The following is a 144,179-nucleotide window of genomic DNA, read 5'->3' on the forward strand; positions in this document are numbered from 1 at the left end:
TCTCGGTTTTCTCTTGAGGTTCACGGTTTGCGAGAAAATCTTGCCCAAAAATCGAAATGGGCTAAAACTTCCCGGACAAAAATTGAGCAAACCGCTTGATGGATTTTAGTGTTCTTGGTGTCTATGGAAAGCTCTTGAGGTGTAGATGGTGTTTGACACAAGACCCGGTCCAATCGATGGCTGGATCGGCCAAATTTCGGTCAGAAAGCTGAAGCGGCACGCTGCGCATCGGGTGGTCTTTGCACGGGCTTTCCCGGCATTCTAGGCGGCGGCCGACGAGGAGGGAAGGGCAGGGCAGCGCGGCGGTGAGGTGGGGAGGCTGGGGTGGTAGCTGGCCGGCGAGGGGAGGTGAGAGGAGAGAGAAAATGGGAGGGGAAGGAGGGACGTCGGGCAATCGAGGGAGAAAGAAGAAGAAAAAGAAAAGGGCCGGTCTGATTCGATCAGTCCGATCCGGTTCGGTTAGATTCGGCCGGATCGATTCAGGATACAAAATTTTGAATTTTTACTCTGCCTTGGGACAAAAAATGAGGCCCAAGAATTTCCAAAAAAATTCTAAAAAACTCAAAAAAATTCGTAGACTCCAAATATATTTTTAATTTTGCCACGTGATCTTTAAATTAATTTTTTTAAAATCATCAAAGTATATTTTCGAAAAATCGAACCCAATTTCTAAAACCCAAAAAATCTCAAATAATTTGCCAAAATTAAATTAAAATAAAATATCAATATTTACCCATAAAATAATAAATTTGAAAATTAGGGGTGTTACATTCTTCCTCCCCTTATAGAAAATTCGTCCTCTAATTTTTTACACAAGGCAGAATAAAGTACAGAATTATACATTGAATAGATAAGGGAACTCGCTACGCATGTTCTGCTCTGACTCCCAAGTGCACTCTTCCACTGACTGACTCCTCTACAAAACCTTAACCATAGGGATCTGTTTTGATCTTAGCTGCCTCACTTGGTAGTCCACTATGGTTACAGGTTGCTCCTCAAACGTCAGATTTTCTTTCGACTCTATTACATCCGGCTGTAGCACATGAGAAGGATCAAGTATGTATTTCCTGAGCATGGAGATGTGAAATACAGGATGAATATAAGAAAGGTTGGGTGGTAACTCCAACAGGTAGGCAATTGCTACAACTCTATCAGTAACCTCAAAAGGTCCAATATATCGAGGTACCAACTTGCCATTCTTTTCAAATCTCATGACTCCCTTCATCGGAGAAACCTTCAGGAGTACATAGTCTCCTACTGCAAACTCTACATCCCTCTGTCTGGGGTCTGCATAACTCTTTGGCCTACTGAAAGCTGTTTTCAATCATTCCCTGATTAAAGGAACTATCTCTAAAGTGTACTGCACTAGGTCTACATCATGTACCTTTGCTTCTCCCATCTCCATCCAACACAGAGGAGACCTACACTTTCTACCATATAGTGCCTCATAGGGTGCCATCCCTATGCTGGAATGATAACTGTTGTTGTAGGCAAATTCCACCAAAGGTAGCTGATCATCCCATTGACCTCCAAAATCTAAAGCACTCATGCGAAGCATGTCTTCCAATGTTTGGATTATCCTTTCGGATTGCCCGTCTGTCTAAGGGTGGAAAGCGGTACTAAAGTTCAACTGTGTGCCAAGTGCCTCCTGCAACTTTCTCCAAAACCAAGAAGTGAACTGGGGCCTTCTGTCAGATATTATGAAAGCTGAAACTCCATGTAATCTGATTATTTCTCGAATATAGAGCCGGGCGTACTGTGCAATAGAATATGTAGTCTTCACAGGCAAGAAATGAGCTAATTTAGTCAGACGGTCTACAATCACTCATATCGAATCATATCCCCATGTAGTACGAGGCAACCCAATCACAAAATCCATAGTAATCATTTCCCACTCCCATTCTGGGATAGGGAGCTCTTACAGCTTCCCTGACAACCTCTGATGTTTAAATTTCACCTTCTGAAAAGTCAAGCACTTAGACACAAAGTCTGCTATGTCTCTCTTTATGCCATTCCATCAATAACTATCTTTCACATCATGGTACATCTTGGTAGAGCCTGGGTGGATATTGTACAGTGTATAGTGTGCCTCTCGCATGATTTCATTTCTGAGATTGTTCACGTCGGGCACATATATCCTGAAACCTTGCATAAGAGCGCCATCATTGGCAAATCCAAGCTCACCATCTTCACCCTGTTGTACTCTTTCTATGATCTTCATCAATTGCTGGTCTCTGTGCTGGGAAACTCTAACTCTGTCTCGCAGGTTTGGTCTTACTGAAAAATGAGCCAATAATACCCCTTCATCTGAAAGATCTAAGATCAGACCTTGATCCATCAACTCATGTACTTCCTTAATCAATGGTCTCTTCTCCGCTGATATGTGCGCCAAGCTACCAGAATATTTTCTGCTCAAAGCATCTGCTACTACATTGGCCTTCCCAGGGTGGTACTGGATGGTACAATCATAGTCCTTTAGAAGCTCCATCCATCTCCTCTGTCTCAAGTTTAAATCCCTCTGTTGGAAGATGTACTTCAAACTCTTATGGTCGGTGTATATCTTGTACACTTCACCATACAAGTAATGTCTCCAGATCTTTAGTGCAAAGACTACAGCCGCCATTTCCAAATCATGGGTGGGGTAGTTCTGCTCATGCCTCTTTAGCTGTCTTGAAGCATAAGCCACTACTTTTCCATTTTGCATCAAAACACACCCTAAGCTAACTCTAGAGGTGTCACAGTACACTGTATATCCTTCACCACTCATCGATAGTGTCAACACAGGGGCGGTGGTTAGACACTCCTTAAGCTTCTGAAAACTCTCCTCACAATCATCTGTCCAAATGAATGGAACATTCTTTCGAGTTAACTTAGTTAGGGGAGCTGCTATACTGGAAAAATCCTGCACAAAATGCTTATAGTAGCCAGCTAGGCCCAGAAAACTTCACACCTCAGTAACTGTTGTAGGCCTAAGCCAATCAGTTACAGCCTCAATTTTCTTGGGATCCACTTGAATGCCTTCACTAGAAACCATGTGTCCCAAGAATGAGATGCTTTCTAGCCAAAATTCACTTTTTGAAAATTTGGCACATAGCTGGTGCTCCCTCAAAGTCTGCAACACCATCCTCAAGTGCCACACGTGTTCTTCCTCAGTCCGAGAGTATACCAAAATGTCATCTATGAATACGATGACAAAACGGTCCAGGAATGGCCTGAACACTCTGTTCATCAAGTCCATAAAGGCTACTGGTGCATTAGTGAGTCCAAAAGATATCACCAAGAACTCATAATGACCATATCTTGTCCTGAATGCTGTTTTGGACACATCCTCATTCCTGATTCTCAACTGATGGTAGCCTGATCGTAGGTCTGTCTTGGAAAAGAATCTAGCCCCTTGGAGCTGATCAAACAGATCATCGATCCGAGGAAGTAGATACTTGTTCTTCACAGTCACCTTATTCAGCTATCTATAGTCAATACACAACCTCAATGACCCATCTTTCTTTCTCACAAATAGAACAGGAGCACCCTAGGGTGAAGTGCTCGGATGTATAAAACCTTTGTCTAAAAGCTCCTGTAGTTGCTCCTTTAACTCTTTCAATTATGCCGGTGCCATCCTGTAAGGTGGCATTGATATGGGGTTTGTACCCAGTATAACATCAATGCAGAACTCTATTTCCCTTCCCGGTGGCAACCCTGGAAGCTCCTCAGGGAAAATATCCATGAATTCTCTAACAACAGGAACATTTCCCATGTTGACACCTTCTATAGATGTATCTCTCACCAATGCCAAATACCCATGACATCCACGCCTCAACATTTTTCTAGCACTAATTGCTGACACCAAATTATATGGAGCCATGCTCCTGTCACCATCAAAGCTAAACTCTTCCACACTAGGTATGTGGAAATACACCTTTTTGTTCATGCAGTCTAATGTGGCATAATGAGTTGCCAACCAACCATTCCCAAAATTACATCGAAATCCATTATTGGTAGAGGAACCAAGTCTGCTGGGAGGAGCTTTCCATCCACTATTACTAGGCTACCCAGAAAAACTATATCTACATCTATATTGTCACTAAGCAGGGTAGCTACAGACAAAGGACATTCTAAAGTTGTAGGGTTCCTACCCAATCTCATGGCAAACATTAATAAGTGCGTAGCACCCGGATCTATTAAAACACGAGCCTCATAGGAACAGACTAGAAGAATACCTGTCACAACTGTATTGGAAGCCTGAGCATCCTGGTGGGTCAGGGTGAAAACCCGAGCTTGACCCCTACCCTGGGTTGTAGAACCCTTATACTGACTCCTACCTCCTGATCTGCCTCCAAATCCACGTCCCCCTTGTCCTCGGCCCTGTTGGTCACTGAACTGCTTGCCATGCTGGAAGCACTAGGATAAAACTGACGAGGAACATTTGCAACAGAACCCTGTGACCCCATCTGTGGCTCGCTGAACACGGGGCATTCCCTAGCAAAGTGACCTGGTTGGCCACACCTGAAACATACTCCTGAACCCATCAGACAAGGTCTTGAATGTCCTCTTCCACACTGTGCGCAAGGTGCCAAGGAGGATCCTGAACCAGACTCAGGCTGTGTATCCCGAATCATGACCACCGCTGGATCCATACCTGCAGATCCTCGAGATTTGTGTCTAAAACCACTCCTCTTGTTCCTACTTCTTCCTTTGTAATTACTCTGGCCTCCGCTATCTGGAGCACCCATGTGGGGAACACTTGAAGAACCCTCTACTCTATTTTTCTTTGCTCTTCCACTGTCATCTCCGGTGTAGCTAATCTCAATCTGTCGGGTTCGACAGAAAACGAAGCCCAAAAATTTTGAAAAAAATTCTAGAAAACTCAGAAAAATTTGTAGACTCCAAATATATTTTTAGTTTTACCACGTGGTCTTTAAATAAATTTTTAAAAATTATCAAAGTTTTATATTTTCAGAAAGTCGAACCCGATTTCTAAAACCCGAAAAATCTCAAATAATTTCTCAAAATTTAATTAAAATAAAATATAAAAATTTACCCACAAAATAATAAATTTGAAAATTAGGAGTGTTACAAGTTGTATGGCATGCGTTGTATGAAAGGGAGATGTTGGAAGTTAGGGTTTTACATGAAAATTTAGGGTTGATGATATATCAGTTAAATGAGGTGGTTGAGGTAATTTATTGACCATTTGATATGGTTTGACCATGAATTGAAGTTTGGATGTTAATTAAATTGTGGAATTGGAAGTGTTGTTTTTAGTGCAGGAATTATTGACCCTAAGTCCAGTATGATTAGGTAGTCATAAGTAGAGCTACATTACTCCAATTAGTGTGAGGCCAATTGGAGATAAAACGTAGGACATAATGCCATATTTTTCATGAAGAGACCCTGCCCAGAAACTAAACAGAAAATGACCTAAAATTGGCTTGAATCCGGGTAACTACATGTTGGACTTGGAAAAATGACTATATAAACAGTAAATGTTCAAATGGGCATAACTCACTGTAGGAAGCTCCAATTGAGCTGATTTTTTAACCTATGAAAAGCTTAGACATAGGAGAACATTTCATATGCAGAACTTAGAGCCAAATTCTATCCTTAACCCAACAATTTGCTAGTCCAAGTTGGGTCAGCAAATCTAACCAGAACCAAAACCTAACCTGAAATTCTAGACATTGATCATACTCGACCAGTTTGGCAAAAATATCGTAACTTAGTCCACAAAACTGTAAATGCAGTGAATCCAAAGCCAAAACCTCCATAAGACCTAGAACTATAATTTTGGTGTTTTAACCAAAACCCAGAACGTAATGGAGCTTGGACAATTTGCTAGGACAAGTCAGTACTTCCAATCCTGGATATCCTGAACTTGAACCAAAATGCCATTTGACCTCTGGACAGTAGTTAAATCATAACTCTCACTAGAAAACTCCAATTGGGATGAACTAAACTGTTCTGGAAACATAAGAAACAAGATTCTAACTTTGGTTTAGGAACTTTACTCAAATTTTGAGTGTAAGGACCCTAAAATGGGAATTGTAAACACTGACCTGAACCTGAAATCATGAATATAAAGGGTTCATGAGTCTAGGTAAGTTAATTAGCCATAACTCACCCTACACAAACTAAAACTTAGTGATTCTTAAACCTATGTGACCCTAAGACATAGGGGAACAACTCATATGGAGGACATTAGGCCTAAATATGACTGTAACATGTCCAAATGGTTAGACAAATTTTAGATTCTAGAATCTGCTTGGTTCTGGAACAGTAATGAGTTAATGGACCAGTCTTGGAAAATTGACCATAACTTGAGTTTTAAAATTGGAAATGACATGATTCAAAAAGAAAAATAAAGATAAGACATATAGGAACAACTTCCATGAAGGAAGTGTGGCCAAACAGAGTGTACAACTTGACTAATTTGCTTGGTGAAGTTAAGACACCAATCCTGGATTCATGAAATCTTTTACAAAATAACTTAAGTTGTAAATGCAATTTACCTTACATGGGTTAATGAACACATAAGGGATGCAAATATGTACTTGGGACTTATGTTTCCCATTATAAATAATATGAAAATGCTATGAAACACAAATAGTGCATACACGAAATAATGAAACTATGAGTGCTTAAAATTACTAATTTGCCCAATGTATGCCTAGACTTATGTGTATAGGTTGGATCAATTGGTATACCAATTAAGGACCACAGATTGCAATACTATTTATATGAATGATCATTGATAGACAACATATGTCTAATATGATTATTCTTCTGGCTTTATGCCTGTCCGTTAGCCTTGTGCCTGACATGACATGATGTATACTTGATAGACACACAGGGTGTCTAACTAGTGTACTCCCGTGCATCCAGTCCTAACAATCTGTTATAGGTTACTTGAGCATTGAAATGAATTAAAAAGATTGTATTCAGAAACCCAAGAAAAGTGAAAATACAGTAACAATAACATATGAATATATAAAAATCCTAATGAATTAGAACACTCCTACAGAGCAATAAAAATACGCAGTGATCTATAATTGATAAATATATATATATATATTTTTATATATATAACACTACACACATAAAATAGTTGCTTGTATTTATTTAATTTATTTTTATTTTATTTTGTGCACCACTAAGCATATCGCTTAGCACGTTGGTTTTCCACGCGTAGGTACTGGAGAGACTGACCAGTGGAGTCCAAATTGAGATTTTAAGCAGATATATATTAGAGTGGAAGTCACCTCAGCAGTGTATATTGGTAGGGCCCACGGTTACCAGTTGTATACTCATTTTTGTTCATTGTATATAAGGAAGCTTGTAATCATATTTTGGGCTTGTATAATAAATTATAAACTATGTACATGAATTTTATTAATGAAATGAAATGTATTTTATAAGAAATGTTATATGAGTATTTGATGATATGAAATGGATAATACTTGAGATATTAAAATATTGATATGAGATGTTTTAAAATAGGAAATTGTTTTTAATAAGTGAATAGTGAAATACACCAAATGCTAATAAAACAAGGGAGACTCCGTCCATTTCCCCATTTGAAAAAAAAAAAGAACACAAGATTAATAATGGATAAGACAAAATAAGATGATAAGGTGTTTCGGCACAGAATGTGGCACACCTTGCTCGGCTACACTGTAGACCGTGTAAGGGGTGTTACATTTAGTGGTATCAGAGCAATAGTTTAGGCAGTCCTAGGCCTAGATAGATAGAAAGACATAGTGTGCATAACATGCATGGGCCTTTATTTTGGAGTCGAAGTGACACTAATATAGATATATTCTCTTGTCTATTTTAGAGGATTGATAGAGTCTGATCCTTCAGAGCAAGGGTTTTTTAGACCTAAGGAGGAGGAGGTTGGTAGTCATGTACCTGTCTACAGTCAGGGACGAGACAGGAGAGAGGAGTCATCTCATGGTGCCGTTGGGAGGGCACAACAGGCGTTCTTGGAGCAGATGACTCAGATGCTCCAATAGGTTACCAGAGCCATACCACAGCCACAACCACCACCACCGCCACAGCCATAGCCACAACCACAGCTTGTACAAAGGTCCCTACTAGAGAAGTTGAAAAAGTATGGGGCCGTCAACTTTAAGGGTAAGAAGGGAGACGACTCAGCCACTGCTGAGCATTGGCTAGAGCAAACTGAGAGGGTATTGCAGCAGCTACACTGCACACCAGAGCAATAATTGGAGTACGCTCTATGGTTACTATAAGAGGATGCCTACCAGTGGTGGGTTACGATGTCCAGAGTGGTACTGTCGGCAATGCTTACCTGGGACTTCTTCTTGACTGAGTTTAAGAAGAAGTATATCAATCATGTATACTTGAAGGCCAAAAGGAGAGAGTTCTTAACTTTGAGGCAGAAGCAGCTAACAGTTTCTGAGTATGAGAGGGAGTTTGTGAGACTAAGCAGATATGCCTAGAAGATGATGCCTATAGAGGTAGACTAGTGTTGTAGGTTCGAGGATGGGCTAAATGATAACATCAGACTTCTAGTGACGACACTTCGGCTTACAAACTTCTCACAGTTAGTGGTTGCAGCTCTCAATGTGGAGAGAGTACGAGATGATGAGCATTCCAAAGGGATAGACAACGGAAGAGAGGTTCTGGACCCACGCAGTCTAGTACATCAGTTCCTGATAGTAAGAAGCCCAAGGGTTCCTAGGGCTAGGGCCAGAGACAGAGGTCTCAATCTACTCAGAAGGGAGGTCAGTCTAGAGTAACAGTAGGGAGTTCTCCAGACACAACAGTAGGGGAATTAGCCCCAATACCACTATGTACCTACTGTGGGAGGAGGCACCAAGGAAAGTGTTGACTGTTGACTAGGGGATGCTTCCAATGTGGAGCTACTGATCATTTTCTAGGGGATTGTCCCCATAGGAGTGTTTTCACTGCCCCACCATAGACTGAGAGATCTGCCCCCGCAGCACAAAGGGGTAGATGACTTGTGAGGCCAAAAGATGTGGGTACATCACAGAGACCTGCTTTTAAGACTGTTGAGCGGCCCGAGGCCGGAGTAACACCTCGAGTATATGCTATGAGGGCTCAGAAGGAGCCAGATCCGACAGACGTTATCAGAGGTACATTTTTTCTTTATGATACCTTTTTATATGTATTGATAAACTCTGATTCTACTCATTCCTATATATGCATTATACCCCCTGTTGATAGAGGCATATAGATAGATGGGTTAGAAGAGGACATACTTGTCACTAACCCTTTAGGCCATAGTGTGATGGTGATGAAAGTCTATAAGGGTTGTCCCTTGACAATACAAGTAAAGGAGTTTCCGGCTAACTTGATTGAGCTACTATTTCACGAGTTTGATGTGATATTGGGTATGAGTTGGTTATCACGTCACCAGGGGATGGTAGATTATTAGCTGAAGAGGATCACATTAAAGATAGCAGATGGAGATGAGAAGGAGACTGTATATGAGATGAAAGAAGATGGGTGCAGAACTGGTTAAGGATAAGATTGTAGAGCCAGATTTAGTAAGACAGACTAAGGAGAAAGTGAAGCATCATAACATAGAGAAGGTGACATGGGAGAGCGAGGAGACGATGAGACAGTAGTTTCCTCAGCTTTTCATGTCAGGTAAATTTCGAGGACGAAATTTTTATTTAGAGGGGAAGATTGTAACGCCTCAGACTTTTGTGCTCTGAATAGTGTCATATTCAGTCACTGAATAGTACTATTCAAAGCCAGTTGAGGACCAAAAATAAGATGAAAAATAAAATGAAATAAGTAGTATAAAAATCAAAGTGAACATCGGGTTATGGACTTAATCGGTATTATTAAAAAAGATTGACTATAACCCGATGAGGGGTATTTTGGTCATTTGACATCCAGAGTTGACTTTTGACCTAAATATCTACTAAAATGAGTGACATTAAAATTTTGAAAATGCATTAAAAATATGAAGAACATATGGTAACATAGAAGGGGATATAGATGGAAATAATGAAATTGTCATAAATATAATAATTATAATTAATTCTTTAATTAGAAAAAAAGAAAAAAATAATATGACACATAATTATATAAAGAGACAAATGAATTTAATTCATTCTTATCTAATTGCATCACCTTCTTTTTCCTTGGAGTGTTGGCCGAACCACCATTGAAGCCATCTTCCACCATTTTTCAAGCTTTCAAGCTTTATTTCTCTAGGCAATCTCACCATATTTCCATAACTCTCCAACATTAAACCTTCATCTCTCACCTTGGAGAAGCTAGTGGTAGCAAAAAAAAGAAAAAAAGGAAACTATTGAAGATTTATAAGGTCAAAGAATTGGTCCATCAAGGTTAGTGCCTATTCTTGCTTCCTTCCTTCTTTAATCTTTGAAATTGAGTTGAAATGAGTTGATATTGCATGAAAATGAAAGAAAATGATGGGTATATATGGAAGAGAAAATTCGGCAGCCATGGGAGAAGTGAGAGTTTGATGGTTTTGATTGATTTAAATTTGTTTAGTAATGGTAATTGATGAGTATCCATGTATTAGAAGTTGTATGGCATGTGTTGTTGAAAGGGAGATGTTTGAAGTTAGGGTTTTGCATGAAAATTTAGGGTTGATGATATATTGGTTAAATGAGGTTGTTGAGGTAATTTAATGATCATTTGATGTGGTTTGACCATGAATTGAAGTTTGGATGTTGATTGAATTGTGGAATTGGAAGTGCTATTTTTGGTGTAGGAATTTTGGACCCTAAGTCCAGCATGATTAGGTAGCTATAAGTAGAGTTACATTGCTCTAATTGGTGCGAGGCTAATTGGAGATGAAACTTAGGACATAATGCCATATTTTTCATGAAGAGACCCTACCCAAAAACTGAACACAAAATGACCTAAAATTGGCTTGAATCCGGGTAACCACATGCTGGACCTAGAAAAATGACTGTATAAACAGTAAATGTTCAAATGAGCATAACTCATTGTAGGAAGCTCCAATTGAGCTAATTTTTGAACCTATGAAAAGCTTAGACATAGGAGAACATTTCATATGAAGAACTTAGAGCCAAATTCTATCCCTAACCTAACCAATTTGCTAGTCAAATTTGGGTCATCAAATCTGACCAAAACCAGAACCTGACCTGAAATTCTGGACATTGATCATACGACCAGTTTGGCAAAAATGCCATAACTCAGTCCACAAAACTGCAAATGTAGTGAATCTAAAGCCAAAACCTCCATAAGACCTAGAACTACAATTTTGGTTTTTTCACCAAAACTTAGAACTTAACGGAACTTGGACAATTTGCTAGGACAATTCAGTACTTCCAATCCTAGATTTCCTGAACTTGAACCAAAATGCCATTTGACCTCTGGATAGTAGTTAAATCATAAGTCCCACTAGGAAACTCCAATTGGGATGAGTCAAACTATTCTGGAAACATAAGAAACAAGACTCCAACTTTGGTTTAGGAACTTTACTCAAATTTTGAGTGTAAGGAACCTAAAATGGGAATTGTAAACACTGACCTGAACCTGAAATCCTAAATGTACCGGGTTCATGAGTCCTAGTCAGTTAATTAGCCATAACTCACCCTACACAACCTAAAACTTAGTGATTCTTGAACCTGTGTAACCCTAAGACATAGGGAAACAACTCATATGAAGGACATTAGGCGTAAATATGACTGTAAGATGTCTAAATAGTTAGACAAATTTGGGATTCTAGAATCTGCTTGGTTCTAGAACAGTAATGAGTCAATGGACTAGTCCTGGAAAATTGACTATAACTTGAGTTCTAAAACTAAAAATGACATGATTCAAAAAGAAAAATAAAGATAAGACATAAAGATAAGACATAGAGAAACAACTTCTATGAAGGAAGTGTGGCCAAACAGAGTGTACAACTTGACCAATTTGCTAGGTGAAGTTAAGACACCAATCCTGGATTCATGAAATCTTTTACAAAATAACTTAAGTTGTAAATGCTATTTACCCTACATGGGTTAATGAACACATAAGGGATGCAAATATGTACTTGGAACTTATGTTTCCCATTATAAGTAACATGAAAATGCTATAAAACACAAATAGTGCATAACGTGAAATAATGAAACTATAAGTGCTTAAAATTACTATTTTGCCCAATATATGCCTAGACTTATGTGTATAGGTTGGTTCAACAGGTATACCAATTAAGGACCACAGATTGCGGTACTGCTTATATGAATGATCATTGATAGACAACATATGTCTAATATGATTATTCTTTTGCTTTATGCCTGACATGATATGATTACTGGCTTTTACGCCTCACATGATTTTTGGCTTTATGCCTGCCCGCTAGCCTTATGCTTGACATGACATGATGTATATTTGGTAAACACACAGGGTGTCTAATTAGTGTACTCCCATGTATCCAGTCCTAACAATCTATTATAGATTACTTGGGCATTGAAATGAATTAAAAAGATTGTATTCAGAAACCCAAGAAAAGCGAAAATATAGTAACAGTAACATATGAATAGATAAAAATCCCAATGAATTAGAACACTCCTACAGAGCAACAAAAATACACAGTGACCTATAATTGATAAATATATATATATATATATATATATATATATATATATATATATATATTTATATATATAAAACTACACACATAAAATAGTTGCTTGTATTTATTTAGTTTATTTTTATTTTATTTTGTGCATCACTAAGCATATCGTTTAGTGCGTTAGTTTTCCACGCGTAGGTGCTGGAGAGACTGACCAGTAGAGTCTAGATTGAGATTTTGAGTAGATCTGTACTAGAGTGGGAGTTGCTTCAGCAGTATATATTGGTAGGCCCCATGGTTACCAGCTGTATATTCATTTTTGTTCATTGTATATAAGGAAGCTTGTAATCATATTTTGGGCTTGTATAATAAATTATAAACTATGTACATGAATTTTATTAATGAAATGAAATGTATTTTACAAGAAATGTTATATGAGTGTTTGATGATATGAAATGAATATGTACTTGAGATATTGAAATATTGATATGAGATGTTTTAAAACAGAAAATAATTTTTAACAGGCGAATAGTGAAATACGTCAAATGCTAATAAAACATAAGAGACTCCGTCTGTTTCCCCATTTGAAAAAAAAAAAAGAACACAAGATTAATTATGGATAAGACAAAATAAGATGATAAGATGCTCCGACACAGAATGTGACACACGTTGCTCGGCGCCACTGCAGATCGGGTAAGAGGTATTATAATGACGGCCTAAGGCACAAGTGTGTCCAGTGCTAGTGATATCCGCTTATCCAGTCCAGTCAGTCTGTTATAGGTTACTTGGGCATTGAAAAGTATTAATGAGATTAAATATGTGTTGAAATAAAGTAAGGAAATTGAATATCAAGATAAATAAAAAGAAAGAACCCAGTAAAATAAATGTCACCAAAAATTAGCAAAATGAAGAAAGATATTCAAAATCTTTATATGATTAACCAATAATGTGCTAGAAAGAGTTGATATCTGAAATCTTACTTTTATTTATATATTATATCTTCATTGTATTATTGCACCATTAAGTAGAAATGCTTAGCGCGTTAGTTTTTCCACCCGTAGGTACTGAAGATAAAGCCTAGTAGACATCAGACTGGAATTTTGAAGTCTGGATCTGCACTAGTGTCCAGCGTGTCACCTCACTCTAGCAGTGCATTTTGGTAGGGCCCATGAGCCATATTAGTGTATTTTTGTACATTGTAAATATTTATTAAGTTGTAATGTAAATTATAAATTTGTGTAATTAATTTATACATGATGTAAATTAATGAACTTAATAAATTTCATGTATGAATTTATTATGAAATGGATGTGATTGGAAATGGTTTTATGATTTGAATTAGAGAATGATGATGAGATTTTTAGTTGGAAAGATATGATTATTGAAGAGATATTAAACAAGTGATTAAATTAACAGGTCACAACTTAATAAAACAGAAGAGACTCCATCAATTTTCCAATTTGAATATTTTGATTTAATTAATAATGAGATTGAAATTAATAATGAATAAAGCAAGACAAGATAAGGCGCTCTGGCACAGAATGTAACATTCCTTGATCGGTTACATTGTAGATCGGGTAGTGGGTGTTATAATTAGACTTCATTAGTACAATTAGAAGAATATTTTTTACAATATATACATATTGACTTCAAAATTTTTTTTTTGGACCCGCCGTTGAATAAGAGAGATAAGCGTATAATGCCTTATGAGGGTAAAGCTACGACTTTCATGAATTTTGCCATTTCTATCTCCAAAATATTGTGCAATTGTTTTTAATGCGGAAACTAAACCCAAGTGGTTAACTCCAATAGAGATTTGAAGTATTTTCCTCTGACTTTTTACAGAGAAAATTCTCTTCTTTTCTCTTTTGTTCCTAAGACGTTTGGCCTCCTAATTTGTGATCCAGATAGGGAGGGCTTCCTTACCAATTCAGAGAGTGGTTTCTCCCTTCCCAATTTCTCACATGTCCTAGTTGGGTGTAAATATAGATTTTTATTTTGTAGCTTTTGTGTGCAAATTTGTGGAGAGGCCACTACGAGGGACTTTGTAGGTGATTTGCATTGTGAACGATTGAGAGATGTACTCATTTCATGTTTGTTAAGGAAATCTTATGAAACAGACATGGTCGGTTGGGTAGCCCAACAAAAAGTTGCAATGTCATTTTGAGGAGTTGTACCTACCTTATGGGTACTCTCATCAAATAAAGCTTTAGTTGACTGACCCTACTGCTCAAATCTCTTCACAAATCTCAGAGGCAAGTTCTGGTTCTACGCTGCTCTGAAGGTCTCCTTATTGTTTTGGAAGACAATAGGGATAAGTGTTCAGTTGGTTTGGTTTAAAATCAAACACAAAACTAAAATAACTAAAATCACTAAAAATTAAACCGAACCGAACGAAAAAACTAAATGGAATCAAAATAAACCAATTCAGTTCATTTTGATTCGATTTAGTTGTTGGTTTGGATTTTTGTGCTTTTTCTTAGGAGCATCTTGTGGTCATCTTTATCCTTTGCTTTTAAGATTTTCCAGCCATTAAAAAGGTAAAATATAGGTAATAAATTTTCAGCACAATTGCAATTGAAATAATTCAAGACACAAAGCTTTAAAGCAAACGTACACTGTGATCAACTTACAAATATATGACCTGATCATTGAGACATTTAAAGCAAACATTTATAGCAACCAAAAATTTAAAATCAAAGTAGGTGAGGAGATGACAATGGGTGAAATAGGTGCGCAAGTGTGTCATGTAGCTGAAGAGAATCGAGTCACCAATAGGGATGGGCATTGCTCCTGAGCCCGATCTGACCCGTTTTGCACCAGATTAATTTTCCCCAACTCCAATATTGTGGGCTGGGGGTAGGGTGAAGGTCCCCCCACTCCAAATCCCCCGACTCTGGCATAATAATATATTATTATTAGTTTTTATAAAAAAAATGTATTTTTACATATTTATATATTTAAATATTATAATTTAACAATATATATAGATATATTATTAAAATTATGTTTAAAACTTATATTTCTACCTTATAATTTACTTTTTAATAAATAAATTTTTAATATATAATAATATATTTAAAAAAATCTCCACCGGGAAACTCGCCCCGACTCTGAACTCCTGTGGGGCAGGGATAAGGGAAGCAATCCCAACCCATGACCTACCCCATTGCCAACTTTAGTAATTGACATCCAGTAGCAGCAAAAGACAATTAAAAGAAAACATAACTATTGAGGGTTATGGAAGTAGAGTTGTAAGGATTAAGGGGGCACATGCAACTATGGCTGTGCAAAATTCTTGGAGGTCTCGAAGCAAACCAAAAAATTGTACCAAACCAAAGTTTTTTTTTTTTTAATACTTTTATTCGGTTCTAATTCTTCACTAAGAATTCAATTCAAATCGAACTAGAACTATACCGAACTGGAACCATATCGGACTAGTTTTAGATGTATTGTATACTTTCAATATATATATATACATATATATATGTTAATTCTTATTTATATTTATATCTTATAGTTAAATATTATATAATTAAGAAATAGTTAAGATGTATATAATATAATATATTATGTATTAATAATCAAATTCAAAACTTAAATGCTAATTTAAGTATGACTTTTTAAGAAAATAATTATATAAAATTATTTTAAGAATTATGAATCGAACTGAAACTGTACCGAACCAAACCAAAACCAAAGAACCGAGAACTACACCATACGGAACCGAAATAATGAAGAACCAAACTGGAATTGCACTAAAATTTTGGTTCAGTTTTGATTTTAAGCAGGCCTTGAACTGAATTAGAACCACACACCCCTATATGCAATGTCGACTGCATAAGAGAGAGAGCTAGAGCTTGAAGAAAACAAAGGAAGAAGCGTGATAAAGGGATGGGAAGAATCAAGAGGGGGTCAAACGGAGAGAGTAGCAAGTATCCATGGCTGTAGTACTAGAATAGACTGGTTCAAACTAGCGATTTCGAATTGAAACTAGCTCGATTTAAGTTTTTTTTTTTAATTATTTTGTTGACATTTTTCCTATGTTTTATATATATATATATATATATATATATATATATTTTTTTTTTTTTTTTTTTTTTTTGAGTATTTTTATTTTTTGAACCATTCTCAAATAAGGTACAAAATAATTTCTATGAAAATTTTGAAATTTATTAACATATTTTTTATTTTTAGGTTCAACAATTTTTTCCATTATATTTTTTTAACATTTTCCTAATATTATGTGAATGAGTTTAAGAATTTTTTTAGACTATTCGCAAATAAGGTATATAATAATTTATATAAATTTATTTTTTTTCAAAAATATTGATTTAAAAATCAGAACTGAAATTAAACCAGAATCATATAAAAACTCAATGGAAACTACAATGGCTTTAAAACCAGATTGAAACCATGAATGAACCGAAATTGGCTCCGAATTAAGCCCACCAAGAGTCACCGACCCTTGGCAAAGTCTAGTGGCAAGTAGTGGCCAGCGACGTTGAGGACTTGAGGGATAATAAAGGTTTGATTATTTGAGACGAAAGTAACGAACCATGATAGGGTTTGTATAAATTATATATCTATGAAAGTTGGATGGCTGAGATTAATTCATTTGAAGGGATGGACGACTAGGATTTAGTTTTTAATCAAGGTTGTTAAAAAACAAAAAAAGAAAAACTTGAGATTCAAACCCAAGGCCTGTGTCCTCAAATAGATAGGTTACCATTACAAGTTCATATGCTAAAAATACATTCATATTTAATATATTATGTTTAGTTTAGTTTGATTCAATTCTTTTAAAAATTTTCCTCTTAAAATCAAATCAAATAAGTTGATTAAAATTGAATTGAATATTCAAATTAAATCAGTTTTTTGGTTTTGAATCAAATTCTGTTCATCCTAAAAGACGTTGTGTAATGTGTATTGTGATGGCTTTCTTGTGCTGTATTTAGACTTGGTAGAACGAGAAGCCGATGTTTCCTCTTCTAAACAAGAAGTGGAGTAGGATGGTAAATTATAGGATACATATGGTACACTAAGAAACAGTACATCTATCATCTACAAAAAAAAAAATCAATTGTTTCTTGAATTTAAAAATATAAAACTAGTATTTCTGTGAGCAATGGTGCAAGTACTCTAGAAATATTTATATGGTTTGCCGAGCAGGCGGTGCTATTGACTAGCCGCCTCCCCACGACTCAGCTGTTAGATTAGATTTTTCTTGTTTCTGGGCCTGGGCCTTATATGTTTTTTAAGGTAGCCCTTTTTTTATTTTAAGCTGTTCCTCTGCCTGATTGGGCTGGTGTATGATGTGGGCTTGTAGTCCCTTTTTTAATGGAACTTATCATTCAGGAGGAAGAAATAATGAAAAAAAAAAAGAAAATGCTTCTTGTAGATTCAGAAGAATGGATATGCCCGTAATTTTATTCTTTAATTCCTGTAATTGATCCTTGAAGAAAGAATGAGTTTTGATGCCTCTCTTAATTCTTCTTATAAGCCCTTCTCCACCGGCCTGCTAAATTAGGAGTTTCATGGAGGAAGACGTAATAAACGACAGAATTGCGGGAACTGAGGTTGTGACAAGAATTATATACAATGAGAGGATTAGAGAAGTGGAAGACAAAGCCGCCTACATGGTTCTTAGATTTTTATTTTTCTCCTTTAATCGTCATTAGAAACGATAAGAAAACTTCCCTATTGTTCATGAACCACCGGATAACTTATTTGGTATGGCAGAATGGCGACGGATCCTGTAACGCAATAAGTTGTTAGGATTCTCTCTCATCGCCGGCGATTTCCATAGTATGCCGGTCCAACCAACTGTAACATAAGAAGTGTGTTTTCGTTAATTATGTTTCATTGCTTATTACCGAACTGTATTGCTTGAGAATTGGAGATATGGGAGAAAGCGAAAGAGACTAAATCCTACTTCTTCCTTTGAAATTAGCGAGGTTAATTTTCATTGTAATTATTTTCACTCACTTTCTTGAGAAAACTTTCTTCAGTCGGGAAGAGAGAGAGGTATAAGGACATCCAGATTCTTCGTCACTTTCTCCTGTTGTTGCTGTAGTTTTACTCTTCTCTAGTTAACATCTGTAGCTTAGATCTCTCTCTGTTTTTTGCATTTTGCGAACTATTTTTGCCTCCCACAATTGGGAAATCTAAACAGCTAGAATCTTTGTTCCGTAAATTTGAGCAATTATCTTCTTGTTCTTCCTCCACAAATCTCTACCTATATGCACCTCTTCTTGATTCATCAGAAAGAATGAAAGAAGAATTGGAAGGGTCAAAGATAAACCAGCGAGGTAATTCCCAATTTTGGTCATGTAATAAATTTTAATAGCAAATGACATGCAGCCTCTTAGAGATAATTGCATATCACCCACCAATAACTGCTTATTGCAGAAAATTGTGTTGCATCTTGTTAGGTGCAGCTGCCAAAATTGGCCTTTGGTGAATCATGAACTAAAGAAATGCCTTGCTAAGAAACTTTGCAAGGCTATGCTTTGTTTAACAGCACTCTTTTGTCGGCTTAACTGATTCACACTCGAAGTCAAACTCAAGAATTCACCGTCTTGAAAACATCTACGGTACCACTAAGCATTTCATTAATGAAAGACATGTCTACGAAGTTTGTTTGTCATCATCTCCCTGTGTTGGTATCATGACATTAATTTAAATAGCCAAATTTGATGGGATCAAATGAACCCACATGGTAAAGAGTGTTTGATTGTTTCAGTTTGTGTTTTCAATCAAATGGGAATTCTTGAATTGGCAGCCTTTGGAAATCTGTGCTGTGGAAACCTGAGAAGGAAGTGCATATTGCCTGCTCTGCCCTGGATTAATCTGTTCCCTTTTGGACTCTTATCAGAGCTCTAGAAAGGCTGAACAAGCATGAATACAGGATTATGATATCACCGAGAAACAAAACAAGATTCTGAAACCTTCTGCACGTATCAATCTTTCAGCAGCACAACCAGTCGATTTTTACGGTAACCTTGCTCCAAAATAGCCAAGGAAATTCCAAGGTGCAGTGCAGATGCTTTTGATATTTTTGAGATATAAACTGAGATATAATATATGAAGTTTGTGATAATTTAAGATAGAATTGCAATTCTAGTTGGAAGTCAGGTCCGTAGTATGCACCATACTTGCACACCCAAGTAATCTTTATGATGTTATTTGTTCAATGTTGCAAAGTATTGCTGTACTTTATCTGTGCCGCCTCTGTTTACAAAACATAAAAGCAATTGTATTATTTTTCTGTTATTGCTGTACTTTATTTATGCAGTCTCTGTTTACAAAACATAAAAGCAAGTGTAATATTTTTCTGTCCTGTTTTCTTTTAACTTAAATCCTATAGTAATCTGTCAAAGTCTTGTCTGCCAAATCTTTAGTGAAGAACCTTCTGATATCATTGAGCATAAACTGCCGGTAAAGAGCTGGTTTTTCCGGTGACACTAGCTCTGGAAAGGGTCCATACAAGCAGACTGTGTTACCAGCGTTGAAGAAAATTGCGGTGGAAACTCGTGGATCGGGTGAAGGATTAGCCAACATTCTATGATCTACGCTTTTGTATTCATCATTGGAAAGGATCTGAGGAACACAGACAATATTTCAACAAAGATTTCAGACTGTAAAATAGAATTTCAAATCAGGCATTCACTTGGATATAATTCTACCCGAAGTATATCTCCAATGTTAATAACAAGAGCTCCAGGGAGAGGTTTGACTTCAACCCAACCCTCACCGTCCTTAACCTCCAAGCCTCCAATATGGTCCTGAAGCAGTACTGTCAAAAGCACAGGATCAGTATGCGATGTAATTCCAAAGGTGAGATCAGGTTGAGGGCAGTGTGGATAGTATTGACCCACAAGTGTCTTGGCTTCCAAAAAAGTCATCTCCTTTAATCTTCTTGCGTTCAATCCCAGCCCTTCGCACAGTAACTCCATCAACATCTCTGCAACTCGTGTAGCCTGTTGGTTCCACTCAAGTAACTCGTTCCTACAAATTTCAGGGATGTCCTCAACCTCTGCTGGGACAGGACCCAATCTCACCTGAAGTGTATCCCTGCAAATTCGAAAGATGAATTTCAATTCTTGAAATCTGAAAACCAATTTGCAAATATATCAAACACTTTTGTTGCCAGACCTCCAGCTCGCAGCTTTAGCGTTATACAAGTCAACGTTGGAAAGGAAAGTTACTCCAGTACCCATCTCCCTCCGGTACCACTGCTTCTTGAACTCCGTCGGCAGCTCATGAAACGCCTTGACCGCCTCAATCGTCCGGTTCATAACTTCCAGCGGCACCCCATGATTCAAAATCTGAAAAAATCCAAGTTTCCGACAGGCATGTGAAACCTGCTCCACAATCGCCGGCCTCCTGTCTGAATCAACGCCTGAAAGGTCAATGGTGGGGATGACTTGGGATTCGGATCTCGGAACGGATTTAAGATCGGATAGCGCTCCGGTTGGGTGGATAAACATGCGGGGAATGGAGGTGAGGCCAGAGTCAACCAGGCCTTTAACTCCGATTTTAGAATCATCGAGTCGTTTCACCTCTTCCAAATGATTATACTCCTGATGGGTTGCCTCAACCGCCATGATTCTTGCTTTGGTTGGTGATTTGGTGTAGGTTCTGCGACTTGTAATCTAAAGATGAAGAAGACGGAGTCTGGGTTTAATAGGGTTTAATATTGGTACAACGCGACAATGGATGGATCATGCGGTCATCTCCAATCGTTTACTGATGAAATTTTGTTTATTAAAAAATAAAAAAGAAATTAAAATTTATTTAATTTCTTAATTTATTATTATTGCGCCTCAAATTAGGATGGTCAGGTTTCCATCTAAATTAAAAAATTAAATTAAATAAAATTTATTTGATTCAATGATTTAATTTTAAAATTCAATCGATTTGATTTAATTTATAAATTTTAATAATTTTAATTAATCAATTTGATTTGATTATTTTCATAAAAAATAAAAAAATTAAACCGAACTAAAATTATATATATATATATATATCAAGAAAATCATAAGATTTTTTAGTTCTAATTTTTTAGTTTTTTATTTAATATTTTTGTTATTGAGATTTAATGTTAAAAATATGAAATCCTATAAAATATAGTTTAATCGGTTTAAAATCGAACCGAACCTATATTTATTGGTTTAGTTCTGTTTGATTTCCTCTTAGTGATCGGTTTGATTCGATTTTTAAAATTCTTAATTTTTGATTTTCGATTTTATCAGTTTGAAACCTAATCGACTGTTTGCACACTCTTGCCTCAAATTAGGGTTCAATTATTTAGAATTCGGCTTATTTTAGTTTTTTTAAAATAATTTAAATTAAATTATTTCAAGTTATAAGCATTATATAAAATGAATTATAAATATAATTTAAAAATTATTAATTTTAGATAAAATTTAAATTGATCAAATTAATTTAACATTACATTGATTCTCAATTGTAAAATCTATATTCAGATTTAAATTAAGCCATATTTAAATAAATAAATAAATAATATTGTCTTACTATTTTATGAGAATTAATTTTAAAGAAAAATAAAAGATTGATCTGACAATCGAAGTACAATAACAAAAGCTGGAAGGAAAATGGAGCTCGCATCAGATCAATAAGTGTGGTTTATATTTGTTATCAGTTCTAAGTCCTATCGTCATGGCTTGATACACCAAAAAATCAGTCCACATCTATTTGGACAGCTTTTATCTGATTGCTGACTTTAATTTACACTTAGTTTATAAGCAACTACCCTTGATTTCTCAAGGGTAAAGCCACTTTTGGCTTTGTGTTAAAATAATAATAATGATAAATTACAATTACCGAAGTATGGCGGTATATACATGTGAAAGGAAGGTAGTAAAAATTGAGTCTGGACTCACATCTTCTTTCCTTATCTGATAAGCTTTTGTCCAGCAAATAAATTGCTGTAAAATGGTTGCTTAATCATGTTGAAAATAGAGTGATATATTAGTTGTATAAGTCGGTTATTTTAGCCACCGTAACCGACCCATATATATATAGAAATCTTGTATTTGTGTAAAAGATATATGAGAGGTGTGAAGTGTGTGAGTAGAGAGAAAATCTTAGAGAAAAATAGTGTCTTCTTATATTGTAATCTCTTTCACATATAGTGAAAATTTTCTTCTATTGTGTGTCTATTTCTATCTTTTCTTCAATCTGTTATTGTTGTCAGATATATTTCCTGTACCCAAATAACAAGATCAGTTTATATATATCTTCAGTCCTTAACAGTGGTATCAGAGCCAAAGGTTGTCGATATTGTAAACTGATTTCAGTTGGGGAGCAGGTCTGTGTCAATACCATGGCAGCCAAGTATGAGATTGAGAAATTCAACGAGAGTAATTTCTCCCTATGGAAATTGAAGATAAGGGCAATTTTGAGGAAGGACAATTGTTTAGTGGCAATTGAGGATAGACCCACAGGGATAACTGATGACAGATGGAAAGAGATGGATGACAATGCAATTGCTAAACTACATCTAGCAATGGCAGATACAGTTTTATCAAGTGTTGCAGAAAAGAAGACAGCAAAAGAAATTTGGGACACGCTCACCAGATTGTACGAGGCAAAGTCACTTCACAACAAGATCTTCTTAAAGAGGAGACTTTATACTCTTCCAATGAGTGAATCCACATCAGTAACGGATCACATCAACAATCTTAATACGTTATTTTCTCAACTTACAGCGTTGGAATATCAGATAGCAGAAAATGAACGTGCAGAGCTTCTACTTCAAAGTCTACCCGATTCATATGATCAACTCATCATCAATTTGACAAATAATATTCTGATGGACTATCTAGTCTTCAATGATGTTGCAGCTGCTGTTTTGGAAGAGGAGTCCAGGCGCAAAAATAAAGAAGATAAATTGTTCACTTCGCAACAAACAGAGGCATTATTGATGATGAGAGGGAGATCAATGGAACGTGGTTCTAGTGGGAGTCAAAACCATAGCAGATCGAAGTCACGAAGCAAGAAAAATTTTAAATGCTACCATTGTGGCAAAAGAGGGCATGTGAAAAAGGATTGTTGGCATTATAAGAAGACTGTAGAAAAAGCTCCTGAAGCAAAAACTTCTCAAGGATGTGTTGCAAGTACCTTAGATGATGGAGAAATCCTGTACAGCGAAGCAGCAATAAGTTCTAAAGGTGGAAAACAGCTCATTGATATTTGGATAATGGATACGGGAGCAACTTGGCACATGACTCCACGACGAAACTGCTTTTGCACTTATGAATCTATCTCAGAAGGATCTGTGTTCATGGGAAATGACAATACCTTAGAAATCGCTGGAGTTGGTACTATCAAATTAAATATGTATGATGGTACTATTCGAACAGTTGAAGGAGTACAACATGTGAAGGGCTTGAAGAAAAATCTATTGTCTCTTGGGCAATTAGATAACCTTGGATATAAGACTCATATTGTAGATGGGATCTTGAACTTTGTAAAAGATGCTCTGGTGGTGATGAAGGCAGAAAAGATCACAGCTAATCTATTTGTGCTTTTAGGAGATACATTGCAGAAAGTAGATGCATCAGTTGCAGCAGTTATCCAAGAATAAGAAACAACGATGATGTGGCATTACAAACTAGGCCATATGAAGATTCTTGCTGAATGTAATTTGCTTCCTGGACTTAAATCGGTAAGCTTACCTTAAGTGAGAAATGTGTTTTAAGCGAGTAGAAAAGATTAAAGTTTAATATATCTACTGCTAGAAGCAAGCACATTCTAGACTTGATTCATTATGATGTATGGGAATCACCAGAAATATCCTTAGGAGGTGCAAAGTATTTTGTGTCATTCATTGATGATTACTCCAGGAGACTATGCGTGTACCCAATCAAGAAGAAGTCAAATGTGTTTCCAATATTCAAAGACTTCAAGGCACAAGTAGAACTTGAAATTGGGAAAAGGATCAAATGCTTAAGGACAGATAATGGTGGAGAATACACGGATGGTAATTTTTTGGCATTTTGCAAGCAAGAGGGTATTCAAAGGCAATTTACAGCTGCATATACACCTCAGCAAAATGGAATAGCAGAGCAGATGAACAAAACTCTCCTGGAAAGAACAAGAGCTATGTTGAGAACAGCAGGTCTAGCCAAGTCTTTCTGGCAGAAGCAGTCAAAACTGCCTGTTATGTGATAAATTGGTCACCATCAACTGCAATTGGATTAAAGACGCCAATGGAGATATGGAGCAGTAAGCCAGTAAATTATTCTTCACTAAAAGTATTTGGGTGTCCTGCATATGTAATGTATAATTCTCAAGAAAGAACAAAACTGGATCCGAAATCCAGAAAATGCATATTCTTGGGGTATGCTGACGGTATTAAGGGTTATCGCCTGTGGGATCCCACTGCTCGCAAGGTTATAGTCAGCAGAGATGTAATATTTGCAGAAAATGAACTGCAAAGTGATCAAGAAAATGACAGCACTTCTAAAGAGACTACTACAGTTCAAATAGAAGAAAAATCTGAAAATTCTTCTGAAGCAGAATCAGAGCACGAAGAACAAGAACCAAATGAGGCCAATGATGTTCCATGATCAACACGTCAAACAAGGAAACCAACATGGCACTCAGACTATGTTATGGCAAGCCATGATGCATATTGTCTTCTAACAGAAGATGGAGAGCCATCAACCTTTCAGGAGGCTATAAAGAGCCCATATGCCTCTCTGTGGATGATAGCAATGCAAGAAGAAATGGAAGCTTTACATAGAAATAAGACTTGGGAACTTGTTCCACTCCCACAAGGAAGGAAAGCCATTGGTAATAAGTGGGTCTACAAGATCAAGCAAGATGCTAATGATCAGGTAGAATGATATCGTGCAAGATTGGTGGTTAAAGGATATGCTCAGAAAGAAGGTATTGACTTCACTGAGATCTTCTCTCTAGTTGTTAGACTTACTACTATCAGAGTAGTCCTTGCTATGTGTGCTGCATTGGATCTGCATCTAGAATAATTGGATGTAAAGACAGTGTTTCTTCATGGTGAACTTGAAGAAGAGATATACATGCTCCAACCAGAAGGTTTCGAGGAACAAGGAAAAGAAAACTTGGTTTGCAGGTGAACCAAATCTCTATACGGTTTAAAGCAGGCACCAAGGTATTGCTATAAGAGATTTGATTCCTTCGTTATTAGCCTTGGATACAACATATTGAATTCAGACCATTGTACGTATTACAAAAGGTTTGGTGATAATGATTTTATCATTCTACTGTTGTATGTGGATGACATGTTAGTAGTAGGCCCCAACAAAAATCAAGTCCAAGAATTGAAGGCACAATTGGCTAGGGAATTCGATATGAAGGATTTGGGACCAGCAAACAAGATTTTAGGGATGCAAATTAACCGAGACAGAAAAAATAGAAAGATTTGGCTTTCTCAGAAGAATTATCTGAGGAAAGTCTTACGGCGCTTCAACATGCAAGATTGTAAGCCAATTTCTACCCCACTTTCTGTTAATTATAAATTATCCTCAAGTATGTGTTCTAGCAATGAAACAGAGAGGATGGAAATGTCTCGAGTGCCATATGCATCAGCGGTGGGAAGCCTTATGTATGCAATGATCTGCACAAGGCCAGATATTGCTCAAGCAATTGGCATGGTTAGTCGTTTTATGGCAGATCCTGGTAAAGAGCATTGGAATACTGTTAAGAGGATCCTAAGATATATTAAAGGAACCTCAGATGCTATGTTATGTTTTGGAGGATCAGAATTAATTGTCAGAGTCTATGTTGATTCAGATTTTGCAAGTGATCTTGATAAAAGAAAATCCATTACAGGCTATGTGTTCACACTTGCTGGAGGAGCTGTAAGCTGGCTATCTAAGTTACAGACTGTTGTAGCTTTGTCTATTACAGAAGCTGAATACATGGCAACTACAGAAGCATGCAAGGAAGCAATTTGGATTCAAAGGTTAATGGAAGAACTCGGGCACACTCAACAGAAAATTTCAGTATATTGTGAAAATCAGAGTGCCTTGCACATTGCAAGGAATCCAGCCTTTCATTCAAGGACAAAACAATATCATTTTGTTTGAGAAGTAGTGGAAGAAGGAATTGTGGATATGCAGAAGATTCACACTAAAGACAACCTAGCAGATGTAATGACAAAGCAAATCAACGATAATAAGTTTAAATGGTGTAGATCCTTCTATGGCCTATTGGAAACATAAGCAGCATGGATTTGGCAAGAGGAGAAAGTTTTTGAAAGCTCACCAAAAGTGACTTTAAGTGGGAGATTGTCAAGGGTAAAGCCACTTTTGGCTCTGTGTTAAAATAATAATAATGATAAATTACAATTACCGAAGTATGGAGGTATATGCATGTGAAATGAAGGTAGTGGAAATTGAGTCTGGACTCACATCTTCTTTCCTTATCTGATAAGCTTTTGTCCAGCAAATAAATTGCTGTAAAATGGTTTCTTAACCATGTTGAAAACAGAGTGATATATTAGTTGTATAAGTCGGTTATTTTAGCCACCGTAACCGACCCATATATATATATAGAACTCTTGTATTTGTGTAAAAGATATATGAGAGGTGTGACGTGTGTGAGTAGAGAGGAAATCTTAGAGAAAAATAGTGTCTTCTCATATTGTAATCTCTTCCACATATAGTGAAAATTTTCTTCTACTGTGTGTCTATTTCTATCTTTTCTTCAACTCTGTTATTGTTGCCAGATATATTTCCTGTACCCAAATAACAAGATCAGTTTATATATATATCTTCAGTCCTTAACATGATTCATAAAACTTTCCAATTAACCACATCACCATTCAACCTTCCCCTCTTTGATGACCTTCCAAATTTTCCTAATGGGGACAGACATATGAGGTTATCATCTTAAATATAAATTTATCTTCGCTGAATTTAACACAAGGCAGCCTGACGCCTATCTTGGGAATGCGATAGAAGTTCTTTATTAGCATGTGGGTATAGATTTTCACTGTATGATTCGGAGTTAATTGTTCACTAGGAAGATCTTTGGCCTTCTGCAAATATAATCCGAGAGAGATTAATTGATCGGTACCAGTGTATTTTGCTGACCAGATTACAAAGCTTTTTGTTTGTCCTTTCCATGTACTACCTCACATTGCGTGCGCTGTGATGATTATAATGCAATAATGCAGGCACGTGCATGCTATAGAGAGAAGATATTAAGGAAAATATTTAAGATTGGGAGCCACATGGTATGTAGAATTCGAAGCAAAAACGAAGATTGTCAAACCAAAAGTTCCAGGGGGAAGGCTGGGAAAAAAATTAACAGCAGAGTCTACATTAGCACCTGTTGGACCTATAACTGCACAGTTTCAAGGTATTTCGTGTATCTACACAATTGTTCAAGCGGATTTCTACTGTAATTTCTGTTCTACGTAGAGCTAATAATTCTTATAACGACACATTAAAATGATTTTCATAGGACAACAAATAATTAGCATACAATCATTGATCAAGGGTGTCTATCACCTTATCCTGCACTAGTAGGCAGGATAACCTAGAACTAATTAAACAGACAAAATTTTCCCGAAGTAATTAATTAATTAGAACATGAGGTCCTAATTACAATTAAGGTCTCTAAGAGCTGATTTCCAATGCCCATCCATTTCTGTATGCTAAACGTTAAAGGCTCCACATATTACAAATGAAAAAAACTCTGGGGATCAAATGCTTAAAAATATCGGTTTCTTGAAATAAGAATTGTGTAAGCAATAAACTCCCATAAGCAAACTGTCACACGGAAAAGGGGAGGCAATTTCCTAGACGCAAGCTTTCATACAAACCATATGACAATATTTAGACTTGTCTTTTCTGCATTGTGGGGAATGTTGTGACTCGAATGATGCTGAGGTATTGGCCATTGAAAGAGCTCTACAGCTATCTCATCCGCTATCCATGTTCCTAATATTGAAGGCATTATCTTTGAATCTGCTGATTTTTTCAACACGGTATCCTGAATTAATCAAATGATTGCAGACATTGGAGATTGCGGTTGGTTTTTAATTCTATTGATATAATTTAAGAGCTTTTATTCCCATTATCTCCTTTCAACAAGTCCTCCGGGAAAGCAACTATTTTGCTGATGCACTTGCCAAACAAGGGGTCACAAGAGGTGCTGATGCACTTGCCAACTTAAAGATATGTACAATTCTCTTCTTAAGGTCAATTAGATGGTCCAGCTTATATGTTCAAGTTCAAGCTTGAATGATATAACCTAAGAACTTATCTGGCAACTGAAGAAATAGAGCACTTGAAAATTTCCTTGGATTCCAGCATTTCCATTGTGGATTTAACGGAATAATTCCTCAATGGACATGTGAATTATATCATTATCCCAAATGTAAATCACAGGAATCACAAATTTGTTCATGCACCATGTCGGTATTTTAACAGAAAAATCAGAGCTAATGTCTCTATTCAATTATTTTGATTCGATTATTATTTTTATATTTCTATTTGGATGGATTCTGGTTCTTAAAATTTTTAATTATTTATTCAATTTAGTTTAATTCATAGTAATTTTGATCAGTGCAGTTTTCTCTTTAAAATTTTTTATTTATTTGGTTGTAAATTTCCCAATACCAATAAACGCCCAGAGAAAGGTTCACTGCAAGGTTGCCCATCCAATTTGCTGCCATATTATCCCTTGGGCATATACAGGTTCCGTAGAGACAGCAAATGCAACAGCTATTGAATACTGCAGTCAAACTAAAAAAGATAAAGGATAAAAAGTTTAAGAGATCAGTTATCCCTACAGGAATATGACAATGTTGAAGATGAAGATTAGTACTGCCATATTCATAAAAGTTACGTGCGATGATGATTGTTGCAATTCATATCGTCAGAGTCATATATACCTAACAAACCAGAGGAAAAAACCCGGAAGAAAAAGTAGTACAAAGAAAATTAACTTTTTTAAGTCGATTTGCTGTGCCAAATAAATAGAACCACAGTTTTGTTTTTAATGCCATCGGTATATTGAAGGATGATGATGATGATGATGATGATGTATATATATGTGTGTGCGCGCGCTTTATTATTTATTGAAATAACAGAATTAAAATCTAATTTTTATTTTCGTGCGTGCATAACATTAATCCTAACTTACGTACGTTCAAAATCAATGCATGATGATAAGAACTCGTGGGAATTGTACATTTTCAATAGACCGGTTGGATTTGTTGCTTTATCTGTATTCACTCTTGTATACACCCAGTATATAATTTTTTGTGTTTAGCCCATAATTAATTAAATTAGTTTTTATAAAATTAATTTAATTAATTTTATTACATTAATTTAATTATGAGGCCTGATTAATTATTTATTAGATATTTTTAATTATTAGAAGTTAGTATTATTAAATAATAGAAAATTACAAGGAGTTACTGAAATATAATGAAAGTTATTTATAACGGAGAAGGTTATTAAGCAGTTGACAAGATTATGGAAAGCAATTTTGGAATGTGCTGTGTGAGAAGTGTCAACTCCAGATTCTTTTAAGAGCAGTCAGGTGCTACAATAAATATTTTTTATTGTGCAACGTTCAAGCCCTCAATTAATTAATCAATCACCAACAACAGATTTCAATAGTCTATTTCTCTTTAATTTTATTTGTCTTTTTATTTTCTAAGCTTTGTATTTTTTTTTTTAAGTCATTTACACAAATTTCTAGCAATAAATATAATTTCATGTTGCTTTAATTGTTTTTTTAAGTGAGATTTTGATAAAACTGCATTCAGTCTAGTCAAGTTCCTATATATAACCATTTGAGAGAAGCAAAAAAAGTACATAGCTATACACTCTGTATCTAGCACACCCGCATTCCTAAATTAATAGCCAATTAAATTATTTTTTAAGGAAATAATAAGTATACAGACACTTGATTAATTAATTTGTTTTAACAATTATTATGGTAATTGAAGTCTAATATGAAGGAACTGCTAGTGAAAATGAAAACACAATCACCAACTAATTAATTTGGAAGCTAGGTAGAGAAATAATTACACAGTTTTAAATGGTTATAATTAATTTCTGTTCAAATCCTCAAGCTTTCTTGTCCATGCTCCAAGTATAGAAATTAATTCTGAGCTTTTGCCCTAAATGAGGGCAATTGACAAAAAAAGTGTAATCAAAAAATATAAAATACTAAAAAAGGGTGAGTTTGAAACTAATTAACAAAAAGGGGTAAATTTTACTGAGGTGGAGAAGGTGAGTGCGGGACGCTAATTATAATAGCGTTTTTAAGGTCCGGACCCTATTCAAAATAGCGTCCGGGTAAAAAAATTGAAAAAAGAGCCGGAAGCTATTCAAAATAGCGTCCGGTTCTAATTTAAAGGTTGGACGCTACTTATAGTAGCGTCCAACCTTTTTTTTAATTTTTAATAATTTTATTTTATATTTTAAATAAAATATAAATATTATTTTAATAAATAAAATTATAATAGTATATATTATAATATTTTTATTATGAATATTATTTTTTAATTTAAAATAAAATTAAAATTTAAATCAATAAAAAATTAAAAATAAAAAATAAATAATTAAAAAAATTTAAGAAAAGTTGGACGCTACTATAAGTAGCGTCCAACTTTTTTTTAAATTTTTAATTATTTTATTTTATATTTTAAATAAATTAAAAATATTCTTTTAATAAATAAAATTATAATAATTAATATTATATATTCTATAATATTTTTAATTATTTTATTTTATATTATAAATAAATTAAAAAAAAATAAAAAATTATAATAAAAATATAAAATAAAATAATTAAAAAAAATTAAACTATAAATTGCGTCTAATTTTTTTAAGCCTTTTTAATTATTTATTTTTTTAATTTTAATTTTATATTTTATTAAATTTAAATTTAAATTTAAATTAAAAAATAATATTGATAATAAAAATATTTTAATATATAATATTATAATTTTATTTATTAAAATAATATTTATGTTTTATTTAAAATATAAAATAAAATTATTAAAAATTTAAAGAAAAGTAAGTAGCGTCCAACTTTTCTTAAATTTTTTTAATTATTTATTTTTTTATTTTAATTTTTTATTTATTTAAATTTTAATTTAATTTTAAATTAAAAAAATAATATTGATAATAAAAATATTATAATATATAATATTATAATTTTATTTATTAAAATAATATTTATATTTTATTTTAAATATAAAATAAAATTATTAAAAAATTAAAGAAAAATTGGACGCTACTTATAGTAGCGTCCAACTTTTTTAAAATTTTTTTAATTATTTATTTTTTAATTTTAATTTTTTATTTATTTAAATTTTAATTTAATTTTAAATTAAAAAATAATATTCATAATAAAAATATTATAATATATAATATTACATATTATAATTTTATTTATTAAAATAATATTTATATTTTATTTAAAATATAAAATAAAATTATTAAAAATTTAAAAGAAAAGTTGGACGCTATAAGTAGCGTCCAACTTTTCTTAAATTTTTTTAATTATTTATTTTTTAATTTTAATTTTTTATTTATTTAAATTTTAATTTAATTTTAAATTAAAAAATAATATTCATAATAAAAATATTATAATATATAATATTACATATTATAATTTTATTTATTAAAATAATATTTATATTTTATTTAAAATATAAAATAAAATTATTAAAAATTTAAAAGAAAAGTTGGACGCTAGTAGCATCCAACTTTTCTTAAATTTTTTTAATTATTTATTTTTTTTTAATTTTTTATTTATTTAAATTTTAATTTAATTTTAAATTAAAAAAATAATATTGATAATAAAAATATTATAATATATAATATTATAATTTTATTTATTAAAATAATATTTATATTTTATTTTAAATATAAAATAAAATTATTAAAAAATTAAAGAAAAGTTGGACGCTATACTTATAGTAGCATCTAACTTTTTTAAAATTTTTTTAATTATTTATTTTTTAATTTTAATTTTTTATTTATTTAAATTTTAATTTAATTTTAAATTAAAAAATAATATTCATAATAAAAATATTATAATATATAATATTACATATTATAATTTTATTTATTAAAATAATATTTATATTTTATTTAAAATATAAAATAAAATTATTAAAAATTTAAAAGAAAAGTTGGACGCTACTATAAGTAGCGTCCAACTTTTCTTAAATTTTTTTAATTATTTATTTTTTAATTTTAATTTTTTATTTATTTAAATTTTAATTTAATTTTAAATTAAAAAATAATATTTATAATAAAAATATTATAATATATAATATTACATATTATAATTTTATTTATTAAAATAATATTTATATTTTATTTAAAATATAAAATAAAATTATTAAAAATTTAAAGAAAAGTTGGACGCTACTATAAGTAGCGTCCAACTTTTCTTAAATTTTTTTAATTATTTATTTTTTATTTTAATTTTTTATTTATTTAAATTTTAATTTAATTTTAAATTAAAAAAATAATATTAATAATAAAAATATTATAATATATAATATTATAATTTTATTTATTAAAATAATATTTATATTTTATTTAAAATATAAAATAAAATTATTAAAAAATTAAAGAAAAGTTGTACGCTACTATAAGTAGCGTCCAACTTTTCTTAAATTTTTTTAATTATTTATTTTTTTATTTTAATTTTTTATTTATTTAAATTTTAATTTAATTTTAAATTAAAAAAATAATATTGATAATAAAAATATTATAATATATAATATTATAATTTTATTTATTAAAATAATATTTATATTTTATTTAAAATATAAAATAAAATTATTAAAAATTTAAAAGAAAAGTTGGACGCTACTTATAGTAGCGTCCAACTTTTCTTTAATTTTTTTAATTATTTATTTTTTTATTTTAATTTTTTATTTATTTAAATTTTAATTTAATTTTAAATTAAAAAATAATATTGATAATAAAAATATTATAATATATAATATTATAATTTTATTTATTAAAATAATATTTATATTTTATTTAAAATATAAAATAAAATTATTAAAAAATTAAAGAAAAGTTGGACGCTACTTATAGTAGCGTCCAACTTTTCTTAAATTTTTTTAATTATTTATTTTTTAATTTTAATTTTTTATTTATTTAAATTTTAATTTAATTTTAAATTAAAAAATAATATTTATAATAAAAATATTATAATATATAATATTACATATTATAATTTTATTTATTAAAATAATATTTATATTTTATTTAAAATATAAAATAAAAAAAAAAATAAAAGGTTGGACGCTACTATAAGTAGCGTCCAACCTTTAAATTAGAGCCGGACGCTATTCAAAATAGCGTCCGGCTCTTTTTTCAATTTTTTCACCCGGACGCTATTTTGAATAGCGTCCGGACCTTAAAAACGCTATTATAATTAGCGTCCCGCACTCACCTTCTCCACCTCAGCAAAATTTACCCCTTTTTAGTAATTAGTCTCAAACTCACCCTTTTTTAGTATTTTGCATTTTTTATTACACTTTTTTTGTCAATTGCCCCCTAAATGACTCCATATTGAAATATATTCAGAAAGTTAGGTGAGATAGTTGTAAATTCACACCATTAATAAAACAGGAAAACCCCCCCCCAAAAAAAAGGGCAAATAGTGACTTCAATACGTACAGTTGGAATGTTTTAAGAATTAGTTTAAATTTTTGAATTTTTTATTATGATTAAAATATATTAAATTTAAAAATTTATAATAAATATTTTTGAGATAGTGGCAAAGTTAAATTTGGATAATATTTGATATATACCATTTTAAATTTATCACTTCAATATTAAATTAAGTTCGGAGATCATTTATTTCTGGACAAACTATGATCAGCTCGATGAAAAATAATATAAGTACACTTACGTTTACCAAATAGATGATGAGCTGAGACTTATTTCTAAGGTGGGTAAATTACTAAAATTCTTTAAAATAATTGAGTCAGTTTATATAAATGGAGTCAGCTAGAGACATGGTCAGAGGTTCAATGGAGAAACAGGCCATGAGAAGGACAGGCATCCACCGACTCGAAGCATCTGAAAGCGATATATATCCAGACGTGCTCTTCATTTTCTTCCTCTTTCTAGCTACAATTCTTTCATTTTCCTTTTGAGAGTTTTCACTTGTAGGTTTTTGCAGTCGATGAATTATGCAGGAGTTCCGAAATGGGTAACAGCAATTTTCAACACCATTTTTTTTTTGGCACTTGCATGTTTCATCCAAGCGTAAAGAAGAATGGACTGGATCGTTTTTGCATTGATTGCCTTTCTTCTTTATGTTCAAATCGTGTTCCTGCTCATGCTCACCACCAGCTGATCAAGATTCGAAGATATATCTACAACGATGTAGTGAATCTTCAAGACTTGTGTAAGTTCTTTGATTGTTCTGGCATTCAGGTCAGTTTGTGTTATGAATCGCTTCTACAAGCATAAAGAAAAATAGAATTTGCTGTGATTAGCAAGGTAATTAGTGGCTTTTATTCCCTCTTTGAATATATATATAATATTGACTTGAAAATATTATTTAAAAAAATAAATTTAATTATTTATTTCTTTATTATTATTTTTTAATTTAACTTATTCTTTCTTTACTCGAAAGTAAAAATAAATAAATTTAATTATTTATTTCTTTATTATTATTTTTTAATTTAACTTATTCTTTCTTTACTCGAAAGTGGGGGCTAGATTTACGAGTAGATAACAGTGGGAGATAATAATATAAGCACACCAGCTGCCATTTTACATCGCCTGCACTGCTATAAAACCTGTTTTTTTCTGACAATTTTATTTTTGGTGATAACATTTGTCACTACTAGGGCTTCATTTGTCACAGGATTTTTTACTTCTCATGAAATTCAAGTAATTAATTAATTATATTAATGACAATAAAAACTAAATCACTCCAACTATTAGATTATTTATAGCAAATCACTCGTGATATGTATACATATGTAATTTTTTTGTTAATTTAATTTTTCTTTACCATAATACTAAATTACCATAACTATACATACTCCTAATTAAATTTTATTTGTACTTTTTAATTTTTTTTATACATTTAGTTTGTTAGTTATAAACAAAGTTAGACTTTTTTTTAACCATTCTTTTTATATTATTATTAGCAATGTATATGTTATGTTTGCGATTAGCAAATTAATGTGTGTTAGTTTTAAGTTTTTTTTTATTTTTTTTATTTTATAATTTTTCTATTTTTCTCGTTGCTTTTATAAATGGTACCTTTTATTTTTTTTTCAGTATTTTATATATAGTATACTGTTTCTAATAAAACTCTAACTATTTTATTTTTATGCATTTTCTTTGAAAAAAATAACATAACTTATTAGGATAAAAAATATAAATAAAATTTAATTAAAAATAAAATATAGTCCACCTAGTTTTTTTCATTTTTTTTAATTTTAAGATATTTATATTTTACTTAAAATAAATTAATTTCAATAATCAATTTAATTTAATTTTTTATTATTATAAAACAAAATTACCATTAATATTTTTATCTATCTTTATTATTACTCCCACGTGTCGCATGTATTTGTAATTAGTATTATAATTTTTACGCAAAATATAATTATTTGATTTATTTTAATTTATTATTTAATTAAAAAAAAAATATTAATATTACTTATAGCTAGCCAATATAAATAGAAATACGATGATCTAAATGATGGTAAAGGCTTTGCAATATACATTAAATAACTAACTTTCTTTTACAGTAAAAAACAATCAAAATTTAATCTTTATAAGTAAACAAAAATTGCAAAAGCACGTAAACAGATCGAAGTCACGTTGCAACCCAAAAAGACAAATAGCTATTTTATCGTAAGTATGCATTTATAATATATTATTAGCTCATAAATACTTTTTTTTTTTTTTACCAAACATAAATACTTTTATTTCACATGCTAACTTTTCGATGAAGTAATTCCCACGTTTATATATAAATATTGCATAATTTATAAAATTTATAGCACATTTAAAGTGTCAAGATCCAACTTATAGGTCAGACTGACACTAAAATATGAGCTAATATAAAGTCTCAAAGGCCGGTAGTAAGCCTTATTATTTTTAAACTCATGATTAGGTCCATAATTTAGGCCCAATATGCATATAAGAATAATTTAAATTAAAATATTATAATTTTATTTAGGGCCAACTTAATCGAATAATTATCAGAAACTCAAATTAGGAGAGCGTAGCTCAACTCGGTTACATCATTTACAAATTATTTAAGTATTATACAAATCTTTATTTATTAACCTCAAAAATTTAAATTAACACAATTTCTAATAGGGTCTATACTACTGCTAACACATGCGGAGTTCTAAATTACAAATTTAGAGAATAATAGTAAAATTAAGTAATTATTGATAACCTGCGAGAAAAGAAGCAGGTTATTCTAAAAAAGATCTCCTCCTGTAGCCTGAAAAAATAAGGTGAACAGGCTAAGGAGTGGAATGCAATATCATCAAAATTTTCATACAAATCACATCATAACAGTAAAAAGGTAATTTGGAGCACACACACACCCAATAATATTCAAACTGTACATATACGGGAGCTGATCTCTTATATAACTCTCTTAATCCAACATCTACCAGCGAGTGTCTCTCAAGCTGAACTTTCGTTTAATGAATCAAATGCGGGGGCCAGCGAGTGTCTCTTGAGCCGTGTCTACCCCAACTTATCCATAAGAGGATCGGGTCCCAGCGAGTGTCTCTCAAGTCGTGTCTATCCGTCCTATTCATATCCGATACCACACACCACACCACATGCACGCCAACGCACGCATACTGCTCTAAATTACCATAAACAACATCTATGGCACTTCATCAATTAAGAATGCAATATAAAATGTGCCTGGAGTCTAACTACATAGATACATATTTATAAGTGATGCATGGACATGCTTGAACATATAATAATATTGAAGTTATAATTAAAATTAATAATTTACTCGCAGTATACCAGAGATTACTGTAGAGGGTGGGTATAGGAAGATGGTTGACCCTGATCACCTACATAATTTTATTATGAATTTATTAGTGTTAATTCCAATAAAAATAAATTTAAAAAGACAACACATCCTAATTTATTTCGAAAATTCGGCAGAATTTTCCTTATATCTAGGACCTACCCAACTTGCAAAAAGATTCAAATAACACTTCTAAATCTCAATTTTCACAATCACATCTCATCAACATCATATGGCCCCTCCTGGGCCCTCTAAATCAAACAATAGTCATAAACTTGAAAAATTATATTTTAGTCCCTATAATTGACATTTTATAAAAATCCACTCAAACAAGCTCTAAAAATTCTAAAATTTTTTCTCGCTGTCCTTAATAGGATTATAAGACTATTGCAAAAAGAATTATAATTTTATAATCACCCACGAATATTTTATGAATTTTTATTCTAAATCGGTATTAATAAAAAATGAGCAGCTTGGAGTTCGGGTTTACCCATGCCAAATTTGACACCTGGAACACGTCCAGAACATCTGAAAATGCTAGAATTGACTATAATATTGATCATGTTCTAAGACGGGCCGTCGGGCAGCCAGATCTGGCTGAAAATGCGATCTTAGCGCCAGTGAGCTATCCTTAATCCAATTGCACCTAAATTAATTCTAAATTTTGTTAATAATTATCATTAAATTATTTTTAAATTTTGAGAATCGAAAAAGTTTAAAAATCTCACCAAGCGATTTGGACCGTCCAATTATCATCTTTTTCAAACGATGTCCGATCAGAGAGGGACCGGTCCTATCTCGAAGATTTTGTCGTCCTGAGTCCATTGGCGGTCTCGGATTTTTGATCAGATAGTCGGATCGCCGGGAAAATGACTGAAAAGCCCACTGCCATCAATTTCTCTCTCCTCTTTCTCACCGAAAACTTTATCATTCCAGGCATGGCTGGTCAGAAAATGGAGCTGGGTTCATGAGGAGTTGATGGCAGCTTAGATCGCCGGCATTGGTGGCCAGAATCGGCCAGAAAATGGCTTGGATTTCTCTCCCTCTCTCTTCTTTTCCTTCCCTTTCATATATATATCTCTCTCTTCCTCCTCGCCGCCATCGCTGGTGGCTACCGCCGCTCGACATCATCCTCGCAGTTGGGGAGTCCCACCAAAGATCGGAACTAGTGGGCCAAAAAACGAGAGGGAGAAAGTGAGGGGAAGGGGTGATGTGGGAGAGGAGAAAAAGGGGGGAGGGGGTGTTGAGGCAGCGCTGCTGTTGAGTTTTTTAATTTTCTGGTTTTTTTTTTAACTTTTAATTTTATTGAAATCCCTGAACTTTTCTTGTTTGTTCACATAGGTCCCTAATCTTTCTTTAATATATTTAAATTGATAATAATAACAATGTCAATAATAATAATAATAATTAATTTAATGACCACTAAATCAATTGTTAATAATATAAAATAATATTTTATTAAACATTAAATATGGATGTTTAAAACTAGTAATATAAATAAATAATAATAATAATGATAAAAATAATAATACATGTAAAAATAATACCCATTTAATAAAAGTTACCATTGTAAAATATTAATTTAAATTCATGAATAAATTATTAGCTCAATAAAAGAAAAATAATAAAAATATATTTATTTGAAAAATTGGGTTGTTACATTATTCCCCCCTTAAGAAAAATTCGTCCCCGAATTTTCAAACAAATTGAGGATAAAGAAAAGAAGATTTTTGGAACAAGTGCGATCATTATTCCTCTAGCTATACAGAGATGGTTGAAACATTTTATTTTTCGAACTCTTCGTATGCTATAGATCACATTTTACTGCTCTCTAATTCTACTATAGTGTCCTAACTGTTATTATCTCTTCCTAGAAGGGCTCTTATTTCTTAACTATTTATTGACCATTTTTCTGACATATCAAGTATTTACTATACCTCACTGCACTTAACTTGATGTCTCATAACCGCAATCAACTTGGTGCTTACCTCTCTTTCACTGCATCCTAACATGTCTCTTAGTGATTTCGGTCCCCATTTTTCTATTCTAACAACCTTTGTTCCCCAACGACATAACTTATGTTCCTTATTCCATGGTATCCTATGAGACGTTTTCCTGTAGCACCCATCATAGGCATTCTGTTCAAAATCTTTACTTGTCCTATGACCTTAATAGTCAACACCTATGCATCTTCTTAATTTCATGATACTTCAAATTTCTAATCTGTTTGTGTTATCACTAAGGTACTTAGACCAACCTCTATCCATCTTAGGTAACTAGTCAGGTAGAATTCCATCCAAGTGTCAAGCGTACCCTACACCATCTATCAATATTAGAAAGTAAACTGGGTCTCTTCCCTTATAGGACAAATGTATTTATATTCGCTGACAACCCAGTTAATGCAACTTTATCGTTTCTCACTCCTTCTCTGGAATGGAAATATCTAGACAACTTCCTAAAGCTTCTTAGTATGTGGCCTACTTCTGACACATTGGCACTTAGATCGAGGCTCCACTACTCCTTTAATCTATCATCGCATAATAACTTGTTTCAAACATCTCTTAGTGTGTTCCTAGCATATCTATTCCTTCTTATACTCATTATTATAACTAGCTCTACCGAGCTTTTTTCTTGTCCTTTGGATCTTATCCACTTCCTTTTCCTATTTCTGCTATTGTTGATATATTTTCAACATGCTGTACTTATTCCTTAATCTTAGTCCTATCTCACCCTTACACCTTTTTCCTTCAAGGATGTCCATCCCATCATCAACTTTAACTTTCATTTTATTTCTTAGTCTTATCTTAATTACTAGTTCCATTACTTCGAGAATTCTAACCTTACGATTTACTCCTACCAGCACATTCTTCACCTTATGTAACACTTGTAATTAACCATAGAAAATTCTTTTTGCATCCCCTTTTCCAACTTAACTATCAGAACATTATCATTCCCTACCAGCCTTAGTAGGAAATTGCTCATCCTGGATAGATAGGAGCCTCAGCAATTATAAGTTCCATCTGAACTAACATGGCTGTGGGAAATATGTGCCATGTCTTAATTCCAAACAAGATATTTTACGTGTTCATTCTCCTTAATATAATCACATATACTGCCCATAGCTTTCCAACTTCAACCTCAACTTTTCCCCTTAGCAACAATTTCATTCATTGTAACTCATTAGCAAATAGTACTTCCTCCTGCTTATAGTTCAAAAGGGTTGTAAGCCCTGGTAACTAGCTAGATTTAACTCCTGTCACCTCTCTGATCATTCTTTCATACTTAACATTAGGTACTCTATTATCATCATTTTCGCCTCAAAAGATTGGATATGTACTAACGCCCATCAAATTTTCAATTAATTGGGTCACTTTGACATGATCTCTCTTCTTAACATAATCTCCTAGAATCGAAACACGAGCTAATTTGAAAAGAAGGAGAAATGTTCTCCCACCATTTATGGTATACCATTGTTTGATAAACAAGATTTAGCTCATACCCCTTAGTCTCCCTTTTTAGTTTCATAATTTCTTTGTAATTATTGTGCTTTATTACAAGATATCAGTTGTATCTACCATTTGTTATACTGTTGTCCTGCCTGGCATATCATCTTAGAATTTACTATTTTCTTTTTACTCTCCATTTATCTTCCATACTTATAATTATTTGTCCAATGCTCCTTATACTTGGTTATATTCTAGAAGATAAAAGCACTCACAGATTTTTTCAGATCTACTCCAATCTTACCAACAATCACTCCTCTAATCCATGTACTTCTCAATATCTTATAATTACACCTATACCTATCTTGCCCTATTCTGACCTTTACTAGTGTTCTACTACATATTATCATACTATTATTTATTTATTTATTTATTAATACTCTTTTTTTTTACATAATTATCTTATTGATCACACTGAAAATATCTGTTTAACTCTAATTTTAGACTCTAGGTCTCACCATTCTAAATTTTAACATCAAGCCTCTGTGACATTATCCCTCATCTTGCATATTTAAATCCCTTATGTTGACTTTTATCTAGCTTACTCCTACTGATCTTGCTTCTTTATCTAACAATACGATTCAAGTTACCACAGCACGCTCAACAGTTACTACCTACTTTGATCGCACACCTCACCTAATTTCCATTATACTGTTAACAACTAAAAGGGTTCTTATGTCATTGCCCCATTATCCTACCTTGGGGGTAAAAAACAGATAAGGTCTAATCTAGATCCTGTAACTCTAAGCTCTAGGTTCAGGCTTCTAAAACTACATCAATTATGACCTGCTCTAAGTCCTGTACTTTTGGGTTTCATAACTTGACAATGTTCTTCCTAATACATCTCACTTCATTGAACACTTTTACTTGATTACCATGTAACTTGATCTTCACTCTTCCAACACTTTCAACTTCCATCTTGTTCCTATTGGCTAACTTCACTTTTTTTCCTTCCTTCTCTTCAATCACATCAAACCACTCCTTCTTTGAGCAAATATGGAATGGGCAAGCAGAATCCATTAACCACTCATCTTGTAATAGATCTTTTGCCTTTTTCTTATCATCATCCACACTCAAATATTTACTATCATCTATTATAATTGCAACAGTTCCTTTCTTTTTGTTTCCAGTACTCTTTTTGAATTGTTTAAATTCTACGAGATCTTCCTTTATCTTCATACAACGGTATTGAATATGACCCTTCTTATGACAGTAGTAGCATTCTCTATCTTCATGGTCTACTCGTGGTCTCGAGTTTTATTTACTATTCTTTCTCCAATTATTTCCACGTGGATTACTTCTACCATGACTAGAACCAGCAATAAAAGCTCTACCTTCATTACTACTACTTGTTTTCTTGAACTTTTCATCATCCAAGATAACTGCGGTAACCTCCTCCACCTTCAAAGTCTCCTCCTAACTGTTAGAGCTGTCACCAAGCTTTTAGAAGAGTGTGGGAGAGAGGTTAAAAGCAAGAGGGCTTTATCTTCTTCATCAACCTTCACACTAACACTAGCTAATTGAGTGATTAATTTATTGAAAATATTAAGGTGATCTCTCATATCAGTACCTTCATCCATTCTAAGTTGGTATAACTCCTTCAAGTACAAACGATTTGTGACTGACTTTAACATGTACAGGCTCTTTAATTTCTTCCACAAAAGAACTGGCGAAGTCTCCTTCAAGACATTGTACTTCACATCTAGGGCTAATGTCAATCTAATCGTACTCACAGCCCTTTGTTGAAGCTCCTCCCAATCATCATCTTTCATGGCCGCCGGTTGCTTCTCGTTCAATGCTTTAATTAATCCTTATTGCACAAGGACATCCTTCACTGTGCTTTGCCACAAACTGAAATTATTTTTCCCATCGAACGGCTCAACCTCAAATTTTGCGCTTGCCATCTTTGACATCTCAAATCACAGCTTTGATACCACTTGTTGTGAAAAATCACACCCATACAAAATAAAGAATATAAAATTTAATGTGGTTCGGCGTAAGTCTACTCCATCAAATAAATTCACTATTAAGAAAAAATGATGACAACCATTAATTATTTTTCTCACTCTCAAAATCACTCAAACAAAACTCATGGAATTCAATATACCTGTAACAACCTGAATTTTTAAATTATAAACAAAATAAAAAGAAAATATTATGTTATTAATATTATGGGATTTATTTGAATTGATTTTAAAATAAAGGAAGATAATAAAAAAAATAATTAATTAATTAATAAATAAAAATAAAAATGAAAATATAAATATATGTATATATATATAAAGATAGTTATATTATATTATATTGTGGGTTATATATTTTAATATAAATATTTTGAAAGTTTAATAATAATAATAATAAAAGAAAAAAAAAAAGAGAGACAACTTTAAAAGCTGTCTGTGTGGCGCCCCCCGCCCCACCCCCCACTCTCTCTCTCTCTTTATTTTTTTCCTTTTATCTTTTCTAGTTATAACTTTCTCCTTCGATCACCGTTTTTAGCATTCTTGGTATCAAAATGTTCCTCTCTTCATGGGCATCGTGTAGATACCAAGTTTGCGCGGTATCGTTTTCTAGTTTGTGTGAATCAAACTTCAGAAGTTTTAGCCCATTTTAACTTCTGGGCTATATCTCTTTCAAACCGTAAATTCCACCAAAAATCTGAAACCACCAGCGTGCTCCACTCATCGAGGGCTTTGCAACGACACCAATTTGAAATTTTTCCGACACCAAAATTTTGGTAGGTCCCACAAATTTCGCAGTATTTTTGAGCTTCAAATGTGCTTATTTAATTTTGTAACAATTTTATTCTAACCCCTAGTATTGTGGGCTTCGCGTAGGTACCATCATTTCAGGGAAATTCGATAATTGCTCGAGTCTGTAAATTTCAGGCCGGACAGACAGGCTGCAGGAAAAACTTCAGAACTGGGTCGAGGTTATAGGCTACCCCACTATTTTTAGACACTCTGGACAAGTCCCATGTGTCAGAATTGGAGTACGTAAACCTGATTTGCGATCCGGATAGGGAGGGCTTCCTTACCAATTCAAAGAGTGGGTTCTCCCTTCCCACTTTCTCACATGTCCTAGTTGGGTGTAAATATAGATTTTTATTTTGTAGCTTTTGTGTGCAAATCTATGGAGAGGCCACTGTGAGGGACTTTGTAGGTGATTTGCATCGTGAACGACTGAGAGATGTAGTCGTTTCATGTCACGACCAAACCTATGGGCCGGACCGGCACTAGGACCTGGGCTAGCCTAAAGCCCCCGAGGCCCGTAGTAAGCCTAACTATTCATTAATCCAACTCTAAGGCCCATTTGGGCCCAATATCAAGAAATCAACCGGACGGAGTCCGGCCATAAAGTGGACCTTTCAACGGGGAGTTTTTGACTCACCCGACCTGTAAACAAAATATAACATCAATTGGGGAGCTCAGCTCACCCTCCACATACTCATATCAATATAAAGACAAATGGGAGCTCAGCTCCCTCATCCAGTCCATCAAACATGCATATAGTAATTTTACAGGTCCACATAACAATTTATATTACAGACCCAAATCAAATAAATATTTCTAACATATGCGAAAATTCTAGAAATTTATAGAATTACACCAACATGAATAAATGACCTGCGAGGGAGAAAGCAGGTTAACCTCAAAAATATCCTCCTGTGGCCTGGAAAAATATTGAACAGGAGTGAGCGTTCGACTCAGAGAGTAAAATATCAATTTTAACCATAATCTCTATAACTATCTAAAACTAATGTATCCTGTGAAGTGAAATGCAGCATCAGCAATAAATTCACATCATAACAGCAAAAAGGTAATTTGGAGCACTCACACACCCAATAATATCAATCATAATATATGAGAGCTGATCCCCTATACAGCTCTCTTAAATCCAACCTGGTGCCAGCGAAGAACTCAAGCTGGACTTTTGCTTAATATACCAAATCGGGGTCTCAGCAAAGAACTCAAGCCGTGACTACCCCCGAAGGATCGGGTCCCAGCGAAGAACTCAAGCCGTGACTACCCGTCCTATCCATAGTCCACACCACATCACACGCACGCCAACGCACGCACGCTGCTTCAAATTACCACAACAACATACATGGCACTTTCACAGTTATGAATGCAACATAAATCGTGCCTAGGATTTATCTACATAGATATATGCATATAAGTGATGCATGGGCATGCTTAAACATATAATAATATCGAAATTATAATTAAAATTAATATTTTACTCACAGACTTGACAACGGTCACTGGGGCGGCTGGGCGGAGGAAGAAGGCTGTCCCGGTTCACCTGACAATTACATTATAATTATTTAACACAATTGACTCAATACAAATCATGAAAAGACCAAATACGTCCTAAGTCTTGCCGAAAATCTGGCAGAGTCTCCCCTATACCTAGGACCTACCCAACCTGTAAAAGGGCTCAAAACACACTTCTATATTTGCAACTCATATATCCACAATTCAATCACATCACACAGCCCCTCCTGGGCCCATCAAATCAATCATCCATCACAATATGTAAAATTTCAATTTAATTTTTATAATTGATCATTTTTGCAAAAATTGCCCAAATAAGCTCTAAAAATTCTAAAACTCTGTCCCGCGGTCGTTAGCAATATTACTAGGCTATTGCAAAAAGAATCATAATTTTCTGAGCTACCAAGAATATTTTATGGATTTTTAATCCTATTTAAGCACTAGAAAATTACGAAAAAACAAGGTTCGGGTTTACCTTTGCCGATTCCGACTTCAGGAATGCGCTCGGGATGTCTGACGATGGGGGGGTAGCTAAAACCTCGGTCCAATTCGGAGACTTTTTCGGTAACGGGTCTGTCTGGCCGGAAATTCACAGACCCAGACAACTGTCGAATTTCCGCGAATTGAGGATACCTACACGAAGCCCACAACACGGGGGTTAGTACATAAATTTTTCAGAATTTTCTAAGCTCATTTAATGCTCGGAAAAACACTGCGAAGTTCCGTGGGACCCATCGAAAAACGGTGTCGAAAAATTTTGAAATTTATATCCCCGCGAAGTTCTCGATGAGTGGAGCGCTCTGGTACTCTCGGTTTTCTCGTGAAGTTCACGGTTTGCGAGAAATCTAGCCCGAAAGTCAAAATGGGCTAAAACTTCCCGGGCAAAAATTGGACAAACCGCTCGATGGATTTCGGTGTTCTTGGTGTCTATGGAAAGCTCTCAACGAGTAGATGAGTTTAGACACAAGACCCGGTCCGATTGGTGGCCGGATCGGCCGGATTTTAGCCGGGAAGATGAACGGTCACGCGCACAAGAGAGGGGCGTTCGCGCGCGTTTTCCAGCCGTTTGGAGAGGCGGCCGGCCGTGGGGAAGGGGTGGGGCGGCGCGCCGGTGAGCTAGGGTGGCGGGGGAGGTGGCTGGCCGGCAGGCTGGGGCGGGAGGAGAGAGAAATGGGAGAAAGAGAGAAGGAGGAGGAGACGCGCGCGGGAGAAAAAAAAGAAGGAGAATGAGCTGGTCCGATTCGATCTGTCCGATCCGATCCAGTTTGATTTGGCCGGTTCAATTTGGAATACAAAATTTTAAATTTTTACTCTGCCTCGGGATCGAAAACGAGGTCCAAAAATTCCGAAAAAATTTCAGAAAACTCAGAAAATTCGTAGACTCCAAATATGTTTTTAGTTTTGCTACGTGATCTTTAAATAAATTTTTAAAAATCATCAAAGTTTATATTTTCAGAAAATCGAACCCGATTTTTAAAATCTGAAAAATCTCAAATAATTTCTTAAAATTTAGTAAAATTAAAATATCAATAATACTCATAAAATAATAAAATTTAAAATTTTGGGGTGTTACATTTCATGTTTGTCAAGGCAATCTTATGAAATAGACATGGTCGGTTGGGTAGCCCAACAAAAAGTTGCGATGTCATTTTGAGGAGTTGTACCTACCTTAAGGGTACTCTCATCGGAAAAAGCTTTAGTTCACTAACCCTACTACTCAACTCTCTTCGCAAATCTTAGAGGCTAGTTCTAGTTCTACGCTACCCTGAAGGTCTCCTTATTGTTTTGGAAGACAATAGGGGTAATTGTTCAGTTGGTTTGGTTCAAAATCAAACACAAAACTAAAATAACTAAAATCACTAAAAATTAAACCGAACGAATGAAAAAACAAAATGGAATCAAAACAAAACAATTCAGTTCATTTCGATTCGATTTAGTTGTTGGTTTGGATTTTTGTGCTTTTTCTTGGCAGCATCTTGTGGTCATCTTTATCCTTTGCTTTTAAGAATTTCCAGCCATTAAAAAGGGAAAATATAGGTAATAAATTTTCATCACAATTGCAATTGAAATAATTCAAGGCACAAAGCTTCAAAGCAAACATACACTATGATCAACTTACAAATATATGACCTGATCATTGAGACATTGAAAGCAAACATTTATAGCAACCAAAAATTTAAAATCAAAGTAGGTGAGGAGATGACAATGGTTGAAATGGTGCGCAAGTGTGTCATGTAGCTGAAGATAATTGAGTCACCAATAGGGATGGGAATTGCTCCTGAGCCTGATCTGACCCGCTTTGCACCAGATTTGTAACACCCCAAAATTTTAAATTTTATGAGCATTTTTGGTATTTTAATTTTATTTAAATTTTAGGAATTTTTTTGAGATTTTTCGGATTTTAAAAATCGGGTTCAATTTTTCGAAAATATAAACTTTGATGATTTTTAAAAATTAATTTAAAGACCACGTGGCAAAACTAAAAATATATTTGGAGTCTACGTATTTTTCTCGAGCTCGAATTTTTTCGAATTTTTGGACCTCGCTTGGTCCGCAGGCGCAGTAAAATTCAAAATTTTGTATTCTGATTCGAACCGGCCGAATCGAACCGGACCAGATCGGACCGATCGAATCGGACCGGTCTTCTTCTCTTTTTCTTCCTCCCGCGCGTGTTCCTTCCTCCTTCTCTCTTCCTCGCGTTTTCTCTCTCCTCCCCACCTCCACCACGGCCACCACCACCGCCAGCCTCACCGACGGCGGCCGGCCAAATCTCCCACCTACCACCACCCAAACGGCTCAAAACGCGCCAACGCCCGCTGCCGATTCAGCTTCCCCGGTCAAATCTGGCCGATCCGGCCACCAATTGGACCAGGTCTTGTGTCTAAAATCATCTACTCGGCGAGAGCTTTCCATAGACACCAAGAACGCCGAAATCCATCGAGCGGTTTGTTCGATTTTTGCTCGGGAAGATTTTAGCCATTTCGACTTTTGGGCTAGATTTCTCGAAAACCGTGAATCCCACGAGAAAACTGAGGCTACCAGCACGCTCCATTCGTCGAGAGCTTCGTAACGACATAAATTTCAAATTTTTCCGACACCATTTTTCGGTGGGTCCCACGGAACTTTGCAGTATTTTTCCGAGCATTAAATGAGCTTAGAAAATTCTGAAAAATTTATGTACTAACCCCCGTGTTATGGGCTTCGTGTAGGTATCCTCGATTCGCGAAAATTCGACAGTTGACCAGGTCTGCAAATTTCGCCGCATGCACTGCACGGAAAAGTCTCCGAATTGGACCGAGGTTTTGGCTAGCCCCCCATTGTCAGACGTCCCGAGCGCTGCTCAAGTCGGAATCGGCAAAGGTAAACCCGAACCTTGTTTTTACGTAATTTTCTAGTGCTTAAATAGGATTAAAAATCCGTAAAATATTCGTGGTAGCTTAGAAAATTACGATTCTTTTTGCAATAGCTTAGTAATATTGCTAAGGACCGCGGGGCAAAGTTTTAGAATTTTTAGAGCTGATTTGGGCAGTTTTTGCAAAAATGGTCAATTATAGGGACTAAATTGAAATTTTACATATTGTGATGGATGATTGATTTGATGGGCCCAGGAGGGGCTGTGAGATGTGATTGAGTTGTGGATATATGGATTGTGAGTATAGAAGCGTGTTTGAACCCTTTTGCAGGTTGGGTAGGTCCTAGGTATAGGGGAGACTCTGCCGGATTTTCGGCACGACTTAGGACGTAATTGGTCTTTTTCTTTGTTTGTATTGAGTCAGATTGTATTAAATAATTGTAATATAATTATCGTGTGAGCGATGCCTTTCTTCCTCCGCCCGCCACAAAGTGATTGTCACAAACTGTGAGTAAAATATTAATTTTAATTGTAATCTCGATATTATTATATGTTCAACATGCCCATGCATCACTTATATGCATATATTTATGTAGTTAAACTCTAGGCACGAATTATGATGCATTGATAAATGTTAAAGTGCCATGATGTTGTTGTGGTAATTTGGAGCGAAGCAGCGTTGGCGCATGCGTGTGATGGTGTGGACTATGGATAGGACGTAGTCACGGCTTGAGTTCTTCACTGACCCGATCCTTCGAGGGGTAGTCACGGCTTGAGTTCTTCATCGACCCTCGATTTGGCTTATTAAGCGAAAGTCCGGCTTGAGTTCTTCACGCACCAAAGTTGGATTTAAGAGAGTCAGATAGGATCACCCCATATGTTATGATTGATGCTACAGGGTGTGTGAGTGCTCCAAATTACCTTTTTGATGTTATGATGTGAAAATGATGTTGATGTTGCATTTCACTTTACAGGGTGCATTAGTTTTAGATAGTTATAGAGATTATGGTTAAAATTGATATTTTACTCTCTGAGTCGAACGCTCACTCCTGTTCAATATTTTTTTCAGGCTATAGGAGGATTTTATTTTGGTTAACCTGCTTTTCTCCTTCGCAGGTTGTTTATCAATATTTGTGTAATTTTATTTACTCCTAGAATTTTCGCATGTGTTAGAAGTATTTATTTGATTATGGTCTGTAATATTATTATCATGTTGGACCTGTAAACGTATAATGATATGCATGTTTGATGGATTGGATGAGGGAGCTGAGCTCCCATTTATTATTATGTTGATGAGTATGTGGAGGGTGAGCTGAGCTCCCCAATTGACTATATATTGTGTTTACAGGTCGGGTGAGTCGAAAACTCCCCGTTGGTAAGTCCATTTTATGGCCGGACTCTGTCCGTTTGTTTTCTTGAAATTGGGCCTAAATGAGCCTTAGAGTTGGGTAAATGAATAGTTAAGGCTTACTACGGGCCTCGGGGGCTTTAGGCTGGCCCAAGTCCTAGTCTTAGGTCCGCCCATAGGTTGGGTCGTGACAATTGTGGTATCAGAGCTTAGGCTCCAGATTCTTAGGGAATGTTGTCTAAAGTGTTGGGAAGAGTCTACTAGGAGTCACATGCGGAAATATAGGGTCCACATTCGTCTTGCATTGTCATCTTTGCTTCTAGTTTCTGCTCCATATGTTATGTATAAATATGAGTCTATAGAGCTGTGTAATGAGCAGTTTTGAATTTTTGTGGGCTAATACTGCTGAATTTCAGGAAAATGCGTAGAAGCAGGAGAGCCGCCATCGCACTGAGAGCAGATGTGCCCGACAAGGTGTCGGCACAGATGAGGCGCCGCCCAGGAGGCGGGGTAGGAGGCCCTAGAGTCGCTCAAGTAGAGGAGCAGCCACCCCAGACTGAGATCGATCCTTTATGGCACAGGTCCCATGGACCCCATAGCAGCCTACTCTAGCTGGTGCAGAGAACCATCGACATGATGGCGCGGATATGGTCCACCCTCCACAAAGAAGCAGCCACCGCACCAAGAGAGGAATCTTACAAATAGATCATAAATTTCAAGAAGTTGGTGCCTGGTACTTATGATGTGTCAGACGATGCATATCGGTTTTGGATTCCTGCAGATAGGCGAGAAGTCTGATTGGCCTGATAGAAGATTGATAGAGTGTATGCAGCATATCATGGGGCCTATGCCTAGATAATGGATGAATGACTACGTGTTACCCCGGATGGAGGGTTTGACATGGGCTCAGTTTGTGGAACTTTTTATCAATCGGTTCGTGCCAGAAAGCTTCAGAGATCAGAAGCAGTGGGCCTTTGAGGCCTTAAGACAGAATGGCGTGTGCAGAGCGAATATGCTACAGAATTTCTGGAATTGAGCAGATATGCCCCTGCAGCAGTAGCTACAGAAACTATGAAGGTGAAGAGATTCCTAAGGGGGCTTGACAGGAGGTATGCGAACCTAGCCATGATGTCTGATCAGTCTTTTGACGTAGTAGTTGATCGAGCTAGACATATAGAGATCAGCTATGCTGCGGATGACAGCAGGAGAGCCAAGAAAAACAGAGCAGAGGGTTCCTCAGGTGTCCCTTCCATGGGTACTCCAGACAGTGGTGGCCAGAATAATTACAGAGGAAGAAGTAGGAACAAGAAGAGTGGTTTTAGACACAGACCACGAGGATTCAGACCAGGGTACGGATCCAAAAGGGTCACGATTGGGTACAGCGATTCTGGTGCAGTTCAGATCCTCTTTGGCACCGTGTGCACAGTGTGGAAGAGGACATTTAGGACCTTGTTTGATGGGATCAGGAGTATGCTTCAGGTGTGGCCAACCAGGTCACTTTGCTAGGGAATGCCCCATGTTCAGCGAGCCACAGATGGGGTCACAGGGTTCTGTTGCAAATGTTCCTCGATTGTATCCGGTACTTCCAACATGGCAGCGATCGATTCGATGGCCAGGCCGAGGACAAGGGGCGTGGATTTGGAGGCGGTCAGAGGTAGAAGTCGATGTCGTGGTTACGCCACTCGGGGTAGGGGTCAAGCTCGGGTTTTCACCCGACCCACCAGATGCTCATGCTTCCAATGCAGTTGTGGCAGGTATTCTTCTGGTCTGTTCTTATGAGGCTCGTGTTTTGATAGATCCGGGTGCTACGCACTCATTTGTCTCCCCTGTGTTTGCCATGAGGTTGGGTAGAAACCCTACAACTTTAGAGTGCCCTTTATTAGTAGATACCCCACTTAGTGACAACATAGATGTAGATATGGTTTTTCCGGGTAGCCCAGTGGTAGTGGATGGAAAGATCCTCCCAGCAGACTTGGTTCCTCTACCAGTAATGGATTTTGATGTAATCCTGGGGATGGATTGGTTGTCAACTCACTATGCCACTTTAGACTGCAGGAATAAAAAGGTGTATTTCCACATACCTGGTGTGGAAGAATTTAGCTTTGATGGTGACAGGAGCGTGGCTCCATATAATTTGGTGTCAGCAATTAGTGCTAGAAAAATGTTGAGGCGTGGATGCCAAGGGTATTTGGCATTGGTGAGAGATACATCTGTAGAAGGTGTCAGCATGGAAAATGTTCCTGTTGTCAGAGAATTTATGGATGTCTTCCTGCAGGAGCTTCGTGGTTGCCACCAGAAGGGAAATAGAGTTTTGCATTGATGTTGTGCCAGGTACAAACCCCATATCGATGCCACCTTACAGGATGGCACCAGCAGAATTGAAAGAGCTGAAGGAGCAACTACAGGAGCTTTTGGACAAGGGTTTTATACGTCCGAGTACTTCACCTTGGGGCGCTCCTATTTTATTTGTGAGAAAGAAGGATGGGTCATTGAGGTTGTGTATCGACTACAGACAGCTGAACAAGGTGACTGTGAAGAACAAGTATCCACTTCCTCGGATCGATGATTTGTTTGATCAGCTCCAAGGAGCTAGATTCTTCTCCAAAATAGACCTGCGATCAGGCTACCATCAATTGAGAATCAGGAATGAGGACGTGTCCAAAACGGCTTTCAGGACAAGATATGGTCATTATGAGTTCTTGGTGATGTCTTTTGGACTCACTAATGCACCAGCAGCCTTCATGGATTGATGAACAGGGTGTTCAAGCCATTTTTGGACCATTTTGTCATCGTATTCATAGATGACATTTTGGTATACTCTCGGACCGAGGAAGAACACGTGTGGCACTTGAGGATGGTGTTGCAGACGTTGAGGGAGCACCAGCTATATGCCAAATTTTCAAAATGTGAATTTTGGCTAGAAAGCATCTCATTCTTGGGACACGTGGTTTCTAGTGACGGCATTCAAGTGGATCCCAAGAAAATTGAAGTCAGAATCGATTGGCTTAGGCCTACAACAATCCACCGAGGTGCGAAGTTTTTAGGTTTAGCCGCTACTATAGGCGTTTTGTACAAGATTTCTCCAGGATAGCGGCTCCCCTAACTAAGTTAACTAGGAAGAATGTTCCATTCATTTGGACAGATGACTGTGATGTGAGTTTCCAGAAGCTTAAGGAGTGTCTAACCACTGCCCCTGTGTTGACACTACCTGTGAGTGGTGAAGGATACATCGTGTATTGTGACGCCTCCAGAGTTGGCCTAGGGTGTGTCTTGATGCAGAATGGAAAGGCAGTGGCTTATGCTTCAAGGCAGCTGAAGAGGCATGAGCAGAACTACCCCACCCATGATTTGGAAATGGCGGCTGTAATCTTTGCACTAAAGATCTGGAGACACTATCTGTATGGTGAAGTGTGCGAGATATACACCGACCATAAGAGCTTGAAGTACATTTTCCAACAGAGGGATTTAAACTTGAGACAGAGGAGATGGATGGAGCTTCTGAAAGACTATGATTGCACCATCCAGTACCACCCTGGAAAGGCCAATGTTGTGGCAGATGCCTTGAGCAGAAAATCTTCTGGCAGTTTGGCGCACATTTCAGTAGAGAAGAGACCATTGATTCAGGAGGTACATGAGTTGATGGATCAAGGTTTAATCCTAGATCTTTCAGATGAGGGGGTATTGTTGGCTCACTTTTTAGTGAGGCCAGACTTGAGGGACAGAGTTAGAGTTTCCCAGCACAGAGACCAACAACTGATGAAGATTATAGAAAGAGTACAGCAAGGTGAAGGTGGTGAGTTTGGATTTGCCAATGATGGCGCCCTAGTGCAAGGTTCTAGGATCTGTGTGCCCGATGTGGACAACCTCAGGAATGAAATCATGCGAGAGGCACATTACACACTGTACAGTGTCCACCCAGGTTCCACCAAAATGTACCATGATGTGAAAGATAGCTACTGGTGGAATGGCATGAAGAGAGACATAGCAGACTTTGTGTCCAAGTGCTTGACTTGTTAGAAGGTGAAGTTTGAACACCAGAGACCGTCAGGGAAGCTGCAAGAGCTCCCTATCCCAGAATGGAAGTGGGAAATGATTACTATGGATTTTGTGACTGGGTTGCCTCGTACCACACGAGGATATGATTCGATATGGGTAATTGTAGACCACTTGACCAAATCAGCTCACTTCTTACCTGTGAAGACTACATATTCTGTGGCACAGTATGCCCGGCTCTACATTTGAGAAATAGTCAGATTGCATGGAGTTCCGGCTTCCATAATATCTGACAGAGGGCCTCAGTTCACTTCTCTGTTTTGGAAAAAGTTGCAGGAGGCACTTGGCACACAGTTGAACTTCAGTACGGCTTTCCACCCTCAGACAGACGGACAGTCCGAAAGGACAATCCAAACACTGGAAGACATGCTTCGCATGAGTGTCTTGGATTTTGGAGGTCAATGGGATGAGCAGCTAGCTTTGGTGGAGTTTGCCTACAACAACAGTTACCACTCCAGCATAGGGATGGCACCCTATGAGGCATTATATGGAAGAAAGTGTAGGTCTCCTCTGTGTTGGACAGAAATGGGGGAAGCGAAGGTGCATGATGTAGACCTAGTGCAGTACACTTCAGAGGTAGTTCCTTTAATCAGGGAACGACTGAGGACAGCTTTCAGTAGACAGAAGAGTTATGCAGACCCCAGACGGAGGGATGTGGAGTTTGCAGTGGGCGACTATGTATTCCTGAAGGTTTCTCCAATGAAGGGAGTCATGAGATTTGGAAAGAAGGGCAAGTTGGCACCTCGGTATATCGGACCTTTTGAGGTTACTGATAGAGTTGGAGCAGTTGCCTACCGGTTGGAGCTACCACCCAACCTCTCTCACGTTCATCCCGTGTTTCACATATCCATGCTCAGGAAATATATTCCCGATCCTTCTCATGTACTGTGCAAGGATGTGATAGAGCTAAAAGAGAACTTGACAGTTGAGGAGCAGCCTGTAGCCATAGTGGACTACCAAGTGAGACAGCTGAGATCCAAACAGATCCCTATGGTTAAGGTTTTGTGGAGGAGTCAGTCAGTGGAAGAGTGCACCTGGGAGTCAGAACGGGACATGCGTAGCAAGTACCCTTATTTGTTTAATGTATAGTCATGTGCTTTATTCTGCCTTGTGTAAAATTCGAGGACGAATTTTTACGTAGGGGAAGAATGTAACACCCCAAAATTTTAAATTTTATGAGCATTTTTGGTATTTTAATTTTATTTTAATTTTATGACTTTTTGTAAGATTTTTCGGATTTTACAAAACGGGTTCGATTTTTCGAAAATATAAACTTTGATGATTTTTAAAAATTAATTTAAAGACCACGTGGCAAAACTAAAAATATATTTGGAGTCTACGTATTTTTCTGAGCTTTCTGAAATTTTTTTCGGAATTTTTGGACCTCGTTTTCGGTCCCGAGGCAGAGTAAAAATTCAAAATTTTGTATTCTGAATCGAACTGACCGAATCGAACCCGACCGGATTAGACCGGTCGACCGGATCGCCTTTCTTCTCTTTTTCTTCCTCCCGCTGCTCCTTCCTCCTTCTCTCTTCCTCGCTTTCTCCTCCCACCCCCACCGCCGCCACCACCGCCCGCCTCAGCCCACCACGGCGCCGCCGCCCCTCCCACCCACCACGCCTAAACGGCACGAAAAATGCGCGCAACGCCTCGCTGGCGTCGATTCAGCTTCCCGCCAAATCCGCCGATCCGCCACCAATTGGATCGGTCTTGTGTCTAAAATCATCTACTCGGCGAGAGCTTTCCATAGACACCAAGAACGCCAAATCCATCGAGCGGTTTGTCCGATTTTTGCTCAGAAGATTTTAGCCCATTTCGACTTTTGGGCTAGATTTCGAAACCGTGAATCCCACGAAAACCGAGGCTACCAGAACGCTCCATTCGCCGAGCTTCAGAACGACATAAATTTTGAATTTTTCCGACACCGCTGGTGGGTCCCACTAACTTCGCAGATTTTTCCGAGCATTAAATGAGCTTAGAAAATTCTGAAAAATTTATGTACTAACCCCGTGTTATGGGCTTCGTAGGTATCCTCGATTTGCGGAAATTGACGCTTGACTGGTTCGCAAATTTCGCCGATAGACCTGCACGAAAAGTCTCCGATTAGACCGAGGTTTTGGCTAGCCCCATTGTCGACGCCCCGAGCGCTGCTCCCAAAGTCGAAATCGTCAAAGGTAAACCCGAACCTTGTTTTTACGTAATTTTCTAGTGCTTAAATAGGATTAAAAATCCGTAAAATATTCGTGGTAGCTTAGAAAATTACGATTCTTTTTGCAATAGCTTAGTAATATTGCTAAGGACCGCGGGGCAAAGTTTTAGAATTTTTAGAGCTGATTTGGGCAGTTTTTGCAAAAATGGTCAATTATAGGGACTAAATTGAAATTTTACATATTGTGATGGAGGATTGATTTGATGGGCCCAGGAGGGGCTGTGAGATGTGATTGAGTTGTGGATATATGGATTGTGAGTATAGAAGTGTGTTTGAACCCTTTTGCAGGTTGGGTAGGTCCTAGGTATAGGGGAGACTCTGCCGGATTTTCGGCACGACTTAGGACGTAATTGGTCTTTTTCTTTGTTTGTATTGAGTCAGATTATATTAAATAATTGTAATATAATTGTCAGGTGAGCCGGGACAGCCTTCTTCCTCCGCCCCGCTGCCACAGTGATTGTCGTCAAGTCTGTGAGTAAAATATTAATTTTAATTGTAATCTCGATATTATTATATGTTCAACATGCCCATGCATCACTTATATGCATATATTTATGTAGTTAAACTCTAGGCACGAATTATGATGCATTGATAAATGTTAAAGTGCCATGATGTTGTTGTGGTAATTTGGAGCAGTGTGCGTGCGTTGGCATGCGTGTGATGTGGTGTGGACTATGGATAGGACGGGTAGTCACGGCTTGAGTTCTTCGTTGGGACCCGATCCTTCGAGGGGTAGTCACGGCTTGAGTTCTTCGCTGGGACCCTCGATTTGGCTTATTAAGAGAAAGTCCGGCTTGAGTTCTTCGCTGGCACCAGGTTGGATTTAAGAGAGCTGTATAGGGGATCAGCTCCCATATGTTATGATTGATGCTACAGGGTGCGTGAGTGCTCCAAATTACCTTTTTGATGTTATGATGTGAAAATGATGTTGATGTTGCATTTCACTTTACAGGGTGCATTAGTTTTAGATAGTTATAGAGATTATGGTTAAAATTAATATTTTACTCTCTGAGTCGAACGCTCACTCCTGTTCAATATTTTTTTCAGGCTACAGGAGGATTTTATTTTGGTTAACCTGCTTTTCTCCTTCGCAGGTTGTTTATCAATATTTGTGTAATTTTATTTACTCCTAGAATTTCCGCATGTGTTAGAAGTATTTATTTGATTATGGTCTGTAATATTATTATCATGTTGGACCTGTAAACGTATAATGATATGCATGTTTGATGGATTGGATGAGGGAGCTGAGCTCCCATTTATTATTATGTTGATGAGTATGTGGAGGGTGAGCTGAGCTCCCCAATTGACTATATATTGTGTTTACAGGTCGGGTGAGTCGAAAACTCCCCGTTGGTAAGTCCATTTTATGGCCGGACTCTGTCCGTTTGTTTTCTTGAAATTGGGCCCAAATGGGCCTTAGAGTTGGGTAAATGAATATTTAAGGCTTACTACGGGCCTCGGGGGCTTTAGGCTGGCCCAGGTCCTAGTGCCGGTCCGGCCCATAGGTTGGGTCGTGACAAGATTAATTTTCCCCAACTCCAATATTGTGCATTGGGGGTGGGGTGAAGGTCCCCCCACCCCAAATCCCCTGACCCTGGCATAATAATATATTATTATTATTTTTTATAAAAAAAATGTATTTTTACATATTTATATATTTAAATATTATAATTTAACAACATATATAGATATATTATTAAAATTATGTTTAAAACTTATATTTCTACCTTATAATTTACTTTTTAATAAATAAATTTATATTATATAATAATAAATTTTAAAAAAATCTCCACTAGGAAACTCGCCCCAACTCCGAACTCCTGTGGGGCAGGGATAAGGGAAGCAATCCCAACCCATGACCTGCCTCATTGCCAACTTTAGTCATTGACAGCCAGTAGCAGCAAAAGACAATTAAAAGGAAACATAACTATTGAGGGTTATGGAAGTAGAGCCGTAAGGATTAAGGAGGCACATGCAACTATGGCTGTGCAAAATTCTTGGAGGTCTCGAAGCAAACCAAAAAACTGTACCAAACCAAAGTTTTTCTTTATACTTTTATTCGGTTCTAGTTCTTCACTAAGAATTCAATTCAAATCGAACTGGAACCATATCGGACTAGTTTTAGATGTATTGTATACTTTCAATATATATATATATGTGTGTGTGTGTGTGTGTGTGTGTGTGTGTGTGTGTGTGTGTGTGTGTGTGTGTTAATTCTTATTTATATTTATATCTTATAGTTAAATATTATATAATTAAGAAATAGTTAAGATGTATATTATATAATATATTATATATTAATAATCAAATTCAAAACTTAAATGTTAATTTAAGTATGACTTTTTAAGGAAATAATTATATAAAATTATTTTAAAAATTGAGAATCGAACTGAAACTATATCGAACCAAACCAAAACCAAAGAATCGAAAACTACACCATATGAAACCGAAATAATGAAGAACCAAACTGAAACTGCACTAAAATTTTGATTCAGTTTTGATTCCTAAGCAGGCCTTGAACTGAACTAGAACCACACACCCCTATATGCAATGTCGACTGCATAAGAGAGAGAGCGAGAGCTTGAAGAAAACAAAGGAAGAAGTGTGATTAAGGGATGGGAAGAATCAAGAGGGGGTCAAATGGAGAGAGTGGCAAGCATCCATGGATATCGTACTAGAATAGACTTGTTCAAACTGGCGATTTCGAATTGAAACTAGCTCGATATAAGTTTTTTTTTTTTAATTATTTTGTTGACATTTTTCCTATGTTATATATATATATTTTTGAGTATTTTTATTTCTTGAACCATTCTCAAATAAGGTACAAAATAATTTCTATGAAATTTTTGAAATTTATTAACATATTTTTTATTTTTAGGTTCAACTTAAAATTTTTTTCATTATATTTTTTTAACATTTTCCTAATATTATGTGGATGAGTTTAATAATTTTTTTAGACTATTCGCAAATAAGGTATATAATAATTTATATAAATTTAATTTTTTTTCAAAAATATTGATTTAAAAATCAGAACTGAAACTAAATCAAAATCATATAAAAACTCAACCGAAACTACAATGGCTTTAAAACCGGATTGAAACCATGAATGAACTGAAATTGGCTCCGAATTAAGCCCACCAAGAGTCACCGGCCCTTGGCAAAGTCTAGTGGCAAGTTGTGGCCAACGACGTTGAGGACTTGAGGGATAATAAAGGTCTGATTGTTTGAGACGAAAGTAACGAAGAAGAGATGGGGATAGGGTTTGTATAAATTATATATATATGAAAGTTGGATGACTGAGATTAATTCATTTGAAGGGATGGACGACTAGGATTTAGTTTTTAATCAAAGTTGTTAAAAAACTAAAAAAGAAAAACTTGAGATTCAAACCCAAGGTCTATGTGTCCTCAAATAGATAGCTTACCATTACAAGTTCATATGCTAAAAATACATTCATATTTAATATATTATGTTTAGTTTAGTTTAGTTTGATTCAATTCTTTTAAAAATTTTCCTCTTAAAATCAAATTGAATAAATTGATTAAAATTGAATTGACTATTCAAATTAAATCAGTTTTTTGGTTTTGAATCAAATTCTGTTCATCCTAAAAGACATTGTGTAATGTGTATTATGATGACTTTCTTGTGCTGTATTTAGACTTGGTAGAACGAGAAGCCGATGTTTCCTCTTCTAAACAAGAAGTGGAGTAGGATGGTAAATTATAGGATACATATGGTACACTAAGAAACAGTACATCTATCATCTAAAAAAAAAAAATCAATTGTTTCTTGAATTTAAAAATATAAAACTAGTATTTCTGTGAGCAATGGTGCAAGTACTCTAGAAATATTTATATGGTTTGCCGAGCAGGCGGTGCTATTGACTAGCCGCCTCCTCACGACTCAGCTGTTAGATTAGATTTTTCTTGTTTTCTGGGCCTGGGCCTTATATGTTTTTTAAGGTAGCCCTTTTTTTATTTTAAGCTGTTCCTCTGCCTGATTGGGCTGGTGTATGATGTGGGCTTGTTGTCCCTTTTTTAATGGAACTTATCATTCAGGAGGAAGAAATAATGAAAAAAAAAAAAAGAAAATGCTTCTTGTAGATTCAGAAGAATGGATATGCCCGTAATTTGATTCTTTAATTCCTGTAATTGATCCTTGAAGAAAGAATGAGTTTTGATGCCTCTCTTAATTCTTCTTATAAGCCCTTCTCCACCGGCCTGCTAAATTAGGAGTTTCATGGAGGAAGACGTAATAAACGACAGAATTGCGGGAACTGAGGTTGTGACGAGAATTATATACAATGAGAGGATTAGAGAAGTGGAAGACAAAGCCGCCTACATGGTTCTTGGATTTTTATTTTTCTCCTTTAATCGTCATTAGAAACGATAAGAAAACTTCCCTATTGTTCATGAACCACCGGATAACTTATTTGGTATGGCAGAATGGCGACGGATCCTGTAACGCAATAAGTTGTTAGCATTCTCTCTCATCGCCGGCGATTTCCATAGTATGCCGGTCCAACCAACTGTAACATAAGAAGTGTGTTTTCGTTAATTATGTTTCATTGCTTATTACCGAACTGTATTGCTTGAGAATTGGAGATATGGGAGAAAGCGAAAGAGACTAAATCCTACTTCTTCCTTTGAAATTAGCGTTAATTTTCATTGTAATTATTTTCACTCACTTTCTTGAGAAAACTTTCTTCAGTCAGGAAGAGAGAGAGGTATAAGGACATCCAGATTCTTCGTCACTTTCTCCTGTTGTTGCGGTAGTTTTACTCTTCTCTAGTTAACATCTGTAGCTTAGATCTCTCTCTGTTTTTTGCATTTTGCGAACTATTTTTGCCTCCCACAATTGGGAAATCTAAACAGCTAGAATCTTTGTTCCGTAAATTTGAGCAATTATCTTCTTGTTCTTCCTCCACAAATCTCTACCTATATGCACCTCTTCTTTGATTCATAAGAAAGAATGAAAGAAGAATTGGAAGGGTAAAAGATAAACCAGCGAGGTAATTCCCAATTTTGGTCATGTAATAAATTTTAATAGCAAATGACATGCAGCCTCTTAGAGATAATTGCACACCACCCACCAATAACTGCTTATTGCAGAAATTGTGTTGCATCTTGTTAGGTGCAGCTGACAAAATTGGCCTTTGGTGAATCATGAACTAAAGAAATGCCTTGCTAAGAAACTTTGCAAGGCTATGCTTTGTTTAACAACACTCTTTTATCGGCTTAACTGATTCATACTGTCACGATCCAGGGATGGGGTTGGGACGCGCTTGTTCAACCAGCTACGCACTGGTGTGGAAACTTCGTGTCCCACATCGAAAATGGGAAGAAAAGATTTTGGCCATATATGTGGGAGCCTTCCTCACCTGGTTAGCGCGCTTTTGGGAATGAAACCTCCAAAGGGACAAATCCGTGAGGCCTATGGGCCAAAGCGGACAATACTAACTGGAGAAGGATCAGGCTGTTACAACTTGGTACCGATTATTGCGAAAGAGGTGTAAGGGGTATCTAGCTTATGTTAGAGATGTTCAGGTAGAAGGTGCAGGTTTGGAGAATGTTGCAGTGGTTAAGGATGTGTTTCCAGAAGATTTATCAGGTTTACCCCCGGAGCGAGTTAGAGTTTGGTATAGACTTAGTTCCTGGAACTGAGCCCATATCTATGCCACCTTATCGTATAGCACCCGTAGAACTTAAGGAGTTGAAGGAGCAACTACAGGACCTACTAGATAAGGGGTTTATTCGCCCTAGTGTTTCTCCATGGGGTGCTCCTGTATTATTTGTATGAAAGAAGGATGGGTCTTTGAGAATGTGCATTGATTATAGGCAAATGAATAAGGTAACTGTGCGTAATAAGTATCCTCTTCCACGCATAGATGACCTGTTTGACCAACTTCAAGGTGCAAAGTATTTTTCCAAGATTGATCTTCGATCTGGGTATCATCAATTGAGGGTCAAGAAAAAAGACATACTCAAGACGGCCTTTAGGACTAGGTATGGACACTATGAATTTCTTGTAATGTCTTTTGGTCTTACCAATGCTCCGGCCGCTTTTATGGATCTCATGAACAGAGTTTTCAAGCCTTTCTTAGATCAATTTGTTATAGTGTTCATCGATGACATTCTAGTGTACTCAAAGAGTAAGGAGGAGCATGAACAACATTTGAGAATTGTCCTTCAGACCTTACGAGAACACAAGCTATATGCCAAGTTCTCAAAATGTGAGTTTTGGTTAGATAGTGTGGCTTTCCTAGGCCATACAGTATCTAAGGATGGGGTGTGCGTTGATAAGAAGAAAGTTGAGGCAGTGCTTCATTGGCCTAGACCCACAACTGTGTCAGAGATTCGTAGTTTCTTGGGTTTAGCAGGGTATTATAGACGGTTTGTTCAAGACTTCTCTCAGACAAAGACCTTTAACTAAGTTGACACAGAAGAATGTGAAATTTCAGTGGTCTGAGGCTTGTGAAAAAAGTTTTCAGGAGCTTAAGACTCGTTTAACTACAGCACCAGTGTTAGCCCTTCCATCTGGATCAGGGGGTTATGTAGTATATTGTGATGCTTCTAGGATTAGTTTAGGATGTGTTTTGATGCAGCATGGACGAGTTATTGCATATGCTTTTCGTCAGTTGAAAAGACACGAGCAGAATTATCCAACTCATGATTTGGAAATGGCTACAGTAATTTTTGCTTTGAAAATCTGGAGGCACTATCTGTATGGTGAGACTTGTGAAATCTTCACTGACCACAAAAGTCTCAAATACATATTTGACCAACGTGATCTTAATCTTAGGCAAAGGAGATGGGTAGAATTGCTGAAGGATTATGACTGCACCATACAGTATCATCCTGGAAAAGCTAATGTAGTGGCTGATGCTCTAAGCAGGAAGTCTTCTGGTAGTTTAGCCCATATATCTACCAAGATGAGGCCTCTGATTGTGAATTACATGAGTTGCTAGATCAGGGAGTAGAGTTTGAAATCATAGCTGGATCACTCTTAGCACATTTTCGAGTTAGGCCTATCTTGATTGATCGAATTAAGGCTGCTCAAAAGAGGGATTCTCAGCTGTGTGAGATTATAGATAGTATTCATCAAGGCCAAGCTCAAGGATTCATGTTGAATGATGATGGAGTTCTTCGTTATGGCACTAAACTTTGTGTCCCCAACGTTGATGAGTTGAGAAGAGAAATCATGGAGGAGGCACACCATTCTGCTTACACATTACACCCAGGTTCAACTAAGATGTATCGTGATTTAAGGGAGCATTATTGGTGGGGTGGCATGAAGAGGGATGTTGCAGACTTTGTTGCTAAATGTTTGACTTGTCAGCAGGTTAAGGCAGAACATCAGAGACCATCTGGGTTACTTCAGCCATTGCCTATTCCTAAGTGGAAGTGGGAGCATATTGCCATAGACTTTGTTGTGGGTTTACCTAGTACACGAGATGGTTACAATACAATTTGGGTAATAGTGGACAGATTGACAAAATCTGCTCATTTCCTTCCTGTGAAGACTACATATGACTTTGTTAAACTTGCACAGTTGTATATAAACAAGATTGTTAGTCTTCATGGAGTTCCAGTTTCCATTGTCTCTGATCGTGGTACTCAGTTTACTTCTCGATTTTGAAAGAAATTCCAAGAAGCTTGAGGAACACGAGTAGACTTTAATACTGCTTTTCACCCTCAGACGGATGGACAGTCATAAAGAACCATACAGACATTAGAGGACATGCTTCATGCATGCGTTATGGATTTTGGTGACTGTTGGGATCATCATTTGTCTTTAGTGGAGTTTGCTTATAATAACAGTTATTAGGCAAGTATAGAGATGGCTCCATGTAACAGCCCAGCCCACTAGTGATATTGTCCGCTTTGAGCCGAAGCCCTCACGGTTTTAAAACGCGTCAATAGGGGTTACGAACCACCAACTTATAAACCCAGCATCTCTACCGTGTTTTTTCGATGTGGGATTTGCCTAGGGTGTTACAATCCACCCCCCTTATGGGACTCAGCGTCCTCACTGAGGTTTGCCCCACCACCGTTCAAGGTTGCACGCGGAGCAGCTCTGATACCACAAATGTAATGGCCCGGCCCACTAGTGATATTGTCCGCTCTGAGCCGAAGCCCTCACGGTTTTAAAACGCGTCAATAGGGGTTACGAACCACCAACTTATAAACCCAGCATCTCTCCCGTGTTTTGTCGATGTGGGATTTGCCTAGGGTGTTATACTCCATATGAGACATTATATGGTCGAAAGTGTAGGTCACCGATTTGTTGGGATGAAGTTAGAGAAAGAAGGCTTACTAGACCAGAGTTGATACAATTAACTTTAGAGAAGGTTCGACTAATTCGTGATCGACTTTTGACTGCTCAAAGTCGACAGAGAAGTTATGCTGACCCTAAGCGTAAAGATGTAGAATTTATGATTGGTGATCATGTATTTCTGAGAGTTTCCCCTATGAAAGGAATCATGAGGTTTGGGAAGAAAGGGAAGCTTAGCCCTCGTTTTGTTGGTCCATTTGAAATTTTGGAGAGAATTGGAGCAGTTGTTTACCGTTTAGCCCTTCCACCTGGTTTTGCACATGTACATCCAGTTTTCCATATTTCTATGCTTAGGAAGTATGTACCAGATCCATCTCATGTTTTGCAACCTCAAACCATGCAATTTAGGGATGATATGTCATATGAGGAGCAACCAGTAAAGATTTTATATCGACAAATTAGGAAACTCCAGGCTAAGGAAGTGGCTTTAATCAAAGTCTTGTGGCATAATCACTCAAGTAGTGAGGCCACGTGGGAGGCAGAATCTGAAATGCGAGCCAAATATCATCACTTATTTGATTCTTCAGGTTAGAATTTTGTTTATTCAAATTCAGGGATCGATTTTTTTTTAAGGGGGGAAGTATGTGAAAACCCATATACATTTATTATTTATTATTATTTTATTTTAATTAGCTAATAATAATTTAATATATTTATAAAAATATATATTTTTTATTTAATGGTCTGTTTATTTATTTTTAGATATATATATATATATATATATATATATATATATATATATATTATTTTTTGAAATTAAATATATATCTGCAATTTGAACAACTCAGTTCAATAATAACTCTTATCCCATTCTACACCTAATAGGACTCTTGAAATATATATATATACCCTAATTATCTCTTCTGCTAAACTTTGCTCTCAAAACCTGTTTGTCACATCATTTTTTCTATCAAATACTCTAAACAGGTATTTTCATTATCTTTTAAATTATTATTATATATGTATATATATATATATAAATATATAAATTTACTATTTATAATTTGATGTGCGCAGAGAATCCCTAAATTTTTACTTCTCTATTTATCACATTCGATTCTATTTTCAAGGTAAAAATTCTCATTCTTTATTCAATAATGGGTGAATTTGATTTTATTTTCTTTCATTAATTTGTTACAACTACCCTAGAAATTTAATTATTTTTTTTTTATCATTAGTACTGAATTGGGTTGATCATAATTACTGTGAAACGATAACTTTAAATTTAAATTATATTTATATATATATATATATATATATATATATATATATATATATATATAAACATTTGTATCCCTGTTCGTATAAACCTTGTATCCGTCCACCCAATATATATATATATAAGTTATTTTATTTTATTATTATTTAATATTTTTTTTTTATATTTTGGGTATGTAGGAGATTCAAATATTCATTCTGTCAGCTGAAATTGTCTCTCTTTTATTGAATCTAGCTATTATTTTGGAGGTTCCAGGTGAGTGGTAATTATAGTACATGACACCGTTTTAGTTCCTTTCAAAATTTCTTAGCATTAAGTTTGTTATTAAATGGAATTTTAAATTAATATTTTAATAATTATTTTATATGTGATTTTCTACAGTTTTATTTTATTATTGAATTTTATTTTAATTTTGATTAAATAATTGATTTTTTCAACTATCTCTGCATTAGACCCATTAAAATTCCGGGAACAGGCCTTTAATGTATTTATATTGATTGATATTTGACTATAAAATTTACCGATGTGATACTGAATTTATTTGAGATTGATTTGGTTTTATTAACTCTCTGAAACTATTGAAATACACTATTGGAATTGCACTATCAGTTATTATTTGCTATCTGAAATTTTTTATTGATTTTGATTGATTTGTACAAATTGATTTTCTATTTTGAATTGGTACACGTGCTCGATTCGCTTCGTTATCCGCCCCGCCGTGTAGACTATCACAGTATTAGGTTGCATTGTCGAATCATGCATCATTGCAGTTTATGATTTGCATTAGTATCATATGCATTGATATCTGTGAAGGAAGAGGAAGGTATCTGATATCTGGTAGCGCGCTTACCATCTGGCCTTTGGTGATGTGGGGTATCATCACCCCGTGCAATCGTAATTACAAAATTTTTATTGAATGAATTTCTTTTATATATATGTTTTATGAAGTTATTTTATTAATGATTTTGACAGCATGAGCATGATTTTATTGAATAGAAAATTCATTGTGAAATTAATCAAGCGTCTGCCTGTTTCTATTCCGTTGTGTGCTATAATTATCATTCACTGAACATCTAGCTCAAATTCTCTGTCTGTTATCTGTTTCAGATCAGTAAAATTCTGCAGCTAATCCAAATATTCAGTCCATTTTCTGGAGATGGACAATTTTGATTTGTTCTCATGGTATGCCCGAATTCATATTTTCTCGGGCTAATAATTAGTTTAGTTTATTGAACAATTTAAATTTTTATTTGAAATCTGTAAAGACTCTGCAGTTTACTTATGGGATATTTATGATGTTATTTAGCATTTTTTTTATTTGGATTTTGTCTATTTTTAGGATTAGTAAGTAACAATATATTCATTTAAAATACTCTGATAAGGCTTGCATGATTTAAAAATACTTAAATCATGCGCCGGTCACGATTCAGAATTTTGGGTCGTGACACATGCTCGAATTCAAACTCAAGAATTCACCGTCTTGAAAACATCTACGGTACCACTAAGCATTTCATTAATGAAAGACATGTCTACGAAGTTTGTTTGTCATCATCTCCCTGTGTTGGCATCATGACATTAATTTAAATAGCCAAATTTGATGGGATCAAATGAACCCACATTGTAAAGAGTGTTTGATTGTTTCAGTTTGTGTTTTCAATCAAATGGGAATTCTTGAATTAGCAGCCTTTGGAAATCTGTGCTGTGGAAACCTGAGAAGGAAGTGCATATTGCCCGCTCTGCCCTGAATTAATCTGTTCCCTTTTAGACTCTTATCAGAGCTCTAGAAAGGCTAAACAAGCATGAATACAGGATTATGATATCACCGAGAAACAAAACAAGATTCTGAAACCTTCTGCAGGTATCAATCTTTCAGCAGCACAACCAGTCGGTTTTTACGGTAACCTTGTCCCAAAATAGCCAAGGAAATTCCAAGGTGCAGTGCAGATGCTTTTGATATTTTTGAGATATAAACTGAGATATAATATATGAAGTTTGTGATAATTTAAGATAGAATTGCTATTCTAGTTGGAAGTCAGGTCTATAGTATGCACCATATTTGCACACCCAAGTAATCTTTATGATGTTATTTGTTCAATGTCGCAAAGTATTGCTGCACTTTATTTATGCAGCCTCTGTTTACAAAACATAAAAGCAATTGTACTATTTTTCTGTCATTGCTGTACTTTATTTATGCAGTCTCTGTTTACAAAACATAAACGCAAGTGTACTATTTTTCTGTCCTGTTTTCTTTTAACTTAAATCCTATAGTAATCTGTCAAAGTCTTGTCTGCCAAATCTTTTGTGAAGAACCTTCTCATGTAATCATTGAGCATAAACTGCCGGTAAAGAGCTGGTTTTTCGGGTGACACTAGCTCTGGAAAGGGTCCATACAAGCAGACTCTGTTACCAGCGTTGAAGAAAATTGCGGTGGAAACTCGTGGATCGGGTGAAGGATTAGCCAACACTCTATGATCTACGCTTTTGTATTCATCATTGGAAAGGATCTGAGGAACACAGACAATATTTCAACAAAGATTTCAGACTGTAAAATAGAATTTCAAATCAGGCATTCACTTTGATATAATTCTACCTGAAGTATATCTCCAATGTTAATAACAAGAGCTCCAGGGAGAGGTTTGACTTCAACCCAACCCTCACCGTCCTTAACCTCCAAGCCTCCAATATGGTCCTGAAGCAGTACTGTCAAAACCCCAGGATCAGTATGCGATGTAATTCCAAAGGTGAGATCAGGTTGAGGGCAGTGTGGATAGTAATGGCCCACAAGTGTCTTGGCTTCCAAAAAAGTCATCTCCTTCAATCTTCTTGGCTTCAATCCCAGCCCTTCGCACAGCAACTCCATCAACATCTCTGCAACTCGTGTAGCCTGTTGGTTCCACTCAAGTAACTCGTTCCTACAAATTTCAGGGATGCCCTCAACCTCTGCTGGGACAGGACCCAATCTCACCTGAAGTGTATCCCTGCAAATTCGAAAGAAGAATTTCAATTCTTGAAATCTGAAAACCAATTCGCAAATATATCAAACACTTTTGTTGCCAGACCTCCAGCTCGCAGCTTTAGCGTTATACAAGTCAACGTTGGAAATGAAAGATACTCCAGTACCCATCTCCCTCCGGTACCACTGCTTCTTGAACTCCGTCGGCAGCTCATGAAACGCCTTGACCGCCTCAATCGTCCGGTTCATAACTTCCAGCGGCACCCCATGATTCACGATCTGAAAAAATCCAAGTTTCCGACAGGCATGTGAAACCTGCTCCACAATCGCCCGCCTCCTGTCTGAATCAACGCCTGAAAGGTCAATGGTGGGGATGACTTGGGATTCGGATTTCGGAACGGATTTAAGATCGGATAGCGCTCCGGTTGGGTGGATAAACATGCGGGGAATGGAGGTGAGGCCAGAGTCAACCAGGCCTTTAACTCCGATTTTAGAATCATCGAATCGTTTCACCTCTTCCAAATGATTATACTCCTGATGGGTTGCCTCAACCGCCATGATTCTTGCTTTGGTTGGTGATTTGGTGTAGGTTCTGCGACTTGTAATCTAAAGATGAAGAAGACGGAGTCTGGGTTTAATATTGGTACAACGCGACAATGGATGGATCATGCGGTCATCTCCAATCGTTTACTGATGAAATTTTGTTTATTAAAAAATAAAAAAGAAATTAAAACTTATTTAATTTCTTAATTTATTATTATTACGCCTCAAATTAGGATGAACAGGTTTCCATCTAAATTAAAAAATTAAATTAAATAAAATTTATTTGATTCAATCGGTTAAGTTTTAAAATTCAATCGATTTGGTTTAATTTATAAATTTTAATAATTTTAATTAATCAATTCGATTTGATTATTTTCATAAAAAATAAAAAAAATTAAATCGAATTAAAATTATATATATATATATATATATCAAGAAAATCATAAGATTTTTTAGTTCTAATTTTTTAGTTTTTTATTTAATATTTTTGTTATTGAAATTTAATGTTGAAAATATGAAATTCTATAAAATATAGTTTAATCGGTTTAAAATCGAACCGAACTGATATTTATTGGTTTAGTTCTGTTTGATTCCTCTTAGTGATCGGTTTGATTCGATTTTTAAAATTCTTGATTTTTGATTTTCGATTTTATCAGTTTGAAACCTAATCGACTGTTTGCACACTCCTGCCTCAAATTAAGGGTTGAATTATTTAGAATTCGGCTTATTTTAGTTTTTTTAAAATAATTTAAATTAAATTATTTCAAGTTATAAGCATTATATAAAATGAATTATAAATATAATTTACAAATTATTAATTTTAGATAAAATTTAAATTGATCAAATTAATTTAACATTACATTGATTCTCAATTGTAAAATCTATATTCAGATTTAAATTAAGCCATATTTAAATAAATAAATAAATAATATTGTCTTACTATTTTATGAGAATTAATTTTAAAGAAAAATAAAAGATTGATCTGACAATCGAAGTACAATAACAAAAGCTGGAAGGAAAATGGAGCACGCATCAGATCAATAAGTGTGGTTTATATTTGTTATCAGTTCTAAGTCCTATCGTCATAGCTTGATACGCCAAAAAATCAGTCCACATCTATTTGGACAGCTTTTATCTGAATTGCTGACTTTAATTTACACTTTGTTTATAAGCAACTACCCTTGATTCATAAAACTTTCCAATTAACCACATTACCATTCAACCTTCCCCTCTTTGATGACCTTCCAAATTTTCCTAATGGGGGCAGACATATGAGGTTATCATCTTAAATATAAATTTATCTTCGCTGAATTTAACACAAGGCAGCCTGACGCCTATCTTGGGAATGCGATAGAAGTTCTTTATTAGCATGTGGGTATAGATTTTCACTGTATGATTCGGAGTTAATTGTTCACTAGGAAGATCTTTGGCCTTCTGCAAATATAATCCGAGAGAGATTAATTGATCGGGACCAGTGTATTTTGCTGACCAGATTACAAAGCTTTTTGTTTGTCCTTTCCATGTAGTATCTCACATTGCGTGCGCTGTGATGATTATAATGCAATAATGCAGGCACGTGCATGCTACAGAGAGAAGATATTAAGGAAAATATTTAAGATTGGAAGCCACATGGTATGTAGAATTCGAAGTAAAAACGAAGATTGTCAAACCAAAAGTTTCAGGGGGAAGGCTGGGAAAAAAATTAACAGCAGAGTCTACATTAGCACCTGTTGGACATGTAACTGCACAGTTTCAAGGTATTTCGTGTATCTACACAATTGTTCAAGCGGATTTCTACTGTAATTTCTGTTCTACGTAGAGCTAATAATTCTTATAACGACACATTAAAATGATTTTCATAGGACAACAAATAATTAACATACAATCATTGATCAAGGGCACCTTATCCTGCACTAGTAGGCAGGATAACCTAGAACTAATTAAACAGACAAAATTTTCCCGAAGTAATTAATTAATTAGAACATGAGGTCCTAATTACAATTAAGGTCTCTAAGAGCTGATTTCCAATGCCCATCCATTTCTGTATACTAAACGTTAAAGGCTCCACATATAACAAATGAAAAAAACTCTGGGGATCAAATGCTTAAAAATATCGGTTTCTTGAAATAAGAATTGTGTAAGCAATAAACTCCCATAAGCAAACTGTCACACGGAAAAGGGGAGGCAATTTCCTAGACGCAAGCTTTCATACAAACCATATGACAATATTTAGACTTGTCTTTTCTGCATTGTGGGGAATGTTGTGACTCGAATGATGCTGAGGTATTGGCCATTGAAGGAGCTCTACAGCTATCTCATCCGCTATCCATGTTCCTAATATTGAAGGCATTATCTTTGAATCTGCTGATTTTTTCAACACGGTATCCTGAATTAATCAAATGATTGCAGACATTGGAGATTGCGGTTGGTTTTTAATTCTATTGATATAATTTAAGAGCTTTTATTCCCATTATCTCCTTTCAACAAGTCCTCCGGGAAAGCAACTATTTTGCTGATGCACTTGCCAAACAAGGGGTCACAAGAGGTGCTGATGCACTTGCCAACTTAAAGATATGTACAATTCTCTTCTTAAGGTCAATTAGATGGTCCAGTTTATATGTTCAAGTTCAAGCTTGCATGAATAACCTAAGAACTTATCTGGCAACTGAAGAAATAGAGCACTTGAAAATTTCCTTGGATTCCAGCATTTCCATTATGGATTTAACAGAATAATTCCTCAATGGACATGTGAATTATATCATTATCCCAAATGTAAATCACAGGAATCACAAATTTGTTCATGCACCATGTCGGTATTTTAACAGAAAAATCAGATCTAATGTCTCTATTCAATTATTTTGATTTGATTATTATTTTTATATTTCTATTTGGATGGATTCTGGTTCTTGAAATTTTTAATTATTTATTCAATTTAGTTTAATTCATAGTAATTTTGATCAGTGCAGTTTTCTCTTTAAAAATTTTTATTTATTTAGTTGTAAATTTCCCAATACCAATAAACGCCCAGAGAAAGGTTCACTGCAAGGTTGCCCATCCAATTTGCTGCCATATTATCCCTTGGGCATATACAGGTTCCGCAGAGACAGTAGATGCAGCAGCAATTGAATCCTGCAGTCAAACTAAAAAAGATAAAGGATAAAAAGTTTAAGAGATCAGTTATCCCTACAGGAATATGACAATGTTGAAGATTAAAATTAGTACTGCCATATTCATAAAAGTTAGGTGCGATGATGATTGTTGCAATTCATATCGTCAGAGTCATATATACCTAACAAACCAGAGGAAAAAACCCGGAAGAAAAAGTAGTACAAAGAAAATTAACTTTTTTAAGTCGATTTGTTGTGCCAAATAAATAGAACCACAGTTTTGTTTTTAATGCCATCGGTATATTGAAGAATGATGATGACGACGACGATATATATATATCGTATATCGTCGTCATCATCATCATCCTTCAATATACCAGTGTATGTGTGCTTTATTATTTATTGAAATAAAAGAATTAAAATCTAATTTTTATTTACGTGCGTGCATAACGTTAATCCTAACTTATATGCATGCAAAATCAATACATGATGATAAGAACTCGTGGGAAATGTACATTTTCAATAGACCGGTTGGATTTGTTGCTTCATCTGTATTCACTCTTGTATACACCCAGTATGTAATTTACAAGGAGTTACTGACATATGACGGAGGTTACTTATAACGGAGGAGGTTATTATGCAGTTGACAAGATTATGGAAAGCAATTGAGGAATGCGCAGGGTGGGAAGTGTCAACTCCAAATTCTTCTAAGAGCAGTCAGGTGTTACAATAAATATTTTTTACTGTACAATATTCAAGCCCTCAACTAATTAATCAATCAACAACAACAGACTCCAATAGTCTATTTCTCTTTAATTTTATTTGTCTTTTTATTTTCTAAGCTTTGTATTTTTTTTTCAAGCCATGTACTCAAACTTCTAGCAATAAATATAATTTTATGTTGCTTTAATTGTTTTTTTAAGTGATATTTTGATAAAACTGCATTCAGTCTAATCAGGTTCCTATAACCACTCGAGAGAAGCTAAAAAAGTACATAGCTATACGCTATGTTTCTGATACACTCGCATTCCTAAATTAATAACCAGTTAAATTGTTTTTTAAGAAAATAACTCTAACTCAGAGAAATACATAGATATTTAATTAATTAATTTGTTTTAACAATTATTATGGTCATTGAAGTCTAATATGAAGGAACTGCTAGTGAAAATGAAAACACAATCACCAACTAATTAATTTGGAAGCTAGCTAGAGAAATAATTACACAGGTTTAAATGGTTATAATTAATTTCTGTTCAAATCCTCAAGCTTTCTTGTCCATGCTCCAAGTATAGAAATTAATTCTGAGCTTTTGCCCTAAATGACTCCATATTGAAATATATTCAGAAAGTTAGGTGAGAAAGGTGTAAATTCACAACCATTAATAAAACAGGAAAACACAACCCGTGGCCCCCCCCCAAAAAAAAAAAAAAAAAAAAGCAAATAGTGACTTCAATACTTACACTTGGAATGTTTTAATAATTAGTTTAAAATTTTGAATTTTTTATTATGATTAAAATATATTAAATTTAAAATTTTATAATAAATATTTTTGAGATAGTGACAAAGTTAAATTTGGATAATATTTGATATATACCATTTTAAATTTATCACTTCAATAGTAAATTAAATTTGGAGATCATTTATTTCTGGACAAACTGTCATCAGCTCGATGAAAAATAATATAAGTACACTTATGTTTACCAAATAGATGATGAGCTGAGACTTATTTCTAAGGTGGGTAAATTACTAAAATTCTTTAAAATAATTGAGTCAGTTTGTATTAATGTGTGTTAGTTTTAAGTTTTTTTTTTATTTTTTTATTTTTTATAATTTTTCTATTTTTCTCGTTGCTTTTATAAATGGTACCTTATATTTTTTTTCAGTATTTTCTATATAGTATACTTTTTCTGATAAAACTCTAACTATTTTATTTTTATACATTTTCTTTGAAAAAAATAACATAACTTATTAGGATAAAAAATATAAATAAAATTTAATTAAAAATAAAATATAGTCCTCTTAGTTTTTTTTTATTTTTTTTAATTTTAAGATATTTTTTATTTTACTTAAAATAAATTAATTTCAATAATCAATTTTATTTTATTTTTTATTATTATAATACAAAATTACCATTAATATTTTTATCTATCTTTATTATTACTCCCACGTGTCGCATGTATTTGTAATTAGTATTATAATTTTTAAGCAAAATATAATTATTTGATTTATTTTAATTTATTATTTAATTAAAAAAATAAATATTAATATTACTTATAGCTAGCCAATATAAATAGAAATACGATGATCTAAATGATGGTAAAGGCTTTGCAATATACATTAAATAACTAACTTTCTTATACAGTAAAAAAAAATCAAAATTTAATCTTTATAAGTAAACAAAAATTGCAAAAGCACGTAAACAGATCGAAGACACGTTGCAACCCAAAAAGACAAATAGAATACCCCCATTTGTATAGCCTAGAATATTTCACTGTTCCGGTAATCGGTGTCAGTCCGGACAATTAAGGAGATTGAACCACATCTAAGACAACTAAAGACGCCATAAACACAAATAATTAGTAATGTTCAATTAGTTAAGTATAAATAAGAAAAACAAAACATAAGAAGTTAAACAAGTCGAGATTCACAGCGATGGGTGACTTTCTCGGGAACGACTGCGAAGTCATTTTAACCTCAAATTTCGAACCGTAAAATGTGACGCTGCGGTCCTTAGGACCCTTATAAACACAGTGGAAAAGAGAAAATCACAAAAAAGAACTGTTAAGCAAGCCAAATAATTAGGTCAGGGAGCTAGAAGAAATATGGAATTAATTGCAAACCGGGATGAACCGGCGATGGGCAGTTTGGTCAATTGACCCCAAGAGCTGACTCTTGACCTAACTGTCAAATAAAATTGGAGAAAAAAAAAACTTCGGGATCGAGAATTAAATTAAAGAACTAATAGAAAAATAAAAAAAAAAGAAAGAGAAAATGGAAAAGTCAAAAGGTGATGACATCATGCATGACCTCATGCATGATGCCATAAAGAATAAAATTAATTTATTTACTTATTTGGATTTTTGGTCTTCCTAAAGAGATAAAAGATAAAAGAAAAAAAAAAATAAAAGCTTCATCTTCCTCAAAGTGTCGCCTCCCATCCTTCTCTCTCCCTCACCATTGCAAATCTCATTTAAAGCTTGCTTCAAGCTTTGAAACCATCATTAAACCCCAAATCCTCCCATACGAACTTCACAAAAACTTGATTTAATCACTTGAGAGGAAGATTGGTCATCAAAGAGTTGAAGAAAATTGAGAGGAAGTGAAAGTTCAAAGACACCTAATAAGGTTAGTAATACAAACTTTAAGTTTTTAGTTTAATTAGTGTATGTATAGCATCAAGAACATAGAAACAAATTTAAAATGAAAAGAAAAATTAGTTGAGGGACTAAACTGATTTTTGGCCAGCTTGGTTATGAGGATGATTTGCATGAATTGAATGGTTTGAAAGGGGTATATAAACCTTAGTTAGTTGAATGACTATGGTTAAAGGCATGGAATCAAGTAAATACAAAAATTAGTGTGAATTAGGGTTTGGACATTAGGGTTTAGGGACCAAAAATGTGAAGAAGTGCTAAATGATGTCTTTGACATAGTTTAAGGAGAGAAATGGTCATTTATGACCTAATTAAGTGTGTTAGAAGTGTTTGAATCAAAGCCAAATTCGGATTGGGTATGCACTATGACCAAAAGTCAACTTTGAGGGACCAAAAATGGAATTTTACAAGTCCAATTGGTATGAGACCAATTGGGAATGAAAATAGGCACTAAATGACACAATTTTCATTTAGGAAGCATGCCCAAAAAGTGACTAAAACCTAGTGAACAAATTGACTAAAGTTGAGAAATCACAATCTACCTCTGCACAAACTGACCAAATGAACAGTGTTTGTTCATTTGGTCATAACTCGAGCTAGGCAGGTCAAAATGACCTGAAATTTTACCAGTGATTAGATGGAATATAGACCTAACACCAACCCAAATTATGCCATTAACCCAATCAAATTACTGAGCAAAGTTGGTGACCTGAACCTGCGGAACTGCAGATTTATCATATGAACAGTAAAGTTTCAATGGCAATAACTCTCTCTAGAAAACTCTGATTTAGGTGATTCTTGAACCGATGAAAACCTAAGACATAGTAGAAACATTTCATATGAAGAAAATTAGACCAAATTATAGACTTAACTTGATCAAATTGCTGAACGAAGTTGGAGCAATAAATCTACAGAACCAAATTCTACAGCATGAACAGTAACCGTAATTTGAGTATAACTTGAGCTACAAAACTCCAATTGGAGTGATTTAAAAAGGAGAATAAACTTAAGACAATAGGGAACATTTTCTATGAAGAAAGTTTTACCAAATTCCAACAGAAAAGTGACCAATAGAACAACCTTAGACACAAAAAACTGAAAATTGACAATTTTGCCTAAAAAACTTAAGTGTTGAGAAAATGACCAAAACCAACAAGTTTGATGACCAAAATGTGGTATGTGGGTAAAGTTGGAATTCCCATACCTATTAAGCCTTAGAAAGTCAATAATTTGACTTGAATAGTATAGTGAATAGTAACCCGAAATACAAAATTTCAAGAACATCGAGTTTAACATGTTAGAGCTAGGTAAAAGTGAAGTTAAATTTATTTTTGGATTTATGCTAAGTTATGGTACTGAAACACTGTGAAATTGTGTGTTTCAGTGGAAAAGAATATCGAAACAGAACCCGAGGAGTCGAGTCAAGGCCAACAGGCAACTCGTTTGAGGTTTGTGCACAACGTTTACTTTTTATAATCATCTTTTGCATACTATTTTGAATAATGTGAAATATTGGATTATGGCATTCTTATGATGTTTGATTTAAATTGTTGAAAGTTATTATGTATATTTGAAATGACAATGTTTAGCAAATTGTTAAGATAAGTTTTGAAATCACAGTGTCATGACCATAAATTTGAACACCTCACTAGCACGACTAGTGGGGGGTAATTAGTTTCGAATTTTGATTCCTTCTCTGGAGAAGTGTTGAGGTGTGCCAGTAGAAGAGGATGTGAATGGATATTCATATATTTGAGCTAGCTAGCCTTGTGATGTGATTTCTCTTTAGCCTCTGGCTATTGAGATTCTATTTGTTTCGAATGGTATGATCTAACTGTGGGTTTTATGAAATGTGATTTGATACTTCAAAATGAAATTGTTTGGGATTAAAATCCAAAATGAAATTGTTTGGGATTAAAATCTCATAAATTATGTTTGTGTTTAACTCGCATGCTTAGTGCAAATTTTGAATAAATGTGATTTTATTTTTGCATAAAGATTATTTTAGTATGTTTTGTACCACTGAGTCCTAGTACTCAGCGATAGCTTCTATTGCTGTCGCAGATACAGAGACTAGAGGAGCAGCTGACTGAGCTGCTGAGGTGTGAGGAGCTATCAGCTTGAAGTCATCGGGTATAATTTATACCCTAATTGTAAATATTTCCTTTGATGTATGTATTGCATATAAATGTAAGGACATGTAAATGGGTCTTGAGCAGCTTGTACAAAATTTGTATGAAGTTTGTAATAAAGTTTAGTTTGTATTTCTTTTGATATAAATTTTATAATGATGTATATATAAAATTTGTTTTGTCTCTAATGAAATATGAGTAGAACTATTTTATTTAATTTGAATGAAATGTATTACTAGTATTTTAAGGATTATTGAATTTTGAACTTGAGAAATTGATTGAAATGATTATGGAGTTGTTGAAATGGATTGAGTTCGATTGTGAAATTGAAGTAGTTGTTGAGAAAACATTTTTAGAAGTGCTTTTTACAGGTATTTGAAGAATTGGTTTCTCAAAATACAGACAGAACTCTGTCAAAATTTTTATAAAATTACGGAAAAATAAAATGGGCTAAAAGTTTTAACTAGTTTTTAATTTCAATTAAATGTTTTAAATACCTATTAGAAAATGCTCACCACTTGTCAAAAGTAAGAAAATTGTTTAAAATCCCTTGTAGGGTACTTAATGAGTTATCGGTAGGTGAAGTTCGGTAGTTCATTAGGTATTCTACGAGATCATGTTATACCTTACAGAGGGCTAAGGTGTGACATATTTTAGTGGTATCAGAGCAAATTTTTGAAGTATGTTTTAACTTGAGAATTTGTGTCTTTTCTTTGTTAAGTACAACTGCTCAATGTCCATATTTGTTACATACAGTGCATTACATCATAAATATGAACTAACAGAGGGAAATCTCCATGTGTTACTTGTTCAGGAGATACCCTAACATCATATTAAAATGGAAGAAAGAGATCGCTCAGTTGAGCAGTCTGTTGAAGCTGAGGCACAAGGGGAAGCCCTAGCTTTACCTAATATCAGTGGGTCAGTAGCACCAGCCTCGCAAATGCAGTAGTTTCCTGCACAGTTCGCACAGTAGATGGCTGCGACATTTCAATAAATGGTTGGGGGTATGCCTGCTCTGAAGGAATGGAAGCGTGAAAAACACAAGTTTATACCATTGAATTCAAAAATTTTCACCTAGGGTCGCATGCATCATACAAGATTTATTTTTATCTATTTGATTTCAATGATAAACAACATATTAAAACTCTTTTAATATGTTTTTGGATCTGTATTTGCCATTTAAGATTTTAAAATTAATCAGATTAATTTTAGAACCCTAGATTAAATCAAGAACGATTACACTAACCTCTTGATGCACTGCAGCGTGTCTGCGCCTTTGAGATTTGTCTTCAGGACACCAAATATTGTCCCTCTAGCTTGTCCACACTAAGAACACCTATGGCAGCCCTTGAACAACTTCTAAAGCTTTTTCTATTAATTAGAAATTCAAGTTCTACCTTTTAAGAGATTAGAGATGCAAATAGGACACTAGAAACAATTTCTAGTATTCTTAATTCAAGAGATTGATGGCTAATCTCTTTGAATTGATGAGAGACGAAGAAGAATAGATGGAGAGCCTCAAAATGGTGTGACAAAGGAGAGGAGTGGCTATTGGTTGTTTTTCTTTTTCATAACAACACTTATATAGCTAGGTTAACACATTAAACCCTTGCCACATGTCACCCTTTGATTAATTCTAGGTTTAAGTGACCCAATCACATTGTGCCAAGTGTCAAACCTATATTTAATCTTGATTTTAATCATCTTACATGATTAAAAAAAAATTTGGCAAGCTTATGTGTAATCCCATGTGTCACCATCTCATGGTGCCACGTGTCACACTGTGAAATGACCAAAATGCCCCTATGTCTTAATTTTGAGTTCTTAACCCAAAATAATTATTTTTCTTCTTCTAATTTATATCAAATATAAATTAATTAATTAATCTCTATAAATTAATTTCTCATTAATTAAATTCATATTTAAACACTTTAAATATAAATTTAACTTATACTATACATCCAATAATCTAGATTTGGTTTCAAGTCATGCTAGGGACTTTACAATTTAATTGCAAACCAAATCTATTTAATTAATCAATTAAACTCTTTAATTAATTAATTAAATCATATTTAAATAGGTGATAACTTGTGTATGTGTGTGACTTACTAGGCTCATCACTAATTGGCATTGAGACATGATATCAACTCTTAATATCATCAGAACTCTTTCTTACCATAAATGATTTCTCTAAATCATTTTATGAACCTCATAGACCATGGTTAACACCTAGCATAGCATGCCATGGCCACCCAATTAGTAATAAGGTTTACCTTAAATGAACCTATAATCATATGTTACCATGCACTAGAATCTCTCTGTTACAAAATCCCAACTCAAGCTGGAGTCATGGTTTATGTCAAACTTCATTTGCTATGAATATTATGTCCTCTTTTAATTCCAGTTCTTGATTAAAAAGATTTTCTCATCAGAAACTCTTTTCTGAATAAATCTATCTGTCTTGGCCAGGAACTTGAAACATCAAGAACAATTAAATGAACATAGAATTTTATCTCTATTTACTTAGAGGAACAGATTTCATCTTGATCAATACCTACCTCCATATATAACTAGTAGGAGCCAACAGATGCCCATATACCCATACATAGTACAAGTATGAAAGCAGTATCAAACTCAAACTACCTATATACAAGATAACTGTGCTATCTCAGGTCTAAAGATTATATGCACTGATATGATTTATGACAAAACATTGACAAGAGTAAACTCCATGTGCTTGTCATAAGTGTCACTGGTTTGGCCTACTTATCATTTATAAGTGCCTATCATGTTTGTTATATGGCATGAGACTCACCATTCCATCTTATTTATATCTCATATAAATAACTTGGGAACAAATATGAATACAATCTTTCTGGATAAGTCATGTCCTTATTATGAAGTATCCTCGATTGTGAACCTATTTATGATACTTTGAGCTAGAAATATTGTCACTCATATTCTTAACAACTTAAGAATAATATTTCTAACAAAATATCAATGGAACTTTTCTATTACACATAAATATATTATGTAAACGGAAAAGTGGAAATGCCTTTTATTAATAAAATTATGTACAAGATACATACTAAATGATATGCTCTAGGGCATACTACTAACATGCTCAAGCTCCACCCCAGACACCTGTGACACAACCACTGCCTCCAACCAGGTAGTATGATAAATTACTGAAGTATGGGCCTGTAGAATTTAAGGGTACAGTGGACCCTTTAGAGGCAGAGAAATGGCTTGAAAGAATGGACAGAGTATTTAAGAAGCTGCACTGCCAAGATGAACTAAAGTTTGAGTATTCTGTGTAGCTACTGCAAGGGGATGCGTATGATTGGTGGAAGACCATCCCCCACAACTTGGCTGAACCACCAGTACTGACCTGGGATGACTTCATCAAAGAGTTCAAACAAAAATACATCCCAGATGCATATGTTGATCAGAAGTTACAAGAGTTTCTGAGTCTAAAACAAGGCAACAGAACAGTGGCAGAGTATGAGAGGGAGTTCTCCCGCTTAAGTCATTATGCTGGGAGTCTCCTTACCACCAGCAAGGCAAGGTGCAAGAGATTTGAGATGGGTTTAAAGCCCAGCATAAGGATGCAAGTTGTGGGATTTCGACACAGCAACTTCTCAGAGCTCATGTCTCAAGCACTTGAGTTGGAAAGAATAGAATCAGAAGCAACCCCAGTGAAAGAAAAATCAGAGAAAGCTGAGAAATCAGAAAAAGACAAGGGGGAAAAGTTAGTAGAGCAGAGTTCTGGTGGGACTTGTGGGAAGAAAAAGAAGTTTAGTGGACCCAGCAAGGGTCGAGGTGGAAGATTTGGTAGGGGCAGATTTTTTGGACAGAGACCCCCTAGGTCCAGTCGCCGAAAGGTGGGTTCACATTCTGCCCGCCCCTGTGAGACTTGTGGCAAGATTCATGGGGGGGAATGCTATTGGGCTACTGGAGCCTGCTTTAACTGTGGAGGTAAGGGCCATATAGCTAAAGACTGTACTAGTGCTCCGAGATATGGTCTAGCTCCTACTACTGCCGAGTGATCTATTCAGAGTCCTGCTCCCAGAGGTTCACAGTCAGTTGGTAGAGGAAGAGGCAGAGGTAGAGGCACTGCTTCAGGCAGTCAGGGCACAGTTGGTCAATCAACACAAGGAAGTGCTTCAGCCAGAGTTTACACGATGAGATAGCGAGAAGAGGCTAAGACTTCCGACGTGGTAGCTGGTACATTCTCTATCTCTGATCAAGAAGTATTTATATTGTTTGATCCGGGTTCAACCCATTCATATGTTAGTGCTAGCATAGTCAGTTCACTTACTGTTCCATGTGTGCAAATGGGTTTTGAAGTGCTAGTAACTAGTCCATTAGGACAAAAGGTCCGGGTCAACAGAATTTATAGAGATTGTCCTTTGATGATCCAAGGACATGTTTTCCTGTCAGATTTGATTGAAATGCTCTTCAGAGAGTATGATATCATCTTGGGCATGGAATGGTTAGCCAGGCATCATGCCATGATTGGATCAGAGATCAAGATACCACTTTTGGTCTCCCTCTGTACGGTAATGTAGTAATACACGGGGAGAGGCATTTACTGCCATCAAACATCATTTTGGCTGCACTAGCTAGAAGGATGATCAGAAAGGGGTGTGAAGCATACTTGGCGCATGTGATAGACACTCAAGTGGGGAGTCCAACACTAAGGGACATCCCTACTGTATGTGACTTTCCGAATGTGTTTCCTGATGAATTACCATGATTACCTCCAGAAAGAGAGGTACAGTTTCAGATTGATGTTATGCCTGGTGTGGACCCAATCTCCATAACGCCATATAGAATGGCACCTGCAGAATTGAAAGAGTTGAAAGTGCAGTTGCAAGAATTGCTTGACAAGGGCTTTATCCACCCTAGTGTGTCACCTTGGGGAGCTCCAGTGTTGTTTGTTAAGAAGAAGGATGGCACTCTCCGCTTGTGTATTGATTATCGACAGTTGAATAAGGTGACTATAAAGAACAGATATCCATTGCCCCGCATTAATGACTTGTTTGATTAGTTAAGGGGTGCAGTTGTGTTCTCCAAAATTGATCTGAGATTAGGTTATTATCAGCTGAAAGTACAAGAGCAGAGTATTTCTAAAACTGCCTTCAAAACCTGCTATGGCCATTATGAGTTCCTAGTGATGCCATTCGGGTTAACTAATGCTCCGACTGCTTTTATGGATATGATGAACACTATCTTCAGACCATACCTCGACCAGTTTTTTGTGGTATTTATAGATGATATATTGGTCTATTCGAGGAATGCAGAAGAGCATGATAGACATCTGCGGATTGTACTGCAGACTTTGAGGGAGAAACAGCTATATGCCAAATTGTCGAAGTGTGAATTTTGGCTGAAAGAAATATCTTTCTTGGGGCATGTAGTATTAGAAGAGGGCATCAAGGTAGATCCAAGTAAGATAGAAGTTGTCCTTAATTGGAGGCCACCCAGAAATGTCACAGAAGTTCACAGTTTTCTGGGTTTAGCTGGATACTACCGTCGATTTGTGAAGGGATTTTCCATATTGGCATCTCCATTGACTAAGCTACTCCGAAAAGATGTAAAGTTTTAGTGGACGGATAAATGCCAACAGAGTTTTGATGAATTGAAAAGATGTTTGACTGAAGCTTCAGTCCTGACTTTACCTACATCGAGTAAAGAATACACCGTTTACAGTGATGCTTCTCACAATGGGTTAGGCTGTGTATTGATACAATATCGAAATGTCATTGCCTATGCATCACGCCAGCTGAAACCGCATGAGAGGAATTATCCAACACATGATTTGGAGCTTACAGCTATAGTGTTTGCTCTTAAGATCTGGAGACACTATTTGTATGGGGAGAAATGTTACATCTACACAGATTATAAGAGTTTGAAGTATTTGGGCACTCAGAAGGAATTGAATTTGAGATAGAGGAGATGGTTAGAGTTCATAAAAGACTATAATTTTCTAATAGACTATCAGCCAGGGAAAGCTAATGTTATGGCTGATGCCTTAAGTCACAAGACTATGGCAAGTCTACGGGTTACTCCTTTATCTTTGGTACATGAGTTAAGATCATTGCATGCCAGCTTAGAGATTAATAATGATGGGCAGACAGCAATTGCATGGCATGTACAGCCAGTGTTAATTGATCGGATTAGAATGGCTGCTCAGAGTGATGAAAGGTATCAGAAGCTATTGGAAGAAGTTCAGCAGGGCAAGAAACCAGAATTCTCAATCAGAGATGATGGTCTACTGCTACACCAGGGTAGAATATGTGTTCCTAATGATGTTAATTTGAGACAGATCATTTTGAAGGAAGCACATGAGTCCCCTTTTGCCATGCACCCTGGTGGTACAAAAATGTAGAAAGGGCTAAAGGAGCATTACTGGTGGATGGGTATGAAAAGAGATGTGACAGAGTTTGTTTCCAAATGCCTAACTTGTCAGCAAGTAAAGGCAGAGCATCAAGTACCCATTGGGTTATTACATCTACTACCAGTACTGGAATGGAAATGGGAGAGAATAACGATGGATTTTGTGATGGGACTTCCAAAGACACAGAAGAGTCATGATGCAGTTTGGGTCATTGTTGACAGACTGACCAAGTCTGCTCATTTTCTGCCAGTCCGAATGGACTACAGTTTAGAAAGATTGGCCAAGTTGTACATTGATGGGATTGTAAGACTACATGGAGTGCCAGTATCCATCGTATCAGACACAGATCCTAGGTTCACTTCTAGATTCTGGGGTAGTCTTCAGAGAGCCCTAGGAACTAGATTGAACTTCAGTACTGCATTCTACCCACAGACAGATAGCCAGTCTAAGAGGGTAATTCAGATCTTGGAGGACATGCTACGGGCTTGTGTGATTGAGTTTGAGGGCAGCTGGGACGCACACTTGCCTTTGATTGAGTTTGCTTACAACAACAGCTACCAATTGTCGACACCATATTTTGGCCGACCCCTAGAATCAATAAAAATTCTTCTTTGAACAGCTAATCACGTTTCCGATCCCTCTTTGATAGGCGGTCACATTTCCGATCTCTCCTCACAAAGGATTGAATCAATGCTAAGTCCTCATATTCATTAAAGCCTTGCCGATCTCTCAAATCATTTACCGACCTCTCAAACCCGTTGTCGAACTTCCGGACCTGTCAAGTATATTCCTGAACTCTGTTGATAAATAAAATGAACTGGCACTAGATCTTTTCCTACCAGTTTTATTGCCGACCTCCTTTCCGAAGGTTTAAGAGCTAAAGTTTTAGTTCGATTTAATGAGGATTCCGATCTTAAGTGTTCGAGTTAAATTTTCAATCAAGTTCCGTTCAGCATTTCTTCCCTACCGATCTCATGCTTAAAGTGCTTTCCGATCTCTCATACTTAGATTAATAATCACATTTAGTTTTTGTTTTGCTGTGCTCATACAATCAAATACTCAGACAAACAATGGTTTAAAATTTTCCGATCACAATCATTCATTGAACAAAGAGGCATTCCATTTCATGTCATAATCAGACAGTTATTCTACTGGGGATCACCACTGATCTACATTTGGATCACTCTCCCTCTCTCCCTCACCTTCGGCTTCCTCCTCACTATCTTCGCCGTCGCCCTCGGGAGCCAGGTCATCCATCCAGGAGAAGTCCTCTTCAGGGTAGCGCTTTTGGAGTTCGGCCAAGAGATCCTTATGAGCATTCACATAGGCTCCGGCTATTCCTGACACCATCTCTTCATCTTTTTCCTTAAGCTCTTTGTCTTTCTCTGTAAGCTCCTTATCCTTCGCGTTAAGCTCCTCTATAAGTTGAGCGACCTGAGCGGCTTCATGGCCAAGTGCCCGGACTTCTCCGAGAGCCCGTTCTCTTCACCAGTCACGAGACTTTTCGCCACCGGTCTTCATGGTACTTCGCCCGTCCCTCGACTTGAGATATATAATCCCGAGCGGATGAGAGTTGGGATCGGAGGGAAGCCAATTCCTGATTTTTCTTCCCGACCTCCTTACCCAGACGTTGAATCTTTTCCCGAACCATGGTCTGGTTCACCAGACACTCCACATTCAAGCTCATGGTTCGAGTCAAGATATCATCGAGACCATTCCGGGATAGCCTGTCCCGATCCTCTTGAAAGAAGATGGTAGATCCCAGGACTTTGGCAAAATCGGAGTTCTCCCTAACAGTCCGGTTATTCTTCAAGCAGTCGATCAGTATCTGAGCGCCACGAGAAGAGGTCCTCCCAGAAGATTGAGAAGGCTCCCTTTCCGTGCTTGGAATAACTGAGAGAGGCGGGGGCTGCTCTTCCGATCTAGGAGGAGATCTGACAGCTTCAGTGGTCGGCGGACCCGAAGGTTGAGGCGGGTCTTTGTATCTCCCTGTGTTCGTGACCGGTGTTTGAAGACGTTCAACGCTTCATCTCCTTTATCTTCCGAGATCTCTCTTCCTTCTTCCGCTTCCTAGAACCCTCACCACCCGCCATACCGCACGTAAAAGAGGTTAGTGAGATCGCTAAGGTCCCGAGAACCGAGATATAGAAAATACCAATGCCGAGGTCGAGAGCTAAGTTCGCGATCTTGGCCGGTGATCGCTGCATGGTCCAATGGTGCATTCGGCGATCACCGCATTTGGACAGAATATTTTAGAGTGGCGGCCCGACTTTTCAGCTCCATCACTATTAAGCTTTCCTCTTGACTCGTGGTAATGTGCTTCGGCGAGGCCCTGGTACCACCAAACTACGAGGAAAGTCCTCAAAGCGGCTCGGATCTTTACTCCTCAGAATGAAGAACAGGTTCTTCCAATTCTTAAGGGATGAGGGCAGATCGGAAAAGAGTCCGCAATGAGGCTTCGCCTGAAAGAACCAGTGTTCGTCATCCTTTCGGCGAGTTAGTCTGTGCAGCTCGGCGAACACCTTAGCCGTAGGTCTGATTCCCTTAGCTCGGCATAGACCTCGAAAAGCTACCAAGATCCGCCACGAGTTGGGGTGGATTTGAACAATGGATGCTCGGTGAAGTTTTAGGACCTCCTTATAGAAATCGGCTAGAGGGAACCTCAGACCGGCCTTTAACTGTTCCTCGTACACCATGACCATGTCATTCTCTTCAAAAGAGTGATCGACACGAAGATCGCCATGGCACTTGATCAGCTCATATGAATCAGGACAAATATTGTATTCTTGAACAAACGATTGCAGATCGGATTCTCGAAGAACCAACTAAGCTCGCTATAGGAAGGGTCTCTCCTTGAAGAAGGTGCGAGCCTCGATGGTATGACCCGCCCCCGAGTTGGAGCGGAGGCCCTGGGAGGTTCTTGTTGAACGCTTGGCCCGACTGCCTCTTCTTCAGACGATGACCACGAGAACTGAATCGAAGGAGGGCTCGCCGCTCTCTGACCTTCGGCACCGTTCATTTTCAAAAGAAACAAAGAATTTAAATTAAAAAGAGGATCAAAGCCCTTACCGGAGTCTGATCGGCGTCGGAAGAACTTGAGAAAATGAGAGAACTTCGAAGTTGTGAGCAGAGGATTGAAAATGGAATGAGAGAACAACTGGCTAACCCTCCCACCCCTATTTATACTAGTCCGAGCATTTAATGCTCGCGAGGTTCTAGGCAGCGCATCGATTGGTGGAACTCGGCAAATGCTCGACACTTCTCTCAAATATCCAATGTTCAGAGATCGGTTAATTAGAGATCGGCATAATGAGCTAAATATTTTGAATAAAGGATCAGTTAAGTGTCATTCAGGATTACATCATTTGGGCGATCTCTAGAGACCGGTGGAACATCCTATCTAAAAGGCCTATGTCAAAGCCTAGTCTTGTGGCTGAATCAAAAGATGTGTTTGACCAGGAGACCGGCTGTTGGCATCGGATAGATGTGCAGCTCAGATGGGGTGACCATGACTCTCATGAAGATGAGAGACATCGTCACCGATGTTACCACTCGAAACCGACCCGCTGTCGGAACACCCAATGTGGAGGAAAGACGCTGTCGGAACACCCAATGCGATGAGAAGCCGAATGAACTCAGTTGAGCGACTCGAGATCGGTACAACCAAAGTCCGCAATACAGAGCGGTCAAATCCAGTCCTCTCACCATCGTCAGTAAAGGTCATTCGATCACCGGGATCGTGAATTTTCAGTCGGTAAGTAAAGAAGTTCATCGGAAAAAGATCAAAGCCACAGTTATAGCCAGAACTTCCACCGGAGCAGCTAGAACAGGGAAAGTAAGAAAAGAAGAGAGGAAAATCAGATGAAAAAAATGTCTCCGTCGACAGGGGTATATATAGGGGGAAACGGGCATTTAATGCTGAGCGGAAAACGAAGCGGACGCTTCGAGAATCGAGATGCAATTAATGCTTGGACCGAATCCAGACTGATTAAAGGATAATAGAGATCGGGAGATAGGAGATCAGCATGAGAGATCGGAATAGGAGCTAGGGGAGGGATCGGAAGACAAAAAGAATAAGACAAATCCCAATAACCGTCGTCAGAATCAGAGCCGAGGTAGTTAAGGCGTTGCAGACGAGATCTCCACCGCACGCCTAAGAATCGCCCGCAATGCTGACAGGTGCCAGGGTATGTCATGACAGTCCTGTACATCCCAATCTCCACCGTTGATCCCACTTGTAAGGACAAACCCGGAACCCTTAGATCAAGAGAGAAGACGACAATACCAGCGTCTTTCACTCTTAGCCCTCGGATCGTTCGGACAAGGAAATTTGGGACCGCTGATGGAAAGAAGAAAAGGACAAATATTATGAAGAGTGATCTCAACCATTCATTTTGATTCTCTTTAATTCCTGAACCTCCGATCATGTCCTTCGAGATCTCGACCCTCCATCTCCTCAAATAAATCCCGACCTTCACGAAGAGCACCCGATTCCTATAAATACCGCATAAAAACTGCTCAAGGGACGGACGGAAAAATAGACGAGAGGTCATATTATAGCAAGAGGAACTCTGAAAGTTCATTTAGTTTGTTACTCTGCTATTTAGAAGTGTTGATTAAAAAGACTTTGGAAACTAGTTTTCTGAAGTGTTTTCTTGAAGAGATTTTGAATACTGGAACTCTATATTTCCAGTTTGTTCATTATCTGGTCATACTCTCACTTTCTGTCTTTTATCATCTCTGCTTTCACCGCCCAAGATCAACTTCATATCACTCATTTCTTTAGCTAAGTACCCTCCAGCCACGAAGAACACCACCCTCAAAGCTAATCACATCTGTCTCATCCTGCTTGCCACCCCAGTAACTATTTTAGTAGACCCTCCTCACGGTAAGAGTTCATATCATTGCTTACGTTTATTTTCTGCACTTCCTTTGTTCTTCATACATCTGCAACTTTCTTCAAGATTATTTTGTACGAGAGAACCCAAGAAAAAATGTTGTTGTAAGAGTTCATGATACTGTTTTATTAAGTGTCTACGTTTATTTCCCGCATTTTCCTTGTTCTTCTTACATCCGTGATTTTCTTCAAGATCATTTCGCACAAGCAATCCCAAAGAAAGTCACTCTCAAATCATCTTTTAGTGATCAGTTCATTTTATTGATCTCCGTCATTTTCAAAACAAGTTTTCTAACTCCTAGTAGTATGTAAATGGTTGGGTAAACGAGGTAGCTGCAACTTAGAGGTCTCCTTTAAAAGAGAGGACCTGAATAACACGTCAGAAGATAGCCAAACTATTAGGTTGACGTGAATGACCACTCGACAAAGATGTCATAGAGTGGAATAAAACCAAAGTAAACGAAATGTAATAGGTCGGGCATCAATAGATACCGGTAAAATAAATACATGGGAGGTCGGTAAATCAAGTCTAGTTTTCCCATCTAGCCAAAAGGTATTGAGAAATCTTATCCTCAACATCTTTGAACTTCAGACCCTTATTTTTAGGTTCTTAGGACACCAAAATTCGGACATCTAAAAATCCCTTTCGTGCTCCTTTCTAATTTAAAAGAGATCGGAGGAGAGTTCTTATCCGGTCTCAACTCAAAATATAAATAACTATTAGATAGAGATCGGAGGAGAGTTCTTATCCTGGTCTCAACCCCAAATTTTAATAAACGCCTAAAAGAGATCGGAGGAGAGTTCTTATCCTGTCTCAATCCAAAATTTTAATAACTATTAAATAGAGATCGGAGGAGAGTTCTTATCCTGGTCTCAACTCAAAACTCTAATAAATATTAAATAGGGATCGGAGGAGAGTTCTTATCCTGGTCTCAATTCGACATTAATAAATAACTCTAAAGGAGATCGGAGGAGGGTTTTTATCCTGTCTCCTCAAAATTTTAATAAATAACTTAAAAGAGATCGGAGGAGGGTTCTTATCCGGTCTCCTCAAAATTTTAATAAATAACTTAAAAGAGATAGGAGGAGAGTTCTTATCCGATTCTCACACCCGTTCACTAAGGTTGTCTCATTTACTTATGTATCTGGGTGATCCAAATTTAGTGAAAAATCAAATATTCCTAACACCAAAAGGATTAACATTGCCGCCTAAGCCCTCCTAACTAATTTATAAAGGACGCAGAATTAAATCTACTTACCCTTATTAAGGGACGAGGTGGGGTGCCTAACACCTTCCCCACCCGTTTACGGACCGAACTTAGAATCTCTGCTTTGAAGTGGTTTCATTTTTAATTTAACTTCTCAAATGGTTTTCTTTAGTTTCCTCAAAACTAAGGTGGCGACTCCTCACTTTTTCCCACTTCGTGAGTGATCGCTCAGCGACCGCAAAATCCATCACGATACCTTGGCGACTACCGGGATTATATATCCCGGTCTAGTGGTCCAAAAGTAGATTTAATTTTGTCTGATCAAATTATAGTTAGATGGGCTCACTCGGTGATGTCTTATATGTTAATTATTATTACTGCTAACTATTTTGTTTTGCCTGTTCTATCTCTTACAGTGCTCTTCATTTCAAAAAGGAAAAAAGGGAAAAAAATGGAAAAATAAAATCCCCCTGAATTGGGAAGAGGTAAAGGTGTCCCTTCACACACCGAACACTCACACAATGTCCTCACACACTATGGTCCTAACCCGGGCTTTCTTACCCTTTTAGGAAAGTAGGAGGGAGTCATGTAGCGGTACCCGTGGGTTTTACCCCGTTAGTATCCGTGAAGGCTTCTGCTCAAATTGAAACTCACTCTATCCACTGTGATACTCGTGGAATTTTCCCGATAACATCACAGGGGTGGAATGAGGCTCTACTGTTTACAGTAGGGGCAATTTGGGAACCTGTGGCTTTTAGAAAATTAGTTCCTGAGCTAAACTATCACAATAGTTGAAGGCCGTAGTAAACTACCTCATAAGATAGAACTATCCAGGTAGGTAGCACTCACCCGGTGTTAGGAGTCTCCCTACTATAGGACAAAAGGGGCATACTTTCTCTTACCCTATTCTGCTTTAATTTCCTTTTGTTCATTTCTTTTGAGGGTAATCTTGAATCCTACTAGAACACCTATGCATTTTCCTACTTTGATAAATGTGCACGTGTCACTCTGTCAACAGTATGATTCAAGATTACCCTAATTTGTCTTACTAACGAATTTTCTCACAGGCATTACCAAACCAAGAGTCTGTAAAAGGATAGGCATCATTTTTATCATGGCATCCTCGAGTCAGTCGGCAGAAAAGGTTCAGAATGCTAAACTTTGGTCCAAATCACCATTGTCCCAGACTCGCAAAATGATGCTTCCGAGGCACTTGGCCGCTCGCTACCTTCGCTAGATCTGAATAAAATAGAGGTCAAAATGAATGTTCTAGAGGGTCTGCTCAATGATGGAGGTCGCTTCCCGATCAGGCCAAGGTACGTTTTGAAGAGAAGTACGGGAAGATTGCAACCTTAATGCAAGTCAAGGTCCAAATCCCGGCATTAAAAGCCATGTTGTCGGTCTGGAATCCTAAATATGGGGTATTCTCTTTCAATGACATTGATACGGTCCCCACTATGGAAGAATATCAGGCATTGCTGGGGATCCCATACTCATTGCAGAGCCGGATCTACTTACACCTCGAGCATAGGCAAACCTGGAAACGGTTGGCTCATATGTTGGGTTCTCCCCCAGAGGAAGTAAAGTCCAAAGAAACTGCCAAGGGAAAAACACATGGTTGGTATTGGACATATCTCCAGAAATGTTTAGATCAATACCTCCAAGAGAAACAAAGGGGACCGGCTTCGTAGCTCTCGCTTGGGAATCTACGGTCCGATTCTGCTCCCTGACCATTGGGAATCATAACTTGCAACGCGGTGGAAGTGTTCTGGACTGCTGAAAGGCAGCAGATTAATCCAATACCTGCAATCCTTGCGGAGACTTTATTAACCCTTACCTACTGCAGACAACAGGGCAGAGGATCCCTTAAGTGTTGTTCTCAACTGTTATACCTCTGGACTATCAGTCACATGTGTCCTGTGGAGACAAAAGGATTGACTTGGTACCTTGACCAGCCTCCCATTGAGAAGATGATCCGGTTAGTGATCAGCCCGAAGAATGAAAAACAATGGTGGGAACGGATTTTGAGTTTCAATAGCCATGATTATCGTTGGAGGAAGTCGTGGACGCCAAGCCAACCCGCTTTGATCGGCATGTGGGTATTCAGTCGGTGTCCCTGATCGGAGTAACCGGATACACAAGTTACACTCCGGCATTGGTAATGAGGCAGTTCGGCTCAACACAGTCTGTGATCAACATTGAAGAATACCACCAAGGTTGCTTCTACCACGAGCTCAAAGGAGAAGAAGGGTTAAAAAAGGCTCGCAAATCTTGGGAAAACGTCACTCTGATGGAAAGATCGCCTAAGGGCCCAAGCACCTCGGGCGATTATCTTAAATGGAGAGCTGACAGGGACCGAGAACATTCAACTGTGAAATTCGAAGACGGTAACCCGCTCCGAGATGTCCTATTAGAAGAAACGAATGACCATCTGGATGACTCACTACGAGAGGCTAATACTGAGAACTCACAACTGCAGGAACAAATAAAACAGCTGAAGGACCAACAGCAGAAACTTAAAAGAAGAGTAAGAAGACTTAAGGAAGAGGTAAGGGCCGAAAGGATGGGGTTCGAGGAGCAAGAGGTGCAGTGGGAAAAGGAAAGAGACTCTCTCCAAACTGAGGTAAAAGAAGCGAAAGTACAGAATAGCAAGTTTCAGGAAAAAATGAAATACCAAGAGGTACTCGCCGAAGAATATAAGCGAGAAAGTAAGAAGAAGAAGCTTGAATTAAAAGAACAAGCACTACTCATCAACGATATCTTGAAAGAGTGTGCTAAGGAAAGGAAAGAGAAAGAAAAACAAGCTGCTCTCTATCAAGGACTGAAAGAGAATGTTGACCAGCTGGAGAGAACAATAGCACAGGGAAAACAGGAACTATTACCGGAATCCGAGTATGCCCTAAAAGCATTCGACCCCGCCAGGCAAGAAGAAAGGTTATATGAGTATCTCAGAAAATGTCATCTTATTATAAAGAACCTTCCAGAGCCTAGGCCAATGTAAAAGATACGATGTACAAATTACTCAGTTAATGAAGTGATTTTTGGACCATTGTTTAGCAAAATTTGTGAATGAATAGTATGACTCCCGTAGGAACTTCCTCGCTAGGGTTATGTGAAAAATTGAAATGCGCCATATGAACAGGTATCATAAATGCGCATTCAATCCCGTCATTCACGGTCAGACTATCGAACGATGCCATGATAAAGCTGAGGCGATTATCCTTTTCTGATTTCAACTGGCTCTCAAATGCCATCAGTATCCTTCGTCGGACCAGGACTTTTAGTTTCTTTGCAAAATTCGAAGTTTATTTAAAATTTTCTTTTTTACTCCTCACAGGAAATCAATATTGCTTCTAACAACGCAAGTCTGACCAAGCACACGGTTCAACCCCAGCGAGTGTACTTAACAAGATCTCGAACAAGAAAACTAATGGAAGACCAGGAACAAGTACAGAACCTACAGGGGCAAGTGTCTGAACTAAAAGACCAGGTTTCAGAACTTATGAAGATGATGAGGGAGATGTCCCAAAATAGGCCCACTTCAGACCCTAACCTACCATTACCTCCCCCACCTCCTACAACGGTTGATTCTCACTACGCTTCAACCTCCTTCACTTTCCAGCCATCAATCCCGGACCCGACCGTCACTGTCAATCCGGTGACCATAAATAATGACCTACCTTTTTCCTATTACCCGGCTATCTCAAATGCCGAGCCTCACCCTTCAATCCCGATCCCTCCAGTTTACTCCACCCCTCAGCTCCCAGTTGGAGGAGCGCATCATACGGTGGAAGGAGAACATAGGGCAAGAGAAAATGAGAAACTATCGGCTCTAGAAGAAAGACTGAGAGCAATAGAAGGGCTGAACATGTATGGTTCAGTCGATGTGTCATCACTGAGATTGGTGCCAGATGTGGTGGTACCACCCAAATTCAAGGTTCCGGATTTCGACAAGTACACCGGAAACTCAGATCCCCGCATCCACTTGGCAACCTACATTGCCAAAATATCTGCCTTAACAGAAGACGATAGACTTCTCATTCACTTCTTTCACGAGCCTCTCCGAGCAAACGAGATGGTGCATACAATTGGACAGGAGCAAGCTGCACTCCTGGAAGGATTTAGCCGATACCTTTCTAAAGCAGTACAAATTCAATTGTGATGCAGCACCCACAAGGAGGGACCTCCAGAACCTGGTACAGAAAGACCGGGAAGGTTTCAAGCAGTATGCCCAACGATGGAGGGAGAAGGCTGCAGAAGTATATCCTCCGGTGACCGACAATGAACTCTGCTCCCTATTCATCGAAACATTGAAGGCTCCCTACTTCAACCTGATGATTGGAAATACCTCCAACAGCTTCTCAGATATCATCCAAGCTGGTGAGAGAATTGAAGCTAATCTGAGAATAGGAAGACTACAGGAGTTGGCTGAGAACCCTGTGAAGAAGACTGCCAATTTTGGCAAGAAAAAGGAGAGTGATGTGCATTCCATCACTCGACAGAATAATTACCCCCAATTTCCCCAAAATAACTACCGGCCATATCCTCCCTCTCATGGCTGCACCATCACAAACATTCCACCTTCTTTCCCTAATTATCCACAACCACGCCCACAATACGCCCCACCTACAAATTTCCAACCAAGACCACCTCCTCCTCCAGCTCAACCAAGACCACCGCAAAACAACCCGAGACCTCCAAGGAACCCTGATCCACCTCTTCCCCTTCCTCTCAGTGAAATATACCGATACCTTGTCGGTATAAACCAAATCGTACCACCCCTTAGACCCAATCCACCGCCATATCCTGTGGTATGATGCCACCGCCTGCTGTGAGTATCATGGAGGGGCACAAGGGCATTCAATTGATAATCATGGGCACTCGAGGGAGAGTGCACGCTTAATCCAAACGGGTGGTTGAAGATCGAGGAAATGGTTCCTCCCCAATGTTACCTCAAACCCACTGCCTAACCACAATGCGGGCAGTGGTGTAAATATGATAGAGTCTAAGGGAGAGGGATCAACACCAGAAGTGGATGAGCTGGTTCCATACTTCGAGGAGATTTTTACTGTAGCAACGAGGGAAGGCTACCTTTGCCCTCAGGTAGCGGGATTCGAAGAGAGTACGAGGTGTCCTTACCATGGAGGGGCAGCTGACCATGAGCTGCGAGATTGTGAGGGGTTCAGGCAAGAAGTCCGAACTTATTGTCTCTCGTGGTTACGAGATGCCGACATAAGGTCAAGACCGAAAAAGGAGTTAACACCACCTGAAACAGCCAGAACGCCTCTACATCCAAAACCTAATCACCTTCTCACCCGGTAGCCTCTCCGCAGAATGATTATCCAAACTCCACCTCGCCTCCCCATCACCAATACTCACGCTGTCCTTGGAACTATAACTTCCAAGTTTTCACTCAGGGAGGGTCAAGGAGTACATCCGCTCCTAGTCTTGCCTCACCTCCGGCACCACCAAAACCATGTTTCGCTCCTCACGAGCACTTCAGAATGACTTATGCTGGACCTGCTAGCAACATTACTCCCCAAACCAGTTCTCGGCCCGTTATTGCAACAAAATCCTCTCCACCTGAGCAAGAAGTCGAGTTTATAACTCGAAGTGGGAGGTGTTACGGGAACGAAGAAAGAGAGAAGAGAAAAGGGAAAGTAAAAATGGGAGAGTCATCCAGAAACACGGAAGAGGAGGTTGAGAAAGCAGGGGAAGCAGAGCCTATTGAGCACAAGGAAGATGAAGAACTGCTGCTCCAAATAATGAAACAGAGCGAGTATGATGTGGTGGAGCAGTTGAGAAAAACACCCGCCTGATTTCATCAAGTATCACCGATCCCGAGCTCTAAGTGCACCGACAAGCCTTACAAAGAATCCTGGATCAAGCCTTTGTTAACCCCGACATTAATACGTGGATATTTGAGAAGATAGTAGAACAAATCGAGGCTTCCATCTTTGTAGCCTTTTCTGAAGAGGAGGTAGACTCGCAGCTTAGGGCACAATAAAGCTCTGCATGTAACTGTGAAATGCAAGGGTTGTATAGTGGCCAAAGTTCTCATCGATAACGGATCGGCCCTTAATGTACTGCCTAGCGCAACCTTAGCCAGGCTGCCGGTCGACCAATCATATATACGTCAGAGTGCTATGGTGGTAAGAGCCTTTGACTGCATTCGGAGAGAGGTGTTGGGAGACATTGACTTGCCAATCCAAGTCGGTGCATGTACTTTCAACGCCACGCTCCAGTCATGAACATTGAGCCGCTTACACTATGTTGTTGGGAAGGCCGGATCCATTCTGCGAATCTTCGTTCCTTCGACTTTGCACCGTAAGATCAAATACATTAAGGACGGCAAAATCATCACCGTGAGGGGCGAAGAGGCCATACCGTCACTAAGCCGCAATCACTTCCCTATGTGGAAGCGCCGAGGAATCGTTGGAGAGTTCTTTCCGTGCCCTTGAGCCGCAAGATACCGGAAGGAGGGGCTATGGCTATGGTAGCCAAAGTCTTGTCACAAAGAACGGGTATGAAGAGGGTAAAGGCCTAGGCGCCACACTACAAGGGATCGTGGAACCCATACCGCTATTCGTAAGGTGGGCCGTAGTGGTTTGGGATATGAGGAGGATGCCCTCGTGGATGGGCGATTCGATGAGGAAAATACTTCGGGATCGGAGGTTTGACCTAAGATGGGAAAGATGAAAATAGTCCCGAGGATCACGGAGATCTTCACGAAACCGGTCATTCAACATCCGCAAATACGTAAGAATCACCCGATGATCCATCCATCGATGTCATCCAACCGACTCCTTGTATGAGGCCCTAGTCTCGCCAAATGGTTGAGGCGGGAGCCGAACAACTGGACAACGGAGGATATCCACATACTCAATCTCGAGTAAAGTACCTGCAGTTATCTACACTTGATCACTTTGTCCATGGTGACAAGTGTAATCAGTAAATGGACCTTTTCTTATGGCATTAATATTATTAATGAATTGATAGCGCATTTTTAAATCCAACACTCTCTTTCTTTCCTTTTTAAATTCCATCCTTATAACATGTTCTATTCTTTATTCATTCAGGACCATTCATCAATTAACACCTAATAATCCAATAGACTCAGAAAATCCTCTGGTTAATTTTGAAATCCCCATAACTGCCATTACTTCAAGTGATTCTGAGGAAGACCTTACAGAAGAAGACGATGAAAAAGATGAACCCTCCCTCATGCCTTGTGAAAACGAAACGCGCACAATAAACTTAGGCACGGAGGAAGTAAAAAGGGAACTTAAGATAGTGGAGAGTGAGGAATTGGGAGATATGATCTGCATGCGCTAAGGAATTCCTCGACGTGTTTTCGGAGCTATGAGGATATGGTGGGTTTGGACCCTCGGATAATGCGCACAAAATTCCCTTAATCCCAGGAACAATTCCGGTAAAGCAGAAACTAAGGAGAATGAATCCCGATACACTGCTCAAGGTTCGGGATGAAGTCAAGAAACAGTATGACGCCGGATTCTTGGAAGTGGTCAAGTATCCTCAATGGGTGGCTAACGTCGTTCCGGTAATGAAGAAAGACGGGAGAGTCAGAGTGTACGTTGACTACAGGGACCTTAATAAAGCTAGCTTGAAAGACGATTTCCCTCTCCCCCACATTGATGTGCTAGTTGACAATGCTGCGGGATTGGGTAGGTGTTCGTGCATTGATGGGGCTTCAGGGTACAATCAGATCCCAATGGACGAAGAAGACAAGGATAAAACTGCTTTCATCACTCAATGGGGAGTATTCTGCTATCGGGTCATGCCCTTCGGGTTGAAAAATGCAGGGGCTACTTACCAGCGCGCAATGGTCACATTATTCCATGACATGATGCATAAAGAAGTGGAGGTGTACGTGGATGATATGATCATTAAATCCAGGGGAGAAGAGAGCCACGTTCAGGTGATGAGGAGGGTATTCGAAAGGCTCAGGAAGTACCACTTGAAGCTGAACCCTGCTAAATGCATATTCGGAGCTAAATCGGGAAAGTTGTTGGGATTCATAGTAAGCGAGAAAGGGATAGAAGTAGATCCAGACAAGGTTCGAGCTATTCAAGAAATGCCATCCCCAAAAACAGAAAGGGAGGTGCGCAGTTTTCTGGGAAAGCTGAACTACATTTCGAGGTTTATTTCTAATCTCACTGCCAAAGCTGAGCCTATTTTCAGATTACTCCGGAAAAACAACTCAACTCAATGGGATTCAGTTTGTCAAGAGGCTTTTGAGAAGATCAAGCAGTATCTGTCAAATCCACCGGTATTGGTTCCACCTGTGGCAGGCAGGCCTTTGATACTGTACATGGCAGTTCAGCAGAATTCAATGGGATGTGTTTTGGGACAACATGATGATACCGGCCGAAGAGAAAGGGCCATTTATTACCTAAGCAAGAAATTCAACGATTGTGAGTCAAGGTATTCTTCCTTAGAAAAGACTTGCTGCGCGTTAGCCTGGACAGCAAATCGCCTCAAGCACTACATGTTGAATCACAAGACATGGCTCATCTCCAGGATGGATCCTATCAAGTATGTATTTGAAAGCCCATTCGTGCCAGGAAGGATAGCTAAGTGGCAGGTTATACTCTCCCAATATGACATAGTCTACATGACCCGAAAAGCGGTGAAAGGTAGCGTGATCGCTGACCTCCTAGCGGAAAATCCTATCCAGGATTATGAAGCTCTGGATTTTGAGTTCCCTGACGAGCATATTAACGAAGTAGACTGCGAAGAAGAGGGGCCCGCCGACGTATGGGAAATGTATTTTGATGGAGCAGTCAATTTATCCGGAAACGGAATCGGAGCTGTACTGGTATCCCCGGACGGAAAACACTTCCCGATAGCTGTCAAGTTAAGGTTTGACTGTACCAACAATGTCGCAGAGTATGAAGCTTGTGTAATGGGTCTACAAGCTGCTATCGAGATGAAAATCAGAAAGCTGGAGGTGTACGGAGACTCGGCCCTGATAATTTATCAAGTCAAGGGAGAATGGCAAACTAAGGATCCCAAGTTGATCCCATATCAGAAGTACTTACTGGAGCTGATCAAGGAATTCGAGGAAATCTCTTTCACTCATCTTAGCAGGGACAAGAATCAATTTGCTGATGCTTTAGCTACTCCGCCGTTATGGCTCAAATGGAAGAAGGCGGACAACTCAAGCATTGAGGGTTAAAGCAAGGGATGAGCCACTTATTGCTTTATGATTGAAGAAGAGCCCGATGGAAAGCCACAGTATCATGACATCACAGTCTCATGTAAAACTGCAGAATTCCCTTTGGGGGCAAGCAGAAATGAAAAGAAGATGATTCAGAGATTAGCATTGGGATACTTCCCCAGTGGAGAAACCCTATACAAGAGGAGCTCCAACGGTGAATTACTGAGATGTGTAGATGCAAAAGAAGCAAAGAGAATCCTCTTTGAGACACATGAGGGAAATTGTGCGACCCATGCCAACGGGCATATGATGGCTAAGCAAATCATGCGGCGGGGGTATTTTTGGACCACAATGGAAAAGGATTGCATCGATTACTTCCGAAAGTGCCATAAGTGTCAGATTTATGCGAATCCAATAAATGTGCCACCTCACAAGTTATTCAACCTCGTCTCACCTTGGCCTTTCGCAATGTGGGGCATCGATGTGATCGGTCCTATCAATCCTAAGGCATCCAATGGGCACAGATTCATCCTAGTGGCCATCGACTATTTCTCCAAATGGGTCGAAGCAACGTCGTATGCTCACATCACGCAGAACACGTTCCTTAAATTCTTCAAAAGCAACATCATCTGCCGGCATGGTCTCCCGAATGAAATTGTTACTGATAACGCCAAGAACTTGAATAGTCCAAAGATTCAAGAATTATGTGATCGGTACAAAATCCGGCATCTCAATTCCTCCCCGTACCGTCCCCAGATGAATGGAGCAGTGGAAGCTGCAAACAAAAATTTAAAGAGGATAATCCGGAAGATGACGGTCACATATAGGGATTGGCATGATATGCTCCCTTACGCTCTTCACGCATACCGGACTTCCGTGAGGACTTCAACCGGGGCAACTCCATACTCGCTGGTCTATGGTATGGAGGCGATGTGCCATTGAAGTTGAAATCCCTTCCCTAAGAATCCTGAGGGAGTCAGGAATTGATGAGTCAGAATGGATTCAGTCAAGGTTGGATCAGTTAAACTTGCTTGATGAGAAAAGGTTAGCAGCGGCATGTCATGGGCAATTATATCAGAGGAGAATGGCTAGGGCATTTGATAAACGCGTTCGCCCACGCCGAATTCCAAACCGGACTTAGTTACGAAGAAAGTCTTTGTCGAACCAAAAGCGATCCACGGGGCAAATGGTCACCAACATACGAGGACCCTACGTGGTTAAAGGGCATTTTCGGAGGAGCCTTGATCTTGACCCAAATGGATGCGAAGAGTTTGAGAGACTGTGAATGCCGACACTGTCAAGAGGTATTATGCATAAACGAGTGAAGGATGAAAACCCGAAAGGGCGTCCAAAAAAAAAAAAAAAAAAAAAAACTTGGGGTGAAAACCCGAAAGGGCATCCCAAGAACCAAAACGGAGAAATAAGGAAGGGGGTATGAAACCAAGGATGGAGACCGTTACGACAGGAGGCTTCAGAGAACCTGAAATAATGGCAGTTAAAAGACTTCAAAACCAACTATAAGGATTATGTGAAATCTATCCTTGTACCTTCCCTTTCAAAGTCTATCCATGTTTCTCTTGAAGCCATAATAAAGTCATACTTTATTCCTTCTGCTTTTGTTTTCCTATTTACTCACCTTTTAATACTATCCTTGTTTAATGTGCTATTAATTAGTTAAATTTTTGCCATAAGATTTGAATTCAAAAATTGATAACCTCACGTACTTTATTATGAGATTTGCAGGGAATGGCCGTTAAAAAAAATAAAAAAATAAAAAAAAATAAAAAAAAAAACTAGAGGTGAAAACCCGAAAGGGCGCTTCTGGTTAAATGGACGGAAAGAAAGTGAAAACCCGCGAGGGCGCTTTCCATAGAATAAGAAGAAAATCGGGAACAGAAGAGGGGCATTTGAAGAAAATGGGGTTATAGGTCAAGTCTTGCAACTTCTTTTCCGTTAATCATCGGCCTTCGGTATCTTGTTAAGTACACTTCGTCAGGGAAAGAACTTCATGTGTCAGGGTTAGACTTGCCTTGTAAGTTGATTTTGATTTCCTGCAATTTTAATTTCCAGCAATTTATATTTCCACCATCAACCTCTGGTTCCTTGATCTAAGTTGATTTTAAATTTCATGCAATTTACATTTCTGCTATCAACCTCTGGTTCCTTGATCTAAGTTGATTTTAATTTCATGCAATTTACATTTCTGCTATCAACCTCTGGTTCCTTGATCTAAGTTGATTTTAATTTCTTGCAATTCACATTTCCACCATCAACCTCTGGTTCCTTGATCTAAGTTGATTTTAATTTCATGCAATTTACATTTCTGCTATCAACCTCTGGTTCCTTGATCTAAGTTGATTTTAATTTCATGCAATTTACATTTCTGCTATCAACCTCTGGTTCCTTGATCTAAGTTGATTTTAAATTTCATGCAATTTACATTTCTGCTATCAACCTCTGGTTCCTTGATCTAAGTTGATTTTAATTTCTTGCAATTCACATTTCCACCATCAACCTCTGGTTCCTTGATCTAAGTTGATTTTAATTTCATGCAATTTACATTTCTGCTATCAACCTCTGGTTCCTTGATCTAAGTTGATTTTAATTTCATGCAATTTACATTTCTGCTATCAACCTCTGGTTCCTTGATCTAAGTTGATTTTAATTTCTTGCAATTCACATTTCCACCATCAACCTCTGGTTCCTTGATCTAAGTTGATTTTAATTTCTTGCAATTCACATTTCCACCATCAACCTCTGGTTCCTTGATCTAAGTTGATTTTAATTTCATGCAATTTACATTTCTGCTATCAACCTCTGGTTCCTTGATCTAAGTTGATTTTAATTTCATGCAATTTACATTTCTGCTATCAACCTCTGGTTCCTTGATCTAAGTTGATTTTAATTTCATGCAATTTACATTTCTGCTATCAACCTCTGGTTCCTTGATCTAAGTTGATTTTAATTTCATGCAATTTACATTTCTGCTATCAACCTCTGGTTCCTTGATCTAAGTTGATTTTAAATTTCATGCAATTTACATTTCTGTTATCAACCTCTGGTTCCTTGATCTAAGTTGATTTTAAATTTCATGCAATTTACATTTCTGTTATCAACCTCTGGTTCCTTGATCTAAGTTGATTTTAATTTCCTGCAATTTACGTTTTCTGTCATCAACCTCTGGATCCTTGATCTAAGTTGATTTTAATTTTTATTCCCCGATTCTTTGATCCAAGTTAATTTGGGTCTAACTTCTGTTGCCTATTTCTAGGTCATTAACTTAGGTGTGCTTTAGTTCCTTAACTTCAAACACCTAATCGTCCAAAATATGAGTCGGAATCTTTACATAATTCCTATACGGAAAATTTTCCTTTAATAGAAATTATGTAAAGAGGGGCAGCTGTCGACACCATATTTTGGCCGACCCCTAGAATCAATAAAAATTCTTCTTTGAACAGCTAATCACGTTTCCGATCCCTCTTTGATAGGCGGTCACATTTCCGATCTCTCCTCACAAAGGATTGAATCAATGCTAAGTCCTCATATTCATTAAAGCCTTGCCGATCTCTCAAATCATTTACCGACCTCTCAAACCCGTTGTCGAACTTCCGGACCTGTCAAGTATATTCCTGATCTCTGTTGATAAATAAAATGAACTGGCACTAGATCTTTTCCTACCAGTTTTATTGCCGACCTCCTTTCCGAAGGTTTAAGAGCTAAAGTTTTAGTTCGATTTAATGAGGATTCCGATCTTAAGTGTTCGAGTTAAATTTTCAATCAAGTTCCGTTCAGCATTTCTTCCCTACCGATCTCATGCTTAAAGTGCTTTCCGATCTCTCATACTTAGATTAATAATCACATTTAGTTTTTGTTTTGTTGTGCTCATACAATCAAATACTCAGACAAACAATGGTTTAAAATTTTCCGATCACAATCATTCATTGAACAAAGAGGCATTCCATTTCATGTCATAATCTGTACAAGTTATTCGGCTGGGGGATCACCAGCCTAATCTACATTTGGATAACTCTCCCTCTCTCCCTCACCTTCGGCTTCCTCCTCACTATCTTCGCTGCCGCCCCTGGAGCCGGTCATCCATCCAGGAGTAGTCCTCTTCAGGGTAGCGCTTTTGGAGTTCGGCCAAGAGATCCTTATGAGCATTCACATAGGCTCCGGCTATTCCTGACACCATCTCTTCATCTCTTTCCTTAAGCTCTTTGTCTTTCTCTGTAAGCTCCTTATCCTTCGCGTTAAGCTCCTCTATAAGTTGAGCGACTGAGCGTTGGCACAAGTGCCTGGACTTCTCCGAGAGCCCGTTCTCTTTCACCAGTCACGAGACTTTTCGCCACCGGGTCTTCATGGTACTTCGCCCGTCCCTCGACTTGAGATATATAATCCCGAGCGGATGAGAGTTGGGATCGGAGGAAGCCAATTCTGATTTTTCTTCCCGACCTCCTTACCCAGACGTTGAATCTTTTCCTCAACCATGGTCCGGTTCACGGACACTCCACATTCAAGCTCATGGTTCGAGTCAAGATATCATCGAGACCATTCAGGATAGCCTGTCCGATCCTCTTGAAAGAAGATGGTAGATCCCGTGACTTTGGCAAAATCGGAGTTCTCCTAACATCGGTTATTCTTCAAGCGGTCGATCAAGATTCGAGCGCCACGAGAAGAGGTCCTCCCGTAAGATTGAGAAGGCTCCTTTCCGTGCTTGGAATAATCGAGAGAGGCGGGGTGCTCTTCCGATCTAGGAGGAGATCCGACAGCCTTCAGTGGTCGGCGGACCCAAGGTTGAGGCGGTCTCTTTGTATCTCCCGTGTTCGTGGATCCGGTGTTTGAAGACGTTCAACGCTTCATCTCCTTTATCTTCCGAGATCTCTCTTCCTTCTTCCGCTTCCTAGAACCCTCACCACCCGCCATACCGCATGTAAAAGAGGTTAGTGAGATCGCTAAGGTCCCGAACCGAGATATAGAAAATACCAATGCCGAGGTCGAGAGCTAAGTTCGCGATCTTGGCGGTGATCGATTGCATGGTCCAATGGTGCGATTCGCCACCGCATTTGGACAGAATATTTTAGAGTGGCGGCCCGACTTTTCAGCTCCATCACTATTAAGCTTTCCTCTTGACTCGTGGTAATGTGCTTGAGCGGGGCCCTGGTACCACCAAATACGAGGAAAGTCCTCAAAGCGGCTCGGATCTTTACTCCTCGTAATGAAGAACCTGGTTCTTCCAATTCTTAAGGGATGAGGGCGATCGAAAAGAGTCCGCAATGAGGCTTCACTGAAAGAACCAATGTTCGTCATCCTTTCGCGAGTTAGTCATGCGGCTCGGCGAACACCTTAGCCGTAGGTCTGATTCCCTTAGCTCGGCATAGACCTCGGAAAGCTACCAAGATCCGCCACGAGTTGGGGTGGATTTGAACAATGGATGCTCGGTGAAGTTTTAGGACCTCCTTATAGAAATCGGCTAGAGGGAACCTCAGACCGGCCTTTAATCGCTCCTCGTACACCATGACCATGTCATTCTCTTCAAAAGAGTGATCGACACGAAGATCGCCATGGCACTTGATCACCATATGAATCAGGACAAATATTGTATTCTTGAACAAACGATTGCAGATCGGATTCTCGAAGAACCGACGGAAGCTCGTCTATAGGAAGGGTCTCTCTCTTTGAAGAAGGTGCGAGCCTCGATGGTATGACCCGCCCCCGAGTTGGAGCGGAGGCCCTGGGAGGTTCTTGTTGAACGCTTGGCCCGACTGCCTCTTCTTCAGACGATGACCACGAGAACTGAATCGAAGGAGGGCTCGCCGCTCTCTGACCTTCGGCACCGTTCATTTTCAAAAGAAACAAAGAATTTAAATTAAAAAGAGGATCAAAGCCCTTACCGGAGTCTGATCGGCGTTGGAAGAACTTGAGAAAATGAGAGAACTTCGAAGTTGTGAGCAGAGGATTGAAAATGGAATGAGAGAACAACTGGCTAACCCTCCCACCCCTATTTATACTAGTCCGAGCATTTAATGCTCGCGAGGTTCTAGGCAGCGCATCGATTGGTGGAACTCGACAGCTGTTCTGACACTTCTCTCAAATATCTGAATGTTCAGAGATCGGTTAATTAGAGATCGGCATAATGAGCTAAATATTTTGAATAAAGGATCAGTTAAGTGTCATTCAGGATTACATCATTTGGGCGATCTCTAGAGACCGGTGGAACATCCTATCTAAAAGGCCTATGTCAAAGCCTAGTCTTGTGGCTGAATCAAAAGATGTGTTTGACCAGGAGACCGGATGGGGTGACTATGACTCCCATGAAGATGAGAGACATCGTCACCGATGTTACCACCCGAAACCGACCCGCTGTCGGAACACCCAATTCGGAGGAAAGACGCTGTCGGAACACCCAATGCGATGAGAAGCCGAATGAACTCAGTTGAGCGACTCGAGATCGGAACAACCAAAGTCCGCAATACAGAGCGGTCAAATCCAGTCCTCTCACCATCGTCAGTAAAGGTCATTCGATCACCGGGATCGTGAATTTTCAGTCGGTAAGTAAAGAAGTTCATCGGAAAAAGATCAAAGCCACAGTTATAGCCAGAACTTCCACCGGAGCAATAGAACAGGAAAGTAAGAAAAGAAGAGAGGAAAATCGATGAAAAAATGTCTCCGTCGATGGGGTATATATAGGGGAAACGGCATTTAATGCCGAAAAAAACGGGCGACGCCGAGAATCGAGATGCAATTAATGCTTGGACCGAATCCGCATCGATTAAAGGATAATAGAGATCGGAGATAGGAGATCGCATGAGAGATCGGAATAGGAGCTAGGGAGGATCGGAAGACAAAAAGAATAAGACAAATCCCAATACCGCCGCCGAATCAGAGCCGAGGTAGTTAAGGCGTTGCAGACGAGATCTCCACCGCACGCCTAAGAATCGCCCGCAATGCTGATAGGTGCCAGGGTATGTCATGACAGTCCTGTACATCCCAATCTCCATCGTTGATCCCACTTGTAAGGACAAACCCGGAACCCTTAGATCAAGAGAGAAGACGACAATACGGCGTCTTTCACTCTTAGCCCTGGATCGTTCGACAAGGAAATTTGGGACCGCTGATGGAAAGAAGAAAAGGACAAATATTATGAAGAGTGATCTCAACCATTCATTTTGATTCTCTTTAATTCCTGAACCTCCGATCATGTCCTTCGAGATCTCGACCCTCCATCTCCCTCAAATAAATCCTGACCCTTCACGAAGAGCACCCGATTCCTATAAATACCGGCATAAAACTGCTCAAGGGACGGACGGAAAAATAGACGAGAGGTCATATTATAGCAAGAGGAACTCTGAAAGTTCATTTAGTTTGTTACTCTGCTATTTAGAAGTGTTGATTAAAAGACTTTGGAAACTAGTTTTCTGAAGTGTTTTCTTGAAGAGATTTTGAATACTGGAACTCTATATTTCCAGTTTGTTCATTATCTGGTCATACTCTCACTTTCTGTCTTTTATCATCTCTGTTTTCACTGCCCAAGATCAACTTCATATCACTCATTTCTTTAGCTAAGTACCCTCCAGTTCACGAAGAACACCACCTCAAAGCTAATCAGCCTACTGTCTCATCCCTGTTTGCCACCCCGTAACTATTTTAGTAGACCCGGCTCCTCACAGGTAAGAGTTCATACTGCTGTTTACGTTTATTTTCTGCACTTCCTTTGTTCTTCATACATCTGCAACTTTCTTCAAGATTATTTTGTACGAGAGAACCCAAGAAAAATGTTGTTGTAAGAGTTCATGCTATTGTTTTATTAAGTGTCTACGTTTATTTCCGCATTTTCCTTGTTCTTCTTACATCTGCGATTTTCTTCAAGATCATTTCGCACAAGCAATCCCAAAGAAAGTCACTCTCAAATCATCTTTTTAGTGATCAGTTCATTTTATTGATCTCAGTCATTTCAAAACAAGTTTTCTAACTCCTAGTAGTATGTAAATGGTTGGGTAAACGTAGGTAGTCAGAACTTAGAGGTCTCCTTTAAAAGAGAGGACCGAATAACACGTCAGAAGATAGCCAAACTATTAGGTTGACGTGAAATGACCACTCGACAAAGATGTCATAGAGTGGAATAAAACCAAAGTAAACGAAAATGTAATAGGTCGGGCATCAATAGATACTGGTAAAATGAATACATGGGAGGTCGGTAAATCAAGTCTAGTTTTCCCCATCTAGCCAAAAGGTATTGAGAAATCTTATCCTCAACATCTTTGAACTTCGTGACCCTTATTTTTAGGTTCTTAGGACACCAAAATTCGGGACATCGGAAAAATCCCTTTCGTGCTCCTTTCTAATTTAAAAGAGATCGGAGGAGAGTTCTTATCCTGTCTCAACTCAAAATATAAATAACTATTAGATAGAGATCGGAGGAGAGTTCTTATCCTGGTCTCAACCCCAAATTTTAATAAACGTCTAAAAGAGATCGGAGGAGAGTTCTTATCCTCTCAATCCAAAATTTTAATAACTATTAAATAGAGATCGGAGGAGAGTTCTTATCCGGTCTCAACTCAAAACTCTAATAAATATTAAATAGGGATCGGAGGAGAGTTCTTATCCTGGTCTCAATTCGGACATTAATAAATAACTCTAAATGAGATAGGATGATGGTTCTTATCCGGTCTCCCCTCAAAATTTTAATAAATAACTTAAAAGAGATCGGAGGAGGGTTCTTATCCGGTCTCCCCTCAAAATTTTAATAAACAACTTAAAAGAGATCGGAGGAGAGTTCTTATCCGATTCTCACACCCGTTCACTAAGGTTGTCTCATTTACTTATGTATCTGGGTGATCCAAATTTAGTGAAAAATCAAATATTCCTAACACCAAAAGGATTAACATTGCCGCCTAAGCCCTCCTAACTAATTTATAAAGGACGCAGAATTAAATCTACTTACCCTTATTAAGGGACGAGGTGGGGTGCCTAACACCTTCCCCACCCATTTACGGACCCCGAACTTAGAATCTCTGTTTTGAAGTGGTTTCATTTTTAATTTAACTTCTCAAATGGTTTTCTTTAGTTTCCCTCAAAACTAAGGTGGCGACTCCTCACTTTTTCCCACTTCGGTGAGTGATCGTCCAGGCGACCGCAAAATCCATTGCGACACCAATCAAGCATTGGAATGCCTCCATATGAAGCTTTGCATGGCAAAAAATGTAGAACCCGTTGTGTTGGGATGATATGGGTGAAAGAAAGATGATTGGACCCGAAATTATTCAGCAAACTGAAGAGAAAATCAGGGTGATCCGAGATCGACTTAAGACTACATCAGACCATCAGAAGTTCTACATTGATTTGAAGAGAAGGGATATTGAGTATGCAGTGGGTAAGAAAGTATTCCTCAAGGTTTCTCCATGGAAGAGGATTATGAGATTTGGCAGAAAGGGGAAACTGAGTCCTCGCTTCATTGGGCCATATGAGGTTCTGGAAAGAGTGGGTCCTTTAGCATATCGTTTGGCACTACCTCCAGAGTTAGAGAAGATACATAATGTCTTCCATGTATCTATGTTGAGGAGGTACCGATCAGACCCATCTCATGTACTACCAGTGGAAGAAATTGAAATGAATACAGACCTCACATATGAGGAAGAACCCATAGTGATTTTGGCTTATAAGGTGAAGCAGCTACGGAACAAGCAGATACCTTTGGTAAAAGTGCTGTGGAACCATCATTCGAGCCAGGAGGCTACTTGGGAACGAGAAGAGGACATGAGGAGACAGCACCCATAGCTGTTCAGAGTTTAATACCAGGTAAAATTTCGAGATGAAATTTATTTTAAGGGGGGGAGAATTGTAACACCCCCATTTGTATAGCCTGGTATATTTCACTGTTCCGGTGACCGGTGTCGGTCCGGACAATCAAGGGGATTAGAACCACATCTAAAACAAGTAGAGAAGCCATAAACACAAATAATTAGTAATGTTCAATTAGTTAAGTATAAATAAGAAAAACAGAACATAAGAAGTTAAACGAGCCGAGAGTCACAGCGATTGATGACCTTCTCGAGAACGACTGAGAAATCACAGTTTGCCTCTGCACAAACTGACCAAATGAACAGTGCAGTGTTTGTTCATTTGGTCATAACTAGAGCTAGGCAGGTCAAAATGACCTGAAATTTTACCAGTGATTAGATGGAATATAGACCTAACACCAACCCAAATTATGCCATTAACCCAATCAAATTACTGAGCAAAGTTGGTGACCTGAACCTGCGGAACTGCAGATTTACCATATGAACAGTAAAGTTTCAATGGCAATAACTCTCTCTAGAAAACTCTGATTTAGGTGATTCTTGAACCGATGAAAACCTAAGACATAGTAGAAACATTTCATATGAAGAAAATTAGACCAAATTATGGACTTAACTTGATCAGATTGCTGAACGAAGTTGGAGCAATAAATCTACAGAACCAAATTCTGCAGCATGAACAATAACCGTAATTTGAGTATAACTTGAGCTACAAAACTCCAATTGGAGTGATTAAAAAAGGAGAATAAACTTAAGATAATAGGAAACATTTTCTATGAAGAAATTTTTGCCAAATTCCAACAGAAAAGTGACCAATGGAACAGTGCAACCTTAGACATCAAAAACTAAAAATTGACAATTTTGCCTAAAAGACTTAAATTTTGAGAAAATGACCAAAACCAACAAGTTTGGTGACCAAAATGTGGTATGTGGGTAAAGTTGGAATTCCCATACCTATTAAGCCTTAGAAAGTCAATAATTTGACTTAAATAGTGTAGTGAATAGTAACCTGAAACACAAAATTTCAAGAACGTCGAGTTTAACACATTAGAGCTAGGTAAAAGTGAAGTTAAATTTATTTTTTGGATTTATGCTAAGTTATGGTACTGAAACACTGTGAAATTGTGTGTTTCAGTGGAAAAGAATACTGGGACAGAACCCGAGGAGTCGAGTCAAGGCCAACAGGTGACTCGTTTAAGGTTTGTGCACAACGTATACTTTTTATAATCATCTTTTGCATACTGTTTTGAATAATGTGAAATATTTGATTATGGCATTCTTATGATGTTTGATTTAAATTGTTGAAAGTTATTATGTATATTTGAAATGACAATGTTTAGCAAATTATTAAGATAAATTTTGAAACCACAGTGTCATGAACATATATTTGAACACCTCACTAGCACGACTAGTGGGGGTAATTAGTTTCGAATTTTGATTCCTTCTCTGGAGAAGTGTTGAGGTGTGCCAGTAGAAGAGGATGTGAATGGATATCCATATATTTGAGCTAGCTAGCCTTGTGATGTGATTTCTCTTTAGCCTCTGGCTATTGAGATTCTATTTGTTTTGAATGGCATGATCTAACTGTGGGTTTTATGAAATGTGATTTGATACTTCAAAATGAAATTGTTTTGGATTAAAATCTAAAATGAAATTATTTGGGATTAAAATCTCATAAATTATGTTTGTGTTTAACTCGCATGCTCAATGCAAATTTTGAATAAATGTGATTTTATTTCTGCATAAAGATTATTTTAGTATGTTGTGCACCACTGAGTCCTAGTACTCATCGATAGCTTCTATTGCTGTCGCAGATACAGAGACTAGAGGAACAGCAGACTGAGCTACTGAGGTATAATGAGCTATCAGCTTAAAGTCATCGGGTATAATTTATACCCTAATTGTAAATATTTCCTTTGATGTATATATTGCATATAAATGTATGGACATGTAAATGGGTCTTGAGCAGCTTGTACAAAATTTGTATGAAGGTTGTAATAAAGTTTAGTTTGTATTTCTTTTGATGTAAATTTTGTAATGATGTATATATATAAATTATTTTGTCTCTAATGAAATATGAGTGGAACTATTTTATTTAATTTGAATGAAATGTATTGCTAGTATTTTGAGGATTATTGAATTTTGAACTTGAGAAATTGATTGAAATGATTATGGAGTTGTTGAAATGGATTGAGTTCGATTGTGAAATTGAAGTAGTTGTTGAGAAAACATTTTTAGAAGTGCTTTTTACAGGTATTTGAAGAACTGATTTCTCAAAATACAGACAGAACTCTGTCAAAATTTTTATAAAATTGCGGAAAAATAAAATGGGCCAAAAGTTTTAACTAGTTTTTAATTTCAATTAAATGTTTTAAATACCTATTAGAAAATGCTCACCACTTGTCAAAAGTAAGAAAATTGTTTAAAATCCCTTGTAGGGTACTTAATGAGTTATCGGTAGGTGAAGTTCGGTAGTTCATTAGGTATTCTACGAGATCATGTTATGCCTTACAGAGAGGTAAGGTGTGACAAAGTATGCATATATAATATATTATTAGCTCAAACATAAATTCTTTTATTTCACATGCTAACTTTTTGATGAAGTAATTCCCACTTTTATATAAAAATAATGCATAATTTATAAAATTTATAGCACATCTAAAGTGTCACGATTCAACTTATAAGCCAGACTGACACTAGAATCTAAGTTAGCATAAAACTCCCAGGCCCGTAGTAAGCTTTATTATTTTCAAACCCATGAGTAGGCCCAACATGCATATAAGAATAATTGAAATTAAAATATTATAATTTTATTTCGGGCCAACTTAACCCAATAATTATCAAAAACTCAAATTAGGAGAGCTCAGCTCAACCCAGTTACATCATTTACAAATTATTTAAGCATCATACAAATCTTTATTTATTAATCTCAAGAATTTAAATTAACACAATTCCTAACAGGATCTATACTATTGCTAACACATGCGGAGTTCTAAATTATAAATTTAGAAAATAATAATAAAATTAAGTAATTATTGATAACCTGCGAGAAAAGAAGCAGGTTATTCTGAAAAAGATCTCCTCCTGTAGCCTGAAAAAATAGGGTGAACAGGAGTAAGCGTTTGACTCAGAGAATAAAATACCAATTTTAACTACAATTTTTATAGTTATCTAAAGCTAATGCATTCTAAGGAGTGAAATGCAACATCATCAAAATTTTCATACAAATCACATTATAACAGTAAAAAGGTAATTTTGAGCACACACACACCCAATAATATTTAAACTGTATATATACGGGAGTTGATCCCCTATACAACTCTCTTAATCCAACCTCTGCCAGTGAGTGTCTCTTAAGCCGGACTTTCGCTTAATGAACCAAATGCGCGGGCCAGCAACTGTCTCTCGAGCTGTGTCTACCCCGACTTATCCATAAGAGAACCGGGTCCTAGCGAGTATCTCTTAAGTCGTGTCTACCCGTCACATCCATATCCAATACCACACACCACACCACACGCACGCCAACACTCACACACTGCTCCAAATTACCATAAACAACATCTATGGCACTTCATCAATTAAGAATACAATATAAAATGTGCCTAGAGTCTAACTACATAGATACATATTTTATAAGTAATGCATGGGCATGCTTGAACATATAATAATATTGAAGTTATAATTAAAATTAATATTTTACTCACAGTACACCAGAGATTACTGTAGAGGGTGGGTGTAGGAAGATGGTTGACCCTGATCACCTATATAATTTTATTATGAATTTATTAGTGCTAATTCAAATAAAAATAAATTTAAAGAAACAACACATCCTAATTTATGCCAAAAATTTAACAGAGTTTCTCCTATACCTAGGACCTACCTAACCTGTAAAAAGATTCAAATAACACTTCTAAATCTCAATTTCCATAATCACATCTCATCAACATCATATGACCCCTCCTGGGCCCTCCAAATCAAACAATAGTAAAAAACTTGAAAAATTACATTTTAATCCCTATAATTAACGTTTTATAAAAATTCGCTCAAACAAGCTCTAAAAATTCTAAAATTTTTCCTCGCGGTCCTTAATAGAATTATAAGACTATTGCAAAAAGAATTATAATTTTATAATCACCCACGAATATTTTATAAATTTTTATTCTAAATCGGTATTAGTCAGAAATAAGCAACTTAGAGTTTGGGTTTATCTATGCCAATTTTGACACTTGGAATGCATCCAGAACATCTGAAAAATGCTAGGATTGACTATAATATTGATCACGTTCTGAGACAGGCCATCGGGCAGCCTGATCAGGCTAAAAATGCAACTATCCTCTATCCAATTGTACCTAAATTAATTTCAAATTTTGTTAATAATTATCATTAAATTATTTTTAAATTTAGGGAATTGAAAAAGTTCAAAAATCTCACCAAGCGATTTGGACCGTTCGATTATCGTCTTTTTCAAACGGTGTCCGATCGGAGAAGGACCGGTCCTATCTTGAAAAATTCACCGTCCTGAGTCCATTGGTGGTCTCGAATTTTTGATCCGACAGTCGAATCACCGGGAAAATGGCTGGAAAGCACACTGCCATCACTTTCTCTCTCCTCTTTCTCTCTTTTCGTTTCTCACCGGAAACTTCATCATTCCGTGCATGGCTGGAAGAAAAATGGAGTTGGGTTCGTGAGGAGTTGATGACAACTTAGATCGATGGCATTGGTGGCCGAAATCGGCTGGAAAATGGCTTGGATTTCTCTCCCTCTCTCTTCTTTTCCTTCCCTTTCTTGTCTCTCTCTCTCTCTCTCTTCCTCCCTGCCACCTGCTGCCGTGGCTACCGCTGCCTGACGTCGTCTTGCGGTGGAGGAGTCCCACCAGCGCTGGTACTGGCCGGCTGGCCGAAAAACGAGAGGGAGAAAGTGAGGGGAAAGGGTGATGTGGGAGAGAAGAAAAAGAGAGAGGGGGGGGGGGGGGAGGGTGGGCGGCTGCTGTTGCGTTTTTTAATTTTCTAAGTTTTTTTTTAACTTTTAATTTTATTGAAATCCCTAAACTTTTCTTGTTTGTTCACATAGGTCCCTAATCTTTCTTTAATATATTTAAATTGATAATAATAATAATGCCAATAATAATAATAATAATTAATTTAATGACCACTAAATCAATTGTTAATAATATAAAATAATATTTTATTATACATTTAATATGGATGTTTAAAACTAGTCATATAAATAAATAATAATAATGATAAAAATAATAATACATGTAAAAATAATACCCATTTAATAAAAATTACTATTGTAAAATATTAATTTAAATTCATGAATAAATTATTAGCTAAATAAAAGAAAAATAATAAAAATATATTTATTTGAAAAATTAGGCTGTTACATTCTTCCCCCTTAAGAAAAATTCATCCCCGAATTTTCAAACAAACTAAGGATAAAGAAAAGAAGATTTTTGGAACAAGTGTGATCATTATTTCTCTAGCTATACAGAGATGGTTGAAACATTTTATTCTTCGAACTCTTCGTATGCTATAGATCATATTTTACTGCTCTTGATTCTACTATAGTGTCCTAACTGTCATTATCTCTTCCTAGAGGGGCTCTTATTTCTTAACTATTTATTGACCATTTTTCTGACATATCAAGTATTTACTATACCTCACTGCACTTGACTTAATGTCTCATAACCGTAATCAACTTGATGCTTACCTCTCTTTCACTGTATCCTAACATGTCTCTTAGTGATTTTGGTCCTCATTTTTCTATTCTAACAACCTCTGTTCCCCAATAACATAACTTATGTTTCTTATTCCATGGTATCCTATGAGATGTTTTCCCGTAGCACCCATCATAGGCATTCTATTCAAAATCTTTACTTGTCCTATGACCTTAATAGTCAACACCTATGCATCTTCTTATTTTCATAATACTTCAAATTTCCAATCTATTTGTGTCATCACTAAGGTACTTAGACCAACCTCTATCCATCTTAAGTTACTAGTCAAGTAGAATTCCATCCAAGTGTCAAGCGTACCCTACACCATCTATCAATATTAGAGAGTAAATTGGGTCTCTTCCTTTATATGACAAATGTATTTGTATTCCCTCACATCCCAGTTAATGCAACTTTATCGTTTCCCACTCCTTCTCTGGAATAGAAATATCTAGACTTCTTCCTAAAGCTTTTTAGTATGTGGCCTACTTCTGACACATTGGCACTTAGATCGAGGCTCCACTACTTCTTTAATCTATCATCTCATAATAACTTGTTTCAAACATCTCTTAGTGTGTTCCTAGCATATCTATTCCTTCTTATCCTCATCATTATAACTAGCTCTACCAAGCTTTCTTTATGTCCTTTGGATCTTATCCACTTCCTTTTCCTATTTTTGCCATTGTTGATATCTTTTCAACATGCTGTACTTGTTCCTTAATCTTAGTCCTATCTCATCCTTACCCCTTTTTCCTTCAAGGATGTCCATCCCATCATCAACTTTAACTTTCATTTTATTTCTTAGTCTTATCTTAATTACTAGTTCCATTACTTCAAGAATTCTAACCTTACGATTTACTCCTACCAGCACATTCTTCACCTTATGTAACACTTGTAATTAACTATAGAAAATTCTTTTTGCATCCCCTTTTCCAACTTAACTATCAGAACATTATCATTCCCTACCAGCCTTAGTAGGAAATTGCTCATCCTGAATAGATAGGAGCCTTAGAAATTATAAGTTCTATCTGAACTAACACGGCTGTGGGAAATATGTGCCATGTCTTAATTCCGAACAAGATACTTCATGTGTTCATTCTCCTTAATATAATCACATATACTACCCATAGCTTTCCAACTTCAGCCTCAACTTTTCCCCTTAGCAACAATTTCATTCACTGTAACTCATTAGCAAATAGTACTTCCTCCAGCTTGTAGTTCAAAAGGGTTGTAAGCCCTAGTAACTACCTCGATTTAACTCATGTCACCTCTCTGATCATTCTTTCATACTTAACATTAGGTACTCTATTATCCTCATTTTCGCCTCAAAAGATTGGATATGTACTAACGCCCATCAAATTTTCAATTAATTGGGTTACTTTGACACGACCTCTCTTCTTAACATAATCTCCTAGAATCGAAACACGAGCTAATTTGGAAAGAAGGAGAAATGTTCTCCCACCATTTATGGTATACCATTGTTTGATAAACAAGATTTAGCTCATACCCCTTAGTCTCCCTTTTTAGTTTCATTATTTCTTTGTAATTATTGTGCTTTATTATAAGATATTAGTTGTATCTACCATTTGTTATACTGTTGTCCGGCCTGGCATATCATCTTAGAATTTACTATTTCCTTTTTACTCTCCATTTATCTTCCATACTTATAATTGTTTGTCCAATGCTCCTTATACTTGGTTATATTCTAGAAGATAAAAGCACTCACAGAATCTTTTAGATCTACTCTAATCTTACCAACAATCACTCCTCTAGTCCATGTACTTCTTAATATCTTATAATTACACCTATACCTATCTTGTCCTATTCTGACGTTTACTAGCGTTCTGCTACATATTATCATATTATTATTTATTTATTTATTATTACTCTTTTTTTTTTTACATAATTATCTTATTGATCATACTGAAAATATCTGTCTAACTCTAATTTTAGACTCTAGGTCTCACCATTCTAAATTTTAACATCAAGCCTCTGTGACATTATCCCTCATATTGCATATTTAAATCCCTTATGTTGACTTTTATCTAGCTTACTCCTACTAATCTTGCTTCTTTATCTGACAATATGATTTAAGTTACCACAGCACACTCAACAGCTACTACCTGCTTTGGGCGCACACCTCACCTAATTTCCATTATACTGTCAACAACCAAAAGGGTTCTTATGTCATTGCCCTATTATCCTACCTTAGGGGTAGAAAACAGATAAGGTCTAATCCAGATCCTGTAACTCTAAGCTCTAGGTTTAGGCTCCTAACACTACATCAATTATGACCTACTCTAAGTCCTGTACTTTTGGGTTTCATTCCTAATATATCTCACTTCATTGAACACTTTTACTTGATTACCATGTAACTTGATCTTCACTCTTCCAACACTTTCAACTTCCATCTTGTTCCCATTGGCTAGCTTCTCTTTTTTTTCTTCCATCTCTTCAATCACATCAAACCACTCCTTCTTTGAGCAAATATGGAATGGGCAAGCAGAATCCATTAACCAATCATCTTGTAATAGATCTTTTGCCTTTTTCTTATCACCATCCACACTCAAACATTCACTATCAATACTATCATCTATTACAATTGCAGCAGTTCCTTCCTTTTTGTTTCCAGTACTCTTTTTAAATTGTTTAAATTCTGCAAGATCTTCCTTCATCTTCATATAACGGTATTGAATGTGACCTTCTCATGACAGTAGTAGCATTCTCTATCTTCATGGTCTACTCGTAGTCTCGAGTTTGATTTACTATTCCTTCTCCAATTATTTCATGTGGATTGCTTCTACCACGACTAGAACAAGCAACAAAAGCTCCACCTTCTTTACTACTACTTGTCTTCTTGAACTTTTCATCATCCAAGATAACTGCAGTAACCTCCTTCACATTCAAAGTCTCCTTCCTAACTGTTAGAGTTGTCACCAAGCTTTTAGAAGAGTGTCGGAGAGAGGTTAAAAGCAAGAGGGCTTTATCTTCTTCATCAACCTTCACACCAACACTAGCTAATTGGGTGATTAATTTATTAAAAATATTAAGGTGATCTCTCATATCAATACCTTCATCCATTCTATGTTGGTATAACTCCTTCAAGTACAAGCGATTTGTGAGTGACTTTAACATGTACAGACTCTTTAATTTCTTCCACAAAACAAATGGCAAAATCTCCTTCAAGACATTGTACTTCACTCTGGGGCTAACGTCAATCTAATCGTACTCACAGCCCTTTGTTGAAGCTCCTCCTAATCATCATATTTCATGGTCGCCAGTTGCTTCTCGTTCAATGCTTTAATTAATCCTTGTTGTACAAGGACATCCTTCACTGTGCTTTGCCACAAACTTAAATTATTTTTCCCATCGAACAGCTCAATCTCAAATTTTGTGCTTGCCATCTTTGACATCTCAAACCATAGCTTTGATACCACTTGTTGTGAAAAATCACACTCACACAAAATAAAAAATATAAAATTTAATGTGGTTCAGCGTAAGCCTACTCCACCAAATAAATTCACTATCAAGAAAAAAATAATTAGAACTATTAATTATTTTTCTCACTCTCAAAATCACTCAAACAAAACTCACGGAATTCAATATACCTGTAACAACTCGAATTTTTAAATTATAAACAAACTAAAAAGAAAATATTATGTTATTAATATTATGGGATTTATTTGAATTGATTTTAAAATAAAGGAAGATAATAAAAAAATAAATAAATAATAAATAAATAAAAATGAAAAAAAAAAATATATATATATATATATATAAAGATAGTTATATTATATTATATTGTGGGTTATAGTATTTTAATGTAAATGTTTTGAAAGTTTAATAATTATAATAAAAGAAAAAAAAAAAAAAAGAGAGAACTTTAAAAGTCTTGTGTCCCCCTTTCTCTCTCTCTTTATTTTTTTTCCTTTCTCTTTTCTAGTCATAACTTTCTCCTTCGATCACCGTTTTTAGCATTCTTAGTATCAAAATGTTCCTCTCTTCATAGGCATCGTGTAGATACCAAGTTTGCGCGGTATCGTTTTCTGGTTTGTGTGAATCAAACTTCAGAAGTTTTAGCCCATTTTAACTTCTGGGCTATATCTCTTTCAAACCGTAAATTCTACAAAAAAATCTGAGACCACCAGCATGCTCCACTCATCGAGTGCTTTGCAACTACACCAATTTGAAATTTTTTCGACACTAAAATTTTGGTAGGTCCCACGAATTTTGCAGTATTTTTTGAGCTTTAAATGTGCTTATTTAATTTTGTAACAATTTTATTCTAACCCCTAGTATTGTGGGCTTCACGTAGGTACCATCATTTCGGGGAAATTCAATAATTGTTCGAGTCTGCAAATTTCGGGCCGGACAGACAGGCTGTAGGAAAAACATAAGAACTGGGTCGAGATTATAGGCTACCCCACCAGTTTTAGACACTCCGGACAAGTCCCATGCGTCAGAATTGGCGTAGGTAAACCTGAAACCCAAGTTTTCTTAAATATTGAGTTCCTGAATTAGATTAAAAATCCATAAATTATTTATGATAGGTTAGAAAATTATAATTCTTTTTCTATTAGCTTAATAATATTGCTAAGGACCCACTAGGCAAAATTTTAGAATTTTTAAAACTTGTTTAGGTGGTTTTTCCTAAAAAGTTAGCTCTAGGGACTAAAATATAATTTTCTCAGATTATGAGTTTTGACTGATTTGGAGGGTTCAGGAGGGGCCATGTGATATTGATGGGATGTGAATGTTAGACTTGTGTTTTTAGAAATATTATTTGAACTACTTTGTAGGTTGGATAGGTTTTAGATACAAGGGAGATTCTGCTGGATTTTTGGCACAAAATTAGGGTGTCCTTATTTCTTTAAAATCCTTCATTTGGGGTAGCACTTATGGATTTATAATATAATTATCAAGGTGATCAGGATCAGCCACCTTTCACCCCTTAGCCACTGCAGCAGCTTCTAGTCAATCAGTGAGTAAATATTTATTTTATTTATAATTTCAATATTATTATATTTCTGGTTTGCTCATGCATAACTTATACTTATATTTATGTAGTTAAATATTAAGCATACCCTGCTTTGCACTTATACTTGATGATATTATTTTGGTTGCTATGTTTTAATAATTTAGAGCTGTGTGTGTGAGTTGGTGTATATGTGGAGTGTATGGATATAGGTAGAACGGGTAGATGTGATTGGAGCTTGACTCGCTGGGACTCGATCCTTATTATGGATAAGTCAGGGTAGGCACGACTTTGAGTTGATCTCGCTGGCCCCCGCATATGGATTATTAAGTGAAAGTCTGGCTCGAGTTGATCTCGCTGACAGGTCTTGGATTAAGAGAGCTGGGTAGGGGGATCAGCTCCCCATATATGTATGTGTGAGTATGGACTTGACACGGGTGCGTGAGTGCTCCAGATTATCCTTGATGTGACTTAATATAATTTATTTAACTTGTATGAAAATGATGTATTTCATTTCTAAGGATGCATTAGAATTAGATAGTTATAGAAATTATATATAAAATAAATATCTTACTCTATGAGTCGAACGCTCACTTCTGTTTACCCTATTTTTCAGGCTACAGGAGGAGTTCTTTGTCAGAGTAACATACTTTCTTCCTCGTAGGTTCATTAACAGTTATTTATTTGTAATATTATTTTCTAAAATTTGTAATCTAGAACTCTGTATGTGTTAGCAGTATTAGGGATCTTGTTAGAGACGTTATTAAATTGAGTTTCTAGTTTTTACTAAACGAAAATTTTTTTATGATATATAAATGATTTGTAAATGGTGGTAATAGGGTTGAGCTGGGCTCCCCTCGCTTTAGTAGCTGACAATCATCAGATTGGGTTGATCTGAAGTAAAATGAAATATTTTATTTACATGTTGAGCCTCAGTTTTTGGGCCTTGGTTATGGATTTGAGAACAGTAAGGCTTACTACGGGCTTCAGGGGCTTTATGCCGGCCCACGTCCTAGTATAGGTCCAGCCCATGGCATCGGGTCATGACAATTATGGTATCATAGCTTAGGCTCCACATTCATGGGAAAAAGTATACTTGGGAGTGTAAAAGGAGTCTTGTTAGGATGTTGCATGCGGAGTATAGGATCATGTTTTATATTCTTCTATAATTTCTTGCATTTACATTCTACATTATTCCTTGGGTAGTTTAAGAGTGCTTCAGTTTAGCACCTCAGTTTTGTGAAGTACATGGTGACGTGAAATAGATTTAGCAGACGTGTTGAGGTCTGCTATGGAAATATGTACTCTGAGAAATGCTATGTTTTCATCAGTATGAGTTAAGTGGTGTGTCTATCTGGTCCTAGGCACGAGTATATAAAGGTGAGTTTTGATAATACAGTTGCCCTAGATAAGGATGAGGATACTACTACTGACAGTCATCCGTGGATGACCCATTCAGAGTAAGTTTATGATATCAGTAGATTTATGAGAGATAAGAGATTAGGAGACCTAGTCTGTCGGTACGTATCGTAGTAACTATACAATGTTCTCGATCTTTGTGCTGTAAGTTGCAGATCATAGTACCAATATGAGATTATTGTATAGAGCTACGTGCTTTCCCGTGGTGCACCAGGGTGAGGGTGTTTGCAGACTATCTCTATTTTGGTATAGTTATGACACAACAGAGTTCTATTTCTGTAGAAGAGTTTGGAACTCTTAGTTAGTGGTATAAAAATAAAAAAAAATTATAAAAAAAAATCCTTGAGCTAGAACATCGAAGGTCACAGTTGGGCGGTAACTAGAGTCAGTGACTCAGTTATCCTAACTTGAGTTCAGAATTATAGCATAAGTGGCACGAGACTAGAGATTTTTAGTATGGTTGCAGTGTAATGATGACACCTACTTAGTGGGATCATCTGGTTTCCGATATGAGATCATTGGCAGTATTGGTGTTACGGTGGACATATTGCCTAAAGTTTAATGAAGATAGCACCTCCTTTGTGTAACAGTGGAGCATAAGTATGGTTCTACTCTCTAAAGGAGACTAGAGGTTATGAATAATATTCGTAGCCTGTGAAATGGCATTCTAGGAAAGTTTATAATATAAAAAGCGAGCTGACAACCTTATATATAATTGTGGTAATGCGGTAGATATAGTACCTCTCTTGCAGTTAATTCTGCTGCAGAGTATGGAAATATCTTCCCAAGAGAGATAGAAGAGTACCATTAATAAAATAATTTATGAAATGATTTCCTAAATGGGACTATAGTGTGATAGAGAATAGTTGGCTCAGGCACCCCCCTTTAGAGAGAGTACAATTTTCGTTGTAAGGATCATAAGGGATCAGATCATGATAGATGTAGAGCTTTTAAGTAGCAAGGAAAAAAGGGATACTGTAGATTTCCTCCTTGAGGTATTAGAGGGTAGTTTGTAGTTAAGTAGAGGAAAGGACAATGATTGCAAGTCAGTAAAAATAAGTCATAGAATATCAGTAGATAAAAGAAAATATAAAAAAGAATTTAAATAGTTGATTTAGATGTAGCAGAGAAATAACATGAATGCTAGTGGAAGTGCTAATCAGAATGGTTAAAAGACCAAATTTGAGTAACATCGAGGTGTTGACGATGTGGTAGGGATAGTGAAAAAGGTATAAGTTTCTGACATGAAAGTCAGGTCAAGAAAGAGAGTAGAGCTAAAGAATAAAGTAGTCAAGTTATATTTTGGGTAAGATAAAAGAGGTGAATTAAAGAGCAAACCAAATAACCAAGAATAGGACAAGATTGGGAAGATCAAAGTGAGATATAAAGCACATAAAATGCCATCCTGGGTAGGGAAAATAGGATAAACTGAGAAGAAATATTTAGAAGCCCAGAATGAGATTACATGAATGAGGATGGTTGTTAAGATATAGAATCTAGAAGTGTATGACTTAGGGCAGGACATAGCTCAAGCAGTGTTAGGAGCTGAGATGTGGAGTTCAGAGTTGCAAGATATGGATCAAACTCTATCTATTCCTATTCCCAGGATAGAATAGGTAGCAATGGGATAAGATCCATTTAAACTCCTAACAGTATGGGAAAAGTTAGTTGAGAAATGCAACCAAACAAGGAAAAAGTTATAGGATGTGCAATGGTGCCTTGAACAGTCCTATCAAGCAAAGGAGTGAATTAAAAGGTTGTAAGTTAAATAAAAGTAAACCTAATAGTTCAAATAGGCGTGACAAAAAAAAATTAAAAAAAATGATGGTGGAAAATGGCACATAGGTTTATGGTCATGAGTAAAGATGGTAAGATAGTAGTTATAGGGTCACTTTAGAAGGAAATATGAATGAAAATAAGTGACAAAAAATTAGTAGGAGGTAGAGCAGGAAGAAATATGAATGAGTAGTAGCACAGGTCACTGAGAAGCACAAGGATAAGAGTTATGGCAGTAAGCATGATTAGAATCCACTTGAAAGAGTCTATTAGTGAGAGGTACCTTCTTGAATACAGTAAAATGTAGGGATGCAAAAGAGTTAAGATAGGCATAAAAAGGTAGAAATGGAGTACAAGTGGAGATAGAGAATCTTAAGATGATGTGCCAGGATAATTGGTAGTACAACAGGAGGACTATTACAACTGATATCTCATAGAACGAGACCAAGAGACATGGGTTAGACATTATCCTATAGATAACAGTGTACTATAGACTGTAGGAGGAGATTTCTCCTTCTCTTTCTCTTCAAGTTTGGCTCGTGCTTTTGGCTCTAGAATACTACATAAGCAAGGAAAATTGTGTTGAGGTGACCTTGTATTTAAAATTTTGGTAGGTACCAATCCGTACACATTCTTCTTAAAAGGGAAATGACGGTAAGTAAGTACTTGGTGTTATGTGTTAAAGGATGATCAGAGTAGTGATAGGAGTTAAAATGAGTTAGTTATTAGGGCTTGCAACATTTCTAAACTATAAGCTGGAAGAAATGCTAGTTGTGGATAAGTTTTAGCGAATGAAATTGTTGCTGATGGGTAAATTTGTGGCTAAAGTTTGAAAAGCTATGGGTAGTATATGTGTTTATATCAAGGAGAATGAATACGTGACATATCTTGTCTGAGATTGTGGTGCAACACACATTTTTCACTGCCATGTTAGTATAGGTGGGACCTATAGGTTCAAGGATACCTATCTACACATAAAGGGCAATTCCCTATAAAGAATAGTATATAACGAAAATGTGTTAATGGACATGTTAGGAAGGAAAAGTATATGAATGAGAGAGGACGAAGGTTAAAGAATAAGTACAGTAGGTTAAAAGGATATCAACAATAGCAAAAACAGGAAAAGGAAGTGGATAAGATCCAAAAGACGGAAGAAAAGCTCAATAGAGTTGGTTACAATGATGAGAATAAAAAGGAATAAGTATGCTAGGGAGCCTCTTTTCAAAAAAGAAGTAGGATATGATAAGTTATTTTGACTAGATGGCTTAGGAATATATAGACTTTTATTAGGTTAGAAAAGAGGCCCAACCCACATTCTAATATTAATAGATAGAATATGAATGCTCAACACTTGGACAGAGCTTTACATAACTAGTTACATAAGATAGAAAGGAGTTGATTTGAGGACCTTAGTAATGACACAAGTAAATTGGGAATTTGATGTAACAGCCCGATCCTTCTCCAGTTAGTATTGTCCGCTTTGGCCCATGGGCCTCACGGATTTGTCCCTTGGGAGGTTTCATTCCCAAAAGCGCGCTGACCAGGTGAGGAAGGCTCCCACATATATGGCCCAAATCTTTTCTTCCCGTTTCCGATGTGGGACACGAAGTTTCCACCCCAGTGCATAGTTGGTTGAACAAGCACGTCCCAACCCCATCCCTGGATCGTGACAAGCCCACCAGCTTCAACCTGGTGCGTCCTCGCACCACACACCGTACTAGAGAGAGTCCAGCTCTGATACCAAATTGTAACAGCCCGATCCTTCTCCAGTTAGTATTGTCCGCTTTGGCCCATGGGCCTCACGGATTTGTCCCTTGGGAGATTTCATTCCCAAAAGCGCGCTGACCAGGTGAGGAAGGCTCCCACATATATGGCCCAAATCTTTTCTTCCCATTTTCGATGTGGGACACGAAGTTTCCACCCCAGTGCGTAGTTGGTTGAACAAGCACGTCCCAACCCCATCCCTGGGTCGTGACATTTGAAGTATCATCGGAATAAGAATATGCATATGTGTTGACCATTGATAATGAGGCCATAGGACAAGTAAAGATTTAGAATAAGATTCCTATGATGGGTGCTATAGGAAACATCTTATAAAACATTATAGGATAAGGAATAGAAGTCATGTCATTAAAAAGCAGAAATTGTTGAAATGAAGGAATGAGGATTAAAGCCACTAAGAGACATGTTGGGGCGTGTTGAAAGAGAAGTAAGCGTCAAGGTTGATTGAAGTTATGAAACATCAAGTCAAGTACAGAGAGGTATAGTGAATACTTGAGATATTAGAAAAATGGTCAATGAATAGTTAAGAGATAAGAGCATCTCTAATAAGAGATGATGACAGTTAGGATATTACAGTAAAAATTAGAGAACAGAAGAATGTGATCTATAGTATACAAAAAGTTTGGAGAATAAAGCGTTTTAACCATTTTGTTTAGCGGGAGGAGTAAATGCTGGCACCTATCCCAATAACCCTCTTTCTTTATCCCTTGTTTATTCGAAAATTTGAGAATAAATTTTTCTTAAGGGGAGAAGAATGTAACAACTCGAATTTTTAAATTTTAAATAAAATAAAAATAAAATATTATGTTATTAATATTATGAGATTTATTTGAATTGATTTTAAAATAAAGGAAGATAATTAAAAAAATAAATAATAAATAATAAATAAATAAAAATAAAAATGAAAATATAATATATATATATATATATATATATATAAAGATAGTTATATTATATTATATTGTGGGTTATAATATTTTAATGTTAATATTTTAAAAGTTTAATAATAATAATAATAATAATAATAATAAAAGAAAAAAAAAAGAGAGACAACTTTAAAAGCTGTCTGCGTGCCCCCCCCTCCCCCCCACACACTCTCTCTCTCTCTCTCTCTCTCTCTCTTTTCATTTTTTTCCTTTTCTCTTTTCTAGTCATAACTTTCTCCTTCGATTACTGTTTTTAGCATTCTTGGTATCAAAATGTTCCTCTCTTCACAGGCATCGTATAGATACCAAGTTTGCGGGGTACAGTTTCCTGATTTGTGCGAATCAAGTTTTAGAAGTTTTAGCCCATTTTAACTTCTGGGCTAGATCTATTTCAAACCATAAATCCTACCAAAAATTTGAGACCACTAGCATGCTCCACTCATCGAGGGCTTCATAGCAATACCAATTTGAAATTTTTCTGACACTAAAATTTTGGTAGATCCCGCAAACTTTGCAGTATTTTTTCTAGCATCAAATGAGCTTATTTAATTTTGTAACAATTTTATTCTAACCCTTACTATTGTGGGCTTCGCGTAGGTACCATTGTTTCACAGAAATTTGATAGTTGCTTGGGTCTGTAAATTTCGGGCTGGAGAGACAGGCTGTTGGAAAAACTTCAAAATTGGATCGAGATTATAGGCTACCCCATTATTTTCAGACGCCTCAGACGCATCTCATGCGTCAGAATTGGCATAGGTAAACCTGAAACCCAAGTTTTCTTAATTATTTGTGGTAGGTTAGAAAATTATAATTCCTTTTCTATTAGCTTATTAATATTGCTAAGGACCCACGAGATAAAATTTTAGAATTTTTAAAACTAGTTTAGGTGATTTTTGCTAAAAAGTTAACTCCGGGGACTAAAATGTAATTTTTTCAGATTGTGAGTTTTAATTGATTTGGAGGGGCCATGTGATATTGATGGGATGTGAATGTTAGACTTGTGATTTTAGAAGTATTATTTGAACTACTTTGTAGGTTGGGTAGGTCTTAGGTACATGAAAACTCTACTGGATTTTCGGCATAAAATTAGGGTTTCCTTATTTCTTTAAAATCCTTGATTTGGGTTAGCACTTATGGATTTATAATATAATTATCTAGGTGATCAGGATCAACCATCCTTCACCCCTCAGCCACCACAGCAGTTTCTGGTTAATCAGTGAGTAGATATTTATTTTTTTTTACAATTTCAATATTATTATATTTCTGGTATGCTTATGCATAACTTATACTTATATTTATGTAGTTAAATATTAGGCATGCCCTGCTTTGCATTTATACTTGATGATATTACTTTAGTTGCTATGTTTTGATAATTTGGAGCTGTGTGTGTGAGTTGGTGTGTATGTGGAGTATATGGATATAGGTAGAATGGGTAGACGTGGCTGGAGCTTGACTCACCGAGGCCCGATCCTTATTATGGATAAGTCGAGGTAAACATGACTTTGAGTTGATCTCGCTGGCCCCCGCATATGGATTATTAAGCGAAAGTCAGGCTCGAGTTGATCTCGCTGGCAGGTCTTGGATTAAGAGAGCTAGGTAGGGGGATCAGCTCCCTATATATGTATGCTTGAGTATGGACTTGACACGGGTGCGTGAGTGCTCCAGATTATCCTTGATGTGACTTAATATGATTTATTTGACATGTATGAAAATAATACATTTCATTTCTAAGGATGCATTAAAATTAGATAGTTATAGAAATTACATGTAAAATAAATATCTTACTTTATGAGTCGAACGCTCACTCCTGTTCACTCTATTTTTTAGGCAACAAAAGGAGTTCTTTTTCAGAGTAACATACTTTCTTCCTCGTAGGTTCATTAACAGTTATTTATTTGTAATATTATTTTCTAAAATTTGTAATCTAGAACTCCGCATGTGTTAGCAGTATTAGGGATCTTGTTAGAGACGGTGCTAAATTGAGTTACTGGTGTTTACTAAATGAAAAATTTTTTATGATATATAAATAATTTGTAAATGGTGGTAATAAGGTTGAGCTAGGCTCCACTACTCGCTTTAGTAACTGATAATCATCGGATTGGGTTGATCTGAAGTAAAATGAAATATTTTATTTACATGTTGAGCCTCAGTTTTTGGGCCTTGGTTATAGATTTGAGAATAGTAAGGCTTACTACGGGCCTCGGGGGCTTTATACCGACCCAGGTCCTAGTACCAGTCTGGCCCATGGAATCGGGTCATGACAACACCTCTTCGCTTTATGGGCTCTCTGCTATACATTCCATATAATGGCCAACCAACTATACATATATATAGGCCACTAAAATCTAGTCCTTTTAAAACTCTAATTATTAAACTTCATAATTTAAATTCTACTAAATTTTCTAAACTAATTATACTTACTAAATTAATTATATTTCCTAATTCCAATTGAACTTGGACTCCAACATTTAAATATGTTAATTAATAAATATTAAAAATAATTTGGACTTAATTTTGATATAATTTAATTATAAAATATAAATTAATTAAATAATTTTTAATTATTTTATAACAGTATCTAAAAAGATATTTTTTAAAAAACATTTTTTTAATCCTTAGACTTCAATGTTGTTTTGAATCAAGTCGATTCAAATTATTTAAATTTAAATTATTTTAAATTATAAATTATTTAAATCTCTTTTTTTTTTCATGAATAGATGAATAAATTGTGAATTTAAATTATAATAAGATCATATAGATCGTTAAGTTAAACATTAATTTTAAGGATCATTTGAACTTGAAGGGTTTTTAATTCTCAGTGTCTGTTGGGAATAGAGGGAGGAGATTAAAATTGATTTGTACAGACCCACAAATTTGTTTCCGACAAATTGGACCCCATAACCCTAATTTCTACAAATTTATAAACTCATGTGTATATAGCCAACAGAGAGAAGAAGAGAGTTAGAGGGAAATAATAAAATTAATAATTTTGTATATATATACATATAGAGAGAGAGAGAGAGAGAGAGAGAGAGAGAGAGAGAGAGAAGTACGTCATGTTTGTTTCCTTGCATGTCATTAGAACTAATTATATGATCTTTTATATATCTTGAAAATAGTTATTCCTAATCAGTTGTTAATTGAGTTAGTCGTACTTAAACATTTTGTTTCCTGTTCACAGACGAATCTTACAAATAAAGCTAAGGTTCTATTCTTAAAGTAAAGGAATCATCATCGTCAAAATCCACAGCTACAGCAACAAATGAATATGAGAGATTATAGCTGTATTGTGTGTTACAAAAGATTGCTGAGCAAGTTTCTTTATTGTTGTGTTGCATGCAAGGTCAGTTTCTTTGACACTGTACAAACCTTATAGTTTTGGATATGACTTCTATATAAGTACTGCCCTAAAACTAATCGATTAGGTAGCTAGATCTTTTCATGCATGTACAGTTAATAGTTACTGCATTGTAAGGAAGAAAGTTATATATATATATATGCTAATCATCCATTCTTAGGTTTCAGCCATACTTGAGAAAGACTATGAAAAAGAAGAAGAAAACTTATTGTTACTCGAGAATAAGAAAATGAAACGACCTAGAAAAGGAATCCCAGTAAGGGCTCCAATGTTCTGATTCACTTGTTGTTGTTCCAAAATAGTCCAAGAGGGGGGTGAATTGGACTTCATCAATTTTTTGGCCCTTTCTTGTAGCCTAATGAAAAATTGTGGCTTTGTTCTACTAGATGCTCCTATGTATATAGTAAAAGTGATATGTGTTTTAAGAATATGTCTCTAAATTGCAATTCAAGCCTCAATCAATATTTATAGTAATTTTTAACATAACATGTATAGAAATTAAATTACACAAAAGTAAAGAGATTAAGGTTAGAGAAATCAAACACAATGATTTTTATAGTGGTTCAGCTTAACTAGCCTACTTCCACTCTCTCAAAGAACCCTCTTTAAGTCTTCTCTCCACTATTTGCTCTTTTAAAGGCAAGAAACCAAAAGCCCTTTACAACTTTTTCAACACAAAGCTTTTACCAAGGTAGCTTAAACCCTTAGACAAGTGTTATCTCAAGCACTCACACTCTAAAGCTTTAATAAGTGCTTGTACAACCTCTCTTAAATGTAATTTAATGTTTTAACACTTACTCTTACTCAATACAAATCAAACTATAAAGAAGAGATGAGTTGATTTGCCAATGGTAGCTCAAACACTTTAAAGCTCTTGGATGAAAGTAATAAATGAAAAATCAAGATTGGAGTGCAATTGTAAGCTTTCATCCATGTAAAATGAAGTAAAGAAGGTGTATTTATAGTCTCAAATCATTTTAAACTGTTTGAAATCTTTTTGGAACGTTATACACTTTGTTCTAGGCAAAATAGCTATTATTTTGTCTTTTTGTACGAAGTGGAGCAACTCTGATCATTTAGCAAACTAATGAAATTTTTTGCGACAGTAGTAAACTAGTTAGCAAACTATAATTTTAGCAAACTCATTAGCAAACTAATATTTTAGCAAATAAGTTAGCAAACTAATTTACTAGATACCTATTTTAAATTATAATCTTTAAAAATCTAATTTAAACCTCAAGAAAAATATATATTCCAATAGCAATATCCAAGGTCATGATGAGAGAAAATTTTATAAAGTAATTAAAAGAAAAATTAATTTTTGAGCTTTCATCTATTCTTTTTACACAAGTCCTAATACTCAATTCCTAACTCTATGACTTTCATATCTTTACTTTGAGTTTTAGCTTTCATAATCTTGTTCTTTCTCAACTTTGATTCAACTTGAGATGCCTTTAAGTGCTCTTCCTCCTTAGATGCAACCTCAAAGATTCTTCATGAATAAGAGAAAGAATCTACACATCACTTAAAATTGAGTTAGATAGATTCTATTTGAGTTTTGTTATCATCAAAATCAATACTCATTTTGAGCTATACGGGGTCAACAATCTCCCCTTTTTTGATGATGACAAAACTCAATTGAATCATCAATCAAGAATAAATAAAAGTGTGCGTAAGTTTATGTATAACCAAGCATGTTAGTATGCGAGAATTGCTCTCCCTAAATGTATGCACACAAGTTTAAATAGTGAAACTATTAATAGCTATACAAAACTCCCCCTAAATTTATGCTACGAGAAATATTCATGAGATATCCATAGTTTAAATATGCAAAATATTAAACTTAATAGTTTGCACACATAAGCCACAATAGTTTGCATACACACTTCTAAAACATAAGCATACTTCCATTTTCAAAATATAAGCACACATCCATTCTCCCAAAAAACAGCACACATCCATTCTCCCCCTTTTTGTCATCAGCCAAAAAGGAAATAGGAGATATTAATCTAAAAAGAACCAAGTGAGCACAAACTGAAAATCAGTAAGGTAAACAGTAGCAAACTGAAAAACCATTCAACAACAGTAGTAAACATATTAGTAAACTAAAAAAGGAGATCATTTTCTAAACATTAAGCCTTTTGCTCCTTCGAATAGCTTTGGAAAGCATCATCTTCTTCTTGGAGCGTTTGGCAGCAGGTGGTTGAGAAACTTGATCAGCCAAAGAATCATGCTCCTATGATTCATCCTCATCAGATGGGCTTTGAAGAGTAGCAGCCAGAGTATGATATAGATTGGTCACTGTAGACTTAACTCTTTTCTTGCTCTTCTTAGCCTGAGAAGCTTCAGCTGCAGAAGGTTTAGGTGGAGCACTCTTTTGCTGATCCTTTAGAGAATCTTCCTTCTTCTGTGTAGACTCAACTACAGGTTCTACAATTTGTTCACTCTCAAGTTCAACAGTAAGCTCAACTACAAGTTCTACAACCTGTTCACTTTCATGCTCTACTGCAACAGTAGACTCACCAAGTCCAATACCTCCACACTCAACATTACCATGATCAAATGCACTACCATCATGAGTAGAAGGATCAACTACATGTGCATCAGTCTCAACTCTGGTTGCAATATCAAATCCCTGTGCCTGCTTAAGATCTGCAATTTGTTTCTTTAATTCCTCATTTTGAGTAAGTAAATGACTTACTTTGTAATCAACAACATCCACAAATTTCCTCAGAAGTTCAATAGACCGATTTGATGCACTGAACTTCTCATTAATAAATGTTTTTAGCCCTTGGAGCTCACTCATAATCTCACTTTTGGAATCTGAATCAACTTTAGCTTTGGAAGATCCACCTTTTTCAAAACGTTTCTTTCTGCCATCAGTATCAGAATGAATTTCTCTAAGCACAATTAAATCTACCCTAGAACTCTTCTTAGAGACATTTATCTCCAATTCTCTAAACAATGCAGTTAAGAGGTGTGCATAGGGTAATTTACCAATCCCATAAGCTTTACACATATTCTTGAAAATCAGATATGCCAAATTCATTCTCACTTTATTAACAATATGCCGCATGATGCACATATCCAAATAACTTAAATATCCATAACTGCCAGATTTAGGACAAAATATATAATTCACCATACTGTGGAATAATCTTAATGTGTTGAAGGGCCTTAGTGCTAGAGGATTTTTCACTAGTGGCAGTATTGGCAGGAAAAACTTTACTTTCAAATTCAGTCAAATTAAAACCTGAAACTCTAGCAACATCTCTATGAGCAGAAATCCTATTTCCATCATTCGACAATTTTTAGGCTTTAGCAATCAACTCAATAGAAACCTCATAGGCTCTATCATTCAAAGAAACCTCAAATCTGTCTTCTTCATCGATTATACACATTGGATGTGGCAATATTTTGTGATCTCAATGATTCAATTTCTAAATTCATTTTAGTGCACTTTCTCTTATAGTTTTTATACTCATTATATACTTTAGCAAATGCAAGTTCAAGTTCCTCTACATTAGGAGGTTCAAGAGAGTTTAACTCATTATCACTTTCTTTTTCCTTTTGTGAACTTTCGACTTTCTCTTCAAATGCTATCATACAAAGATGAGCAGTCTCCTTGTCACTTGATTCATCATTTGAATATTCTTCACTGTTGCTCCATACTACTCTCATAGCTTTCTTGCTCTGGTCTTCTTTTCCTTTTTTCTTTTTGAGCAATGGACATTTGGGCTTGATATGTCTTGGTTTGTGACACTCATAAGATATAATTTCTTCTTTTGAATCTTTGAAACGTTTATCCTTGGGATTATACTTTTTCAAGAATTTCTTGTATTTACTTCCTCCCTTCTTGAAAGCTCTTTTGAATTTTCTTGCAAGCATAGCCATTTCATCATCATCATCACTTGAAGCACTTGAGTTGTCACTTGAGTCAACTTTAAGTACAACTCCTTTCTTCTTATCTTCTTCCTTATTTGACTTGAAAGCAACGCTTTTCTTCTTCTTTTGCTCATTTTCAACTTCATCTTTCTTATACACCATCTCATGTGCAATGAGAGATCCGATAAGCTCATCATAGGTGAATGTTTTAAAATCCTTGGTATCTTGGATAACCGTAGTCTTTGCTTCCCAAGATTTTGGAAGTGATCTAAGAATTTTCTTCACAAGTTCGGCTTTCTCAAATCTTTTACCAAGTGCTTTAAGAAGATTGACAAGATCGGTAAACCTTGTACTCATATCCGCAATTGATTCTCCTGGCTTCATTTCAAATAGCTCATAATCTCGGATAAGGAGGTTTACTTTGGATTCCTTAATGACATCCGTTCCGTCATAAGTGACCTCAAGCTTATCCCAAATTTCCTTAGCAGTTTGACATCCTGAAACACGATTGTATTCATTAAGGTCAAGTGAGCAATGCAAAATATTAATAGCTTTAGCATTTACATAAATTTTCTCCTAATCATCGTCATCATATTCATCTTCATTTTTAGGAACTTTAGTATTTTCTTGACCATTCTTTTGAGGAACATATGGACCATTTTTAATAATTCTCCATGCATCAATATCTACAAATTGTATGAAATTTCTCATTCTAACTTTCCAAAATGAGTAATTAGTGCCATTGAATAGTGGTGGTCTAATAATTGAGTAGCCTTCAGCTAGTGGTGCGGGTATACCGACAGTGTTACTAGATGAACAAGCCATTGGGGATCACTCTAAGGTTGTGATACCTTAAGCAAAAGAGACAAGCTCTGATACTAATTTGTTGTCCCAAAATAGTCCAAGAGGGGGGTGAATTGGACTTTACCAATTTTTCGGCCCTTACTTATAGCCTAATGAAAAATTGTGGCTTTGTTTAACTAGATGCTTCTATGTATATAGTGAAAGTGATATGTGTTTCAAGAATGTGTCTCTAAATTGTAATTCAAGCCTCAATCAATATTTATAGTAATTTTTAACATAACATGCATAGAAATTAAATTACACAAAAGTAAAGAGATTAAAGTTAGAGAAATCAAACACAATGATTTTTATAGTGGTTCGGCTTAACTAGCCTACATCCACTCTCTCAAAGAACCCTCTTTGAGTCTTCTCTCCACTATTTGCTCTTTTAAAGGTAAGAAACCAAAAGCCCTTTACAACTTTTTCAACACCAAGCTTTTAACAAGGTAGCTTGAACCCTTAGACAAGTGCTATCTCAAGCACTCACACTCTCAAGCTTCAATAGGTACTTGTACAACCTCTCTTAAATGCAATTTAATGTTTTAACACTCACTCTCACTCAATACAAATCAAACTACAAAGAAGAGATGAGTTAATTTGTCAATGGTAGCTCAAACACTTTAAAGCTCTTGAATGAAAGCAATAAATGAAAAATCAAGATTGAAGTGCAATTGTAAGCTTTCATCCATGTAAAATAAAGTAAAGAAGTTGTATTTATAATCCCAAATCATTTTAAACTGTTTGAAACCTTTTTGGAGCGTTATACACTCTGTTCTAGGCAAAATAGTTATTATTTTGTCTTTTAGTACGAAGTAGAGCAACTCTGATCATTTAGCAAACTAATGAAATTTTTGGCGACAGTAGTAGCAAACTATAATTTTAGCAAACACATTAGCAAACAAATATTTTAGCAAACAAGTTAGCAAACTAATTTACCAAACGCCTTGTAATATTTAAAAATCTAAGTTAGACCTCAAGAAAAATATATATTCCAATAGCAATATCCAAGGTCATTATGAGAGAAAATTTTATAAAGTAATTGAAAGAAAAATTAATTTTTGAGCTCCAATTGACTAAAACTTTCATTTATTCCTTTTACACAAGTCCTAAGACTCAATTCCTAACTCTATGACTTTCATACCTTCACTTTGAGTTTTAGCTTTTATAATCTTGTTCTTTCTCAACGTTGATTCAACTTGAGAAGCCTTTGAGTGCTCTTCCTCCTTAAATACAACTTCAAAGATTCTTCATGAATAAGAGAAAGAATCTACACATCACTTAAAATTGAGTTAGTTAGATTCTATTTGAGTTTTGTTATCATTAAAATTAATGCTCATTTTGAGCTACACGAGGCCAACACTTGTATTATAGGGACTCCTAATTTGTACAACATAATTGCTTGGAGAGTTGGAGTTTGTTGATTATTAGCTATTTTTAACTAGCAAGAAATCCGCTAGCCAGGATTCACAATGAATCGACAATCGAGTCCGAGTGTTTAACCAGCATCTGCCACAAATAAGGGTTTTGTTTTTGGAGAGCATGTTAGGTTCAGGTTAATTTGCCTCTTTTTTTCTTCTTCGGATGAAGATTTGTACGCAGCTGGGATGCTATTTTACTTCAACTTATTCCTATGTGAGTACAAATTATTTGGACATGAGAGAGATTGCATAGGCTCCAACTTCGAGGCGTTGCCTCAATGCGAACGTCGCTAGATGAATAGGTTCTCTATTTCCTCGATGCTCTTCGTTGTTTGAGAGAAATATGAGTTTATACAAACTTTGCGCTTCTGAAAATTAAGTTGGTGTAACTTTGATAGTGATACATTAGGTTTTCTTTGGTAGATTTGGTTTGATTGTTAAGATCGCAAGAACTGAGTTTTTTTTTTTTTCAATTATTGAAATTGTTGGGTTTTATTGTTCGATTGATAGAAACTTTATTTTATTGGTAAATTTGAAAGCATCAGCGAACCAAATTGAATTTAGTTTGATTTGATTTTTTAATTAGCTTCTTAATTCAATTTGATAATATTTTCATTACAAACATTTTAATTTTTTTTATTCAATTTAATTTAAAATTAAATTGACTGATTACATAATTATTAAGAGTGGATGATTTATTTTTATTTAACTCTATAATTTCATATATAAACATATTCCAAATTTTAATATCAACTTAGATAATAATGATAGCTCTCTAAATATAAATTAAATGAACATGATAAGATGATTCTAAGTAATAATTTTACATGAAATTATTATTAATAATTAAAATTATTGAATGAAATTTAATTAATTAGATTTATTAATATGTCTAAAAAAATTTATTAAATTCATTAAAAACACTCACTATTTAAAACTTCTTTTACTATATAATCCCATATCTGAAAGAACAATTTTATCCCGATAAAGCAAAACGTTTTGATTTGGCGGCAGTGAAGTTAGAGAAGGAGGGAAGGTTTTGAAAAATAAAATAAGATGAGGGCCTTTTTACAATTTCGAAAAAGTTTACAAATGTAGTTGTTAGACTAGAGGTGGACCTGGGGATTCGTCATTCGTGGGAACTACTGCGAAGTAGTAATTGGGCTCCATACTCTCTTTAGTTTTTACAATTACTTGCTGCTTTTTCTTGGTTCGTCTCTCTCTTCATCTGAAGAAAAAACCCCAATCTTCTGTTCGCTAATTCAACATTCACTAATCAATGGGCTCTGAAGGATCAAGAGTTGTTGGTGAGTATGCCTCCAACGAAAAACCCTAGATTTTCAATTGTGTGATTTGGTAATTTTTGTTCACTTTTATGTCTCAGCATTCTGTGTTTGCTTGCCTTTTTTTCGCCTAAGTGACGATTGAGTTTCTTTTGCTGGATTTCTTTGGAAATTTAGTTATAGGGAACTTTTTGTCTGTCAAACTCAAGACGATCAGTGTGTTATGGGTTATAACATTGCGGAATTGTTAATCTCGATGGTTTAGGATCTAGGCATTAGCTAAAGAAAGAAGGGAAAATTAGAACAATTAAGTAATTATGTAAAATAAGAAGAGAGGGAAGGTTTGATTGGAATGTTTTGGAGTTTCTTCCTAGATTTCTGGAGTTTAAAGTTGCAACCTTGATTGCAAATTTTCCTTTCCTATCAATGCATTTGCAATGAAGAGAAGTGTTTCTCAGAATAAGAAAGCTTGGACAGACCCATTGAGCTGGTGGATCGCATTTCAACCTCTTGTCCAATATCAAAATAGCAGGTTGTATAGTTGTTAATGATAATGAATAAACTTAAAGACGGCTGGCATTTAGAATAAATTTATCTTATGGTACATAAATTTAAAAAGTTTTATCAAGAAATAAAATGGTAAAATAATTGGTGGTGCTCTGCCCAACAGACCAAGTGTTTAATTACTGCTTTGCCATTGTAAGTACTGGAGCCGTAGATTAAAAACATGGAAAAATAAAATTAGAATAACTGAATGTTCTCTGATAAAGTACTAAAGCTTAATGACAGCCTGCATTTAGTATTTCTTTATCTTATGGCACAGAACTATAAATATTTGATAAAAAAAGGGTAGAATTGTTGGAGGTTCTCTGGCCATCCAAAGTACTGGATTTATAAGTTCAAGAAACTGGAAATCATTTAACTTGTTATAAATGCATCACCCCCCGCCCCCCTTCCCCCTCAATTTCACTTGTATTTCCCTCAAATTGGTAAAATCATATTTCTATGTTATGTTTGTGCAGTATGGTTGGTTCATTTATATTCTCCAAGAAATTGTAAAATGGTACAATCAGATTATGTTAGGCCCTGTAGGCTTGGACTTGGGTGCAGTGTACAGGTGCTGGAAATGGGTACATATCCATGTGTCAGACTAGTGAACTTTCTAAATAGAAAATACTGGGGTATGGATCTAAATTTAGACTCGGGTACTCAAATACGTTACATAGGTCAAAAGGGTTGAGCTAATCTTTCCAAAAGTGGCTAGCCACAATTAAAATTGTAATATGCAACCAATGGATTCTCGAAATATTCAATATTTTTTTTTAACTTGTTTTGTACCTATCCTTTAATTCAAAGTTGCATTCTCTTTTGAACTTTTTTTTAACCTATCCTTTAATTCAATATGGTTTTCATCTTGAGAGATCTCTGCCACTCGAGTGTCCCACTTCATGAATATGTGTCGGACATATATTTCACGTCGTGTTGTGTCGACATGGTACTTAAATAAAATAAGAATAACGAACTAGTAGGGCTTTCCTTTTCTTCCATTCTACCTTTTTTTTTACCCATATTCTTTGTGAGATACTTTATCTCAAAGAAGCTGCAATTAACTATGTTTGACTATTAATTGCTTCTTTCTCATTGGGAGAATGGCATGCTTGAGTCATGATTATGTATCTGATATTTGTCATCATTTGCAGTGCCTAGGAATTTCAGATTACTGGAAGAGCTTGAGAGAGGGGAGAAAGGGATCGGAGATGGAACTGTCAGCTATGGAATGGATGATGCAGACGATATTTACATGCAATCATGGACAGGAACTATAATTGGGCCCCCAAATGTATGTACCTTTTTCTTGCATTTTACTGTATCAGTTTGGTTGTGGATGTTGTTTGCATGCTAGTGGCTAGCATGTGAACTTGAGTGTTGGAGGCCTATTGTTAGACGTACATTTAACTTTTGCTGCAATGGCATATTATGATTTATGTTGCCAACTCATTTGATTTGCCTTGGGAATTGATTGATGTCCACAGTCCACAATGACCACTATTAGGGCACAAGCTGCAACTGATGGCTGAAGCAATCTTCTCATGATCCAGTGTTTCTGGTTAAGGCATAAAATTAAGAATTACTTATGTTTCATTCTTACCACATCATATCTGATCAATACATGTATGAACCTTTATTCTCATGAAAATTATTGGTTACAAATTCTTTTTGAGAGAGAATATGATTGAATGCCAATTTATTTTGTTGCAAGTCTCTTACACTGCTTGATGAGTCAGTTCTGAGTTGTTTCCTTCCGAAGTCAACAAGTACCTTGCTGTGACAGAAATTATCTGATTATTGCCTTTTCAGCATATTTAGTCACTTATCTCCTTCCTGAAGCATCCTTGTGAAAATTCTTATAATGTTTTGGTATTTTAGGAACCATTTTATATATGTGTAGAGTGTTATTTATATTCTTCAAGCTTTCTGCTGTTGACTTCCTTGACAATGAGGTTTAGGACCTTTTCAGTTGTCTGATAACTTACTGTAAACCAGCATGTGGTAAAGCAAGTGTTGGCTCCTGTAATTAAGGGATGTCACCTTTAAATAGCCAAATTTTAGTTTCTTTGTCCCTTATAGATTAGAAAGAGATTCGCGGAAAGGGGATGTAATATAATAGAAGATTAATGAATAGGGAGAGAAGAGAATGACAAGGTGTCAAGACTTTCAGCTAAAGTAGATGTTATTTTTTTAAGTAATAATAATAACAATAATAATAATAATAATGATAAATGTCTGCTTAGTACATTTCTGACAACCATTCAGTTAAATGTTCTGAAGATAATGTCAAAAAAATAGAAACTCCTAAATTATCAATCTGGGAAAAATCCCTAATTCTAATGATTAGCTGTGTGGCCATGCACATCCCACTGGAGCTTAATTAACCTCTCATTTATGCAAGCCAATTTAGCCTTAAAGCTAAACCTACTGAATGGTCTATTATTCATTTTTCTTGAATGCATTGGCTTATGTGCTTGAGAACTGAGAGGCATAGAAATTTGGCATAAGTTTGATTTGGTTGGATACAAAAATTTCATAATGAAGTGTTCTTAATCCATGTTAGATACATAGTGAAGAGTGTTCAAATGTTTATGCAAATCCCTTTCTTGTCCAGTCACTTGTATGACAATCACATATAATATGTAGTGCTCATAAAATAGGAAGTTGTAACCACTTGTGTATTTGCGGTGAGTGATCTCCTGGAATAGTTGGGAATTTGCAGGTCATGATAGGGGCTTAAATTTTGTAGATTTCCAGGTTTGAAGTCAAAGTGGATGCAAAATTTTCTGGTTTCAAACAAGGTTTTGGTAAGCATATTTAAGTTAATTAATTTGATGAGAGAAGCTGACAAAATACATGGTTGTTTAGGGTTTAGAATGGCATAACAATGGCGCCAAATTTGCATTTATTATTTGGTCAAAAAGTTGGAAGTTTTTGTGCTGAACTAACAGGATTCTGCGACATCAGTGACTAAACAGAGATATAGTGTTTTCTTGAGTGGCATAATTTGTGTGAAATTGGTTGGTTGGATTAATAGGTGGAAAGTAGGATGTATACCGGTGTAGTGATATGAAGCAGTAAGAGTTGATTTAAATAAGAAAAGGAAGAAGCCAAGTTAATGTCTATTTGCTGTGAACAGTAACTGGATTAAACTTTCATTAGCAGGAAAAGCAAGAGATAAGGAAAATGGAAGAACAAGTGCAGAAACAAATAGAGATGGAAATGAGAAAGCACAGTAAGCTTGGATGTCTTCAAAGGCTAATCAAAATATTCATATCCATAATCTTTTAGTTTAGCCCTGCTTCCCTCCCTCCCTCCCTCCCTCACACACACACACACACACACACACACACAAAGTCAGCTAAAACTGTAATACACATGCAATTTTTTTAGATCCATATAAATTTCTTGATATTTCTAGGGCATTCCAGCATCCTAGTGTGTTGGAAAAAATTTGGAGGAATGGCCATGCAGAGGTTATGGTCTTGTGGGTCAGGGACTCCTTTAGCTCATGACTAACCCATTTTATGTCTCTGCCTCTACTGTCTGAACCTCACTTGGAATGCAGGATGTGATTTTGTAGTCATAATTTTTATTTGTGATTTTCATCATTTTTCCAGAGAATAATAATGAAATTTACTTATGGTGCTTGTCAGACTGTTCATGAAGGTCGTATTTACCAGTTGAAATTGTTTTGTGGAAAGGATTATCCAGATAATCCTCCAAGTGTAAGGTTCCAAACACGGATAAACATGACTTGTGTCAATCCTGAAAGTGGAGTGGTAAGAGATGTTATACTCAGTTTCTTTTGTGCTGTAATTGAACAAAAATAGGCTTATGGGTGACCAAATGAATAGGTGGAACCTAGTCTTTTCCCTATGCTTGCTAATTGGCAGAGAGAGTGCACAATGGAGGACATATTGACTCAATTGAAGAAAGAAATGATGTCACCACAAAATCGGAAGCTCGCGCAGCCTCCTGAAGGTTTGTAAATTTTGCTTCATCTTATTGTTATAAATTTTATATTTTTTCTTGAATTTCTAAGCAAGCACAAGTTTCTGTTTCATCAGTGGGTATCTCAAAATTCAGTTTTGAGTTAATAAATGAGTGGTTATTAGATGGTCTCTATCCACCGTGGAATTGTAATGTGGAAGGAGGATATAGAAAAATATTTTCAATTTTCCTTTTTGACTAGAGCCATGACACTGGAAGGTGGGGATGGGCGCAGTGCATTTAACTGGACTTTTTTGAATCAAGTCATGAGTACTGCTTAATTGTTTAACTAGTTTTATCAGTTTTCACTTATTTTGTTTCATCAGTATTGACTATTTATATAGACATAGCTTGACCAGTTTTGTGGTTTTTAAAATTGTACAAATGCATCACATAAATAGCACTTTTGTGGATTTGTGGCGTGTTTAGCTAAACTGCCTCATGCTTTGTAGATAGTTAGCTTCTCCAATTTGTGTTACCATGACGGGTTGGAATGATGTGGAGACCAAATCACTGGAAACAGAGCCATGTGCTACTTTCAATTAATGATTTATATCGTTTTAACCATTTCATGGATGTAAAATTGTGTAGATATGTAATCATATGAAGTTGCATTTGCAGGAAATGAAGAAACGAGGATGGATCAAAAAGGGCTTGTGCTGAAGTGCTGTATTCTGTAAGTTGCGTGAAAGTTGTATGAACAATAAATTGTATATAGATATATACTATTGCTCGTACTGGCTTAGTTCCACCGATATATAATCTTGTGTATGAGAGATGACCTTGGTTCCATCACATGGTTGCCAAATAAATTAGAACTCCATGAATTGTTAGCAGTAACACTTTTAACGGTTTGCGTTCTCTTGTGCCAATGTTAATACCTGTAAATGACCACTTTCTTCTTTCATTAAATGCTTCATGGAGGTCACCGTGCCGTTGTATTAATATTTTCAATCAATTTTCTCGTTGATCAAGCAGACGAGTTCCCATGCCCAACGAATGGGTTAATTTTGGGAGCGTGATGTGTACATTGTATTTGGCGAGTGACGTAAAAGCATCAAATGTTGTGTTGTGTTGTTGCTGCCAAGCAAAAACAAGCTGTACTTTTCTTCAAATTTCTTTCATGGGTTCCCATTGTCACCGCCACCTTCCTTATCCGCGAAATCGGTAGATTATGCCGTTTCTTCTTTCCTTCTAGCTATCCTTCCCTTGCAACCTTATTTTTATGTGTATGTTGGCACTGGCCAGGACAAATCTAATACCATTGAATTAAAGCTTATTGGTTGTTCTTCCCTCGCAACTTTAACAAAAGCCACCAGTAATTTATACCTTTTTTATTAGTCAATCCATTACCTTAATCATAATTCACATGATTTTGCAATGAGATAAATCATAAAACAAGAAGCCTAAGGGATTCTGATAGCTTATGCAATGAGATAGAACCTTCTTCTGTTTGTTTGTCTTGGTCTTACCCCAAAATATGTAGACAAAATTAACGTAGGACGAATATCTTTCTGTTTTTAAACTCGAATTTCTTTAGCTAGTTCATCATAAAGCTAAAACAAAGACCATGGGGCCAATGGAAAGTGCCTATGCATTGCATATGCGTGCATGCCAGAGAAATCCTTGCAGTACACTACATGCAGGTTACTGTATTCTGAAGTTTCGTCCATGTTATACATTTTCCACTTTTTTAGTACAAGAAAGATTTTTAAAAAATTCTTTCGTTGTAAATATATATATACATGTATAATGAGATTCAGTTCATTGCACTCAACACGCAGTTAAAGGGGCTCCATTAAATCAAGCTCGAGACCAAAATTTAAGGTAACATATATATATAAATCAAGCTTGAGATCAAAATTTAAGGTAACATATATATATATATATATATATATATATATATATTTATATATATATATATTACCTTAAATTTTGGTCTCGAGCTTGATTTATATATATATATATAAATTAGAGCTAGTAACACTCAAACTCTCAAACCAATAAAAAAATAAACACATAGTTCATTATAATTACTTAAATTAGTTGAAAAAATTATTAGCGGCATATATATATATATATATATGTTACCTTAAATTTTGGTCTCGAGCTTGATTTATATATATATATATATATAAATTAGAGCTAGTAACACTCAAACTCTCAAACCAATAAAAAAATAAACACATAGTTCATTATAATTACTTAAATTAGTTGAAAAAATTATTAGCGGTTATAATTTTATGAGATTCATTTGTACACGTGTATTTTTTAATGATTTATTATTTTATATAGAATATTTTAATAATATTTAATTTAATTTATAAATTGATTAAATTTACTTATAAGTTAAAAAAATTACTTGTAATAAGTCAAATATTATAAATAAGATACACTTATTTATAATTTATTTATTTATTTCAAAATTACTTTTTAAAAAAATAAAAAATTTATATTATAATAACATTTAAAAATATTAATATTATTCTCATATTAATAACTATAACTCTCAATTACTTAAATATTTTAATAATTTAAATTACTTTTAAATATAATTTAATTAAATAATTAACTATTTATTTTTAAATAACTTATAAATTAAAAAATAAATTTTAAATCAAAAGTTATTTCCAAACACCACCTTTATATGAACAACCATTATACAATATAATATATCATGGCGTACTGGGTATTGGGCCTCTGTGTATATAAATAGTTGTTTATCCTGTAATCAAAAAACAAATACGGGAACATCGAAAGCCTAAAAGC

General features: G+C 36.4%; 5 protein-coding genes and 1 long non-coding RNA gene across 6 annotated transcripts in view; 4 read left to right on the forward strand and 2 right to left on the reverse strand.

Moving 5' to 3' along the window:
• Positions 1 to 19,715: 19,715 nt before the first annotated feature.
• LOC110669757 (1-aminocyclopropane-1-carboxylate oxidase homolog 4) lies at positions 19,716 to 21,233 on the reverse strand. The gene is made up of 3 exons (XM_021831529.2): positions 20,708 to 21,233; positions 20,239 to 20,626; positions 19,716 to 20,152 (listed from the first exon to the last, which is right to left on the reverse strand). Exons 1-3 carry the CDS (start codon positions 21,157 to 21,159, stop codon positions 19,907 to 19,909), a joined length of 1,086 nt encoding a protein of 361 aa, XP_021687221.2. The 5' UTR covers positions 21,160 to 21,233; the 3' UTR covers positions 19,716 to 19,906.
• Positions 21,234 to 34,507: 13,274 nt separating this feature from the next.
• Positions 34,508 to 78,194, forward strand: LOC131173810 (protein RGF1 INDUCIBLE TRANSCRIPTION FACTOR 1-like). Its single transcript, XM_058136312.1, has 3 exons — positions 34,508 to 34,975; positions 77,254 to 77,317; positions 77,934 to 78,194. The coding sequence occupies exons 1-3, from the start codon at positions 34,774 to 34,776 to the stop codon at positions 77,944 to 77,946; spliced, it is 279 nt and encodes a 92-aa protein (XP_057992295.1). The 5' UTR covers positions 34,508 to 34,773; the 3' UTR covers positions 77,947 to 78,194.
• On the forward strand, positions 56,621 to 57,528 carry LOC131173811 (uncharacterized). The gene is made up of 2 exons (XR_009144144.1): positions 56,621 to 56,810; positions 57,387 to 57,528. It is a non-coding gene; the product is annotated as an uncharacterized LOC131173811 (long non-coding RNA).
• On the reverse strand, positions 67,948 to 69,603 carry LOC131173809 (1-aminocyclopropane-1-carboxylate oxidase homolog 4-like). The gene is made up of 3 exons (XM_058136311.1): positions 68,952 to 69,603; positions 68,483 to 68,870; positions 67,948 to 68,396 (listed from the first exon to the last, which is right to left on the reverse strand). Exons 1-3 carry the CDS (start codon positions 69,401 to 69,403, stop codon positions 68,148 to 68,150), a joined length of 1,089 nt encoding a protein of 362 aa, XP_057992294.1. The 5' UTR covers positions 69,404 to 69,603; the 3' UTR covers positions 67,948 to 68,147.
• A 58,392-nt stretch (positions 78,195 to 136,586) lies between the features above and the next one.
• Positions 136,587 to 142,250, forward strand: LOC110669743 (ubiquitin-conjugating enzyme E2 variant 1A). The gene is made up of 5 exons (XM_021831507.2): positions 136,587 to 136,892; positions 138,569 to 138,708; positions 141,074 to 141,199; positions 141,275 to 141,401; positions 142,032 to 142,250. The coding sequence occupies exons 1-5, from the start codon at positions 136,865 to 136,867 to the stop codon at positions 142,088 to 142,090; spliced, it is 480 nt and encodes a 159-aa protein (XP_021687199.1). The 5' UTR covers positions 136,587 to 136,864; the 3' UTR covers positions 142,091 to 142,250.
• A 1,885-nt stretch (positions 142,251 to 144,135) lies between these two features.
• The window catches only part of LOC110669736 (probable peroxygenase 4), a 2,577-nt gene continuing 2,533 nt past the window's right edge, over positions 144,136 to 144,179 (forward strand). Inside the window, exon 1 of the mRNA XM_021831499.2 lies at positions 144,136 to 144,179. This exon is cut by the window's right edge and continues 154 nt beyond it. The gene's annotated coding sequence lies outside the window, so the exon portion shown is untranslated.

The sequence above is a fragment of the Hevea brasiliensis genome, chromosome 15 (assembly GCF_030052815.1).
Source record: "Hevea brasiliensis isolate MT/VB/25A 57/8 chromosome 15, ASM3005281v1, whole genome shotgun sequence".
NCBI lineage: Eukaryota > Viridiplantae > Streptophyta > Magnoliopsida > Malpighiales > Euphorbiaceae > Hevea > Hevea brasiliensis.

What these genes read in the sequence shown, in the direction of transcription:
- LOC110669757 (XM_021831529.2), bottom strand. Translation starts at nt 21,159, where the DNA reads ATGGCGGTTGAGGCAACCCATCAGGAGTATAATCATTTGGAAGAGGTG. An exon ending in GCTAAAGCTGCGAGCTGGAG is followed by an intron (nt 20,627 to 20,707) that starts GTCTGGCAACAA and finishes TCGAATTTGCAG; the next exon opens with GGATACACTTCAGGTGAGAT. An exon ending in ACATTGGAGATATACTTCGG is followed by an intron (nt 20,153 to 20,238) that starts GTAGAATTATAT and finishes TGTGTTCCTCAG; the next exon opens with ATCCTTTCCAATGATGAATA.
- LOC131173810 (XM_058136312.1), top strand. Translation starts at nt 34,774, where the DNA reads ATGGGTAACAGCAATTTTCAACACCATTTTTTTTTTGGCACTTGCATG. An exon ending in AGTGAATCTTCAAGACTTGT is followed by an intron (nt 34,976 to 77,253) that starts GTAAGTTCTTTG and finishes TGTGTGTTTCAG; the next exon opens with TGGAAAAGAATATCGAAACA.
- LOC131173809 (XM_058136311.1), bottom strand. Translation starts at nt 69,403, where the DNA reads ATGGCGGTTGAGGCAACCCATCAGGAGTATAATCATTTGGAAGAGGTG. An exon ending in GCTAAAGCTGCGAGCTGGAG is followed by an intron (nt 68,871 to 68,951) that starts GTCTGGCAACAA and finishes TCGAATTTGCAG; the next exon opens with GGATACACTTCAGGTGAGAT. An exon ending in ACATTGGAGATATACTTCAG is followed by an intron (nt 68,397 to 68,482) that starts GTAGAATTATAT and finishes TGTGTTCCTCAG; the next exon opens with ATCCTTTCCAATGATGAATA.
- LOC110669743 (XM_021831507.2), top strand. Translation starts at nt 136,865, where the DNA reads ATGGGCTCTGAAGGATCAAGAGTTGTTG. An exon ending in CTATAATTGGGCCCCCAAAT is followed by an intron (nt 138,709 to 141,073) that starts GTATGTACCTTT and finishes GGTGCTTGTCAG; the next exon opens with ACTGTTCATGAAGGTCGTAT. An exon ending in TCAATCCTGAAAGTGGAGTG is followed by an intron (nt 141,200 to 141,274) that starts GTAAGAGATGTT and finishes CCAAATGAATAG; the next exon opens with GTGGAACCTAGTCTTTTCCC.